This window comes from Martes martes (genome assembly GCF_963455335.1).
Source record: "Martes martes genome assembly, chromosome: 6".
Classification (NCBI taxonomy): domain Eukaryota; kingdom Metazoa; phylum Chordata; class Mammalia; order Carnivora; family Mustelidae; genus Martes; species Martes martes.
In genome coordinates this window covers 45,349,017-45,480,094 of record NC_137893.1, presented here as the reverse complement: position 1 = coordinate 45,480,094, position 131,078 = coordinate 45,349,017, and the positions used below count along the sequence as shown (strand labels likewise).

The following is a 131,078-nucleotide window of genomic DNA, read 5'->3' as shown; positions in this document are numbered from 1 at the left end:
CTGAACCCAACTTTTATCAGGGAGCTAAGCCTCTGTGGGAATGTCAGAAGACTCGTCTCAGTCACTGTGGCCAACATTTCTGTTGGTTGTACTGAATTAGCTCTTCTGAAACCCTCTGGCCACCCACGCTAAACCCTACAACGACAGCCTTGCCCCTCCTCTCCTAGAGTGAGTACCAATCCATAGTACATTGCATGACATTCCGTCCCCAGAAATGTAGGGAAGGTTGTCAGCTGAGGTGGTAAATGGGTTGTAAATTCCCCAGCAACAGATACACAGAGTAACCGGGTGTGACACAGAGTTAATTTCATGAAGGAATACAGTCTGCATGCTGGTATTGGGAAAAACTTGGTTTTGCATACACGGTTGCATGCACAACCAGCTGCTAATCTCTTGGTGGCATTTTCATTATGAATTTGCTCACCACCTGTCTTGCTTAAGCTAAAAAATAAATGCATTTGATTGCACAGGAATTTTCTCTGGTTCTTTGTTTTCACACATCCAGATTTTTCATTTCCTTTAAAAATTATCCCATGTTTCTAATGCTTCCTAATTTCTATCATCTCGGGGAGCCCATGGTCTGAGTCATGCATCAGATTTCATTTATTCTGCTGAAAGAAATCTCTTTGCCATAATATTTTTTGAGGAAAATATTATTCTTTAAGACTCTAACACCAAACAGTAGAACAAGTGTGGAATACTTCTTTTAATTAACACATTCTCACAAATAGGTACTTTCTATTAGCATTGAAGAGTGCTCAGTCTCTTAACTTTTACTAATATGAATATTATTATTCATAATTTAAGCAACCAAATATAAACCATGTTTTGAAGCTTATTTCCTAAGCTTCAAAGCTATTAAAGTGGTATCTTATTTAGAACTAGATTTATCAGTCAAAAGACTGAAGAATATTCCTAGAAGTTAGATAAATACCCATGACCATACCATCTTTTTTTTTTTATTATTATTTATTTGACAGACAGAGATTACAAGTAGGCAGAGAGAGAGGAAGGGAAGCAGGCTCACTGCCAGGCAGAGAGCCCGATGTGGGGCTCGATCCCAGGACCCTGAGATCATGACCTGAGCCGAAGGCAGAGGCTTTAACCCACTGAGCCACCCAGGCGCCCCGCATACCATCATTTTTATTAACTGAATGTTGAGAACTATAAAGGGTCTGAGATTGAACCCCTCCTGCAAGCTATTGAGTTAGCCTGGCTCGGATTTGTGGAAACTAGCAAAAGACATGAGATTCCCAGTTCAGAGACAAAGAACTTCACAACAGCACAGTGGGCAGCATGGGCTTCACGTTCATGTTGGTTCCTGAATTTATTTCCTGTTGCTACTATAGCCACGTGCCAAAAACTTAGCTTATTCTCTTGTAGTTCTAGAGCAGAGAAGTCCAAAATCAGTGTCAGTGGGCTAAATCAGGGTCATCAGGGCTGTGTTCCACCTGAAGGCTTTAGGGAAAAATCCGCTTCCTTGCCTTTTCCAGCTTTCAGAGGCTGCTCCCACTTTGGCTTATGGCCTTGTATCACTGCCTCTTCCACTTCTGATTTACACCTCTGTCTCTGACCATCCTGCCTCTCTCCTATAAGGACCCTTATGATTGCATCGGATTACCCATGATAATCTCCTATCCTGAGAATCTTAATCATATCTGCAAAATCCGTTTTGTCATGTGAGGTACAAGGATTAGGACATGGACCTATTTGGGGGACCATTAGCCTACCGCAGTCTTCTATTTGGCCCCAAACATTCATGTGCATCTCACATGCAAAATACATTCCCTTCATCCTGGTGCCTCCTGAGTCATCCACTCAGAGTCCAACATATAGTCTAAATCTTATTAGCTCAAAAGTCCCAATCTCATCATCTTTTTAAAAAAGATTTATTTTTATGTATTTGTCTAAGAGAGAAAGAGAGCACAAATGGGAGGAACAGAGCAAGAGGGAGAGAGAATCTCAAGCAGATTCTGTGCTGAGCATGCACAGAGCCCAAGGAAGAATTCAAACTCATGATCCTGAGATCATGACTTGCACTGAAACCAAGAGGCGGATGGTTAACCCACTCTACCACCCAGGTGTCCCCCCAATCTCGTCATCTTAATCATCTAAGTCAGGTACAGGTGAGACCAAGGTGTGATCCATCTTGAAGAAAAATTATCCGTGGGCCTGTAAAGCTAGAGAATAAATGATTTATTCCCAAAATGCAATGGTGAGACAAGCCCACCGTACCAGTTATAGACATTACTGTTGGAAAAGGGAGAAACTGGAAGGAAAAGGAGGAGTCACCAATCCCAAGCAATTTTGAAATTCAACTGGGCTGACTCCATTCGGTTGCAAGTCCTGGAAATCATCCTCTGTGGCTCATGGCTTCGCCCTTTGGGCCTGCAACTCTGTCCTTGCAATTATCCTTACTTCTTCTTCTTCTTTTTTTTTCCTTTTTCTTAATAAATTTTATTTTGATAATTGTAAAAAGAAAAATCAGGACCAAAACTAAAGGCAAATTGAAGCGTTCAACTATATACTCCTTATATAATAGAGATTTGTAATTTCCAGGCCCTCTGGGGGATGGGAGGCCCAAAGGGCAAAGGGGAAGGCACCAATGCCATCACACAATTCAGTCACTCAATCAGAAGAGACGTTGGTAAGAAAGATCAGTGGGCCTCTGGACGTGAAGAATGGGAGAGAAGAGCAATAGTTTTGTCACCCAAAACTCAGTCCATCTTGAGGTTAACATCGATATAACGGACGAACTTTAGGGAGGAAAAAAAAAAAGAAATTATTCTCTAGGAAGATGGTGCCTAGCATGAGGAAGAAGACATAACCAGTGAGTAAGGGGTAGCCAAAAAACTCTACTGTCTGTACCCTGACATGTTGGAGCGTGGGGCATAGTAGAAGATGGAGCAGAGGAAGATGAAGAGCCCAGTGGAGCCAACACTCAGCACTGATGGCCACCACCAGTGGTAATCCTCCCCAGACAACTGGAAGTAGGTGAGCGCAATGGAGATGCACGCCCCCACGCTCAGCAGAATGGCGAAGACAAAGAAGAGGAGGCCATACAGAGCATACTGTTCCCAACCCCAGACTGTGGCAAAGATGTAGTAGAGCTCCACAGAGAAGGCACGGGTCACTGTGGAAAGTGGGTCTGGTCCACTCCCTGCCCTGGAGTGCTTAGCTCCCTAGGGCTCTTCTACTCATGACTCGCTGTGTTCGTTTCAAGGACATCTGCCCTCATCGGTTGAGAGCAAGCATCCTTCCTTTTTCTTGAATGTATTTATCATTGAATAGTTTATCCACCTGTTTCCTGCATGCAGAATTCTGGGGGGTCTGACAGCCTTCTTTCATCTTGTCTTCTCTCTGTCCCTTAAAGCCCAGGTTGGCAGTGTTTCAGCAGGTGTCATCTTCTCAACCCACTGTGAGCCTCTTCAAAATGTCCCATGTATCCGTTCCATCAGACAGGAGGCGCAGATTGCACCACAGAATCATTCCCTCTTGAGGCAAGAACATGACCTTTTGTAACTCCAAGCTGTTCAAGGGCAGGTGGCTTTTGCTTTGACCAAGGGCCATTCTCTAGAGAAGGGAGCACAAGTGAGCCAACACCCCTAGCAGCTGGGAATGACACATAGCCTCGTAAAGGAATCAATCTGCGGGGGACACTACCAGCAACCTTATAAACAGTAACAGATGACCTCTTTTGGGCACTAAGCAGCCTCTGTGCTAACTTAATTTTTGTAATGCTCCTATGAGAATGCTCAACACAGAGGCTTAAATTTTTGATCCTGTTAAATATAAGTTAAATCAGGTTACTTCTCTGCTCAAAAACCTGCAATGGCTTCTGTTTCAAAACTCAGCAAAGAAGCTAGAGTTGCAATGACCTCAACGCTTTCCATCCCCATCCCCCAGCTGATCTGATCTCATCCACTCTTCTTCCCCTGACTCACCCTGCTCCAGCCACAGTGGTCTCCCTTGAAGACATTAGACGTCCATCTGTAAGTGGGGGAGCTATTGCCCTAGCCATTCTATCTGGAACATTCTCCCTCTACATATCCACTTGGCCCACTCCCTTATCTCTTGAAAGTTTCTCCTCCAGTGCCCCCTGTTTTGGGTCAAATTGTAACCCCTCCAGACCTGCCAAAATCACATGTCGAAGTCCTAATCCCCCAAACCTGAGAATGTGACCTTATTGGGAAACAGGGTTGTTGCAGATGTAATTCGTTAAGATGAGGTCATGAGGGTGGGCCCCCAGCCAATATGACTTGTGTCCTTATAAAAACGGAATGTTCAGACAAAGAGACACGCATAGGAGGAAGATAACGTGAAGAGAAATTGGGAGAATGGAAGCCAAGGAGAGAGGCCTGGAGCAGATCACCCCTCACAGCCTTCAGAAGGAAGCAAGCCGGGGTGCCTGGGTGGCTCAGTGGGTTAAAGCCTCTGCCTTCGGCTCAGGTCATGATCCCTGGGATTGAGCCCCACATTGGGCTCTCTGTTCCATGGAGAGCCGGCTTCCTCCTCTCTCTCTCTCCCTGCCCCTCTGCCTACTTGTGATCTCTGTCTGTCAAAATAAATAAATAAAATCTTTAAAAAAAAAAAAAAAAAAGAAGGAAGCAAGCCCACTGCCACCCGATCTCAGACTTCCAGCCTCAGGCCCGAGAGACGACGAATCTCTGGTGTTGAAGTCACCCGCTTGTAGAACTTTGTTGGTGTCCTAGCAAAGAGCCCCCTCCTCAGCGTTCTGAATGAGGCTGGCACAGGCCATCTTTCTAGACCGGGCACCGCATTCCCCTTGTTCCTGTCTACCCCCCCCATCTCCCTGATCACACTCTGTTTTTCCTTCTCTACAGTATATACAATTTACATGGTTATCATGTCTGTGGTTCCCTCTGTGATCTTCCTGCTACAACATGGGCTCCGCAAGGGTAAACCAGTGCCTGAAACATGGTAGACAGTCCATAAAAATTGGCCGGAGGGAGGGGGGGACTGTTCAGTAGATCTGCTTTACAGGCAGAAGAACAAAGGCTCTGGGCTATCCCGTATATTGTTCTGATGCAGAGCTGCTGAACAGGGGACCAAACTGGGTTCTAAGAAATTGAGGACCTGTGGAAGGCTTGAATGGTCCCCTTCCTGTTGGTTACTTTTTATCTGTTCTTTTTTTTCTGTTTCTAACTTTTGACCTTTTTATGCATTCTTTTTAACCTTCGATTTGTTTTCAATTTCAGTTTTGCTTTGTTTCAGGCAAATGGATGAAATCTGTAAATCTATCTTTTAACTTGCTCATTTCTTCCATCTAACCGTGTTGTGATTGCGGATGATGTTTGATTACTAGCATCTTATTTTGTGATTTCTATTTCCTTTGCTCTGCTTTTCTCCTCTCTTGCTTTATCTCACGCAGCTGTGGTCAAGAGCATGGGGTCTAGAAGTAATCTTTTTGGGGTTGGTTCCATTACTTGCTAATTAGCACGTAATTGTGCAGTTGTAACCAGGGTACCTAACCCATTTGAGACTGTTTCCTCATATACAAAAAGGGATAACATCCACCTAAAACTTTGTGAGCTTAAAGTGATAGAACATGGAAAGCACTTAAAATAGCGATTGACCTATTCTACATGTTCCGTTGTGACTCATTTGCTTTTATTCTCTCTCTCTCTTTTTAAAATTTAATTCCAGTGTAGTTGTTTTTACTCTCTTTTTAAATAAGTATTTTATTTATTCATTCATTCATTTGTATATTTATTTAAAGTATTTTAGAGATTATTCTTGGATTTTAATGAATATACTTGATACTGAAAGTTAAAGTTTGTTGTTCAAGCACTTACTGAATTAAATTTATGGATCAAGATGCGGGGCTCCATCCCAGGACCCTGGGAGCATGACCTGAGCCGAAGGCAGACACTTAATGACTGAGCCACCCAGGCGCCCCTGTTTGGCTCTTCAAAAAAAAAATTGATCTGTTTTTTCTCATGAAGTCCTGATTGCTTCATTACATTTATTATTTTATACATATATATATGTGTACATACATATGTACACATATATATGTATACACACACATATATATGTATACATATATATGTATACGTGTGTGTGTGTGTGTGTGTGTGTGTGTATGTAAAAAATTTTTTTTAATGATTCAGCCATACTCATTTTATACTCTCTTTTAGGTTGTTTCATAACTTCAGGCTTGGGAATACTAATCACCCTGGGGTTTTTTTGGATTTGCTACTTCTTGCTGCCAATTGTTTCCAGCTGTTCTTTGGGGTGTGTGTGTGTGTGTGTGTGTGTGCGCGCGCGCACAGTTGCATGAGATTCCTTTCAGTGAGTATTATTTTTTCCTATGATTAATTGTCCCACACACCCTGGTTTTATAAAAATTCTCCTAGAGAACAAGTTTATGTTTGTGTTCCTTATCCTTAAGCCCTAAGTGATTTGATCAATGTAGAATTATGTTATTTTTGAATTTTTGCTTGGGGATTTTTGCCTCTTAAATGGAGTATGAATTTGGATCCCACCTCCACCTGAAGCATAGATTGGAGTTCAGATGTTTTCAGAGAAACTTTGTTGTTCTTAGACACCCTGGTAGAACCGGTTTCTTCATCCCTTTCCTCTGTCAGTGTATGGAATTCCTTGTCTTTCAGTGAGGGTCTCATAAAGCAGGAAGGGTTCTCTATATCTTGTATGAAACCCTTTTTTCTGAACGGATATTTTAACCCATTTCATGATGTACATTAAACCCTGTCCCCCAGGGTGCTGTGGCATTAGCTCACAAACTTACCATTCTGACTTGAAATTTCCTATTTATTTGTGTCATCTGAAAACTTCTCCTATCTTTGGTAAAATCTCTTTTCATGTCTTTGGCACATTGTCTTAAATGGGGATGTTTGTTTCTTTATTGACTTTTGAGAGTTCTTATGAATATAAATCCTTTATCAGATATATGATCTGCAAATAGTTTCTCTCAGCCTATAGCATGTCTTTTTCATTTGCTTGATAGTGTCTTAGAAGAGCACAAGTTCCTTATTACGATACAGTCCAATTTATCAATTCTTTTAAATACAGGTCATAGTTTTGGCATTGTGTCAAAGAAATCGTCACCAAATTTAAGGTCATAAATATTTAATCTTATTTCCTATAAGTTTTATAGTTTGAAATTTCATATTAAGGTCTATGATCCATTTTGAGTTCATCTTTGTGTATGTTGTGAGGTATGAATCTAAGTTCAACTTTTATTTTTGTATTTTGTATTAAGATATCTAATTATTTCAGCACTATTTGTTGAAAAGAACCTTTCTTACTGAGTTACCTTTGCACCTTTATTAAAAATCAGTTGTCCGTGTATATGTGTTGGCTTATTTCTGGATAGTCTGTTCTGTTGCATTGTTCTATTTGCCTATTTTATGCTAAATCATACTTCTTGATTACTGTAGCTTTATAATTAGTGTTGAAATTAGATAGTTTAAGTTCTCCAACTTTGTTCTTCTTCCTTGAAGTTGTTGTAGCTATTTGGGTCCTTTGAATTTCTATATGAATTTTGGACTCAGTTTTTGGAATTTCCTTTCTTATATCCCGTTCTGCCAAAATTCACCCATTCCTTAAGATACACCCTCAAAACCACATTTTCCAAAAAAAGCTTTCCAGATCCCAGATGAAAGGAATTTCTTTTTCTTCCATGCTCCACTCACACTTCATAATTCTTATCACTTTTATTCATATTTGGCTATGTGTACTTATCTGAAATTTCCTGCCATCTAGTAAACCCCACCAGGTCAGGAATCTTGATTTGTTCCCTCTCCCCGGTGAAAAAGCTAGCTTTAGACTTTGCAGGAGTGAACCCCGCATTAAGAGAGATCTGCAGAAGACATCTAGCTCATCTCCTGCATATTGTTAAGGAGTTCAACAGATTAGAATTTTTTTTTTTAATTGTATCTCTAAGTTCTCTCAGGCTTCATTATTCCTATTGCCCGTACTGCACTTTCAAAGAACAATGGGATATTGCTCGAGTGTTGAAACACATTCTAGTTGACTTGTGATAATTATGCAGCTGTGTCTTAGTCTATAGTTCACAGGCTCCCTCATCATTGAACTTCTGAGTGAATGTCATATCTTTAGGGATATCAATGATATCTTTGGTTCCTAGGTCAGCAGTGCCTTGACTCAGACCTACGCTATTTCCACTGGTCCCTTCTGGCTCTCCTCTAGCCTTCCACTGCAGGGAACTTACCCTCTGAAAGCCCATTATTCTCAGGAAGAATTTTTCTAGGTATATAATCATCTCCTTCTTATGGGGGAAATTAAGCCCAGTGATCTGGCAGTATGGGGATATATTTAGTCTGATTTTGTAGAGTCTAAACTGTTCCATACTTATTAGGAACAAATACAACGAGGAAACTGTTTTTGCACCTAAGAAATTAGCAGCATAATTATATGAGTAGGGAAATCAGCTTTCTCATCACACTCAGGCATTACATTGCTGTGATCCTCACCTTGGAAAATAGTTTCTCCTGTGAGCAATATGAGGATCAAATTCACACTTATGAATGGCTTTTTGGTTTTTCTCCCTTTGTCTTTCCATATTCATGACACCTGGTGAGATTATGTAAATCCTGTTTATTTGTGGCACAGCGCTAATGTTGCTTAAAGCATCATGTGTTTAAAAGGCTAGTAGACAATTTGTTAGAAGATAGAAATCCCCTTCATTTTTTTCCCTAAAATAGAATCTTTGCTTGTAGTTAAAGAAAATTCACATTAAAATCTGAAATACAGTGATATAAAGTTAAAAAAAACACAATCAACTATTAGATTCCATAAACACTAGAACAATCATTTACTTCTCAGCCTATTTCTGTGGCAGCTTTGCCATGATTCCTTCTTTATCAAAGTTCTTGAGTCATTGGTATCACTTTCATCATGGAACTGATTCCTCCAGGAGATCCTGAGAAAATAAAGACATGGTCAGGGAGGTGTGTATGTGAGTGTATGTGTGTGTATACAGTGAGAAATACCACCAGGCATCAGATGCCAAATATATGTTCAGTTTAGAGAAGAATATGGTCATAAAAACCTGGTGTAGTGAGCAAAGGATGTGGTGGGGGGCAGGATGGTCAAATGGAAAGGAGGACATAAGCGAAGGTGTTAGCACATGTGGCATGGTTAGATTAGGAGATGGGTTTGAATGAGAAGAGTGTGGTAGGCAGAATCATGCTCTCTGCTAACCATCTCCCCGCAAGGTAGCCACCTGGTGGGCGTACATGTCCTGTACATGCCAAAAGGGACTTTGCAGATATTATTAGGGATACTGAAATGGAGATGGGAAGAGCAGCCTGGATTGTCCAGGTGGGACCAATCTAATCGTAAGGGTCCTTAAAAGCTGAGAATGTATCCCAGCTGAGTTTTGAGTCAGTGGTAGGGAAGAACGCTCAGAGAGATGCAAGGTTCTATGAGGATGAAGGGAGGGGGGCAAAGCTAAGGAATAGAAGTGGAAAAGGAGAAGGAAAGGCTGGAAAAAGCAAGGAAACTTTCCTCCCTCCGAGAGTCTCCAGAAGGAACGCAGCCCTGCTGATACCTTGATTTTAGCTCAGTGAGGACTGCGTTGGACCTCCGATCTACAGAACGGTAAGATGATAAATCTGCTGTCTTAAGCCATTAAGTTTGTGGTAATTTGTTACCGCAGGAACAGGAGACTGGCATAGGTGTATGTGTGAGAGAGTAGTCTGGGATGGAGTGTGGAGAGGAAGGCTGGGTCAGAGTGAGGAGGGCCTTGGAGGCTTAGGGTAGGGATTCTCACATTTGCATCTAAAAAACAACTGGCTGAAGTGGAAGCTGGTATGCATGAGGGAGAGTTTTAGGAAGAACTATCTGGCATTGCTCTTCTGCAGGCTATTTGGAGTAAGGAGAGCACCGGGGCAAAGGCGTCAATTAAACCTCTACGAGAAAATTAAGGAGTAAAATGGTGACCGGGTCCGTGGTGATAGATATGGGAATGGAAGAAGACAGGGAAATAGAAACATTGTTTTGAAGAAACTGGCTACAGGATGGATGACCGCATGTTGAGGAGAGCTCTTCAGGGCGGACTAAACGTTCGTGTCCCCTCAGAATGCGTATGTTGAAACCCAGCCCCTCGGTGTGCCGGGACTAGGAGGGCGGGCCTTTGGGAGGTAATTGGGGTTAGGTGAGTGGTAAAGGCGGTGCCATCATGAATGAGATTAGCGCGCCTATAAGAAGTCCCGCGAGAGCGTGCTGCTCTGCTTTCCACCTTGTGAGGATCCAAGCGGACCGATCGCTTCAGGTCAGGAAGCAGACCGTCTCGTGCCCACCTTGATCTTGGACTCCCCAGTCTCCAGAACGGTGAGAAATGAGCGTTCGTTGTTTAAGCCGCCCAATCTTTGGTAATTTAACGCACCCCAAACTGACATTTGAGAATGCTTAAAGTTTAGAACTGTCTGGGCGAAACGCTGAAACACAGGGGATTGGGCAGCTGGTTTCAAACATGCTGACTGCTTTGAGGACAATGGGTAATTCCAGCAGGAACTGGGAATGGGGGGGAGGCGGCACTCAGGAGAGAGAAAAGGTGGAGACGCAGGCCCAGTGTGTATTCTGTTATCATGTCGGGAGTGGTGGAGTGTAGGTCTAGGCTCCGAACCTTAGAGGGAAGAGAGGGTTGGATTTGTAGATGGAGGTCAAGGGACAAAAGAAGGCAATTAATGTACTGATACGATGTATGAGGGACTGTGCTGCTCTGAAGGGTCTGATCCCAAACCGGGAATGAGCACCTGGTGGGCGTTTAATGAGGGCTCCTTGCAGGTGACCATAATAATGAGCTGAACCGGTAAGACCTGGGCATGCAAATGTGTGGTTATTTACACTTACTGCCAGCAGCTGGGGTGAGTTAAAACCACCCACCCCATCACCAAACATGTCTCTTTCTACTATTTTCTGTCCCCTGCATCAGGATTTTCTAATTGTCATATCAGTACCCTGAGGTGGGGACCACTGGCAGGCCACCATTAAGGGTTCAAGCGCAGGGAAGGCTTAATGGGAGTAGCTCCACTGGGTCAGGCTCCTGCTATGTTCTTGCCTCTCTGCTTTTGTGCTCCAGGGATGCTTACCTGGTACAATTACCCTATTTTTTTTTTTTTTTTTTTGGTCCGCTTCTCTTGTTCCTGAATTTACTAATAATTCATTTTGTTCTGATGAAACTTAATGCTTCCCTTCCTCCTAGAGAGTAGTTTCCCCTCTGATACCACTCTTCAAACATTTAACAATCCTACAAAGTGAGTGTGGGTGGGAAATGTTTCCTTCTATTTGTATTATTTATGTGGTTATGATTGAAGCTTTCAGCAAACCTGGAGACAAATGGACCTACTATGGTTTAGACTAGAGGGGCATAAATAGGCTAATTAGGGCTGGACAAGTGTTGAGAAAGAATCCATGTGCTTTTTAGACTTTTCTACAGAAACTGGAAAGGAAGGCTCTAATTCATGGGTCTGAATACCAAAATAAAATTAGTCACTTGGGAAGTTTGGAAAATTTTCAAACTTCACTCTTCTCACCATTCATTGCTAAGGAGCTATTCAAAGCAGGATAGCGTGAATAGCTAGATAACTGTAAAGTGTCTGTCTTATTCTAAGATTATGTCTGTTACATCATGTGCCTGTGGATCTGACCTAATTAGAGTCCTTAGTAGTATGGGTGGGAAAAAGAAGTGTTTCACCATCTTGGCATTTAGTCACAAATCTAGGATATTTGTAATACAGAATGGGATCCTAATACCGAAGCCTGTAATTCGCAAGTTTGGTGGGTTGATGTGGTTATGGCTCAAAGTAACAGATCGAATCAGAAATCTCTCTGCACAAAAGCAGTGGTGTCAGCAGCAAGTGCTATACCCTGATAAGGTTCTTGCCCTTGGATGCAGGTGCCTTATGACATTGTGAGGGGGATGGGATTGGTAGGAAGGGACTGATAATTTTTGGAACTTCATTAAAGCCTTCCTATTCAAGGAATGCCTGGGTGGCTCAGTCAGTTAAGCATCTGCCTTCAGCTCAGGTCATGATCTCACGGTCCTGGGATGGAGGTCTGTGTCAGGGTCTGTGCTTAGTGGGGTGTCTGCTTCTCCCTCCCCCTCTGACCATCCCCCCAGCTCTCAAATTAATGAAGTCTTTAAAAAAAGGCTTCCTATTCAAGATAGCCTAAGTGCTGTCCATCTTCTGTGTTCTCATCCTAGACCCTGAGGACAATGACTAAGGAATGGAGTATGGTTCCTGAGGTTTATAGTTGTAACTAATAATTCTGATAGTACTTAGGGATCTTTACTCTGTAAACAGCATTGAACACCTGGTATGTGCACCGCTTATTCTGAAAGAATACAGAATCCTCATCAAAATAGGATGTATTTTTTTTGACATTAATAAAATATTTGATGTTTGTATCAACCACCAAATATTTGGTGTTTCAGAATCAACCACGTTTGTGTTTGTAATGAATGGCTAATGGACAGTCAAAAGGGAGGGATGGATGTAGCAATAAATTAATAGGTTTGCAGATAAAAAATACACAAAAGTATACTCAATTTAATAACCAAAATAGTTTATGTTATAACTTAAAATTCTTTCACATAAAAAATAGCTCCTTTTAATTAATGCTTTTTCCACCCTCTTAAAGAAAAGGACATAAAAAATGTTGAATATTAAGACATTAATTGAATTCCTTATACTTAATTTCCACATTTCACGTTTGCTATCCATAATTTCACCAAGATCTATTCCACCTGTCTTTTACAGTCTTTCACCCTTTATTATTTCAGAATTGCACTTATTGGCATATGGTCATGAGCACTTGGAATGTGGCTAGTGCAAACTGAATTGTGCTATAAATGTAAAACACCAGATTTTGGAGACTAAGTAGAAAAAAATGCAGAACTCGTATTATATTGCCATTTTAGATATATTAGATAATATAAATTAACCAAATTAATTTAATTTGCCTCTTATCTTTTTAAATCGGCTATAAGAAAACTGAAAATTACACGTGCCTCATATTATACTCCTACAGGACAGCACAAGGCTAGAACACTTAAAAACAAGGTGGCTACAGCTTGAACTTGGCAATATTTTATACACAATCTGTTTTTGGAAATGGGGATTGTAAAAAAATAACAATCTGGCTACTTTTATGCATGCTTTTCATTTTTCTAATGAACATATATTACTTTTTAAGTAAAGATGTTATATTCCGTTTATAATCTAAAACTTATAAAAAAGGACTGGTATTTAAGACACAGAAGCACAGAAGATTAAAACAATGAAGAAATCAAATTCCCCTATTACATGTGAACTATATTTTGCACCTTGTATCAGATGCAAATGTGAGGCACTCAGAGGTAGAAGTGGCAGTCCGGGAGAACATGGAGCATTCACTGTTTGCTGTAAAAAGTTCTAATTCTTGTCAGTTACTACAGAAGCTCTGCTACTCAGGGGACTATCGCTGTGACTGTCCAAACCTCCTGCTCACATTCTTCTCTAAGTTTCCAGGAGAAAGAGGAGCTGTTTCTCCGGCATCGACGATTCAGAATACACACTTAGTAAAAAATGGCAGAATATGAGCAATTTTTTTCTTTCCACGTCTAGACTATAAGTTAAGACCTTTTACAACTAATATCACTCGTTCTAATCATCTGACACAAAGGGACTTGCCCACAGATTACTTAACATGTGCCTGGTTAATGATTTTCAGTAAAATACAGCATTTATGTTTTTCCTTACTGATTTAGGGCAATTTAATGTGAAATGTTGCTTTTGCATTGTTTCCTTCCTGGCCACACACTGGAACACTTGTTTTCAAAAGCCACCTTCTGTTAGCGGCACAGTCCCATTCAGCCTCTATCTTCAGGCCTTTCCAGGAGGTCCTGGGAAATGCCAGCTTCTAGTAATACTCTGGTGCACTCACTTCATCCGCAAAAGCCACAGGCACAACCACCCCCTGCCGGTGCAGCTCTCGAAGAACATCTAATATAGAGTCTAATTCTGTGCGAAACTTGTCCAATTCCCGATTCTTCAACTGGGCAAGTCTTTTCCATTTCTCAATTTCTTTGTGTTGCTCAGTTTCTACTACTTGGTGTGTTTGCTGTATTATCTGAGGAGAAAAAAAAATTCACATTATGGTCACAGTTCACAGTGGGGTGATGATTTAACCATCTCAAAGAGCTTGAGTGGCACAATGCTGACTGTGGTGGAGGGGAGGGAGCTGGAGTGGGGAGCCTTACCTAATGGGCTCCATTGTGTCAATGAACAGCCTGGTGGGTGAAGAGGGTAAGAAGGGGGAATTGTAGTTCTGATAGGGAGTTAGGAAGCTTTAGTCTTTTGTTCTTTTTCCCTCTCACTCAAAACCTTAAAAAGTAGCATTTTTAAAGCATCAAAAATTTCTAATACCTTGGTATGGATCCAAACCCCCCCTCCTCTCCCACAATATTCTTCCTCTTAAGAACAGACTTGAGGGGCAATCAAAGTAGTTCTAATTTTTCTAATATACAACACATGTCATTAACATACATTATAGCAGAAGAAATGATAAAAGTACACACACTGTACATATGTTAACTCATCTAATCCTGCTAATACACGAGGAGGTGAATTCTATATATTTATCCCCATTCAGCAGGAGGGAAATGGGGGCACAGATTAAGTAAGAAATAATTTGCCCTAGATTCACAAACAACTGGTTTGAGGCAGAGTCAGCACCCTGGCCTCAGAGTCCCTGCTCTTAACTACCACCCTAGATCATCCTGCTCATGTGGATGAATTTTTTCAACTGTGAAATGAGGGTACCCTGTCCAGTAACTTCTAATACAGTTCTTATCATTTCAAAAGCTCTTACCCTGAGGGAAACATTAGTCACAAGTATTACCACAAAAAGTTGGACATATAAAAACAACTAGATAGGGCAACAAAGCAGTGTTTCTGACTATTAAATATGTTGGACCTCTGCAGTAGAATTTTTATAAATCTCTGGTTATAGGATAATTTCATAATTCTAAAATCAAAGCATTGGAGAAATACTGTGTAAATACTTAAGGGAAACACAAAATGCTGTATGAATTTCCAATTCTAAGTTTTAAACATACTTTGAAAATTCTAGACATCTATTGAAATTTGGCATTTAACCACTTTTTTCCAGTTATATTGCTATAACTGACAAATAACATTGTGTAAGTTGAAGGTGCACAACACATACACTGTGATACATGCATATGCTGTGCAAAGGTTACCACGATAAAGTTAACATCCATCATGCAGTTTTAAAATTTTTTCCTTGTGATGAAAACTTAAGATTTACTTTCTTAGTAACTTTCAAATATACAATAGACCTATAGACCAATGGAACAGTTAAGAGCCAAGAAATAAATCCATGCCTTTATTATGTTAAGGTATTCCTTTTTTACCCAATTTGTTGATTTTTAAAAAAAAAATCATGAATAGATACTGAATTTTGTCAAAGGCTCTTTCTGCATATCTATTTAAATGCTCATAGGATTTGTATTTTTGTTCATTAATGTGATGCATCACATTTATTGACTTGCGTATGTTGAACCATCCTTATCTCCCAGGGATGACTCCCACTTAATCATAGTGTATGGGCATTTAATGTGCTGTGGAATCTGGTTTGTTAATATTTTGGAAAAATTTTGCATCTTTATCAGGGATGCTGGCCTGTAGTTTTTCTTGTAGTGTCCTTATCTGGCTTTCTTCTCAGGGTAATGCTGGCTTTGTGAAAATGAGCTTGGGAGTGTCTACTCCTTTTCTACTTATTGGAAGAGTTTGAGAAGGATTGGCATTAATTCTTTGAAAGTGTGGTAGAGGGATGCCTGTGTGGCTCAGTCTGTTGGGCATCTGCCTTCAGCTCAGGTCATGATCTCAGGGTCCTAGGATCAAGTCCTAGCGGGACACTGGGGGACTGTGGTTTTGGTGGTGCCTCTAAAAAGTCATCATCAGGATGCTGGGTGGCTCAGTTGGTTAAGCATCTACTTTTAGCTCAGGTCATGATCCCATGATCAAGTCATGCATTGGGCTCCTTGCTCAGTGGGGAGCCTGTTTCTCCCTCTGCCCCTCCCTCATGCTTGTGCCCTCTCTCTAAAACAAAACAAAAAAAAGAAATAAAAATTGTGGTACAGTAAAGTCACCTGGTTGGTCCTGGGCTTCTCATTATGGATTCTGTCTCATTAGTAATGGGTCCATTCCTATTTTCTATTTCTTAGTGATTCAGTCTTGGTAGGCTGTATGTTTCTAGCAATTTATTGGCTTCTTCTAGGTTGTCCAGTTTGTTGGCATACAGTTGCACACAGGAATTTCCTACGATCCTTTGCATTTCTCTGGTATCAGCTGTAATGTCTCCTCTTCCATTTATAATTTTAAGTCCTTGTTTGTCAATTTTATCTTTTCAAAGGATCAACTCCTAGAGTTTTGTTAATCTTTTCTGTTGTCTTCCTATACTTCATTTATTTTTGTTCTAATCCTTCTTTCCTTCTGCTAACTTTGGGCTTATTTTGTTCTTTTTCTAGTTCCTTATGCTGGTAAGTACGGTTGTTTGAGACCTTTTTCTTGATGTAGGCATTTAACACTATAATCTTCCTTCTTAGAACTGCTTTTGCTGCTACCCATAAATCTCGGTATGCTGTGTTTCCAATCATCTCAAGATATTTTTTTGATTTCACTTATAGTATCTTATTTGATCTGCTGGTTAAGGTATGTTGTTGAACTTCTATGTATTTAATTTTCCAGTTTTTAATATTGATTTCTAGATTCCTATCATTGTGGTCAGAAAAAATACTTGCTATGATTTCAGTCTTAAATTTGTTAAGACTTATTTTATCACCTGCTATATTAGGTATCCTAGAAAATTTTGTGTGCCTGCGAAGAATGTGTATTTTGCTGTTGTTGGAGGGATTGTACTGTGTATGTCCATTTTGTCTATAGCACTGTTTAAAACCCAGTTTCCTTATTGATTGTTTGGATGATCTATCCACTGATAAGAGTGATGTACTAAAGTATCCTATCTGGATGCCTGGGTGGCTCAGTGGGTTAAGCCTCTGCCTTCGGCTCAGGTCATGATCTCAGGATCCTGGGATCGAGTCCCGCATCAGGCTCTCTACTCAGCAGGGAGCCTGTTTCCTCTCTCTCTCTGCCTGCCTCTCTGCCTACTTGTGATCTCTCTCTCTCTCTCTCTGTCAAATAAATAAATAAAATCTTAAAAAAAAAAGTCTCCTGTCATTGTATTGCTGGTTTATTTCTTTTAGTTATTGTTAGTGGTTGTCATATATATTTCGGTGCTCTGATGTTGGATGCATAAATATTTACAACTGATAATATCTTGATGGACTGACCCTTTTATCATTATATGATTATATAATTACCTCTGTCTCTTTTGGAGATTTTTTAGCTTATCTATTTTATGTGATATAACTATAGCTACTTCTGATTTCTGTTGGTTACCATTTGACTGAGATACTTTTTCTATCCCTTCACTCATCAGTCTATGCTGTTTTTAAAGCCAGTGTTTTTTTAGGTGGCATATTATTTGGACTATATTTCATCCATTTGGCAATCCTGTAGTTTGAATGGAGAATTTAATCCATTTATGTTTAAAGGAACTACTGATAGATAAGGAATTACTATTGCCATTTTGTTCCCTTCTGTTTTCTAGATCCTATGTTCCTTGCTTCTTACATCTTGCAGTCATCTTTTGTGATGTGATGACTTTTTGTAGTTGTATACTTTGACTCCTTTATCATAATCTTTTCTGTAATTTGTACAGGTTTTTACTTTGTGGTTACAATGAAGCTTATGGAAAATGTGATTTACTTTTAACAACCTATTTTAAGTTAACTTTGATAGTATACATAAACTTTACATTTTCATTCTGACCCCCCCCAACTTCACATTACTGATGTTAAAATTAACGTTTTTATATTTTGTATCCAATAAATTAGTGTAGTTGCAGTAATTTTTTAGTATGTCTTGTTCTTTCACGTACAGTAAAAACTGTTTTAACCTAGAGTTGTAAATGAATTAGGAAGCACCATTACAATTTTAGTCAATCTATTTATTTACCACTGAGTTTTTAACACCATTCATATGTTTTTATGATGTTAATCGGTTTCATTTTATTTCCACCTGACAAATTCCATTTAGCATTTATTTTAAGGCAGTCTAGTGGTAATGAACTTAATTAGCTTTTTATGTTTATTGTATTTTATATGACATAATGATTGACATTTGCATATGCTGTGAAAAGGTCCTACATAGTTACCAAATGTGTTTTCCTAGTAAGAACTTTTGAGATCTACTCTTTAACAGCTTTCAGATATACAATTTATTGTATTAACTATTGTTACCACACTGTACATTATACCCCTATAACTTGTTTATTTTACAACAGTTTTTACCTTTTCTCCCTACACACATCTTGCCTACCTCCCATGCTCTGCCTCCAAAAACAACCTATCTATTCTATTTATCTATGCATATAGCATTTAAGAATTTTTAAGACTGACTTTTAAAATTTTCAAATAGTTTATTGTGTAGAGGAATGCAACAGATTTCTATATATTGGTTTTGTATTTTGCAACTTTACTGATTCATTTTAGTTTTAACAGTTTTTTTTTTAAAGTCTTTAGGGTTTCTTATATATATCTTATGTCATTTGCAAAGAGTTTTACTTCTTCCTTTCCAATTAGGGGACACTTTATTTCTTGACTAATGCATCCTTGTCTTGTTTGTGATTTTTTTTTTTTTTAAATTTTGTTTGTTTATTTGACAGAATAAGATCATAAGTAGGCAGAGAGGTAGGCAGAGAGAGAGAGGAAACAGGCTCCCTGCTGAGTAGATGGGGGACTGGATCCCAGGGCCCTGAGATCAAGACCTGAGCCCAAGGTAGAGGCTTAATCCACTGAACCACCCAGGTGCTCCTTGTTTGTGATCTTAAAGGAAAAGCTTTCAGCTTTTCACCAATGAGTGTGGATTTTATTATGTCAAGGTACATTCCCTCTATATTTTGTTTGTTGAGTTTCTATCAGGAAAAGATGTCGAATTTTGTTAAATGCTTTTTTTTTTTTTTGGCATTTATGGAGATCATAAATGATTTTTACTCTTCATTTTGTTAATGAGGTATATCATACTGATTTGTGGATGGGAAACCATCCTTGTATCTCTGGAATAAATACAACTTGATGGTGTATGATCCTCTTATAACATTGCTGAATTTGACTTAATAACTTGTTCATGATTTTTACATCTATGTACATGAGGGACATTGACCAGTGTTTTCTTGCATGGTTTTGGTACCAGGGTAATGCTGGCCCTGCAAAAATAAGTTTGAAGAGTTCCCTCCTCTTCTAATGTTTGCAAATGTTTGAAAAGCACTGGTACTGATTCTTCATTACATATTTTTAGAATTCACCAGCAAAGCCCTCTGGTCCTGGACTTTGTCAGGATGTTTTTGATTACTAATTCAATCTCCTTACTAGTAATCAGTCTTTTTCGATCTTCTATTCCTTCATGATGCCTTTTGGTAGATTTTATGTTCCTAGAAATTTATCCATTTCTCCTAGGTTGTCCAATTTGTTATACAATTATTCATACCAGTCTCATGATCCTTTGTATTTCTGTGGTATCAGCTGTAATGTCTCCTCTTTCATTTTGATTTCATTTATTTTAGTTTTCTCTCTTTTCTTGCTTAGTCTTGCTAATTTTATCTTTACAAAGAACCAGCTCTTAGTCTCTTTGATCTTTTTAGTCTTTATTCCTGCTCTGATCTTTGTTATTTCCTTAATTTTTCCATCTTTGGGCTTCATTTATTCTCTAGTTCCTCGAGGTGTAAAGCTGTCTATTTGAAATCTTGTTTCTTGACACAGGCACTTAATGCTGTGAACTTCCCTCTTAAAACTATTTTGGTGCATCCCCTAAGTTTGGTATACTGTGTTTCCATTTTCAACTGTCTCAAAATATTTTTATATTTCTCTGTCGATTTGTTCTTCGACCTATTGGTTGCTTAATTTGGTTTCATTACACACATTTGTGAATATTGGCCTGATACTTCAGTCTTCAATTTATTAAGACTTGTTTCATGGCCAGTATATGATCCATCCTGGAAAATGTTCCATGTGTGTTTAAAAATGTGTATTATTTCTTTTGGATGGAATGTTCTGTGTATGTTAATTCCATCTTACCTAATGTGTTGTTTCAGCCAATGTTTCCTTAAAGTTTTCTGTCTGGATGATCTATTGATGTCTGAGGAGACATATCAAAAAAAAAAAAAAATTGCCAAGACTGATTCCAAGAGTTTACTATTTGTTTTTTGTAGTTTTATGGTTTCAGGTCTTACATTTAGGTCTTAATCCATGTAGAGGTTTTTTGTTTGTTTTGTATATGGTGTAAGATAGTGGTCTAATTTCATTCTTTTGCATGCAGCCATTCAGTTTTTCTAGCACCATTTATTGAAGAGACAGTCTTATCTTCATTGTGTATTCTTGACTCCTTTATCATAGATTAATCGACCATATAAGTGTGGGTTTATTTCTGGGCTTTCTATTCTGTTCATTGATTTATATGTTTTTGTGCCAGTCCTATACTGTTTTCATTACTGTAGCTTTGTAGTACAGTTGGAAAACTGGGAGTGTGATACCTCCAGCTTTGGCTACTTGGGGTCCTTTGTGATTCCATATAAACTTGAGGCATATTTATTCTAGTTCTATGAAAAATGCTACTTTTGGTATTTTGATAGGGATTGCACCGAACCTGCAGACTGCTTTGGGTACTATGAACATCTGAACAATATTCTTCCAGTTCATGAGTATGGTGTATCTTTCCATTTATTGTGTCACCTTCAATTTCCTTCAACTAGGTCTTAGAATTATCAGAGTACAGGTCTGTTAACTCTTAGGTTAAATTTACTCCTACATATTTTATTCTTTTTGATGCAGTTATAAAGTGATTGTCTTGATTTCTTTTTGCTAATTTTTAGTATACAGAAATACAACAGATGTCTGTATGCTGCGACTTTACTGAATTAATTTATTCTGATTTTTGGTGGAGTCTTTAGGGTTTTCAATATATAGTATCATGCTATCTGTAAATAGCAACAGTTGTACTTCCTTATCAATTTGTATGCTTTTTTTTTTTAAAGATTTTATTTATTTATTTCATAGACAGAGATCACAAATAGGCAGATAGAGAGGGGGAAGCAGGCTCCCTGCCGAGCAGAGAGCCCGATGTGGGGCTCGATCCCAGGACCCTGAGATCATGACCTGAGCCGAAAGCAGAGGCTTTAACCAACTGAGCCACCCAGGTGCCCCTGCTTTTTATTTCTTGTCTGATTATTGTGCCTATGAATTCCAGTACTATCTTGAGTAAAAGCAGTGAGAGTGGACATCCTTGTACCAGATCATGAAAAAGCTTTGTTTTTCACCACAGAGCAGTATCATGTTAGTTATGCGTTTGTTGTATATAGCCTTTATTATGTTCTGTTCCCTCTGTAGCCAGTGTGTTGAGAATTTTTGTCACGAATTTATGTTGAGCTTTGTCAAATGCTTTTTTGACTGATATCTGCTGAGATCATATGATTTTTATCTTTTACTTTGTTAATGTGTTATATCATGTTGAAGATGCTCAACCATCCTTGCATCCCTGGAATAAATCCCCCCATATTGTGGTGAATGATTCTTTTAATGTAGTTTTGAATTCAGTTTGCTAATATTTTGTTAAGGATTTTTGCATCTATGTTGATTAGGGACAGAGTCTGATTTCTTCTTTTTTGTAGTGTCTTTGTTGTTGGTATCAGGGTAATAGAGGCTTTCTAAGAATGACTTTGAAAATATTCCCTCCTCTTCAATTTTTTTCATATAGTTTGAAAAGGATTGGAATGAATTCTTTACAGGTGTATTTTTCCAACATTTGAAGCCATCTGGTCCTAGACTTTTCTTTACTGGGAATTTTTCAGTTACCAATTCAATTTTGTTACTGGTAATTAGTCTTTTCAGATTTTCTATTTCTTCCTGATTCAGTCTTGGGAGACTATGTTTATAGAAATCCATTTCTTCTAGTTTGTTCAATTTGTTGGCATAGAACTTTTTAGTAATCTTTTATAAAGCTTTGTATTTCTGTGGTACTGGTTTAATTCCCCCTCTTTCATTTTTGAGTGTATTTATTGAAGTCCTCTCTTATTTTCTTGATGAGTCTGTCTCTACAAGCTTATCAGTTAATGTTTATAATTCAAAGAACCAGCTCTTAGAGACCAAAAAAATAGAAAAGATGAACGAAACTATTTCATTTATTTTTTTCTTGACCTTTATTACTTCCTTCCTTCTCCTATCTTTGAGCTTTGTTCTTTTTAGTTTCTTTAGGTGTGATAGATTAAGTTTTTTTTTGTTTTGTTTTGTTTTGTTTTTTTAAGATTTTGTTTGAGAGCGAGTGAGCACAAGTGGGTGGGGGGAGGGACAGAGGGAGAGGGAGAAACAGACGCCCCACTGAGCATGGAGCCCAACATGGGGCTCAATCCTAGGACCCTGAGATCATGACCTGAGATAAAGGCAGGCACTTAACTGACTAAGCCACCTAGGTGCCCTGAAATATTTTTTTCTGTTTTGAAAGATTTCATTTATTTGTCAGAGAGAGAGAGAGAAAGCACAGAGACAAGCAGGGGAAGCGGCAGGCTCCCCACCGAACAGGGAGCCTGATGTGGGGCTCCATCCCAGGACCCTGGGATCATGACTTGAGCCGAAAACAGACACTTAACTGTGTGAGCCACCCAGGTGCCCCTATTTCTTGTTTGTTGAGGTAGGCCTGTAGAGCTATGAAAAATTTCCCTCACAGAACTGCTTTTGTTGTGTCCAAAGGATTTTGGAATGTTGTGTTATGTGTCTCAAGGAGTTTTAAAATTTTCTCTATGAATTTTTCCTTGACCTATTATTTAGTAGCATCTTGGTTAGCCTCCATGTATTTGTGTTCTTTTTTTTTTCTTTTGTAATTGATTTGTAGTTTCATACCATTTTGGTTGGAAAAAATGCTTGCTTTGATTTCAATCTTATTAATATTCTGAAACTTATTTTGTGGTCTAATGTGATCTATACTAAAGCTCATTCATTTTTAGTTTCTATTATCTGTAGTTGAGTAATTGTGATATTACTGTGCCGGGCATATATTTTAAATGATTTATCTTTTAATATAATTCTACTTCTTACAAACATCTATGAAATGAATATGGACTATGGATTTCAAAGACTCATTCTTTTTAGGCAGCCATCAGTAATTAAGAAGAACATGAGGGGCACCTGGGTGGCTCAGTTGGTTAAGCATCCGACTCTTGGTTTGGGCTCAGGTTGTGATCTCTGGGTCATGAGAGCAAACCATGCATCAGGCTTCATGTTCGGCTTGGGACCTGCTTGAGATTCTTTCCCCTCTTCCCTGTTCCTCCCCCTGCTTGTGTTCTGTCTCTAAAATAAATAAAATCTTAGAGAAACAACTTGTGTCATTTTTTTTTTTTTTTAAGATTTTATTTAATTTGACAGAGATCACAGGTAGGCAGAGAGGCAGGCAGAGGGAGAGGAAGGGAAGCAGGCTCACCGCTGAGCAGAGAGCCCGATGCAGAACTCGATCCCAGGACCCCAGGATCATGACCCGAGCTGAAGGCAAAGGCCTTAACCCACTGAGCCACCCAGGCGCCCCTGAAATTTAAAGTTTTATATGCTCTCAAAAGCTGTATTTTTATTCTTAATACACAATGAAACACTTCGGGAAGTAAGTGTTGCTAGCGATAGCAAAACTATAGCAAACTGGAGGTACTTAAAAGTGAAGAGCTATACGAGTGTGTAAATATAATTTACTACTTTACCTGTTGAAGTTCCTGCTCTCTTTGTTGATGTCTCATTTCCATCTGTTTAATTTTCTTTTCTAAGCCCATGAAATGTTTCATCTCTGGTGTATGGTTTTCTCTGGCTTCTCTCAGTTCTTCCAGGAGTTTTGTAATCTAAAATTGAGGTATGAAATAAATGAAAAATTGTCAAGAAAAAAAGCTTTTACCAGGTAGTTTTAAGAATATTTACTACATTTTCTTTGTATAAAATTTATCTAGAGAAGAGGCTTCTTCTTAGTAAGAAAAATACCTTGAGTTGTTAGAATAATAGTTTTAATTCTGGCTCAGCCTAGCTCTGAAGTGACCTCATAATCCAAAAGGTTCCAGATGACTGGACCACCTCCTCCCATGTATGCCAGGCTGATTACAGCATTCATAATGAAGGTGGGCACTGTCTTTGGTATATTCAGCTTTGCTAACAAAGTATCAATGTATTTAACAGGTTGATTACTTTTAGGATTAAGTAATACATTTCAAGCACCCTACACAGTATAATACCCAACACAGAGAAAGAGTTCAACCTCTTTCTGAGATAACATACTGAATTCTTTGTCCTGTCGTTATCTTAGGTCCTGAGAATACAGACGTGAAAGATACAGTCCATCCTCATAGAGGTTACAGTCTAGTGTGGTACCTCTCTTTTCATACCATGGTTCACAGAGAAAAAGGTCATATTTTCATGGTGCCAATGAGTAAAACAGAGGGGTCTGAAAGATCTTTTTTTTTTTTTTTTTTTTTAAAGATTTTATTTATTTATTTGACAGAGAGAGATCACAAGTAGACAGAGAGGCAGGCAGAGAGAGAGAGAGGAAAGCAGGCTCCCTGCCGAGCAGAGAGCCCAACGCGGGACTCGATCCCAGGACCCTGAGATCATGACCTGAGCAGAAGGCAGCAGCTTAACCCACTGAGCCACCCAGGCGCCCTGAAAGATCTTTATTTTGGGCTTGGTGAAACAAATGTATTTTCTTTATACCACATAATTATGATAATTTACTGCTAGTATCAAAAAACAAAATAAGGGCGCCTGGGTGGCTCAGTTGGTGTAAGTGACTGCCTTCGGCTCAGGTCATGATCCTGGAGTCCCGGGATCGAGTCCCACATCAGGCTCTCAGCTCTGCGGGGAGTCTGCTTCTCCCTCTGAACTTCTCCCCTCTCATGCTCTCTCTCTCTCTCTCTCTCTCTCTTTCTTTCTCTCAAATAAATAAAATCTTAAAGGCAAAATAATAAGCAAGTGGAAAAGGCTAAAAGTAAAAATTCAATCGTTTCCTATGTAAACACTCAGTACCTAATAACACTGATAACGCTATTAAAAAAAAAAAATCCAAAACACCCCCAACCCCATACAATTATGTGAAAATACAAGCCAATGAAATCAGAAGCAAATCTAAATATTTAAAAATGTGGAACATCCCTGATATCACCGGTGACCAAAAAAATTTTCACACTTTAATTGGGATGATTGGCACTGTCATATCTGTTAAATATCACTTCAGAGTTTGTAATGAGACAACATTTTCATGATCTGCAGGGAACCCATTCCTGGTATTATGCTAAGTGAACTAAGTCAGAGAAAGACAAATACCATATGATCTCACTTATATGTAAAATCTTAAAAAAAAAAAACAAAACAACCCAAACTCCTAGAAAAAGAGATCAGATTTGTAGTTATCAGAGGTGGACAGGAAAGGGTGGGAGAAAGGGGAATTGGATGAAGTGATCAAAAAGGAACAAACTTCCAGTTATAAGTAACTATACTAGGAATGCAACGTACAGCATGAAGACCATTGTTAACATTGCCACATGGTATACATACATACATACATACATACATATGTAAATCCTAAGAGTTCAGTGTTAACTGAGGTAAGAAAAATCTTCTTTTCCTTAATGTATGAAAACTAAGCTCACTGTAGTAATCATTTCATTATATATATGTTAAATCTTTATGCTGTATACCTTAAACTTACACAATAGTGTATGTCAACTATATCTCAATAAAATTGGAAAAAAATGAGAAAAGGTATATACTGACATGGGAATATATTTATATATACTGTTAGGTAAAAAATTATCCTTTAAAATCCTATATATGCAAACACACAAACATGTATTTTACATGTGTGTATGCATAAGCACACACCCTCACAGTATTTGTAACTATATATGAATAAAGAAAATCTGAAAGAATAAGTAGCAAAATATGCTCTGGGTAATGGGATTGTGGATGATTTTATACTTTCTAATTTCTCTAATATATATTAATCTTAGTATAAAAATGTTAAATAGTCTTAAATATTTAATAAAATATATTAAAAATTATTTATAAACAAATCCTTACCAGGGATAGAAGTATGTAACATCAATAAAAAGAAAGCATATATTCCTAAATGAATAAAATTCTTATTGTCTTACTAGTTTATTGCTTTACTGAAGTGAAAGAGGGATTCGTCCAGATCCTGTTACTCAAGGTGGATTAACATGTTTTCCTACTAAAGGAGACAGACATCACGGACCACTAGCAGGAGGAGGCTCGGTTAGGGGAATTCAAATGATCCATGTACAGCCCAAAGACTTCTTCCCAGAAGACATATGTACTGTCCTTTTATATGCTGGTGAGTACATAATCTTACAAACAATAAATTTCAATTCAGACTGAAACCATAAAATTACTGCTATTTTTACTCCTTTAAATGACCATGACCTGCTGGAGTCTGTGTGCTTCCAACCATCCCATGTGCCTTCCTACCTTGCAACTTACTGGCTGATGCATTTCCCTGGCCACATTGCTGGGATGATGCTAGTGCTTGTGAACACTTAATCCAGTGAGTCTAGATTCCAATATGTTCTAGAACTGAAGGAGATACTGACCTTAGATTTAAGCCCATTACTGCTGTCCACTGTCTGTCCTCTGGCAATGCCTGGTTTGGAGGTGGGCATGTGACTCAGTTCTGATGCAAAGGAAGTTAGCTGGGGGACCTTATAGTTTATATGTTGGTTTATTTCTTTGTCCCACTCACTAGAATTCAAGCCCTTTGAGGATGATACCTTCGGGTGTTCTACTCATTTCTGTATCCCAAAAGCCTATCGACAGTGCCTGATACCTAAACACTTTTTCTAAAAGTTAAGAAGTAGACTTTATTCCATTTAATAGCTAAAGAAACCTGAGACTGAGAGTTTAAAAACACTAGCAAACGGCTGTGGGTAAAGGGTAAATATAATTCTTCCTTCTGCATGAGAAACTGGCCTTGGGTTCAATTCACTTTCTAGCTTTGTTCTCTTGATAAAGGTACACTGCTTGTGGTAAGGCCCCAACTGGTGGAACATCATCTGGGCTTGGAGTACTTGGCATGAACTGAAATACCTGGTGGGAAGTGGTAGGTCTGGCTCTCCTGGAAGCGGTGACTCTTGCATGTCCCCATGGGATCCACTGTGCATGACGTATTATGAGACGCTCGTTCTTGTGGAATGTGGGGAGTTTAAGCCTGGTTGATTCCTCTAACTGCCAGACGTGAGTCTTACTCCCTTGCACCTGTGTGGTCTCCAGAACACCTGTGTGGACTGCTGTGGGAACTACTCACACCAAAGAGCAAAAGGCCTGCTGCTGCCTTGCTGTTTCCTGGTTTATATCCAGAGTACCAAGTGTTGCCTACAGTCACGGTATGACTCTAAATGTTTATATGACCTGTCACCATAAGGCTCACTAACATGTTGAAGAATTTAAGCCCAGACCTTATCATAACCCCCCAAATTATTCCTACCATTCATTTGTAAAATAAAAGCCGCTAGCTGTAGACTATTTGACACAAATTACAGTAAAAATCCTGATAATTTTTAGGAGTCACTATTAATAGTCCTTGAATTCATATTAGAGGTCACTCTTGAATGGTTTCTAAAATTTGTATAGACTATACAGGTAAAACAATCCTACCGATGAAAAACTATGACCAATAAAATGTATATACTAACTGCAGAACATGGAAACAAGCAATAATAGCAGCAGTCCTCTCAGTTGTCTAAAATTAAGGAGTCTGAGTAAAGATTCAAGTCCTTTCTCTCCAACTTCAGGGTGCAAGGAAATAAACAGATTGTTGGGAGTCAACAGTGAGTGGAAAAATTAGACCAAAAATCTATGACGAGTGCTAAAATATGAAAGATTACCTTCTTCATTATAATATTTTTAAAAAAAGATTTGAGGAATTCATGCCTGAGTTAGGATTTTAAAGAGATGTGGTTTAACAACACTTGAGGTAACACAGGCATGGAACAAAATGCAGAAATTAGAAAAATCTTTTCAGGTTTTCATGGTTAACGTGCTAGTGGGATATGGTTCACTTCCCAAGGTGTTGAACTGTGTTGGAAAATTTTAGATCACTGTTTTCTCTAGAGATAGAACAACAACAAACAAGCAGTCAAAAATAAAAACAGAATTTACTCCTGTTAAAAACTGTGTGTTGTGCTTTTTCTTGTGGTCCAAAAGAGACTGGGATTTACCCATCTTCCTTAAACAACTGAAAAACTAGATGACCTGCGAAGCAACTGTTTTCAAACTCCAGCTAATAGCACTGCAGGACTGTGATTCGTGAGGAATAGGCAACACACCAGATGAACTCTAAGACTGCCTAGCTGGCTGCCCCGAGGCACCTTCGAAGCCAGTGGAAACAGCTTGAATAATTCTGGGAGCTCCTGCAGGGCTGGGAAAATGAACTATTCCCAACAGCCGGAGAGAAAAGTCCCTTGGAAGGCTCTCAGGAGGTTATCAGTAGTGGGAATAAATAAGCCCTGTTACAACAGCTATTATAAATGTACTGCCCATTAAAAAGGCAGACTGTCTTTATTTTATTTAAGAGATGGAGTGTTTTAGGTTTTTCAGTAAACAGGCTTCAAAATCATGTGTTGCATCTTTCCTATTTTCAAAATAGTTTAGCTATTCTTAAACTAGGAACACTGTAACTTTACTAAAACTGACCTTTATCTCGCAAATACTAGAACATACTTCCTTTTATTGCTTTTCCCCAAAAGTTTACTTTAGGTGTGTGAAGTTCTGCTAAATTACTGCTTATTCAACAACGTTTATGTACATCTTAAACAATGAAAAGAATGCATATCGGCTGAACTATAACCTTTCAATTAATTTATACCTAAGTGTGGAATGTTTTTACATTAATCTTTTCATAATGCCATTAGTTGTATGTATGTTCTGCTTCTATGGTTTAATAAATTCTTGAATAAAAAGTGGTGTACATGCTTCAAAGAATGCAGTTTCTTTTTTTTTTTTTAATAATTTCTAGAACCAAAAGGATCTTAGAGTAATAAAAGGGTGAGTTTCCAGAAAGATCTATTTCCTACGATATTGTCACTGGGGATCCGGCATGACTATAATGATTGCTTTATAGTATTCATACTTAATGCAGAAATGGCCTTAACGATCTAGTTTTATCTCCTAAAAAAAAAAAAAAAATCAAAAGATCCAAATACCCCTCTGCTCTATTTCCTCACTGCCCAGAAAAATGTCAACATTAACTATATAAGAAACTTAATATTTGAGAGTTCCATCTGGGGAAAGCAGACTTACCGTAAACAAGTTATTGATATATTTTGACACGTGATATATATTTTCAGGTTATTTCTATTTGCACATTTGTTAAAAAAAATTTATATAAAAGTAGTATGATTGAAATGGCTAAGAAAAGCTTATGTTAGCCCAATACTTTTATTTCTTACCTCTTTCTGTAGGATTTCTTCTCGAACTTGAGAAACTGCAAGAGACTCTTGTTTACCCTGCAGTTCGTTAACTTGACTTTGGAAATGTTTTAGAAGTACCTAGGGAATTATGTTAGAAGTGCTGAGTTAAGAGACTGCTTCCCCAAACATCGTTTGATAAATATAAGAAAACCAACTAATGGCTTTTGTTTGTACTAAAAAAAATTCCCAATATTTTAAAATTACCAAATTCTAACATGGAAATAAACTGCCACAGAAATTAAGTTCATAGATTAATTAAGCTCATTGAATACATTCATTATTTTGTTTTAATATTTAATACATCACACATAATACAAATTAATGGCTATATAACTGCGTGGCTTCTTTATCTCTAGTACTTTTCTCCTGGAGGCCTAAAAAACACTTTTTAAAATAAACCTCTATTATAAAGTCAAAGGGTTCTGGAGAAAGTAGCCAATATCATCTTTATTACTTTGTGATTAAGTAGAATAGTTTTTAATTAAAGAGCTACTGACAAAGCACAAGCCTAGTATTAGCATGAAATAAACGTCACACATTTTTGGCAAATAAGTACATGAATACTTTCATCGAGAAAGTATTAGGAAAATGTGCATCTCTTAACCTCTAATGCTTTACTTTTGCTGTTTTTCTCCTCAGACTATGCTGACTTCCACTTAACTCCTAATTTATAATATTAGATTTAGAAACCCGGGAAAGTAACATTAATGGCACTATGTATGGTGCAATGACACTACCTCATCTGCCTCTCCCAACTACACATTGACTTGCTATCATGTTTATACTGCCCACAGACAGCCTGCTCCTGTGGAGGGAGAAAGCCAGAGAAGTTAATCTGCAACTGCTATATACTGATTGCCTTTGAAAAGCACTCTAAATCATTCTCCTTGAAATATTAAAATAGGCAAAATTCTTTGTTTCTGAGCTGTAAGAACCTAAAGTATAGACCTCATTACACTTCACCCAAATCCCCCAAATACTTCAACATGCATCTCCTTATAAGGGTATCTTCTCACAAAACCATACTAGCATTTTTAATAGCTGAAATAATGCCCAATAGTTTCATAATATCCAATATCTGGCCCTACAAACAAATAAATAAAATTGCTCAACTGGGAAGTTTAAGTGGGTTCTACTCTGGGCAGGGCCCAAAATCATGACCCTGGGATTAAGACCTGAGCTGAGATCAAGAGTTGGATGCTTAAATGACTGAGCTACCCAGGCCCCCCTGAGTGATTTGTTTTTAATCAAGATGCTATTAAATAATTATTGATGGGAGAGGTGGTGGCAAGATAATCATTTCCTGGTTTCCCCCCACCTCAGCTTGTTTTTTTAAAATTAAAACGGAAAGAAGAGAGCACAATGGACATTTATATATCCTTCGATTTGATTTATCAACTAACATTTTTGCCATATTTGCTTTCTTTTTGGGGGGGACATAACTTTTTTTTAAAAAGACTTTATTTAGGGGCACCTGGGTGGCTCAGTGGGTTAAAGCCTCTGCCTTTGGCTCAGGTCATGATCCCAGGGTCCTGGGATTGAGCCCCACATCAGGCTCTCTGCTCAGCAGGGAGCCTGCTTGCCTTTCTCTCTCTCTACCTGCCTCTCTGCCTACATATGATCTCTGTCAAATAAATAAATAAAATCTTAAAAAAAAAAAAAAGACTTTATTTATTTGACAGAGATCACAAGCAGGCTGAGAGGCAGGCAGGGCAGGGGTAGGGGGGAAAGCAGGCTCCCCACTGAGCAGAGAGCCCAATGCGGGGCTCAATCCCAGGACCCTGGGATCATGACCTGAGCTGAAGGCAGAGGCTTTAAGCCACTGAGCCACCCAGGTGCCCCGGGACATAACTATTCTATCTTAGTGTTGTGTTTTCAATTTTCTAACACCATAGAAAACGGGCCACATACTAGATATTCATGGATATTCCACAGAGATGTACATACTAACCAAGAAGGAAGATACACTTTTTTGAAGAAACATGGACGAACTTTCAGCATACTCTGTCATAATTCTAAGAAGACTATACTTCATAGTGACTACAGTTGTGTATATCTCTCTGTTGATTATTTTATCCCAGTGCCTGATTGTCTATAGACCTCGAATCATTATTTGTTTAATGAATGAAAGGCCACTGGGCAAGAAGAATGACTAGGATAATTACTTGTCAACCAGGACTTGGGCAGAGGGAGATGGTTCAACATTCAGGTTCAAGTACTCAGGTCTCAATCACATAATGTGATTCTACCATTCCTTCTACCATCCCTTACAACTGCCTTAGGAGAAGAACTATTTGAGAAATGTTGGGACAAAACCGAGAAACCCCCGTTTTAAGAAAGAATAATCTTAAAGTAGAATAGTTAAATGCATGGTAATGGCACCGTCTCCTGTAAAAAAAAAAAATCACTTCAATAATTTCTCATTTCTATCAAAAAGCAAAGTTAACGTATTTCTGAATTAAATAGTGTTCTGTTAACAGTCCTGAAAAAAATAATTTTAAAGTCAAAGAAAGTGTGTTAAAGTCATCTACCTCTTGAGTTGCTATTTTACGATTTAGTTCAGCTACTTTGGAAGAAGAATTTTCTACTGCATTTTGGCAAAGGAGTTTCTCTACTTCCCTCTGATGAGATGCTTTGAGAGATGCAATGTGTGCTGCCGTATCTTCCTTGACTCTGCAGAGCAAATCAAAGAAAATCACACATAAAAACAGCTTTTCAATTCAGAGTTAGCACAAAAATAACATATGAAGCCTAGAAATTAAAGAAACAAAGGGACAGAGAGCACCAATACTGCACTCTGACAGGTGCTTTATAGAGGATCACCTGTGAGATCTTACAACCATGCCATGAGCTATTATTTACTGAATTTTATAAGGGCAAACTTGAGTTTAAGAGTGATGTCTCTAGAGTTCATTAGTAAACTGCAGACCTGGGGTTCAAGCCCAGCAGAGTTGGAGCTCAAAGTCTGGGCCTTTCACTCAACCCCCAGCCTGGGGCTGTACTTTCTGATAGAATCAAAGGTTCTAAATGTTCTGTGTGGATATAAAGTAAGGCCTCATATTTTATCTTTTAAGAGAAACTCAGATTTTTGCCCAGATTCTTATTGTGATAATCACAGTTCCTTTTAGGATCTCCAAAGCTTTGTCTCTAGGCAACATGCTTTTGGTCCACGCATATGACTCCAGGGCTAGCTGCCATGTCATAAAAATAAAATAACCTTTATGGTAATTCTTTAGGACCCACTGTCACCTGCACCTAGTTTTTTTTGCTTGTTAAGTGTGAGAGACTCTGATTTGTCTCTCTGATAAAATTCATGCATTCAGACGCAGTTTAATAAGTGGCAAAGTTCTGATAAACACTTGACACATTTCTTACAGATAAACATTTTCTCTCTTACTGGAAAAGTTATTAAAAATTGACAGGATTTTACTCAAAGCAGATACTGGATAAATCTCTGTTGATACATATTAACGTGGCAATTCCCAAACTATAAACAAATTTATCAGTTGCTTATTTGACTTATATGAATATTTCCTCATGGAAAGGGTGTGATTAGGGTCTTTGGAAAAGCATAAAAACCTAAAGCATTTATGATATAACCAAACTCAAGTAAAAAACAACTGAACAACAATAACAACAAAAACAACAACAAAGCTAAAACAGCCTAAATCTGGGATTGGGAAAGGTTATTCCTCACTTCTCAGGCCCAGGGCTATCTGATAAGCAGGTTAACAATACCAAATTACGTATAGAAAAATGCATAGGAAAAATTTCAATTTTAAATTATTTCCAGAAAAGAATATGATTCTTTTCAAATAGCTTCATTTCCAGTATCACATTCAGGACATGGGAAACAAGGTTTCAGTTTGGAAGCATTTATGGTTGACAGGATGATTCAGACACAGCTGCCAATCAATCAATATGCATTCATCTAGGTGCTCACTCCTTCTGCTCCTATGCCAGGTTGCAAAAGAAGGATAATCTTGTATCAGTTCTCAAGGAGTTATAAGGCAGTGTATGACTAGTGCTTTCTTGGTACTTAATATAGGTACTTGGTACAGAAGTTATAGAGGAGGTAGGAGCAGGAAATTTCCTGGGAGGCTCTAAGAAATATTTTGTGGAGGAGGCAGTACTTGAAGCATGGATGAGCAAAAGGCAGCAAAGACATTCAGCAAGTCAGGCCCGCAGAGAAGGTTCTGGCACCTGGGAAGCCACGTAGAATAATTTAGTCTTGATACTTCAGGAAGTGGGAGTTACTAGTGTAACTCAGATACAGGGATATTAATGGTTTTTAAGTGAAATGATTGGCGGGGGGAGAAAGAAACTAAAATCAGGGAGATTAGGGTGGGGAAGCTGTCTAGTAAACCAGGTAAGGCTGCTGTCTACAGGAAGGTAGAAAGCAAAAGGACACATATTTATAAGGAAGCACCCCATAATCTGTGAGCCCAAGAAATAAAGGAGGTAAAGCTGAACTTGGCAATTGAAAAACCATGGTCATAGACAGAGATGGGAAAGTTTTGAGGAGGAGCTAGTTGATCGGTAAAAATGGAATAAAATTTGAGATAACTACTGATTCCGAGAGGAACAATTTGGAAAATAGTAAATTTAACGTCTATGCTCAAGCCTTGAACAGTAAATTGGAGTCACGGTTTGTAGAAGCCACAAGAATGGATGAATATAGCAACGGAGAAAGAACTGAGAATAAACAGAAAGCTGAAAAATGAACCCTGGTAGAAGTCTGATTTTTGAGGAAGGAGAATGAAAAGGAGTCAGAGTTAGTTAAAAGATACGGAAGAGGAGTGTTAGACAGAGGTGTCAGTCATGGAGGCTATGGGAGGAAACCCATATTTCAGGAAAGCCAACAATGTCCAGGAAAATGAGAATAGAGACAACATCACTGGACCAGGAAAGGTCACTATTGAGAGATGAGATTTACAAGAGTGGTGAGGAGGAGAGCCCCGGCTGAGAGGAGGTGAGGTGCAAATAAGAGGCTACCTGTGGAAAACTGGTACTGACAGAAAGAGGACTAGGACTTGGTTTGATGACAGTGAAGAAGATCTGAACATGTTAGAAGGCTTGGAGGAAAGAAAGTAGACAGTACTGAGTGATTCTGAGAAGGAAAGGGATGAGCACAAAAGTTCTTCAAGGCGTGAATGGATGTGAGCACTAGATTATTTCGAAGTTACTTTGGAAAAGAGGAACTTTTCCTTCTAGAGTGTCAAGTAGTTTTTTTTTTAAAAGACATTTATTTTAGAAAGAGAGGGAGAGAGTGACTGCATGAACAGGGGCAGGGGAAGGGGTAGAGGGAGAGAAACTCAAGCAGATTTCCCACTGAGCGAGGAACCTGACACAGGGCTCAGACCCAGGAGATTATGACCCAAGCCGAAACCAAGAGCTGGATGCCCAGCTACCCAGCTAGGGGATTGGAATTCATGCCTCTGTTTGGTCAGTGGAATGGTAATGCTGAGCTGAGCTACCCGGGTACCCCAGGGGATCTTAAGCAGGCTCCACACTCAGTGTAGACGCAGGGCTCGATCTCATGACCCTGACATCATGACCTGAGCCGCTATCAAGAGTTAGACGCTTAACCAACTGAGCTATCCAGGCACCCCTGTTCAACTAGTTTTAGTAAAAGCTGTTTTCTGCAGTCTGCCTAGGGGTCATCAACGATGACATTCATTTGCAAGAAGGCCCCATGGGTCAGCTTATTAACACAACCTAGATAAATGTGGAGACAGGATTTGTCAGCCTGAGGACATGGTTGGGGTTGACATGAGATTCAGGTTTTTTTTTTTTTTTTTTTTAAGATTTTATTCATTTGACAGATCACAAGCAGGCAGAGAGGAAGGCAGAGAGAGGAAGGGAAGCAGGCTCCCTGCTGAGCAGAGAGCCTGATGCGGGGCTCGATCCCAGGATCCTGGGATCATGACCTGAGCCGAAGGCAGAGGCCTTAACCCACTGAGCCACCCAGGCGCCCCTGGAGATTCAGGTTTATCAGAATCTGGCTTCCAACAGGTAGAGGATCCTACTCTGAGAGAGATCTATGCTTGGCAATGTAATACAATTTCTTAAGATTTGGTAATGAATTCAGTTCAGGGTTAAAACTAATTACCGGAGGAAATACATCTTACAATTTTGATGTTTTTATCTTTGTATGTCCCCATACAATTCCAGATTCACATTTTACCTTTTCATGGAATTTTCAAATTGGTTCATTGCGGCTTCAGATTTCATCTTCAGCTCATTCCTCTCCACAGTTAATCTCTCCAGTTGATTTTTCAATCTGCAGTTTTCTTGTAAAACCTCTGAAACATGGGACTCAGTGAAAGTATGTGGTTGGTAAAGTCTGCCATCCAGGGTTCCAGGGAATGAGTTTGCACTTCCTTTACCTGAATGCAAACCATCTTTCTTCACCCTTTTTGCAGTCACTTCCTCTCTACCCTTAGAGCTCTGATTAGACAGCATCATCCTTCTCTCCTTCTGAAGCCTCTCCACGGTTTTCGAAAGGTCTTGTATTTCTCTCCCCTTCGCAGCCAGCTCCTCATTAAGTCTCACCAGTTTAGCTTTAGCGTGAGCCTGTTCTATCTGGAATTCAATAGACTGGAAATCTTTATCCTCTTTATCATTTTTCTTGAGTTCCAATTCGGCATTTTGATGTTTAAGAGTGTCTATTTCAGCTTCAAGTTTTCTTACGGTGATTTGATGGGCTTCCTTGATGTCGTCGAGCTCCTTCTCTAGTGCTTCGGCCCTGCGGGAGCTGTCGGACTGGTTCTGGGATGCCTCCTTTAATCTGCAGGCAAGTAGCTGCTCTTGCTCCTCGAGTCTCTGTTCATACTGAATCTGAAGACAAGAATCCGTGTTAGGTCAAAACTACTGCTAAGTAGGACATTGGTTACTGAAGCCCTGTGGTCTGCTGGGTCCTCCCTATTCCTTCATTCAGACACTCACTGTGTATTCTGATGCCTCCAACTCTGAGTTCTCTGAGTCAGTCACAGGTACTGAAGTCCTAATCTTGAAAGGGTATAATGTTATATCTTCTCAGTATGTTGTATCATTTCAAAATTAATATGTTTCTTTATAAACAAAAATCACACGTTTCTGTACACCCCAAAACTTATTAAGTATCACAACTGAACCTATTATTGTGTACCCGTCTCTGCAAATTGACAAACTACATGTTCAGGAGAAATAGGGAAAGTAATTGGGGGCACTGAAATCTTTAAGAAATAGTACGTTTTCAACTTATTAATATCAATTTAGGAATCTCATAAGGAGTAAATCAGCTTGGATTTGTTATACTGGAGCTTTAGAATTACAAAAAAAAAAAAAAAATAACCTAAACAGGTTCCTCTGTGGAGGGAGGCACTACAGTGTTTGTTCATTCATTCAATGAATATTTATTGAGCTACTGCTGTGTGCCAGGCTCTGTGCCAGATTCTGAAGATAGAGAAGTACAGCCTTCCAACAGTTCACAGCCTGGTCAGGAGAGTGACATGGCAAGTTTCACTGTCCTATGACAACTGTGGTTAACGGGCCTATGAATATGTGCAACGGGGACGAGGTGCCCCGATGTGTGTGGAAGCCTGAGAAAAGGTGGGAAGACCATAGCAGAGGGAGTGCATTTAGGTTTGGGCTTGAGAGATGAGTGTAAATTTGGGGATAAGTGGAAGCAGGGACATTTTGGAAATAGGAAGAATACAGGTCAAGGCAATCTAATGCTTGGCGTGTACTGGGAACCGGAAATGAAAGGAAGAAGTGACAGAGTGAGAAGGGACAGGAGGGAACAGCAAAAAGAGAAAAGTCAGGGTGGGTGGATTTAGATATATAAAAATAGGCTAGAGGATTGGAATTTATGCCTCTATTTGGTCAGTGGAATGCTAATATTAGTTGTAATTATTATAATCATTAACTGAATACTTGCTACACTCCATGCAAAGCAGTAGGGCTTTACATATACTTTGCTGCTTGATCCTCCAACAGCCTATGAATTAGGGATCAATTAAGTAAAATATTTCAGCATTTGCTTTGTGTCAGGCACCTTGCTGAATGATGGAACACAATGGTGAGTAGAGGCAGAATAGTCCCAGCCATCAAGTCTAGAAGCTAGATGGGGAGAGCGATCACTCATGATCCAATCAAAATGGCCGGAAATGTGGTAGATGCAGTGGAGAAGTGCATGGGACTAGAGTGCCTGTGAGATAATTTGTCTATCAGAGAGTCCATGAAGGTCTCACTGGGGTAGCAATACCTGGATTGAGAGCTGAAAGAGAGGAACACCTTAGCTGTAGAATGAGGTGGGCAGAGCACACCAGTCAAAGGCAAGAGTCTGCCAACATGTGTGGCTACAGGAAACATGGCAAGTAGGAGAAACATGTTAGTATAATAGGACAGAGAAAGCATCGTGGGAGAACACATTGGACAGTGAGAGAGGTCTGGTCATACATGGAATTATAGGCCATTTTTGAGGAATTTATTATTGAGGAAGTTATTGAGGGATATAAATAAAGGTGTGTGTGTGTATGTGTGTAACACAGAGGGATACGGAAATATAATTTTGGCTTTTCTGTCAAGAGCTGATTAGAGGATGGGGTAAAGTGGGTATGTGTAGACTAGTCAGATTACAATAGTTATTAATTTTTTATTAATAACGGCCGTAAAGTGACATGGTGATAAAAAGGTACAGAGGAACTGAAAGAAATTTGGGAGTGTAAGTAGCATAATTGGCACTAAGTCAGTTATTATCTCTTTTACATATGAAGAGAGGGAGACTGAGCTGAAGTAACTAGTGCAAAGTCATGAAGCCCTAAGGGTTAAACTTGGCCTGGAGGGAAGGCTGGTCTGACTCTAAAAGCCTGTGTGTTTTCCATTGCACTGCATCTCTTAAAAGTACTGTGGGGTCAGAGGAACCTAATAGAAGGAGGTCTGGAGTGAACGTTTAGGGAAATAGAAGAAGAAATTGATTAGCTACAGCAATAGGCTTGCCAAGTAGTACTGGGGGAATTCATGAGACCAGACACCCACACACCTGTGACAGCCCTACTCTCACGTGTGTGCCATCTCCTCAGATTTGTGTGAGAGGAGGAGTGGAGAAAGAGATGGGTGGACTGGAGCAGAAAGCAAGGAAGGTAAACATGGTTGGAAACTGAGTCTTAAAACGGAAGTCCACCTTGGAAGTCAGGAGAGTGAGAGAAGAAAGAGAACCAGGGAGTGGGCTGAGAGATTTGAAAAAAAGAGGGTGGAGTAAACCAGCTTCCTTGACAGGACCTTAAATTAACTAGCAGGCTGATGTATTGGACCAGGCTTTCAACCTTCTACTGTTTCTGGAATCTAATAGTCTATTCTCTTTTGCTTCTCTCAGGATAGAAATCTGTGGAGAATGAGAACTGCTTCCTAGAAGCAGCGTGGCCTAGGATTTGAGGCCTTGTTCTATCGCTCACTGGCAGCAGCACCTCAGGCAAGATGTTCAATTGTGAACATCTCTGCTCCCCTGTCTGTAAAGCAACGAAGGTAGCAATATCTATTTCTCACCAGTGATGAAAGGATCATGCAAGATGAATTAAAATGTCTGTGAAAGCATCTAGCATGGATTACTGCAGAAACTGTGTGCTCAACAAATTCTTTTTTTTTTTTTAATATTTTATTTATTTATTTATTTGACAGACAGAGATCACAAGTAGACAGAGAGGCAGGCAGAGAGAGAGGAGGAAGCAGGCTCCCCGCCGAGCAGAGAGCCCAATGTGGGGCTCGATCCCAGGACCCTGGGATCATGACCTGAGCTGAAAGCAGAGGCTTTAAGCCACTGAGCCACCCAGGCGCCCCCTGTGTGCTCAACAAATTCTTAAAGTAAATGAAATATCACATCTTCTTTCATACTTGGTCATCCCAGCACTTGTAGTTTCAACTTCATTCCTCATGAAGGATCAGAAAACTCAGAGAAAGTAAGACATTTTCAACAGGCATTGCCCGGCCCCCTGTTCTACCCCCCAAGAAGTATTCTTCTGTCTTACTCTCTTCTCCCTTGTCTAGGGAAATTTCAAGAAAGTATTTTCAACCTTGGTAATTAAAAAACAATTTTTTATTGACTATACATCAGAGGTGTTTTACTAATCTGCCTTTTCATGACTTAATTTCCACTAATTCTTTTTTTTTTTTTTAAATTTCCACTAATTCTATTATCACCTAGAGGGGGCCCTGTGCTTGATTTTCCATGCTTGAAACAAAAAGAAAATTGCTGAAGCAGAACAAAAAAGACAAGATGGGTCTAGGTTTCTTTTGCATCTGCTGACATTCATGGTAAAGGTTTTACAGGGAAGGATGTTTAGTGATTTGTCAAAATGAGACCTGAGAAGTGCCCAGCCCCCCCCATGGTATTGAGACCCTGAGGGTCTAGCTGGCTCTTACCTTCATTTTCTGGAACTGTTGTTCCATGGTCCGAAGGCTTTTCTTTGCTTCTTCATCTCTGCCTTCCAAATCAGCCTCTAGTTTTTTTATCCTTTTTTCCATAAAGTCCACTGTATTTCTGTCCACTGTATCACCAGCTGCTGATGCAGCCAATATTAAAGCAGGTAAAGAATTGGGGTATCTTCTCTTTAGAATTCCTTCCATTTCCTTAACCTTTTAAAATAGTTTTGCATATACGTAAGGTCACAAATATATTAAAATCAAGCAGTTCAATGTATAAATTTAGATTATGTTCTATCATTCACATCTAGCTTTCAAAGACAGGTTTATATCACATCTTAAGACTGAATCAAATGCATAAAAAAACAGATTAATTTCAAACTTTATATCCCTAGAAGATCTGATTTTAAAACCCTACAGTATAATGTCTAGTTAATTTACAGAAATCCTCTTACATTTATTTGAAATAGATCTTGGGACTTTCTATTGTACTAGTAATAGCCAGTCTTTCTGAGGACAAATGATCCTTCCTTTTTTCCCCAGACTCCCTTGGATGATCATGTTTATACTATCTATTGATTGAAAAATGACTTAAATGTGCCTCAATGTATAGAACTTTTGCAATAAACACAAGCTTCCTAAGCACCGGCCCCTACTTGCAACAATCTCTATGTGACCTCATCCCTCCTACAGATACCCCCTCAAAATGCAGTTTGATCTATCTTAAAGTTACTTCTTTCAGTTAGGAAGCAAGGAAGATTAATACTATTTAATGAAGTCTTCACAAAAGACAACTTTTCATTTGGTCTATTAAACAATAACATATTTTATGGTTTTTCTGTAAGAAAGAACAGTGCTAAGGCTCACAGATATTATGTATGTGCACGTGTGTATATTTGTTTTTGTTAAAGGTATTACAGTTAAGATATCTTAGAAAAACATATTAAAGCATGAAATTCTTTGTTTTCTACCCTCTGAGCATACAATACAATAAAATAGCACATGAGAGGCGGTCTAGTGCAGTGGTCAGAGCATGTCTGGAGTTAAAATTGTGCCACCCAGCTTTATGATCTCTGTCAACTCCTCCATCTAAATCTCTTTTGCCTGAGTGGTAAAGTGGGAATGACAACAATACCAATTTCAAGGCACTGACACATTTAAGTGAGGATCAGTTGACATCTATCTTGGTAATGTGCTTAGCAGAGTGCCCAGCATACAGTAAGGGATTGATAATATTGGCTTTTATTATCATCTGGTTTCAGAAACTACCCTTCCTAAGGCACGGTGGGTTGCTGGTACTCAAAATCCTGTTTATAGATTGAATTTTGTTCCTATTTAAGTATTCAAGGATCTTATCATTTGCAAGAATGATGACTGCTTGCATATTCATATATGTACCATCAATTGAAATATATCCAGATAACAAATATTGATAATTTCATCTGCAACATTTTCAATGCTTTGTTTTCTCTGGTATTGAAAATCTAGTTATTTGGAGTAGATCTAAGCATATAAAAGTATATACATACATATAACACACCATATATATTGAAAAAAGAAGATCTCAATTTTTAAAAATGGTGTATAATATTATTTATAATTAATGTTTTCACTTAAAATTTTAAGAAATGTTTTAATCTAATTTTGACTTCTTAAATGTTTATTTTTTTTTGAAAATTATATTTTATTTATATTTTCTTTAATTTTGCTTTTTAATATTATTCTTTGGTGACTGATACCAGTGTGGCTCTCATACAAAGTAAATGCTTTTTTAAAAATTCTCACTGGAAATTAAACTGTGGAATATCCCATTAAATAAAAGCATGAGTAAAAAACCGCACATAATCTGAAATTTTCATTATTTACATGCATCTAATTAATCAGCCCCATTTTTACTTAGGTACTATTTAGAAAAGGAGATTATTATTATTAATTATGCTATAATTAATCTATTTCAGAATATGGCTCCAAAATGATTCTGAATATACTGTGATATACCTTGACTTTAAAATATATGTTAAGGTTTAAAATCATTAGGATAGAAATGTTCATGGGAACAGAATAAGATCTGAAATGTACAGGGGCGCCTGGGTGGCTCAATGGATTAAGCCGCTGCCTTCGGCTTGGGTCATGATCTCAGGGTCCTGGGATCGAGCCCCGCATCAGGCTCTCTGCTCAGCGGGGAGCCTGCTTCCCTCTCTCTCTCTCTCTGCCTGCCTCTCTGCCTACTTGTGATCTGTCTGTCAAATAAATAAATAAAATCTTAAAAAAAAAGATCTGAAATATACATGCAGCAAACTATACAAAATACTATAAATGAGCAATATTTTAGAAAGATATAGTTTAAAATGTTAAACCAATGAACTTTTAATGAAACCATTAATAAAAGAGAAAGGTAACTTGTATAAAGTGCTATATTCCTGGTCAATATGTGTCATCATTTCAATTCTTAATTTTGCTCTTTAGCATGCTTCAGTTTTTCACTCTCATACATTTAGTTCTACATTATTTCTCTTAAATTCATCAGGTGGAGAAGAAGTTTTTTAGGTCTTCTCTCTCACAATTCTGGATGGCTTCGTCTACATTAGCTAATTTAAATCTTGAGCACTGAAAAATAGCCAAGCAATCCTGGACTACAGTTATTTCAGAATATTTGTAGCTCTCCAAAACACCTCTGCCCTATTCCTTTCCTGCCTACTGAGCCCAACTACCAAATCATACCTTTTAATATAAGAACAGGTCCTGTAAAAGTAACAAAGTTAATTTTTTGCTTAGTTTTCCTTCTCTCATAAAACTGGGAAAATACTCAGCCCAGTGATGACCTCAGAGTTTTGTGTTTGTGATGGAATAATAGCCTACATTTAAGGATCATGACTTGACTGCAGATTCAAGCTCCCTTATGAACAGGGTTGGAAACTCTTATTTTATTTTGATATTGAGTTATGAGATATAATGTAAAACATTACAGAGTTTTAAAAACAGAAGGAGGAAGTTAATATTCCACCCCACAAAACAACTACTTCAATGAAAAAACATCTTTATCCTAGTAAGTATCACTATATGATTTTTGAAAAGGTCTCCCAGCTATACACACCATGAAATGAGTATTTCGAAGCTTGACAGTGAGCAAGAACTCAAAATTAAGGCCAGATTTTCGGAAGGCTAAATGTTCTGTTTCCAGGGTGTTTTCCAACACTTCCCAAGCTTTTCTAACGTATTTCCAACTCAAGGATCTCCTTTCCTGTACTCCTTTCTCACCAAACTTTCATCAGGAGAAGGAATCCTAACTCCATACCCAGAGTTTTAAAATGCTTCTTGTTTCCAGATGTCTAATAGAGCTGGAATGCACAATAACCTTTCATCCACAGCTTACCTGCAATGAGGCACAACAGCCTACACATTCTTTAGGCAGAAAGCCACAGACTACATAAAATTATTTTGTTTACTACTTTTATTTCTGTCACTTTAAATATTGCATATCAAGTATTTAAAGGGCAGTTCTATATTAAAATAAATGAATAAAAACAACAATTTTCAGGTCAATTATATTTTGTAGGAACTACTGAAACAAGAGAAAACAAAAATGCACTGTATATAAAATACCTTAATGAAAATTTACCCTGAACACATACTTGTCGCTCTAGATCCTGAATTTTTTTGGCATCAGCTGCTTTCTCTTTTAAACGTATCTTCTGTGAAATAGATGGATTTCCAGACTCAGCTTTCAGTTTCTCAACCTATCAATAAGTAAAGAAAATGTTAAGGAGCATATTTAAAACACACCAGAGAAACCCCAGGAGACACACATAATGTATTCATTTATTGATTTATTAATTCCCAGATAGGGCGCTGTGCTGGAGATTTGGAGGGCAAACAAGATAAGCCTGCTTTTACAGTGCTTGTACTCTGGTGGAGGAGACACATGATAAGCTAATAAAGTATATCAATGAGTAAATAAAATAACCCCAGAGAGTGACAATGGCTAGGAAGAAAATAAAACAGAGTGACAGAATGGGAAAAAGGTCTGAAGGGGCAGGACTGGTAGCTCCATTAGATGAGCAGATCAGAAAAGGGCTTTCTGGGGAGTAGAAACCGGAGCTGGGACTTGAATGAGGAGTGAGACACGGAAGAAACTAGGCCAAAGTAATTTAGACCAAGGCAACCCATGGAACGAGCATGGCCTGTTCAAGAATCAGAGGGAGGTTTGGTGTGGCTGCAGGAGAGTGACTCGTGGAGTGTGATACACATAATGAGGCTCAAGAGGCAGGCAGGGTTCAGACAATAAGCAGACATGACAGGTTATGGTAAGGAGCTTAGATTTATTCTCAGTCTAATCTAAAACAGCCTACACATCTAAGAGCAAACCAAAACCCAAACCAGCTATTTTCATTAGCAGTGTTTATGGTATTGACTCAATTATACTTACAAGGCTAAGAAGAACTAATTGCTGAATAGGGTTCATCACAGAAATACTTTCTAAAATGATCTTACTACCTCAAGTTTGAGTTTCTCAATTTCTTCATTTGCTTCTTTAAGTCGAATTGCATCTTTATCCAGAAGTTCCTGATTTTCAGCATACCACTGTAATCTTTTTTGTAGACGACTGATTTCTTGCTTATGTGTTTCTTCTAAGATTTTTATTTCATATAATTTTTCACCTGTAAGATAAAGAACTCCTGAACTTGATCGTAATTTTCCAAAATATGGAAATAAACTAAATTACATGAAAACCAATACCTATCTAATGAAAGCATTATGAAAAAATAAGAAAAAAATGATCTTTGCAATGTAATGTCCAGTTTCATCTACTAGTAAAGACAGATATTGTTTTTATAGGCCAAATCCTCAAATTCGTAACAATATTGGCTGTGTATAAATTTTTTGATAAATCGTTTTCCCACTTTCATTATAAAAGCAAAATTGTTTCTATGAGACAATAAATATTAGATCTAAGAGATAATAAACATGAAGAAGTCCTATAATTATATTAAAAAATTGCAATGAGAAACATTAAAGAGTGCTTACCATGCATGATTTCATTTAATACAACATATGATGGGGACTATTATAATTCTATTTTATGGATTAGTAAAGCAAATGCAGGTAAGGGGATTTTAATGTACATATCTTACACCGAAGATCATATCACAAGAGAAAGACCCTCACGAGGGCTCCTCTGATCCACTTTCTAGCCCTGGGTTCTGTCTTCCTAAACTCCAATCCACAGGTGCACTCAAGAATATGCTTAAGAAACACATTCCAGCAACCTCCCTCCATCCCTTCACTTCTGTGTCTTTCAATCTGTCAGACCCAGCTCAAATGCCACTCTTCCCTAAAACCCCTATGTAGTACCATAGTACCACATTTCATGTTTATTTGTAATTTTTTAAATATTAAACTTCTCTGCATTCTTATCTTTCTTTTGTCTTCCCTGGTGGGGAATGGCACATTTATCTTGTGTTTTCTATAAACACAGTGCAGTGTTATTTGTTCATCTGGCAAATACTTGAGAGCCTAGGTTTCAGACTCAGGGATAAAAAGGCAGACTGTGCCCTCAGGAAGGTCACAGTCTAGCTAGGGTGACAAACATGAACATGAATAAATATAAGATTCCACAAATTCAAAACAATCCTTGATTTTTTTTCCTGATCCCGCAATTATTCCTGCTAAAACCAATCAAATCTGCATGCCTATTAATAACTAGTTTTTAAAAAATTTTCTGAAATTACAACATACTTTAAGGAATATGATTCTGATTCTGTAAGTAGTAACAGCTACTATTACTTAAATTCAAGAACACTTACAAGTATAAAGGTAAACTTTCAGCTCAGCGTTTTACCTGTGGCATAAGCAATCTGATCTTTGGCTTGGTCTCTCTCTTTCTTCATTCTTTCCAAGTCTACTTCAAGAGCTTGTTTGTCTTGCTTCAGTCTTTTGATGTCTTCCAATAAACTGTTTTTTTCTTTCTTGATGGTCACAGAAATAAAAAAGCAAAATATTTCTGGCCCCCCAAAATTGTGGTATAGGCTCTCTTTTACCCCGTCCATCCTTAATTCTACATACATATTTTTATAAATACATGTATTTTTATAAATACATAATTATTTTTCCTAAATTTAGTTCTGGTGTCATCACTTTCTTCCACCCCGCCAAATTACAGTAACTCCCCATAGCCTACTAGATCAACTCCAATCATCTAACTCAATACAGCCTAAAGACCTTCCAATGAACTGTTCTCACTTCTGGATTACTGCAATAACGTCCTAACCGGTGTGCCTCTTCCACTTTCAGCAGCTAGTTTATTCTCACACTAGCCAAGGAAATTTTAATTAAAAAAATACTGAAGTCTAATTGACATACAATAAATACCCTGTTAGTTTCAGGTGCATATCATAGTGACTTGATATTTGTATATATTATGAAATGATCCCCATGGTAAATCTAGTTATGATCTGTCATCACACAAAGTTATTACATTATTGACTAGAGTCCCTATGCTGTCCATCACAACCCTATGTCTTATTTTATAACTGATAATTTCTCCAACCCCCGCCTCCCCTGGCATCCCCCGCTTCTGGTAATCAACAGTGTTTCTGCACCTACCAGTCTGTTTTGTTTGCTTGTTTATTTCACATATAAGTGAAATCATATGGTATTTGTTCTCCTCTGACTTATCACTTAGCATGATATCTTCCAGATCCATCAATGTTGTCACAAATAGCAAGATCTCAACCTTTTTTATGGCTGAGTAATATTTGGTGTTCATCTATCAGTGGATGTTTACGTTGCTTCCATATCTTGACCAGTATAGATAATGCTGCAAGGAACATGGGGTGCACGAATCTCTTTGGATTGGTGTTCCCATTTTCTTTGGATTAATACCCAGAAGTGGAATTGCTGGATCATAGTAGTTCTATTTTTGATTTTTTTGAAGATCCTTCATTCTGTTTTCCACATTGGCTGCACCAATTTATATTCCCACCAACAGTGTATGAGGGTTCTCTTTTCTCCACAGCCTCACCAACACTTGTTACTTTTTGTCTTTTTGACTATAGCATATGTGACAGCTATGAGGTGATATCTCATTGTGGCTTTGACTTGCATTTCCCTGATGATTAGAGATGTTGAGCATACTTTCATGTGTCTGTTGGCCATTTGTTTGTCTTCTTTGGGAAAATGTCTACTCATGTCCTCTGGCTGTTTTTTAATCATGTTATTTGTGTTTTTGACATTAAGATGTATAAATTCTTTACATATTTTAGATATTAATTCCTTAACAGATAAATCACTTACAAATATCTTCTCCAACTCTATAGACTGCCTTTTACCTTGTTAATGGCTTCCTTCACTTGTAAAAAAGCTTTTCAGTTTAATATTAATAATATTAATTATCCCATTTGTTCATTTAAGATTTTGTCACCTTTGCCTGAGGAGACTGGTCTGGGGATGGGGGGAATGCTAAGACCGATGTGCAAGAGCTTACTGCCTATGGTTTCCTCTGGGAGTTTTATGGTTTCAGGTCTCATATTCAAATCTTTAATCCATTTTGAATTTTTTTTTTTTTTAAGAGAGAGAGAGCATGTGCTCACATATGTGAGTGGGAGAAGGGCAGAGGGAGACAGAGAATCCCAAGCAGGCTCCATGCCCAGTGTGACGCCTGACTCGGGGCTCGATCTCACGACTCTGAGATCATGACCTGACCCAACATCAAGAGTTAGATGCTTAATTGACTGAGCCACCCAGGTGCCCCTTGAATTTATTTTCATATATGGTATAAGATAGTAGCCCAGCTTCCTTCTTTGTTATGTATCTGTTCAATTTTCCTAACATTATGTATTGAACAGACTTTTTCCCCATTGTATATTCTTGCCTTTGTCACAGATCAATTGACCACATGTGTCAATTGTGGGGTTTTTTTTCACAAGCTCTCTATTCCAAAGAAGAATTGTTTTAAAGAGGTGGTGAGTTTTGTTCCTCTGTCTGAAATTCTCTGGTGGCTCCCATCCCTCTCAGGGTAAATCCAAAGTCCTTACCATGAGCTTCAGTGCCCTGTAACCCAGCCCTGCTCCTGCCTCTGACCATATCTACCCTAAATCCTCCTCTTCCAACTTCATTCTGGCATGAGAGACTTCTAGCTGTTCTTTGAACAGAACCAGCATATTCCTACCGCAAGGTGTTGGCACTTACTGTTCCTCTGCCTTTAGTGCTCTGCCCCCAGATAGCCACATGGCTCACTTTTTTACTTTATCAAGATTTCTGCTCAAAAGAAACCCCAGGAAGATCTTTCCTGATCCTCTTTATAAAATAACCATCCTGACTTTCAGGTGTGATGCTTTATTTTCTTGTCACAACATTCATCACCACCTGACATATGTTTACTGGAAAGCAGAGATTTTATTAATCTTTGTATGAAAATTGCATAAAAATGCTTAGCACATTAAAAGCTGAATGAATGCTCAATACGCCCTACTTCATTGCCCCCAATTCCTCCACTCAACAAAATCATGCTTATCCTTCAAAGCCTAGTTCAAAGGAGGCTATTCCTATCAGCCCCTCCTCTGTGTTCCCCAAAACTTTCACTGCACCTCTAGCACAGTAGTCATAGGACATTGATTTGTGTACATGCCTCTTCTCTTTAACAGGCTGAGAACTCTATGGGGACCAAGACTGATTTATTACTAATACCTGTATACTTCATGGCACTAAGCACACAGCTGGTACTCAATAAATGTTCACTGAACCAAACTCTTAATTGCTGAAGAAACTCTTGGACTCACAGCAGTACACGCAGCGTAGTTAAGTTTCAAAACAAAATTCTTACAAAATAAAATTCTTACAAATTCTGTTATTACTCTACCTTCTTATCCCAAATCCAGTCTTATGGAGAAAATAAATCCATTCATTAAAGCACTGTATAACTGTGGTTTCTAGCCGAATCACAGATTGGATGGCATCATTTAACTGTTTTAGTCTTCTGTGTGACTTTCTGTAGATGTCTTTTCAGGAGAACAGTGAGTTTCACGTTTTTGAATGCTCAGGCTCTTTCTACAACTACCTTTTGTTTATTTAGTTCAATCAATTTAGAAGTGCTCTCTAGTAGAGTCTACTTCACAGAATTACAGAGTTTTAGGATTCAAAGGAACTTTTAAACATCTTGAGTTCAATCATGCAATTGACACTTAAATGAATGTTCACTCTATGCTTGCATCTTTCCAGGGAAGTATGACTTCCTACCTGAAGGAGGCCAGTAACGTTCCAGGGTCAATCCTGTGGGCACAGGACTCCGGGCTGGCAAGTACTTGTACTCCCTTGTAAGTTACCATGCAGACTTTCGGAGAGGGCCTCTGCTTGCCTCTCTGGCCTTGTCCTTACTTACCCACTTCTGCCTCAGAGATCTCTATTTCTAGAAAGTAACCGGGCCATTCCTGGTGTAGGGGCTTTTGCTTTTCTCCTGGCTGAAAGGCTTACTCTTTGCATAGTTGGCTGCTGCTTCCCTTCAGCTCTTGACTTCTGACCTAACTTTCTCAGAGGGTCTCCTAGACCACACTGTAGACTACTTACTGCCTTGCCCTCTCCCCAGCCACCCTTATTTGCTATTTTTATATTCTTCAAAGCACATCTTTCTATTTGTAATTATTTCCTTTATTTACTTACTCTCTTCCCTACTAGAATACATGTTCCTAACGAGCAGGGTCTGTGTGTGTCTTGTATACCTACTGTATTTCAATACCAGGATGAGTGCCAGGAATGTGGTAAGTACTTCATAAAGGCTGATGGAATGAAAGTTGTGGTTAGCATCATTCCTCTTCCCACCTTGGGATACTAAAAAGAGTGAGCTCATGACCTGTGCTTTTGCTATGCTTCTATCTATGCTTTATAGAGAACCAACTCGTATTTTAATACTAATCAGTATTAATTTTTAAGGTACAAATTAGATTGTACACACATATATTCAGTATGAGTATTATTATACTATAGACTTCTCTCAGGATTTTTGCTCTAAAATCAAACCCAGAACACCAAAGTAAATGAAAATAAAAGGTATATTTACATTCTATCTTACAGTATTTGCAGAAATAAATACCTGAAGAATTTTTACTATTATCTTGACCTTTTTTTTAACATTTCTTTTTAGGTTTTTCCTGCCTTTGGTAGTGTCACCATTGGGGGCTGAGATGTAGATTTTTATCCTGAGCCTGGTCACTGGGTTTCTTGAATTTGAGAAGTCATCTCTTTTATCATTTCTGGGAAATTCTCAGCCACTACCTTTTAAAAATATTTAAATATATTTTAGCATTTCATATATCTGATATTTTCCATTTTTAGTCTATTTATATTATAGCCTATCCAGTAATCCTGTTGAGGTTCTAATGCTGCTGTTTATTAAATCATCCAGTACCTGCTCATGGTGGATGATTTCTCTGGGTTTTATAATTTTGTGTTGTGAGCATATATTGTCAGTGGGTTTTTATCTGTAGGAATACTGTGTGAGCTGGGTTAAGGGTGTATAGTTACTTCTAAGAGCTGTTTTGCATTTGTTTCTTCTAGATACACTAGAGGTTATCATCGACTCAAGACCACAGGGCATTATCTTTTTCAGTTTGGTCATGACCAACCCTTGCAGGTAGTGTCAATTCAAATACTAAAAACACACAGGAAAGCAGAAGGGATGACATTTGTATTGAACAATCAGGAAAGCATGGGCACTGAGCAGTGGAGACTTTCTCTCCCTCCTATCTAGCGATCAAATTAAAACAAAAACTCTTCTTGACAAATCAGTCCCATGTGAAGGTGGGTAGATGTTTTTCTAGTCTGCTGCCGTAATGAAGGATATGGCCTGTTGAACTCCCAAGTGTCCTGTCTCCACTTTGCTGTTAAAGTTCCAGCCCACCTGTGGCTACTGAACTGCTGGCCTGGGAGCAGATATTTACTGTTAGGTTTTTATCCCTCCCATATTTCTGGCCTCTGGAGAATTCCCTTACTTTCTTGAAAGCTTTTATATTATGCATTTACAAGATGTTTATTCTATTTTATCCAGCATTTTCTGACGTTTTTAGTGGAAGTTTTAGTTTCCTATCTGTCAGAAAAATATTTCAAAACAGCACTTTTAAAAGGTCGCTAATAACAATTTGAATAAAGCTAATGTTTGGGTTGAAACCTTTTTTTTTTTTTTAAAGATTTTATTTATTTATTTGATAGCAAGAGACACAGTGAGAGAGGGAACACAAGCAGGGGGAGTGGGAGAGGGAGAAGTAGGCTTCCCGCCGAGCAGGGAGCCCGATGAGGGGCCTGATCCCAGGAACCTGGGATCATGACCTGAGCCAAAGGCAGGTGCCCAACAACTGAGCCACTGTGGTTTTCCAAGCCTTCATAAAACACAGTGATATTAATTTCTCTTTTAACTTGCTATTTTTGAGGTCTACTGGCAAGGGAGTTAGGGGGAGTCCAACCATTCATTCGTTCTTCTAACCTATATGCCTAACTACCTACCTAATCATGCTATATAGGCATACATGCATCTGAAGAAAGTTGCCAGATAGATTCATATTTGAAGCTGCATTTTATATACCACAAAAGCCTACTAAACATGTTATTAAACTGGGGTATGTTTAGACTTCCATGTAACAAAACTTTATATAATTTCTTGTTAAAAAGTGGTATGTAACTGGCATTTTTCTAATTCATACAGTCATTCAAATAGGTTAGAAGGGCTTTTTAGTCTCATGCCAAGGTTCTTCGTGGGAAGAAGTGGGGAGAATTAACTACCCTCCCACAGGGGACAAGTCTGGAAATGAAGCTGTGCTTTTGATTCTTATAATCACTGGTGAGTGCTATGAACACATATTTCCTGGGGACAGCGATGACAAAAACTGTGCAATACATGGAACTGTTCTGCTTCAAATGGAATTAATCTGCCCAAAGTTCCAAAACTTCTCCCACTGGTAAATATCACTTTAGAAAATTCTAAGCCATATCCTTTATAATATGATTCAATAAAAATAAAGAAAAAAGTTATGGAGCAGCTACTGTGTCTCACATCAGTATTAGGTACACAGGATGAAATATTTGTAGACACAGTCTGCCTTTTAGAAGTGCAGAGTAAAAAGCCAGCTAATGTTTTAAGGTGAACAATCACCTTCAAAGTATTTTCCTATTTTAGCTTACATTTCCAATAAGGAATTTGTTTATATAAGGTATATATGCCCTAAGTAAGGTTTTGCCTCCAGTATGGCTCCATGTGATGATCACTAGATGAGAGGCTGGATTATAAAGAGGATGCCACTGAAAACCAGTATTATGTCATTGTCTCTACTAAGGTCATGTGTATATTAAATGGCAATTTTATTTATTTACTTAAAAAAATTTTTTTTAAGATTTTACTTATTTGGGGGGGGGAGAGAGAGAGAGAGAGAGAGCATGTGTGCATGAGTGGGGGAGGGGCATAAGGAGAGGGAGAAGCAGACTTTCCGTGGAGCAGGGAAGCCAATATAGGGCTCGATCCCAGGACCCCGGGATGAAGACCCAAGCCAAAGGCAGACACCTAATGGACTGAGCCACTCAGGCACCCCTAAATGCTAATTTTAGATATTCCTTCATTTTTTAATGGTATGAAATTTGTAACAGATTTTATCTAATCATAAATTACAAAAAAGGATTTTTTTACACATGTAGAAATTTTAATAAATTCTTTACTATCGTTACGCAACTTACCTGTGTCGCCCGTAGTTCTGCTAACAGATCTGTAAAATTCTGGGTTTTGGTGGGTTCTGAATCTTCAACTACTTGAGACAGGAACCGACTTCTGTGCATCTGTTCTCTGATTTATTTTGAAATTAGAAAGATTTTTTTTTTTTAACAAAGTACTCCTTTCAATGCAAAATATACAAATCTTAAAATTAAAAAAATCTAATGGACAATGCAACTATTTGAGCCACTGAAGAGAAAAAGGTTATTTACTTTAAAGATTAAAATACTAAAAGAAGGACACTCTAAGGGAGATGTTTTTTCAATTTAAAAGAATCGAAACCTAACACCTTCCTTTATTTATAATATAAAAATACTTTCTAATTCTTGGAGGAAAAAATCCCCAATGTCCCAGAAAGATGTGCTGCATTCTTCCTGTGGTATTACCTCATCCCTGCCTCATCATTCCAGATTCCTTTAGAAGAAACACAAATCACAAATGACAAACAAAACCAAACACAGTCTATTATTTGAAGTCAGAAACAATTTTTCCGGTTTTCCAGAAATATTATACAAGGAGTTTAGGAATGCATTTAAAATCATCTAATCCTAACGTAAAGAAACCATCTATTTCATCATGAAAGTGCCTTTAAAGGTGCAGTTTGGGATCCAGGAATAGATCTTCTCTTTTAAACTCACATAACATGTGATATTTCAGAATACTTTGTTGATTGAAAAGAAATCAGATATAAATGCTTTCATGCATCAGTACTGTGCAGATTATCACAACTGGCTTGGGGTCATACAGTCAAGGCCAAAGAAGCTTCTTCTAATAGCAGTCCTATCTAAGTGATTAGGTGTCTATGTGAAGGGACACAAAACTGGTGAGCCATTTCCTAAAAGAAGTTAGTACCCCAACTTGCCCATGTTTATGAGTTCAGCTTTTTCACTTAAAAAATATGTTAAAGCTGGATGTAGTCATATCCAAACGATCTTACACCCTGAACTCTGGTTCCTGAGTAGGTCCTGGTGCTCCCTGAGCCTGCCATGCTGAGTGCCGGTTAATAACAACTCACAAGTTCTTCTCCGGAGAAATGCTCTCAGCCAAATAACAGCCTCTGCTCCCCTGGCTTAGAGGAGCTCCCTCACCCACTCCTTTCCCAGGGCATACCTCAGCCAGTGACTGACTAGTTTGAGTATAAAAAGTTGCTCCTCTTGCCCCAAATGGGACCAACTCTGTGATGCAATCTGTTTTCCTCAGCTTTCTGGTTAAGAACAGAATAAATACAGCCAGTCTCTGGCTAAGACCGTGTTCCTACTTAGCTTCCCTCCCCCTATCATTCTTGCTTCTCTTGTTTCCCTTCTCCTGAGAGTTATCCTCAGAACAAGAAGAAACATTATTTAGAATAAGAAAAATAATAAGAAATCATCTCTGTAAGGATCCCTACCTCGGGCTCTACTTCTATGGAACTCTACAACATTAAGTGAGAGTTGCAGGATACATATATTTTTAGTATTATTAATCACATAGTTTCTTAGGAAATGGGTAAGCATCTCAGGCTTAATGACTGGTCAAGAGGAATACCTACTGTATTCAATTTCCTAAAACTGATGTCAAATTCAAATATGAGTATGCTGAAAATACTAAAATATGTACTACTAGTTATCTAGTATTAAAAGAAAAATACACTGAATATTAAACCTATAAAGTTATAAACTATAAAGAAGTGTAAAACTTTTTTCAGTTCTAAGTAAAAATGTATTTTTAATATAACAATAAAATTAGAAATAGTCTAAATATATTTTGATTTTACAAATTCAGAAAGGACTTACTTTAAGGAAGCTAACTCACTGAATAAATTCTGGTTTTCCTTGAACATTCGCTCCTCATTTTTCTTGTTTTGTTCTTGGAGATCTTTCACTTGATTATACAATCTTTCATTTTCCTTTTTGTAAACAGAAAATTGCATTTTAGTTAAAAGTCATTAGTACTTATATAGCATAAGTATATATGCTCACAACAGATACATCTTTTAAACATTTTTAAAGTCTCTTAAATTTATTCAGTTTTGAGTAAGCAAAACCTTTTTAAAACTCTTTATATCATCTCAGAAGAAAAACCTGTTATCTGAAAACAATTCTTTCCAAAATGCTTACTTGACAAAAAAAAGTTGCAAAAATTCCCAAAGCCATAGATCCTAATATCAGTACAAGGTGTTGTCTCTCACAGGAGAGGGAGGCGAGTGGCTGCAGAAACAACCACAGCCCAACTGTGTGGACCAGGGGCAGAAGGTTCCACTGCGACTGTCTGCATCCTCTTTTTTCTGATTCTAAGCCAGCTCCCTGCAATGAGGTAACAGGATACAGATAGCCACAATGGCTTGTTTCATGCTTGTTTCTGGAACTTTCTGTGAGCTGGGAGTTAGAGAACAGGTGTTTCTGAAAGTATAAGGACAAGGCAGAGCAGAGACTAGAACCAGTTCTACACCAGCCTTGGACTAAAGAGTGACTCAAACCAATCTGTGATTAGGTGCCGTGGCTTATTAACTTTTTTATAAAATTAAGAATCTGATGAAAACCAAGGACCTTTGAGAATCTAATAAAAACTATGGACTGTCTCACCACGTCTGGACTACTGCTTGGTAAGATGGTCCATGCTTAAACACCTGCAACGTAAGTTACACAGATATGCAAGTTTTGTGTTATATTTGTGGGAGAGGGTAGCAGGCACCCTTATGGGTCTGTGAAATACTCCTTAAAAATGTGTGCTCTTGGGGTGCCTGGGTGGCACAGTTGGTTAAGCGACCAACTCTTGGTTTTGGCTCAGGTCGTGATCTTGGGGATCATGGGATCGAGCCCCAGGCTGGGCTACACACTCAGGGAGGAGTCTGCTTGGGATTCTCTCCCTTTCTCCTTCTGCTGCCCTCCCCACCCCCACCCATGCTCTTGCTCTAACAAATAAATAAGTCTTTAAAAAACAAAAAAATAAAAATAAAAATGGGTGTTTTCTACAGCAAGATCACAAAGGCAGGCAAAGGATCTGGAAGGTTCTCACTAACTTTGGGGCAGTGTGCCCAACAAAATCAGTATTTCATCTATAGGAAAGTTGCAAATCACTGATAAGACAATGCTTTCTCTGGTTATCCTCAGATGATAATGCTTATTATTGACAGGCTTGGTGCTTAAAAGTCAAAAGACAAAAAGGTAATGAGTGAGAAAGAGAAGGGGAGGGAAGTCAGGGAAAAAAGGGGAGGAAACTAAGATGAAGTTTTGTGCTGGGGATTACTAAACCTGTCCTGGCTGACTGGCTGGTCAGCATCACCAAGAATCCATCACACATGGCAAATATCTGCCTTCTATAGGACACACAGATTTTTTTTCTCATTTCATTCAAATTTTTTCACTCTCAGCACATTGGCAATTAATTTCAGATTTGTATTTCTGAATATAATACCCAAACTAGTCAATATAATCTACTGAAAAACATTACAGTAAATTAAAGAAAAATAGGGCAGCATCTAATGAATATGCCTATTGAAGACTGTAATAAGGGACATTCACTAATTGGTTACTGTGTGCCAGGTAATTAGAGGTTGGTTTGCACTTTCTTATATTTTATTTTTTTGCGTTATCTTATTTTAATTTCATAATCATCATATGAGGCAGCTACTGTTATTACCATCCCTACTCACAGATGAGGAAACTGGCTTAGAGAGGTGAAGTGATTTGTCCAAGGCTGCACAGCAGTGGAGGGGGGACTAACACCGGATTCTTTGAATCCAGAACCCATTCTCTTAACTTAATTATATACCCACAAATAATGTTCAGACTAGTCAAATTATTACTTACTCATATTTGCCAGAATTCCTGTTACCTGCTACATGAGTACAGAAGTATCTTTTTTTTTTTTTAAAGATTTTATTTATTTATTTGATAGACAGAGATCACAAGTGGGCAGAGAGGCAGGCAGAGACAGAGAGAGGGGGAAGCAGGCTCCCTGCTGAGCAGAGAGCCCCATGCGGGACTCGATCCCAGGACCCTGGGATCACGACCTGAGCTGAAGGCAGAGGCTTTAACCCACTGAGCCACCCAGGCACCCCAGTACAGAAATATCTTAATATGCCTTACTTTTTTAATAATCAAAGGATCTCAAGAACAAATTCACAAAGTGCTGAAAAATCACCACACCTGTTGATATCCTTGAAGAAGTGTCTCTTGTTCCTGTATTTCTTTTTGAATTTCCTTCAATTTTTCTTCAGTGACAGGATCAGTTGTTTCTCCAAAATGTAACCATCTTTGCTTTTTGTTTGTTTCTTCAAAGCTACTTAACTTTGAGAAAATACATTTTATTTAGGAAAGGAGATGATGAAGTGAGAAATGAGGAAGAATAACAGAAAACTCAAGGTGCACAGATCTAAAACTGTCCTATAACTACAATGTTATTAACACCAACTAGCTAAATCATTACAGTGTGATGTTTTGTGCTGATGGTTCTGGTGATGAGAGTAACTGCGAAATGCTACACAGTGTCATTCTCTGAATCTAGGCCTTCTATAGCGGTTCTTTCTGAAACTGTCTTCTTTGAAAGTCATAGTGAACTAAGGGATTTGTTTTCAAAAAGGACTGCTAACAGAAGAAAATTATCAAAATGAGTCAATTTAAATTTTGATTTTTTTCCCAGTGGCTTTGATTTAGGCTCTGTTGTGAGGAGGCAGTCTTGGGATCCATGCTCATATTTTATATAGCAAACACATCAAGTCAAACAGCTCCAGGAACAAAGGATGATAATGCATTTGCAGGGAGTACAAGTCCTTTTTAATCAATAAAAGGAGAAATATGACAATGTATCTAGTACCTTGGCTTGAAGAATGTAATTGTCTTGGTTCAGTTTGAAGAGTTCCTTTTCCTGTTGTCTCTTTAGTTCTTCCATCTTACTTTCCAGCTCTCTCTCTTTTTCTGAGAATGTAACTTTAATTTGCTCAATTAGGGCTTGTGCACCCCTCCATTTTTCCTCTGCTTCCTGAACTCTTTTAAACATAATAAACTCGGTCTCCTTGTTCTCACCACGGTATCCTGAAGAATCCTTTAAAGGAGAAGCATTACTTCATTATAGTATATTTACATACTAGATTTGAACACAGGTGGTTAGGAAAAAAAAAAAAAAACAACCCACAATGAATAAAAATGACATGGTTAATGATGTTCTACTATATAAGGAAATCAATAAATGTTTCAGTAAGATTAGAACATCATGCTTGATGCAAAAGAAATTTCACTATTATTTAGTTTTACTATAATAAAACAAAAAAATTACGAATGTGATTTTGAAATTCAGTACCTACATTCTGAAACTGAAGACAGTAATCTGTTTCTGTAGAATCTTCAGCCTTCTTAGGAGTAGCCAGGCAACTTTCAGTTTTGGAAGCTGCTTTACCCAAAGCCGTAGGCTTGATGACTTTTGTTCCAGATAAGATTTCTAATTATTTTAAACAAGGGACAGAAGCACCACAAATGCAAACAAAGTTGAGTATGTATTCAGCAATTATGTAACAGTAAGTACTAATACAATGGGAAACTAGGATAGAAGAGATCTGGAAATTGGCTGAGGTCTAACACTGTTAACAAAGCTGTTTCACTGTGCTCAGAACTGCTGCCATAATCAACATTTCACTCAATTTGACAGAGAAAGCTGACTGACCCAAGATTCATGTCAAATGATAAATGGAAAAAAAAAAAAAACAAGAAAAACCAAAAAAAAGTGAGGAGAATGTGGACAGGGATAATTTCAGGTTCAGTAATTTTAAATAAACTCTTCTTTAAAACAGTCACAGATGGGACGCCTGGGTGGCTCAGTCGGTTAAGCGCTGCCTTCAGCTCAGGTCATGATGCCAGAGTTGTAGAATTGAGTCCCACATCGGGTTCCTTGCTCAGCGGGGAGCCTACTTCTCCCTCTCCCTTTGCCCCTTTGCTCATGTGCACGCACTCTCTTTCTCTCTTCCTCTGTCAAATAAATAAAACCTTTAAAAAAAAAGTCATAGCAATAATAAGAATATCTAAGTGATGAATCAAAGAGAAGCTGATTAACTGTATGAGGCACTTTAGTTCAGATTAAGTGTGCTTTTAGGGCACACTTTTCACAAATAATGTGTTTCAAGATATGGTATCAATGGAATAATATAAAGTGCATGGAAACTTTCTAACAGCTAGTCTAAATTTGACTTAAAAAATAAAATTATAATACTGCCATAAAACCCTGATAATGTATATTAAATTAGAAAAAATGTGATTAATTATGTTCTGGTCAAATTTTCAGCTTTTAAGGTACCTAGTAAATCCCCAAACAGTAGGAATAATTCTAAGGCCAATAAATTACTCAGTTCATAATAAAAAGAATGTTTATGAGAATTACCTGGAAGAGATCTTGAGGCACATATTCAAATAGTACAAGTTCTGAGCTGAACAGTCAGTAAACATTTATTTATCTGCCTTAGAAGTAAATAAAGAATTTAGAATTTATATTTTTAAATATAAATTCTTCAAGAGACTAACTTTTAAGTGTAAAGTTTACTTTTTTTTTAAAGTTTACTTTTTCATTAGAAGTAAAAAAATACATGGTTATTAAATATTTGGAAAATGCAAAAAAGTCAAAGAAACAAGTCGCCAGTAGCACCTCACCCAAAATTTTCTTTCTAATCTTTTTTGCAGGCTAGCAGGCAGGCAGGGGTTTTCCTTACAGAGTAGTAGTCATATTTAATTGGTCTATTCCGTGTAGGAGGTTTTCTGGAGAACCTTCTTAAAGTGTTCAAAAAGAAACTGAGTCATTGTAAAACCTGGCACTCACTCTTCCAAGTCACTGGAGATCCATTAACGTGGTCAATGAATAGGTGTGATCTGCTAGCACTGTCATTCTCTCTAGGAAGTGGTAGCTAAGCGTGGCAGGTGGTTTTTATTCAAGTTGTAGTCAGCTGGTGCTTTCATACCAGAATACTCTCTTCTTGAATACTTAATTTTGATTTAAGTAATTATTTTTAGTAATGGCCCATACCCAGTATCTTTTTCCTTTACAAATGACAGAAAATTTGCCTGAATATAAAACTTAAATAGGAAAACACTGCAGAATTTGGACTCCAATGAACCCTTCTTGAAAAAACAATGGGGTTAAGAAAATTAGTCAAAGAATAAGCCAATCAAAATAATTCCAGAATGGAGAAGCTATGGCTAAGGCACTCATGAAAAGCATCCCATCTCTTTAATAATCAGAACCAAGACCTAAATTCAAAAGCTGAGGGAAATTAAGGTTGCAGGACAGAGTATCATAAATAAACTTGAACAAGGAAAAATGAAATCAACAAAAATGAGTAAAAGGCATGTGAGTGGGGGATGTAAGAGTTTTACTACCTTATATTTCATAGAAGGGAAAACTGATAATATATAAAATTGAAAATGCAGTTAAAAGCAGCATGATTCTGGCAATCTTTGAGTGGTTTCCAAAACCTATATTCTTGGGGTGCCTGGGTGGCTTCAGTTGGTTAAGCAACTGCCTTCAGCTCAGGTCATGATCTCAGGGTGCTGGGATCAAGCCCTATGTCGGGCTACCTGCTCATTGGGGAGTCTGTGTCTCCCTTTCCCTCTGCTGCTCCTCCTGCTTATGTGTTCCTGCTCTCTCACTGTCAAATAAATAAATAAAATCTTTAAAAAAACACACAAAAAAACAAAAAACAAAATCTATTTTTTAAAGGGTTCTTTTGGGATGAAGTTTCTTTCCCTTCTCACAGATTTAAGAAAAAATAAATCTAATATTTTATTTAAAAGGACCTATAGAGTTGGTTGAGCATTGCATCCAACTCTTGATCAGGGATGGAAAACTGAGTTGGGTTCTGCACACAGTGGGGAGTCTGCTTGGAGTCTCTCCTTCCTTCTCCCTCTGCCCCTTTCCCTACCCATGCACACACTCTCTCAAAAATAAATAAATTAATTAAAAAAAAAAAAAAAGAACTTGTAAAGAGTGAGCCTGTTCTTATAAAATGTTTTGTCCATTTGGCCATATGTCTACCTCTCTCCTTCCTTCCATCCACTATCTATGCATGAAATGTTGCTTGGTGTGATACCCATCACTTCTTGCAAAATGATTGCTTTCTTTTTACTTTTCTGTATTTTTTATTTAAATTATGAGCAACTATTCCTTTTTTGACAAGAAACTTTTTAGTCCAGGGGCACCTGGGTGGCTCAGTCAGTTAAGCATCTGCCTTTGGCTCGGGTCATGATCTCAGGGTCCTGGGATCAAGCCCCACATCGGGCTCCAGCTCCGCATCGGGCTCCCTGCTCAGTGGGGAGTCTGCTGCTCCCTCTGCCCCTCTCCCCAACTTGTGCTCTTGTGTTCACTCTCTCTCAAACAAATAAAATCTTAAAAAAAGAAGAAACTTATTAATCCAAAAATAAGAACATAAGTTAATAGCCAAAGAAAATTAATTTAAAATAAAAAGGAAAATAACCACACAGCAGGTACTGCTCGTTGCCAATCTCATCCTCTTCTCTATTAATAGAAACCTCCCTATTAATCTGCTCTGGGCGGCAATGTACCAGTTGAAAATACTCATCTCCCTGGACTCTAGGCAACTGAGGGTGGCCATAGGATCAAAATTCGGGCTAATAAGATGAAAGCAAAAGTTTCTTACATGGGGCTTCCAGAAAAGTCACAACTTTCCTGATGAAGAAGTTGAGGATTTAACTGGCATGGACCTTTTACCTTTTACCTTTCCTCCTGACCAGGCCTGGAGGTTGAAATAGCCACCTTGTTATAATGAAGATAAAAGTGACAGATAAAGGATTTTGTAGCAGGACAGAAGGGATCTGGTTCCTTGCACAGTGGCACCAGCTCTGAACCGCCTATTCCTGTCTTCTTTCATTTTTTTCATGCATTCATTCATTCATTCATTCATTTCCCTTCTTGTTGCATGAAAAAGGGAAACTCTTGAGTAAGCCCCAGCAGCTGGCTTCTTTTTCATCTTAGTCAGTGTTGATTCCAAGTGCATCCTCTAGACTTTCTGTACACTAATCTCTATCTCACAAAGTCTGCTTGTCTGAGAACACAACCTGTGAAAAGTAACAGCCATCCCAAAGGAATTAAGATTCTGAATAAAACTAAAACTGCTCTGGAGGAATTTTATAATAAAAAGGGAGAAAAAATCATATTTAATATTCTAATGAAAAAGAACTCAGTATAAAAATGGATAGTCAAGGTTTATATTGTACTTTAATATAAATTTTACTGTTTTATTTTCATTTTGGTAGTCACTAATACTGTAAAATTTTGAAACAGGAAAAAATACTCATAAAAATATTGTTGCTTTCCTCTCTCAACCTCTAAATCATGCCCCTTGTTTCTTTTCCACCCTCTGTGACATTATTTCTGTCTTCATTCTTGTAATTTCAATACACTCATAGGGATCCCTTCAACCCTTGGCTCTTGGGTCCTTATACTTAACCTCTCCACTTCAGCTACTTACTTCTATTGGTACAGGCCTTTTCTTTACTAGTAACACAATCACTTCTCATCTCAGTCTTAGGCATTTACTCTCTATCAATCCTATACCCCACTTCATGCCCTTTGGTATTTGGAGTCCATCAATCCTTTAACCCAATGGTACCTCATAGATGGTTGATCCTACCCGTTTCATACCATATTACACCCCTTGATGTCCTTCCTTTCCTACTCAACTTGAAGTCCACATACACCATTAGCTCCCTTCTTGCTCCTTTCTCAGTTCATTGCACTCATTTGGCAAAAACCACTCTTCTTGGTAAATCCAATTATACAAGTATCCAACACCTGCAATCATGTAGCAAAATGTGGACATTCACAAATACACACACACACACACACACACACAATTACGTTACCTGGTATCAATTTAAATCCATAATCACTAACTTTTAAGAAGACTCTGCTGTGGGCACTCTAGTCCTCCAGGATGGCTATTTCATACCTTCTCTTCTCTCCTCTAACACTCCTACTCCATCCTCAATGCCAGCTAATGATACTATGTTTTATTTCTCAGAGAAGATGGAAGCAATCAGAAGAAATCATCCATATTCTTTCACCATTTCTACCTACCCATCAGTATCTGCACCTATGTCTTCCTCTCTCCCATCTGCTTGCACAGATGAATTGTCCATGCCTCTGTCCAGAGCCAACCCTTTCAATGAACGCTAGATTCCACTGTAATTCCTCTACTCAAGGACATTGCTCTAGCAATTCTTCCCCTCTCACCATCATGAATCTAATGAAATCTTTCCAAAATGCGTTAACATACTATTAGGCATACTATTATTTCTACCATTAAAAAAAAAAAAGTAAACAAAAAGCTTTTCTTGACTCTACTTCTTATGCCAGCTACTATCCCCAATTTTTTTTTTTTTGCTTTTTACACTCTTTCCTCCTGGCCTATATTCAATTTTAACTCTCCCATTCCCTCCTATTCTAATTCAGCCCACCTTTTACAGCCATATAACCATGGGAACTATCCAGTTTACTGACGACCTCCTCCACGCTAAACCCAAAGGTCAGTTCCCAGTTTCCACTTTCCTTTCTCTCTCAGCAGCAACTGATAGATAAATTTTCCCTTCTTCACTTGGCTTTCAGGATCCCACATATTCAGGTTTCTTCCAACCTTACTCTCTTCTCTTTGCAGGTTACTCCTCTTCCCCCTGACTTCCTAAGGTTAGCATGCCCAGGGGTCAGGCCTCAGTTTGCTTTCCTTCTATAGCAATACTCACTCTCTTGATAACTTCTGTCAGTCCCATGACTTAAAAACCATATATATATATATATATATTTTTTTTTTTTTTTTAAGATTTTATTTATTTCCAGAGAGTGGGAGGGAGAGAGCGAGCCCACAAGCAGGGGGTGTGGCAAGCAGAGGGAGAAGCAGGCTCCCCACTGAGCAAGGAGCCTGATGTGGAACTCGATCCCAGGACTCTGGGATCATGACCTGAGCCAAAGGCAGATACTTAACCAACTGAGACACCCAGGTGTCCCCCATCTATAATAGTTTAAACAGTAACTCCTAAATCAGATCTGCAGTCCACACCTCCCTCTTGAACTCCAGACTTTACTATCTAATTGGTTCCTTGTCATCTCCACTTGCATGTAGAACAGTCATTTCAAAAATAAGAGAAAATAAGGCAATACAAAAGACTTTGTAGAAGGAATTAGAGGTTCACAGTTTAAGAACAAGAGGAAAGGATGCCTGCATTAATCCTACTGAATCATATTCCTGTCTCTACAGAACAGAATAGAGATCATTCCTGTCTCTACCTCTTGCTGCTATTCTCCTCTACTCTGACATAAATCAGCCTTGGCTTTCCTTTCCATCTAAGATGCACAGGTTGCTGAAGCAAATACACATACAAAGGCAGGAGACAGTCTTTAATGCCTAAAGAGTTTAAAATAGAGTCAAAGTGGTCCTGGACTTAATACTCTTAGGGAAAAGCAAGGAAAGACATTTCAAGCTAGAAATGCATTTTCCAATGAGGACAGATCTCTTCATGACAACTATCACCATATAACAATGATGAAACTGGTCACCTATTAAATTTAATCACAAAGGGAAGGACAAAATGCTTCTGTCGCCACTGCTCTCCCTTCCTTACTGGAATTTAAAGGCAGCAGAAATGTCAGTCTGATCTGAACATTTCTATTGCTTTTAATAGCTGCATGGGCTTCTAAGTTGAAAAGTACCCTTTCATACTGTCAATATAAATGACTGCATTAGGAAATAACAAACAGAGGCACTGCGATATATAAAAATACGCATTATGTGCTACATAAAACATCCAGCCTGTCTCAGTCTATGCTGAACTAATATCCAAATAATCTCTATAATCAACCTTCATTTGTAGGTTGCCATTTATATTTTGAATTTGTAGTTCTTCTCTGGAAAACAATGGATATTCCAAAATCAACCAGATGAGGAAGAGTTTGATCCTCTATTCACTTCCCATACTTTATGAGCATCATTCAGGAAAGCCCAGAGCCAATGACCAAAATCCTATAAACAAAATCTTTCAGAATGGGATATCCTATCTAAAGATGAATTCTTTCCTATGAATAGAAAAGTTCATAGAAGGAGAGAAATAGGGAAAGTAGAGAAGTAAAGTTAAATAATACACCATATGCACAGAACTCTATTATGAAAAGAGCATATAATTACCTTTTTTCCTAGCTTGATTTGAAGTGGGAATGGATCTCAAGCTTTTGCTTTTCATAATGTCCTTTGAAGTTTTCTTTTCAAGAGTAGAAAAAGTCTTGAATGGTGAACTGGGTTGGCCATAGCCTGAGCTCCTAACTGATGAATATAATCCACTCTGGGGTTTTCTCTTAAGTAATGGAGGTGCACTTTTGGCCTTCTTGTATGGCACCTGTTTACCAGTTATAGCCCCTTCTTCTCCAGAACTGAGTTGTCTAAAATTCTGCATACAAAAAGTAGCAACTTTTTAGGACTTAAATAAACTTCAACTATAGTTGTAAATGAAGATTTAACAGATGACAGAAGTGATTACTAAATAATAGTTTAGTTACATAGTGATTACTAAATAACAGTTTGTAGAAGGTAAACCACTACACATTAAAGTTCTCAAAGCCTAACTCATCAGAATTTTAGTTATTTTGAAGCACATCTTCAAAGTCAGGAGTAAAACAAAACAAACTAATAGAACAAAATAAGCTTGCCAGAATGCTAGAAGTTTAATTACTAGAATTAATACAGCAGAGAACAGGAAAGAATATATTTTGAAATGACATAAAATTTTATCTTTTTTTCTCCAGAATTCTCAAGATAAAAATTTACCAATACCCTGTCGTATTCCACAAAAACCTGGAGATGGTTTACGGTAAACACGTAACCTAAAACCGTAAAATAAAACTAGAATATTGAGATCAAAGAAACTATAAATCAGAATAGATCAAGAACAGAAGAAAAAGAAATAGTGAAGTATAACTTTCTCAACAGTTGCTAATAGCATTTATATAAAATGTCAACTTACCTACTTTTGCAGAACATACACTACTGGAAAAATTAATTAAAAAGCACTATAATGATGAATAAACTTTATTTTCTTGTGCCCCTCAAATTCTGGACTATGCTTATTAAAAACAAATGAAGAATGTAAAGAATGGCTTCCAAAAGAAAGCTAATGCTATAGTGGTATTTTAAAATTTGGGGACTATAATGGAAAAAAGACAGCCTCTTCAACAAATGGTGCTGGGAAAATTGGACAGCCACATGCAGAAAAATGAAATTGGACTATTTCCTTACACCACACATGAAAATAGACTCAAAAATGGATGAAGGACCTCAATGTGAGAAAGGAATCCATCAAAATCCTTGAGGAGAATGCAGGCAGCAACCTCTTTGACCTCAACTGCAGCAACTTCTTCCTAGGAACATCGCCAAAGGCAACGGAAGCCAAGGGCAAAAATGAACTATTGGGATTTCATCAAGATCAAAAGCTTTTGCACAGCAAAGGAAACAGTTAACAAAACCAAAAGACAACTGACAGAATGGGAGAAGATATTTGCAAACGACATATCAGATAAAGGGCTAATATCCAAAATCTATAAAGAGCTTAGCAAACTCAACACCCAAAGAACAAATAATCCAATCAAGAAATGGGCAGAGGACATGAACAGACATTTCTGCAAAGAAGACATCCAGATGGCCAACAGGCACATGAAAAAATGCTCCACATCACTCGGCATCAGGGAAATACAAATCAAAACCACAATGAGTATCACCTCACACCAGTCAGAATGGCTAAAATTAACAAGTCAAGAAATGACAGATGTTGGTGAGGATGAAGAGAGAGGGGAACACTGTTGGTGGGAATGCAAGCTGGTGCAACCACTCTGGAAAACAGTGTGGAGGTTCCTCAAAAAACTGAAAATAGAGCTATCCTATGACCCAGTGATTGCACTACTGGGTATATATCCTAAAGATACAAACGTGGTGCTCTAAGGGGCACGTGCACCCGAATGTTTATAGCAGCAATGTCCACAATAGCCAAACTATGGAAAGAACCTAGATGTCCATCAACAGAGTAATGGATAAAGAAGATGTGGTATATATACACAATGGACTACCATGCAGCCATCAAAAGAAATGAAATCTTGCCATTTGCGACGACGTGGATGGAACCAGAGGGTATTATGCTTAGCGAAATAAGTCAACCGGAGAAAGGCAACTATCATATGATCTCCCTGATATGAGGAAGTGGAGATGCAATGTGGGGAGGTTGGTGGGGGTAGGAAAAGAAAAAATGAAAAGATGGGATTGGGAGGGAGACAAACCATAGAAGACTCAATCTCAAAAAACAGACTGAGGGTTGCTGGGAGGAGGGGGGACGGGAGAGGGTGGTGGGGAAATGGACATTGGGGAGGGTATGTGCTATGATGAGTGCTGTGTAATGTGTAAACCTGGCAATTCACAGACCTGTACCCTGGGGATAAAAATACATTATATGTTTATTAAAATAAATTAATTTAAAAAAAGATATTAAAAAACAGAATGCCAAAAAAAAATTGGGGGACTATGGGATGTTGTAATAAATACTGCTCACAAATATCCATGATCTACATGGAGGTTAGTATGTAATCAGTCCCGTTAACTTAACAAGTACCTACTTATCAACAGTATTTATATAACTTCATTTATCAATATTTCAAATCAACTTAGATTATGAACACTTACTTTATTTATTTTGTCATCCTGAAGCAGTAGCGAAGGACCAACAGATAGTTTTTTCCTCAAAATATCAAGATACATTTTATCTATATGTTCTTCTGTCGTATTTACTCCTGGACAGCCATTTTCTATACTTTTATTTGTTGTCTTTTGTAAAACCACATTCTCTTCATTTCTGTCAAAAAATTGGTTTGCATTTCGTGGCTCTTGAGAGATAATATTTGGGTTCATCTTAAGGGGTAAAGGGCTAACAAATCCAGTTTCTTTTCTATCAGCCAGTTTCTTACAGCTATAAAACAAAACAGAATCAACCCTAGGTGACTCCTCAAATATCAGTTATATATACACATACCATACATATCACAGGTATTTACACACACGATATGTAAGAAATATTTATATTTTAATATGTGTATTATTTATATAATATTAAATACATTTAATATTTAATATAACTATTCAAATTAGGTCATTAATGTTAAATACATTATTTGTAATTCTGGTTAGTAGAGTATACTCATATAGTGTCCTCTATCTCTTTAAATTTCAGATAAGATAATTTAATGCAGTATAAAACAAGAGATTACAATGGATGACTCTGAGACCTACTTCAAAGAAAAGACAAACCAAGCAAGACTGAGATTGCTTTTGTGTAAGAAAAAATAAAAAATGAGTTTCTTTTTTTTTTTTAAAGATTTTATTTATTTATTTGGCAGACAGAAATCACAAGTAGGCAGAGAGGCAGGCAGAGGGGGAGGGGAAAGCAGGCTCCCTGCTGAGCACCAAGTCTGATGTGGGGCTTGATCCCAGGACCCTGAGATCATGACCTGAGCTGAAGGCAGAGACTTAACCTACTGAGCCACCTAGGTGCCCCCAAAATGAATTTCTAATGCACTTTGTATATTTAATCTTTTATCCACAATATCATAAAGTCAGCAGGAAAAACATTTTACATACTTTGAGAAGAAACTAAAGAAATAATAATTTATGGCAATGAGAAAGAGTATAAATATTATAAAGCATAAATTTCATCACAGTATAGGAAAAATTTTAAAGTAAAACAGGAAAATCACTAGTATCTTAAAATAAAATCATTTCTGTGGTTTAAAACACTTAAATATAATGTAATGTTTCAGACTATTCAATTTTTTAAATAGAGAAAATATTCCTTAAGGAAATGTTCTAAATGTGGTTAAATATCAGTAAAGTATAAGGGCTCCAAAAAAATGGATATTATTTCCTTCCTCCCTTTCTTCCTTTTTAAAGATTCTATTTATTTATTTGACAGACAGCTGGAGAGCACAAGTAAGCAGAGCAGCAGGCAGAGGGAGAAGCAGGCTTCCTGACAAGCAGGGAGCCCGATGCGGGACTCGATCCTAGGACCCTGGGATCATGACCTGAGCCGAAGGCAGATGCTTACCCAAGTGAGCCACCCAGGTGTTCTGGGTATTGTGATTTTCAAACAAGTAATCATGGTCCATTATGTCATTTAATTTTATAATTTATAAAATATCATTTATAAAATCAAGTTTAAGAGGCCACTATTTTCTTATAAGATAGATTGGCTCTTCTTGGTAATTGTTAGACCTTTCTAAAGTACTTAGAATCATCAGAAAATATAATAATTCTTTCCTTTTTCAGGTAGCAGAATCTGGCTAGAAGCTCATCAAAACTGTCTCCTGTTCTTCCTGCATACTAACTAAACTACATTTCCTGGCCTCCCTGAATCCAGCTGGGCCCAATTACTAGTTCTTGCCTTTAGAATGCTGAATGCTGTGGTGACAAGAACCTAAGATATGTGTCATTGGCTTAGTAGCTAGGTTTTAGATGGCAAGGAAAATGATACTGGAAGCTGGAGAAGTGGCAATGTTTTACAGTGACAAAACATTTACCAAATGGTCACCTACAATAGTTTATAATGCAGATCACATGGCTACTGAGTCTGAGGTACTAAGAAAAATGGCAGGAGAGTTTCTAAGTGCTAGCTACTATTGGCTACTTTTGACAAGATAGTAAAAGAAAGACATGAACTCAAGATAAAAAAAAGGGCCAGTTTGTAAGAAAAAATCAAAGAGAACAGAGAGAGTCTAGAAACTCTGCCTCTGTGGTTCACTCCCTGTGAACCTAACAGTAGGATTCAGCACTGAAAAATGCTATGAAAAACCAGGATTTCAAGAGACTTCTCAGTTGAAAAGAGTGACTCAGTCCTTTGACAAAGATCATATTAAAGGAGTCCTCTTCACACGTAAGATTATTGTTCCCCAAAATATATAGATAGCTGCAAATGAATTGAGAGGGGGAGGAAAAAAGGAGGACATAAAAAGCAAAGATTTAAAGCAGATCTAAAACCTCTGTCTACCAAATTAACTTTAAATGTAGTTACTGGCACATGGGACTGACTGGAAACTAACAGATCAGAAGCCTACTAAACTTTCTTTTTTTGTTTTTTGTTTTTTTTAAAGATTTTATTTATTTATTTGTCAGAGAGAGTGAGCACAGGCAGACAGAGAGGCAGGCAGAGGCAGAGGGAGAAGCAGGCTCCCCGCCGAGCAAGAAGCCCGATGTGGGACTTGATCCCAGGACCCTGGGATCATGACCTGAGCCGAAGGCAGCCGCTTAACCAACTGAGCCACCCAGGCATCCCAACCTACTAAACTTTCTTAAAGAACTGTAATGACAAAGAAACTACAACTATGTTTAAAAAACAAACAAACAATAAAAGTCTGAGACTTGTTTGGGAGCCTTAAAATCATCTGCAGGTAGGAAGTGGACTAAGAAAGGAATGCATCCTCTATCATGCGTATAGGGTCCCCACAAAATCCATTTCAGTTGTGGCCAAGAGTATAAATATTGTTATAAGGCCTTTCCAGTGGGTTTCAAGGCTGCATTACTGATTGCTGTATTTCCCTCACATTTTTCCCTTCTCAACAGGAGTATTTGTTGCAGCTTCACTATTATATTTGGGTGGGAGTGAGGAAGTAGAGAACTTATGTTTTTAATTCACTGACTAGTAGACAGTGAGAAGCCACATTCAAACCTGGTGAAGACTGTACTTCACCTGAAAATCCTGGCCTTTGAGATGGACACAGTTCTGAATGGGACTTTGGGATGTTTGCTTTGGGGAGGGGATAGTGGGTATTTGTGTGAAGAAGAGTAAAATGGATATTTAGCTATTAGAAGGGTAGATTCTGGTAGATTCTAGATGCCTATCAGACTCATTTACTTTTCTTTCTAAGCATACAACCAAATCCCATTTCCCAGCCTCCTGGACCCTGTTAGCTAGATGTGTTGGTTCTTACAAACAGAATGTGAATTGAAGTGATACAATGCTTCTGTGTTGAGGGATTTAAAAGGAATTATGCTATATTACCTTTTTCCTTTCTTTATCAACTGGTTGGATAAGACCAGGACAACCTTAAAATCATGTGTTGATGAGAAAGCAGCCTGGGTCCCAAATGACTATGTGGAAAAGAATCCCATCCCAACCCCACGGACACACACGGGATTATGATGTGAGCAAAAAGTACATTTTCGATGATGTTTAGCTACTACAATTTTAATAATCCTAGTAGCTAGGATTATTTACTCTACAGTTTACTGAAGAGTTTTCAGGTATGTACACTAAAGTTTATACTATTGACATTTCTGTAATGACTGTTATGCCTTCAATGTTAAGTATACTTGCTTGTTTTTAGACTTGAAACCTAAATGAAAAAATCTCTATTTAGAATTCACATTAGTAAAATGATTCCACCTATGCTAACAAAGACACAAGATGTGTAAGCAGATCTCTTCATTAACACAAACACAGCCCCCAAACAGCAGTAAGTGAGGATAATAGGCCCTTTAAAGCATACTAACTGGGCTCCTGGGTGGGTGGCTCAGTGGGTTAAAGCCTCTGCCTTTGGCTCAGGTCATGATCCCAGGGTCCTGGGATCGAGTCCCGAATTGGGTTCTCTGCTTAGCAGGGAGCCTGCTTCTCCCTCTCTCTCTGCTTGCCTCTCTGCCTACTTGTGATCTCTGTCTGTCAAATAAATAAACAAAATCTTAAAAAAACAAACAAACAAAAAACCCCCATACTAACTAGTGCTACAGATCAATGGAAGAATACCAGACTCAACATTTCAGCACATGGCCTTAGCCCAAGCTTCACTGCCTTGTTGTCTCTGTACAAACATAGAAAGGATGAGAAAGCACAAGTGGATTTACAAGGTGAGGATGTAGTAGAAGGAGGGACTCACACTGTGTCTGCTGAAAACACAAATGAACGAATGAACACATGAAGGAATAACAGGCTTCTCAAGAAATATTTCATGGCAATCAAAGATCTGACAGTGTAAGTGGTTAAGCACACAGATTTCCTGTTTCCTGGTTAGAATCATAGGATCTTGAGCAATTTCTCTCACTTCTTTTTTTGGCGGGATAGGGGGAGGAGCAGAGAGACTGGGAGAGGGAATCTCAAGCAGACTTTATGCCCAGCCTGGAGCCCAACGCCAGGCTCCATCTCATTACCCTGAGATCATGACCTGAGCCAAAATCAAGAGTTGGACGACTGAGCCACCCAGGTGCCCCTATTTGACTTCATTAAGCCTCAGTTTTCTTATTTACGAAATGGAGATCATGATAAAATACAGCTCATAGAGTTGCTGTAAGATTAAATGGAATCTGCACAGAACTCTAACCCCCGGTAAGCATGTAGTAGAAACGTTAGCAACTATCACCACCACTGCCTCCACCGCCACCATCTGGTTCCTGGGACAGCTCCACCACTAAACTGGTTCACCCCTTTCATCACTTGAGTGGTGCAGATAAAGAGGCCTGACCACTCTGTTATAAGGATGATGTGAAATGATGGCTGTGACACAAATGCAAAGTTATTGTGATGTGCTACTCTGCACGCTGCAGAATGATAGTGAGGTCCCACGAGCTTCCATTAAAATGTACTGAAGCCTGCTGCTCTGGTGACCAAAAAACACTTACCCTATAAAATGACGGTTGGTCAGTGACTAAGTACAAAACTCAGTGGCTTATAAAGAAGCAAATCTAGGATGCATACAGAATAAAATTCATAGTCTCACTCACTGGTCAAATCAACTGCCCTGAGCTACTTAAAGCTGAAAGGATTTTAATTTTCAGACTACTTAAAAAAATGGCATTTTTTTAAGTCACATCTATTTAAAATACATTTTTTAAATTTTAGCACCAGAAGAATTTTGTAAAGTTAGAACTACTAAGAAGAAGAGAGCACTGACTCACAGGTAGACTCATATAAGCTACTTATTAATCATTCCCTAGGAAGGAATATGTAAAAGAAATGACTCTAAAGTTTCCAGTTAACAAAATAATAAACAAACAATGGAATGGCACAATCCATTCCAGAAAACCTCATACCTGACAGGTTGTAAATCAAAACCACTGCCACCAAAGGAATCTATTCGAATAGGTTTCATCAGCTCCTCTACAGTGGGCAGATCTAAGAGGAAAAAAAGTTAAAAGAGCAACCCAAAAAAATCACGTGAATTGCCTAATTTAATGTCTAATACCACTAAGATTACATATTTTTTCTGACAGAGTTAACGAAATGGCATATACAGTAAACCGTTTCCCACTATAAACTTACCTGTACCAAGAAAATCTCCTTTAATTTATATTTGAAATATATCTGTATCTATTAATGTATCTAATATCAGTATCAAAAATATATGTATAGGTGTGTGCATACATGCACACACATTTGTTAAATATATTTTAGCTGATTCCAAAATACTGTTCTCTACTTAAAAAATAACTTTAGTATATGCACGAGGAAAAGCATAAAATAAATGTGAAAACACTTAGGTGATTTCTGAATTTGGCCAAAGCACACTGAAGGAGGAATTGAAATTTTATCCCGTTTTCAGCTCTAACTTTATAGTGAAACCACTGATCCCCAAATTCCATTTTAACAAACCCTTTAAGTTAAATTCAGAGACTGAGAAACGGTCCCTACAGCAAACCGCACTGAAATTTTACCGAACTAGAGACTGTTCGGAGAGGGTCTCAAATTAACTTTTACCAGATTCTGTAGTAGAGATGTTTTTAGAGGACTCTTCATTTTCTTGAGGATAATCTTTCACTGAGCTCTTAATATTTTCCATGGCATTACTCTCAGTTCTTTGCTCGTCTGCATCTCCCAGAGAATGGGCTACATGACAATAAGCCTGATGGAGAGCTTCAATGTCACTATTGCTTTGTCTGTAAGAAACACCTGTTGGAATAAATGTTATCTCCGGTATAATCATACAAATACATGAAAGATATAAAACACCAATATCATCCCTTAATGTGTCTGGAATGGAGAATGAGGCTGGTGGGACAACAGCAACATTACACAGTTAGGTACGAACCCTGCTAATATGCAGCTATAGCTTAACAGCACAAAACCAGGGCAGGCTCAATAACTCTTTAGCAAGTTGAGATGTGTCCTGACACAGGAACAGTAAATAAACTCTGACTCCACTAGCTATTGCCTTCTCTTCCTACCACCCATAACCAAGCCCGTTACACTGGATAGAACTATACCCAAATTTCCTAAGCTGACAAAATCTTTCAAGGATTCTGTCTCCCCTACCACTACCACTCTCTCTCACTCTTGCCTTCTGTCTCTGCTTCCTAGTGCCACCAAGTATCCTGTAGTCTGCATTCCTTCAACTGAAATTCACTCCTCTAATTTTGTGATCCAGTATGTGTTCCAATATCCTGTGAATGCTACTATAATCAAAAGCAATTTTCTAATAGTCAAATCTAGCCGTCTTTAATTCTCTCCAACCCTGTGGCTCATCTCCATCTTCACTCTTCTTTCTAAAACTATTTATTTATTTATGAGCTCGCTAATTTCATCAAGACCCTTAGCTCAACTATTACCCAAATCTATGTCTTTGTCCTTACCTCTTCTCTGAATATTAAACTTTCTAACAGACATCTATACTATTCTATAAGTAAATCAAATCTAACATGTCCCCAACTGAATTAATTATACTCCCCAATAAAACTTGTTCTACTATAAGTATTTTAGCTAATGGCATCACTGTTCACCTAGTCATCTAAAATAGAATACCTGATGCCATGGTTCACTCTTCCTTCCCTAATAACCTTCTCCTCCTCCCACCAACTAATAAATAAATTGTGGAAAAAATAATTTGAAGACTCTAATGACAATAATGATTTAAAAATTTATAGGTATTTTTCTTATTTGTTTTGAACCTTTCATTACTAACACTGGAATTTTCAAAATTAGAGAAAAAGATAAAAGAGTCATAGAAGAGTAGCAAAAAAGAGAAATGAGATAAGTAGTCTCCTTTTCTGTTAATACCCAGGATTAATTAGTTAATGCTTCAGAATAAAATAGTAGCTATAGCCTCATCAGTAAATGGCTGACTTCTCTGCCTTTTACATGACAAAGAGATGATTCTATGTAGTTATCTAATATATTAGTACAAGTCCAAAGCTCCCTAATTTTTCTACTTTAGGGCGTCCAGAAGTGTCAAATCCTACACTGCAGAGGCAAGGATCTGGCTGTGAAGCAATACTGTCCTCCTGTGAATGATCCACTCATACAGCCATAGCACAAAATGGTATCTGCCCAAGGGAGACACGAAAATAAGCAAAAGGGTGGATCTGGCCCTCGTTTGTTCAGTCACCATCCCTTCTAATACAATAAAGCACCCAAGAATTTCAAAAGGGATACCTTTTTAAAAAGATGATCTTTGACAATATATCACCTAAACTGAGGTTGCTTAATACTTAAAGAAACATTATACATTAAAAAAACACCACAAAACAACCATCTGATTTCTCGGTTCTTAAACGAAGTTCACATGCTGATTTGAAGACTACCAAGTGTATGTTTCAAACAGCAGGTAAACTCAATACCCCAGAGCCAATAAGTATTCATAGTGTATGCCTTCAAGTTTTTTAGTATATTTTCTACAATTAACAGAGGATTGCTATAAATAATAGTGAAATACTGCTTATTGAGTATTAACAATATAGTAGGCATTATACATTATCGGAGTTGACCGACACAAGGCCTCATTTAAAAGATGAGGAAACAGGCTTAGAGGCATTAATTGTCCAGTGTCAAACAGCTGATAACTAGCAAAGCTGGGACTATGAGTCCAAAGCTATATATGACAATCAGATCACACTTACTATCTTCCAGTAATAACAATCAAATCATTTCAGAGTCAAGAGCAATTAAGAAATAAGGCCAGAAGGAACCCTCCTACACTGCTGGTGGGAATGCAAGCTGGTACAGCCACTCTGGAAAACAGTATGGAGGTTCCTCAGAAACTTGAAAATAGAGCTATGCTATGACCCAGCAATCGCACTACGGGGTATTTACCTAAAGATACAAATGTAGTGATCCAAAGGGGCACGTGCACCTGACTGTTTATAGCAGCAATGTTCACAATAGCCAAACTACAGAAAGAATCTAGATGTCTATCAACAGAAGAATGGATAAAGAAGATGTGGTATGTATGTATGTGTGTGTGTACATATATGTGTACACACACACACACACACACACAGGAATATGACGCAGCCATCAAAAAACTGAAATCCTGCCATTTTTAATGATGTGGATGGAACTAGAGGATATTATGCTACGCGAAATAAATCAATCAGAGAAAGACAATTATCATGTAATCTCTCTGATATGAGGAATCTGAGAGACAGGGCAAGGGGATGTGGGGGGTAGAGAGGGAGAAAATGAAACAAAAGGACCAGGGAGGGAGACAAACCATAAGAGACTCTTAATCTCAGAAAACAAACTGAGGGTTGCTGGTGGTTGGGTGGGGGGGGAGGGGGATAGGGTGGCTGGGTGATGGACACTGGGGAGGGTATGTGCTATGGTGAGTGCTGTGAATTGTGTTAAGACTGATGATTCACAGACCTGTACCCCTGGGGCAAATAATACATTAGATGTTAATTTTAAAAAAGGGTGGGGGGAAGAAGGGGGAAAAATATAAGGCCAGAAAATCTACAGCTTTATATAACTGCTCGAATCATCTCGATAAAAGAGTTTTTTCATTCAGCATTATTTTTTTTTCTTATAACCTACGGCAATGGTTTTCATACTGTATTTTAATTTTACAAAATCATAGTTTCTCAGAGAAAATCATGGGTTCTACAGATGTTTGAGTGAAATTTCATTTTAAATCATGCTTTAAAGGGTGCCTGGGTGGCTCAGTGGGTTAAAGCCTCTGCCTTTGGCTCCGGTCATGATCCCAGGGTCCTGGGATTGAGCCCCACATTGGGCTCTCTGCTCAGCAGGGAGCCTGCTTCCTCCTCTCTCTCTCTCTCTCTCTGCCTAATTGTGATCTCTATCTGTCAAATAAATAAATAAAATCTTTTCAAAATCAATCAATCAATCAATCAATCGTGCTTTAAAACACAAAAATAGAAATTAATCTGCAACTCAACTGTGTCATTTAGGTAACTATAGTATTTAGAAAACCATCAGAGTGGTAACTTCTGCCTCCTGCTTTGTTTTCACGCACATCTTTGAATGCAGCTTCTCTGACCATCCTGTATGTATATGAATTTCCTATAAACATATCACTGATTAGAAAAGCTGGAACTCTATATTGGTCTTTTACAAGAATTCGTGTTGGCTGACTGAAAACTGTGCACGTAGGGTGACTATCATAGCACACACGTGACATGTACTTGAGCAGCAGTAAGACTGAAGAACATGTGCTCAGCACATGCTTTCATCACAGCCAACATTCAACTGGGTAATAAGTAAATGAATAACATGACTTGATGGGAAAATTCTGCTGTAATTTTTTTACTTTCAGAGTTACATTTTTAAATCCAAGTGAATGAAACAAGACAGTGGTGACTTGTGGAACAGCAGTGACTAGAACAAGATCTTGAGTGGACTTTGTGGTTTTGGTCATGCTTTGTTTTTTGATCTGGTTGCTGGTTACATGGGTGTGTTCAGTATATGAAAATGCATCAGGTTGCACTACTGTGATACATGAACTTTCTGTGGGTATATTATACTTCAATAAAAAAGTAAGAAGGAATAAAAAATAAAATAAAAATAAAATGCAAGCAGATGTTTAGAGTTGGTTAGTGATTATCATTTCTGCTGCTCTTTTGTTCCAAGTGTCTGGATTGGTTTAATTGACCACACTGGCCAACTGAGACCTGCAAAGCAAGCTGGTTAAAAAGTTCTCAGTTGCGGGGCACCTGGGTGGCTCAGTGGTTTAAGCCTCTGCCTTCGGCTCAGGTCATGATCTCGGGGTCCTGGGATCGAGCCCCACATGGGGCTCTCTGCTCAGCAGGGAGCCTGCTTCCCCGCCCCTCTCTGTCTGCCTCTCTGCCTAGCTCTGATTTCTCTCTGTCAAATAAATTTAAAAAATCTAAAAAAAAAAAAAAGTTCTCAGTTGCAACTATTTATGTAGTAAAGCGAGATCATTTTAATATTATACAGCAAAAATAAAATACACAAACATATCAGAAGTCTAATGATGATACAAGAATATAACAAATGTCTAAAACTTCTGATTTTAAAAGTTTCAAAAGACCATTATGGTTCTAACCAACTTTACAAGTAAATGTAATAAATGTAAATGTTTATATTTATACTGACAAAATACCATATTTATCTACACAGAGAGTACTACATGAAATTTCATTTGGAGGTAAGGATTCCACTGCTTTAACAGATTGAAAAAGCGTTATCTTAAAGATCTTGATAACCTTTTGAAAAGTCTAGACGGTCCAAGGCATTTTGGAATTTTGGAATGTGATTTCGCTTTCTTCTACATAGAGGGAACAATGGAAAAGCAAAGTCAGTCTGAAATTTCATTTCTCCTACATGTTCCAAGTTTAACCGAATACTCTGGAGGGGCAGAGAAAATTAACTAATATTCACCTATAGTGCTACATTTTGTAGCATTTTTAATTCATTAACAAGTCTTTATTAAAAACACACTTTATTTGACCTACTAGCATTTAGTGTCATCAAGGCAAGTTCAGATTATTTAAATTGTTAATAACAGTAAAAAATGTGGGATTAAAATTTTATTGTTGGGCTGCCTGGATGGCTCAGTTGGTTAAGCATCTGACTCTTGATTTCAGCTTAAGTCATGATCTCAGGGTCCTGAGATGGAGCCCCGCACTGAGCTCTGCACTGGGCACAGAGGCTGCTTAAGATTCTCTCTCTCTGTCTCCCTCAGCAGCCCCCCACCACAATTTTTTTAATGTTGATATAGTAGTTATATATTATTATATATTATAGGTATTTCTCTAGCAATAAAGTCAACTAGTCTTAAATTGTTACATATTTAGAGAATAGTCAGTTTTCCACCTTTACCTGTTCCTGTCATTTCATTATCAGCCATTTCTGGCAGGGCCTCCGGCTTAGCTGCTCGATCTTGTTCATCAAGGTTGACATCTGCAACAGAGTCTAAGGAATCAAGCAGCACCACTAGAATGATATTAAAAAAAAAAATTAGAGGAAAAGGAGAAATTTATATGGTTCCTTCAATTTAATACTTTAATCAAATACAAGCTGTATAAAAACAACAACAAATATTTCCATATAAGGAGCATATAATCATATATATGTAATAACCATGACTACATTAACATGCATAACTATGCTGATATACAGGTCAAATGAATGTACATTTACATGTGGAATGCAAAGAGCCTGTGAAAAATAACAAAAAAGAAATATTCTCCCCCCCTCAACTTTACTGAGGTACAATTGACAATTAAAAACTGTATATATTTAAGGTATACAATTTGATGTTTTCGTATGTGTACACACTGTGAAATACTGACTACAATCAAGCTAATTAACATATCCATTACCCTACCTTTTAGTTAGGAGCCTTTTGTGTATGTGTGTGGTGAGAACACACATTTCCTCTCTTAACCAAATGTCAAGTATATAGTTAACTATAATCATATTGTTGTCCATTAGCTCTGAGAACTAAATTATCTTGTATAACTGAAACTTTGTACTCCTTAACTAACATCTCCTCAAATCCCCCTCCCCAGTCCCTGGTAACCATCATCCTACTCTCTTGTTTCTACAAGGTTAACATTTTTAGATACCACATATAAGTGAGATCATGCATGGGTGAACAAGATTAATACTATCTTAGCCACAACTCCTGCTCTAAGTGTTCTATGACCTGAAACCTTCTTGAGCATGGCAGCCAACCAACATTCTTTCCTTTTCCTTAACTACATCCTTAAGTACACTCTTGGGGCATAGCGTCCTTGATTGCCCTAGAGATAGGACCATGACCCACACGTATTCTTAAACATTCTCCCCTTATGTGGTCTCTCAGCAGTACTCGCAGCCTCTAGGGCTATACAGACGTCCGAAGAGAGGTGGGGTTACAGAGATCTGTACATCTTATGGTGCACAAAACATGCTTCTGCCTGTAAGTTCCCTTAATAATCCATTCATTGTCAAGCTGGACTTGTTGGCCTTTTCCTCAGCCTTAGGACTCCTTTGGCCTTTGAAGTTTGATTTGCATATACCTTCCTTTCACAGAACAAAGCCATATCTGTCTTTCTGCATCTGGCTTAATTCACTTAGCATGATGTCCTCCACAGCGTAATATTATATGTACTACATTTTCTTTATCATTCATCTGTCAATGGCATTTAGGTTGTATACATATCTTGGCTTTTGTAAATAATACTTCAGTGAACACAGGAGTACAGATATCTCTTTGAAATATATATCCAGAAGTGGGATTATTAAATCATAAGGTAGTTCCATTTTAAATTATTTTCAGAAACCTCCATATGGTTTTCCATAGTGGCTGCACCCATTTTACATTCCATCAACAGTGAACAAAAGTTTCCTTCTCTCCATGTCCTCACCAACATGTTTTTTTTTTTGTTTTTTTGACTTTTTGATAAAAAGCCAATCTGACAGGTAGGAGGGGGGTATATCTCATTTGATTTGCATTTTCCTGATTAGTGAAGTAAAGCATCTTTACATGTGTTTGTTGGCCACTAGTATGTCTTCTTTTGAAAAATGTCTATTTAGGTCTTATTCTCAGTTTTAATTGGGTTATCTTGTCTTTGCTATTGAGTTGCATGAGTTCTTTATATATTTTGGATATCAACTCCTTATCAGAAGTACAGTTTACAAATATTTTCTCCCATCTATAGGTTGCCCTTTCACCCTTTTCATTGTTTCTTTGTTAGACACCATTTTAGTTTGATGCAATTCCATTTGTCTATTTTTGCTTTTGTTGCCTGTGTTTTGGGGTCATATTTAAAAAATTATTCCCTAGTACAATTCCAAGAGGCTTTTTTCCTATGTTTTCTTCTAGTTATTTTACAGCTTCAGGTTTTATATTTAAGTCTTTGGTCCATCCTGGGTTTGTATGTGGGGTGAGATAAGGGTCTAACTTCATTCTTCTCATGTGTCTTGTTTTTTAATACCATATAGAGGCCTACTGCACATTTAATTCCAGATCACTGAAATAAAGCAAATATTGCAATAAAGCCAGTCAGATTATTATTATTATTATTTTTTGTTTCTCAGTGCATATAAAAGCTATATTTACACTAAAGTGTTGTCTATTAGGTGTGCAATAGCATTACACCTATAATAGTGTCCATACCCCAGTTTAAAAATACTTTATTGCTAAAAAATACCAACTATCACCTGAGTTTTCAGCAGGTTGTAATCTTTTTGCTGTTGGTATCTTTCCTCAATGTTGATGGCTGCTGACCGATCAAAGTGGTGGTTGCTGAATGTGGGAGTGGCTGTAACACTTTCTTAGAGTAGGACAATGAAGCTTCTTACATCAATTGGCTCTTCCTTTCACAAATGACTTCTTTGTAGCATAAAATGCTGCTTGATAGCATTTTACCCACAGAATTTCTTTCAAAATTGGAGTTGCTCCTCTCAAATCTTGCTGCTTGCTTTATCAACTAAGCTTATAGAATATTCTAGATCCTCAGTTGTCATTTCAACAGTCTTCATGGAATCTTCACCGGGAGGAGATTCCATTTCAAGAAACCATCTTCCTTGCTCATCCATAAGAGGCTCATCCTTTCAAGTTTGACCATAAGGTTGCAGCAATTCAGTCCCATCTTCAGACTCCATTTCTAATTTTAGTTCTCTCTTGCTATTTCTATCACATCTGCAGTTACTTCCCCCACCAAAATCTTGAACCCCTCCAAGTCATTCATGAGGGCTGGAATCAACTTCCAAACTCCTGTTCATGTTGATATTTTAATGTCTTCCTGTAAATCATGAATGTTCTTAATGACATCCAGAATGGTGAATCCTTTCCAGAAGGTTTCAATTTACTTAACCAGATCCATCAAAGGAATCATTATCTAGCACAATGAAATAAATTTCTTAAATAATAAGACTTGAAACTCAAAATTACTCTGATCCATGGGCTGCAGAATGGATGTTGTATTATGAAACACAAGCATGAAAACAACATCAGTTTCATCATACTTCTCTATGAGAACTCTTGGATGATCAAGTGTATCATGGCCTATCTCTATTTTCAACATGCCTTCCTCACTAAGCTTCATCATTTCTAACTTCTGATTTAAACTGAGACACATGTGACTCTTCCTTTTACTCAAACACTTAGAATCACTATTAGGTTCTTAACTGGCCTAATTTCAATATTGTTGTGTCTTGGGTAATACGGAGGCCTGAGGAGAGGGAGAGAGATGGGGTAACAGCCGGTCAGTGGAGCAGGCAGAACACAACACTTACAAGAGTAACATCAGAGATCACTAATCACAGATCACTATAACAAATAATGAAAAAGTCTGAAAAATCCCAAGAGTTAACCAAAATGTAACAAAGAGACATGAAGTGAGCAAATGCTGTTGGAAAAATGGCACTGATAGGCTGGCTTGATGCAGTGCTGCCACCAACTTTCAGTTTGTAAAAAACCCAGTATCTGTGAAGCACAATAAAGCAATATGCAATAAAACAAGGTATGCCTATATTAAGGAGCACATCCTTTCTTTATTGTATATTCTTGGCCCCCTTGTTGAAGATCAGTTGACCAATAAATGTGTATATTTATTTCTAGGCTCTCTATTCAATAGACTCAATGGTTTTATATGTCTGTTTTTATGCCAATACCATATTGTTCTGATTACTACAACTCTGTAATATATTTTCAAACCAGGAAAGGTAATACCTCCAAGCATTGCTCTTTCTCATGCTTGCTTTGGCTATTTGGAGTCTTTTGTGGTTCCCTATAAATTTTAAAATGGAATGCCACTAGGATTTTGATAGGGATTACCTTAGTAGACTTGTAGATCACTTTAGGTAATATGGACATTTTAACAGTATTAATTCTTCCAACTCACAAGCACAGGATGTCTTTCCATTTATTTGTGTCTTCATCAATGTTTTCTAATTTCCACAGTAAAACTCCTTCACTCCGTAAATTACACTTTGTGTCAATTAACTGTCTTTTTTTTTTGTTAGCTTTATTGAGGTATAATTGACAAATAAAATTTTAATATATTTAATGTGGACATGACAATTTATGTATACACTGTGGATTCCTATAACTGAGTTAATTAGTGCATGTATAACCTCACTTTTTTTTTTTTCTGGAAACACTTAAGTTCTACTCTCTTAGCAAGTGTCAATTATATAATAGTTACAACTGTACTCACCATGTTATATAGCTTCTCAGACTTTATCTTATAACTGAATGTCTGGACTTATTAACCTCCCCTGATTTTCCCCACCCCTCAGCCCCTGGCAACCATCATTCTACTCTGTTTCTGAGTTCAACTTTTGTTTTTAGATTCCACCTATAAGTGATACCATGCAACATTCAGCTTTCTCTGTCTTGCTATTTCACTTAGCTGAATTCATGTATGTTGTTGCAAATAGCAAGATTTCCTTTAAGGCTGAATAATATTCCGTTAGTATATACATGTCATATTTCCATTCATCCACTGACAGACATTTAGGTTGTTTCCATACGTTAGCTATTACAAATAATGCTGTAATGAAAATGGGAATACAGACATTTCTCTGAGATAATGACTTCATTTTCCTTGGATATATATATATTCAGAAGTGGCATTGGTGGATTATGTAATAGTTCTATTCTTAATTTCTTGAGGAGTCTTCATACTGCTTCCCATTGTGGCTATACTAGTTTGTATTTTCACCAACAGCAAAGAGTTCCCTTTACTCCACATTCTCACCAGCATCTTATCATTTTGATAATAGCCACCTTGGCAGGTGTGAGGTGATCTCTCACTGTGGTTTTTAATGGCATTTCCCTTATGATTACTGAAGTTAAGTGTTTTTTTATGTGCCTACTGGTCATTTTTGGCTACTAAGTTATATGAGTTCCTTGTATGTTTTGGATATCAATCCTGTATTGCGTATGTAGTTTACAAATATGTTCTCTCAGTCCCCAGAATGCTTTTTCATTTTGCTCACAGTGTCCCATGCTGTGCAGAAGCTTTTTAGTTTGATACAATCCCACTTGTTTATTTTGGCTTTTGTTGTCTTTGCTTTTGGTATGAAACCTAAAAAACTGCCACCAAGACCAGTGTAAAAGAGCTAACCCCAGAGGTCTTCTTCTACGAGTTGTATGGTTTTAGGTCTTATGTACAAGTGTTTAATCCATTTTACGTTCAATTTTGTGTGTGGGGTTAGTTAGATAGGGGTCCAGTTCCATCTTTTGCATGTGGCTATCCAGTTTTCCAAACATGAGTTATTGAAGAAACTATTCCTTTCCTCTGTGTTCTCTATGCCATTATCAATAACTAATTGGGCATATATGCATAGGTTTATTTCTGGACTCTCCACTGATCCATGAGTCTTTTTTAAATGCCAATACCATACTATTTTGATTACTGTAGCTTTGTAATACATTTGAAATCAGGAAGTGGGATGCCTCCAGCTTTGTTCTTTCTTTCCAAGATTGTTTTGGAAAAAAACAATCCTACTTAGGGTCTTTTGTGGTTCCCTGTGAACTTTAGGATTGTCTTCTCTACTTCTGTGAAAAATACCTTTTGAATGTGATATGGATTGCAATAAATCTGTAGATTACTTTAGGTAGTACAGACATTTTAACATTAATTCTTCCAATCAATCAGCACAGACTATCTTCTCACTTACTTGTGTGTTCAATTTCTTTTATCAATATTTTATAGTTTTAAGTGTACATCTCTTTTACTTCCTTAAACTATTCCTAAATATTTTATTCTTCTTCATGTTATTATAAATGGGATCACTTGCTTTCTTGTGTTATTCTTTTCTTGAGGTGTCTTTGTCTGGTTTTGGTATCAGGGTCAATGCTGGCCTCATAGAATGAGGTTGAAGAATTCCCTCTTCTGTTTTTTGGAAGATTTTAAGAAGGACTGGTATGAATTCATCTTTGAACGTTTGATAGAATTTACCATAATGTTATCTAATCCTAGTCTTTTAAAAAGCAAATATCCTTACATATAACAGGAACTGAATTCAAGACAGGCATAAGATATACACTGCTGAGAAAAATCGGTGGATTTTAATTCATTAGAGATATTTAAAAACAAAGGAAGACAGTTAACTTTTTCAGAATTATTTAGATATAACTTGGCCATCTAATACTTACCATTAGCCAGCATACCAGTTTTCTCTTCTTCCTAAATTAAAATAGTAATATGATTTGAAAACAAAATTATGTAAAATGCCCGCAACAAAATAAAGTAAAATCCAAAAACCAGTGTTTCACACCATTATGAAAAAGTTAAGAAACATGCTTTCTAGGTTTCTTTTGTCACTCTCATTCACTAATAATTCTGTAAGACTGAGAGCATAGCTGTGAGAGAACTTCTAGAAGTTTCTTCAGAACTGTAGCAATTACCAATCCACTTAGGCCTTTAAAAGCTTTCTTTAAAGTATCTAGATGCCATTTGCTCATCCACCTTGCTCAGAAATTCTATTTTTTGAACTCCAGGATAACATGGATACTTTACATAAGATTCTTGCTATTGTAACATCAATCATTTTTCTTTTATTTTTCAAAATTAATGATAAAATAGAACTTGTACTCTGTTTCACAGCCATTTTAAGAAATAAAATTTTCAAAGAGGCAGGCCACCAAACTGCAAGATAGTTGAAATGTGTCAAAATTACAAGTTCCCTAAAAAAATTTGTAAGTTCCCTTAGAGTAAGTTTTACAATTAGTGTCACCAATGTTCTTCACTTGGATAGGCGATGTGTACATTTACACTGACACATTTTTATGCAGGTTATATTTTCTTGAAATATCAAACCACTGTGACCTATTTTTCATAAAACATTTAAACTGCCATATTCCAAGTAGAGGTCCCATTAAATTTCTAAGACTAACCAGCAGATCACATTAACCTTCATGTATTTCTAAAGGTTTTCTTATTTTCCCCTCCAAACTGAGTGATGTAGAGACACCCAGTGACAAAACATCAGGTATATTTTAAAATAAGTATTTATTAATACCTGGGTAATATTTCTTACTTCTATTTAGACACCTATGGTTTCATACATGTTTAAAACATCTAGTCCTAATGTGCAGTTCCAAAAGAGACCTTACTTGTACAGATCAAGACCAATAGAGCAAACAGTAATTATCCTACTAGTTAGTTACTATTAGGTAGCTTCAAGGGTAAGCTCTATATGGTAGGCAATATGTAGTAACACGCTTAGCCAGTCTCTGTAAGAACTGAGAAAAAAGAGTTGGAGTACAGCAACTGAATATGAATGGAATAATTTAATTCATGATCTTAGTCACATAAGTTTCAGACAGTAATGTCACCATTAGCATATAAGGAGGAGTATTTATTGTACCTCACAAGGACAAGATCTACCAAGGAAAGTGTAGCTTAATATACCTGTTTAAAAATTAGATTTGAGATTTCGATTAAACTTTTAATTTGTAAAACTCAAAGAAGTTACATGCCAAGAAAATCCTTTAGAAAATCAATTGCCACATTTCATTAAGATTTACATTAAACTGGCATCCTGAATTAAGAAAATGTTTTGAGTGTTAAGAGACCTAAATCTTTACAACAATGAGCAAGACAATGACAAACTCCATATTTTGGGCTCTTCATATAGTACAGTCAGCTAAGGTGATGACAGAAGTTTCAAAATTGTCAAATATATAATTGACGTATACCTGTTTGGGTATGTGTAGTTTTTCAGATTTGGGATTTTCTTTGGTATTAGTCTCTTCTTGAGTCGTCAAAGGTGCATCAATATCCTCCTCACCTTCAAAATCATCACTGTAATTTTCTGAAGAAAATAATTTTTAAAAATACAAGGATCACACTATCAAAAATGTCATATTCCAGGAAAAGATTGTTGATTTCCAAAAGGAGTCTGTATAAGAATAATTTATTGAAATATTAACATAAAGCTAAATTTAGAGGACTTTTTTTTTGTGTGAAGATTTTCTTTTTTGTGTGAAGATTTAATGAGAATTCAATTCATAAGTCTTAGGTTTACTTCACTGTCTTATACTCAAATAGTTCTAAGAGTTATAATTTTTAATCTTTTATATCATTAACTAACTAAATATTTTTAGAGCTGTCCAATTTTTTTTTAATCTTTAAAACAAAGTTTAATGCTTATTTTTGAAAGACAAAGTCTCAAATAACTTACTTATAAAAGGCAGTGCTTCTGAGAAATCTTGACATTCTTAAACAAAAGTTTGGATTTGCTTATTTTTTTAAAGTTGATTTTTTGGGTCTCTGTAGGTATCTTTAATGTAAGCCTGAAAGCTCTATCTCTAATCCTTCCCTCAGATAAATACTGGCTCTATATGATCTCTACTATTTTCCAATCCTGCTCACTCCTCAGCTTAAATCTCAAATTATATCTCAATGACTTTACACCAGAAGGGAAAGGTGTGTTCATGTTAATATGATGCCATAACACTACTTATAGGGAAGTTGGCGTAGGGGCCATCTGGCTAGGATCTCTAAGCCAATTTTTAACGTGTTGTTTATGCCCTTAAATCAAAGGACTGATGGAGATCTGTGACTTTTTCAGAGTGGAAACCATCACTTCATAAATAAACATAATCTTTATTGTATTTTAAAAATTAGACAACATTCATATCATATGATCTCTTTGATACGAGGAATTTGAGAGGAAGGGCAGGGGGCTTGGGGGGAAAGGAAGGAAAAAATGAAACAAGATGGGATCAGGAGGGAGGCAAACTGTAAGAAACTCTTAATCTCAGGAAACAAACTGAGGGTTGCTGGGGGGCGGCAGGGTAGAGAGGATGGTTGGGTTATGGACATTGGGGAGGGTATGTGCTATGGTGAGTGCTGTGAAATGTGTAAGCCTGATGATTCACAGACCTGTATAACTGGGGCAAATAATACATTATATGTTAATAAAAATAATTAAATAATAATAATTAAAATATTAAACCATATTCAGAAACAGGATGGCCTGATAAAACAAAGACTGTACAAGGTCCTACAGAGTCTGCCCTGGAATGGCTGTCTTTTCTTAGAATGGAGGAGATTACCTGAGTGCAATTAATAATAAAAGTCTAGGAATGAATTTGAGAGGGCTTAGAAGTTAAACAGAGATATTCCCAGTGACATCTACCTACAGAAACATCTCCATTTGAGTTCATGAGAAAGACAAGGTGGGCATTGTACCCTAGGTAAATAAACTAGCTTAGTTGGTTAACTACATCAATATCTATATTTTGAGGTTGAGAAGCTCACCTTTGTTTCTCTTCCATATGAGAAAGAACAGTTTGGGATTTTCTAAGTATTAGCAGACATATTAAGTTCACAAAACAGTTATCAAGAAATTATTTTGTATTAGACATACTTCTAGGTGCTACAATCAATATAACATGATTAAAATTCTAATGTTCTAGGTGGGAATCACTACATTTTTAAGTAACCTCAAAGATCAGACTTATTTAAGCATAAATGATGAACAAGGAGAGAGGAAATATGGGAGGCTACGACAATGAACTTAGACAACTACATGGGATTTGAGAACTACTTGAAATCAATGGAATGGGAAGTAGTATTTATGTTACTGACTACAAAGAGGCAGTGTAAGAAACAGTTTAAATAGTATAGCATAGTGCTTAAGAACATGACTAGGAGCCAGAAGGCTCGGATTTAATTCCTGGTTCTACTACTTTTAGCATAGAAACATTGGCAAATCACATACCCCCTTTGCCTCATTTTCCCCAGCTCTAAATTGGGGATGATAATAGTACTTCTCTCAAAGGACTACCTAGATTAAGAGTTGAAGTGTTTAGTACAGGATGCAGTGGGAAGGGGGGGGAGATGGCTGAGGAGTGGGGGACCCTATTTCAACTAGTCCCCTGAACTGAGTTGAGTATCTACCAGACCATTCTGCACACCCAGAAATCAGCCTGATATAAGAAGATATATCTGGATCTCTACACACAGAAGATCTCTGGTGGTTGGTCTTGAGGTAGGAAGCAGGGAGCCATGATTCTGCAGGCAGACATTGGAAGATCATGGGGAGCCTCTGTGATCTTGCACCAGGAAGGCAAGAGACTCCCATGCTGGGAACCAGGCATAGACTCTCAGACTGGTGGGAACAGGGAAAGGATTTTAGGACAGCCCTCCAGACTGAAACCTGGAGCTATGGGGGCGAACATGCAAAGCGGGGGCAACCTTTGGTTTTAGAAGCACAAGGGGCAGAAATGTGCCCGGCCCTGGGAGTGGCAGCTGGGAGTGCTGTTGTGGGGTACACAACCCAGGATGCTGGGGTGTTTAGCAGCACAGACCAAAAGGGAGACAGTGTGGCCTGGAGAGCTCAGTGAAGAGCAGACTGCAATCTCTCTGTTCTGAGACAGAGGTTTGGATATGGTCACTTCTGTTGACTCTCGGAAGAGATGTTGAAAGCTGTCAGGGAAAGCCACCAGAGAACAAAAGCCCCCCAAAACCGGTTTTCACTGAGCCCATTTCCTCCCCACCTGACAGGATGCAGGGCAATTCTGCCCAAACAACGTTGCCTGAGTAACAGGGTGGCAGGCCCCTTCCCCAGAAGACAGGCTGGAAGACCAAGAGGCTGACAACCCTAAGGTCCCATAAAACAGGTGCATCTTGCTTGGGTTGTGGTCAATAATTTGGACTCTGTACATTCCCTCAGCCACCCCTCAACAGAATGACTAAGAGGAGGAACCCCCAACAAAGGAAGGAAAGAATCAGAGACTGTGGCCTCTGCCACAGAACTAATGGATATGAATATAACCAAGGTATCAGAAATAGACTTCAGAGTAACAAATATGAAGGAGATATCTAGGCTTGAGAAAAATATTAATGACAATATAGAATCTCTAAGGGCAAAAATGAGATCTAATCAGGCCGTACTTAAATGTGCTATGAATGAAATACAGTTTAGACTGGATACTCTTGACTGCCAGGGTAAATGAGGCAGAAGAACAAATTAGTGAGCTAGAAGATAAGATGACAGAAAAGAAGGAAACTAAGGCGGCATGGGAAAAACAAATTAAAACCCAAGGGATCAAACAGAGAGATTAGTGACTCAATGAAATGTTCCAATATCAGAATTATTGGGATCCCTGAGGATATAGAGAGAGAAAGAGGTCTAGAAGATATATTTGAGCACACTGTAGCTGAGAACTTCCCTAATCTGGGAAGGAAATAAGAATTTGTGTCCAAGAGGCAGAGAGGACCCCTCCCAAGATCAGACTGGAGAACACACTGATGCCACGAGATATAATAGTACAATTCGCAAATCTTAGATCCAAGGAAACAATCTGGAAACACAGCGAGTGGGAAGAGACTTCTTACATACAGAGGGAGGAATATCAGAATAACGTTAGACCTGTCCATAGAGACCTGGCAAGCCAGAAGGGGCTGGCAAGACATATTCAGGGTACTAAATGAGAATAACATGCAGCCAAGGATACTTCATCCAGCAAAGCTGTCATTCAGAATGGATGGAGAGTCAAACTTGGCAAGTTTCTGCCAAGACTGGCAGAAACTGAAAGAATGTGTGACCATCAAGCCGGCCCCGAAAGAAATATTAAGGGGGGTTCTATAAAAGGAGAAAGACCCCAAGAGTGATATAGAACAGAAATTTACAGAGACAATCTATAGAAACAAAGACTTCACAGGCAACATGATGAAAATAAAATCTATCTTTTAATAATCACTCTCAATGTGAATGGCTTAAACGCTCCCATCAAACAGCACAGGGTTGCAGACTGGATAAAAAGACAGGACCCATCCATATGCTGTCTAAAAGAGACTCATTTTGAACCTAAAGATACATCTAGATTGAAAGTGAAGGGATGGAGAACCATTTTTCATGCCAACGGACCTTAAAAGAAAGCTGGATTAGCAATTCTCATATCAGACAAATTAGATTTTAAGCTAAAGACCATACTTAGAGAAACAGAAGGACACTTTATCATTCTTAAAGGGTCTATCCAACAAGAGGACCTAACAACTGTAAATATCTATGCCCCCAACATGGGAGCAGCCGACTACTAAGCCAACTCTTAACCAAAACAGAGACAAACTGATAATAATACATTAATAGTAGGAGACCCCAACACTCCACTCTCAGCAACAGACAGGTCATCTAAGCAGAAAATCAACAAAGAAACAAGAGCTTTGAATGACACATTGGACGATATAGACCTCATAGATATATACAGAACATACCACCCTAAAACAAGAGAATACTCATTCTTCTCAAACGCACATAGAACTTTCTCCAGAACAGACCACATACTGGGTTACAAATTCAGGTCTCAACCAATCCCAAAAGACTGAGATTATTCCCTGCATATTGTCAGAGACCACAATGCTTTGAAACTGGAACTCAATCGCAAGAAAAAATGTGGAAGAAATTCAAACACTTGGAAACTAAAAGCCAACCTGCTTAAGAATGTTTGGGTCAACCAGGAAATCAAAGAACTTAAACAATTCATGGAAACCAAACAGAACAAAAACACATCAGTCCAAAACCTATAGGATACTGCAAAGGTGGTTCTAAGGGGGAAAGACGTAGCCATCCAAGCCTCACTCAAAGAAAAACCCAGAAAAATCCCAAATACACAAACTATCTTTACACCTTAAAGAATGGGAGAAAGAACAACATAAGAGCCTAAGCCAGGCAAGAGAAGAAAAATAATTAAGATTAGAGCAGAGATCAATGAATTAGAAACCAGAAATACAGTAGAGCAAATCAATGAAACTACAAGCTGGTTCTTTGAAAGAATTAATAAGATTGAGAAACCACTGCCCAGACTTATCCAAAAGAAAAGAGAAAGCACCTAAATTAATAAAATTATGAATGAGAGGGGAGAGATCACAATGACCAAGGAAATAGAAACAATTACTAGAAATGATTATCAGCAACTATATGCCAATAAATTAAGCAAACTGGAAGAAATAGATGCCTTCCTGGAAACCTATAAACCACCAAGACTGAAAGAGGAAGAAACTGACCTGAATAGACCAATAACCAGTAAGGAAATTAAAGCAGTGATCAAAAACCTCCCCCAAAAACAAGAGTCCAGGACCTGATGGATTCCCTGGGGAATACTACCAACCATTCAAAGAAGAAATAATACTCATTTTCCTAAAGCTGTTTCAAAAAATAGAAACAGAAGGAAAACTTCCAAACTCATTCTATGAGGCCAGCATTACCTTGATTCCCCAAATCAGGCAAGGACTCCATCAAAAAGGAGAATTACAGACCTGTAATATGTAATTATAGACCTGTAGTACGTAATATTACAGACCTGGTGAATATGAATGCCAAAATTCTCAGCAAGATCCTAGCTACTGGATCCAACAGTACATTAAAAGGATTATCCGTCATGAAACAAATGGGATTTATCCCTGAGATGCAAGGGTGGTTCAACATTCGCAAATCAATCAATGTGATAAAACACGTTAATAAGAGAAGAGACAAGAACCATATGGGCCTTTCGACTGATACAGAAAAAGCATTTGACAAAATACAGCATCCTTTCTGATTAAAACTCTTCAGAGTATAGGGATAGAGGGAACGTTCCTCAATTTCATAAAAACCATCTATGAAAAGCCCATAGCAAATATTCTCAATGGGAAAAGCTGAGAGCCTTTCCTTTAAGATCAGAAATATGACAAGGATGCCCACTCTCACCACCGTTGTTCAACATAGTACTAGAAGTCCTAGCAACAGCAATCAGACAACAAAGACAAATAAAAGGTATTCAAATATGCAAAGTAGTCAAACTCTTCACAGATGACATGATATTTTATGTGGAAAACCCAAAAGACTCCACCCCCAAATTACTAGAACTCATAGAGTCATTCAGTAATGTGGCAGGATACAAAATCAATGTACAGAAATCAGTTGCTTTCCTATATATTAACAATGTAACTGTAAAAAGATAAATTAGGGAATCGACTCCACTTACAATAGCACCAAAAACCATAAGATACCTTGGAATAAACCTAACCAAAGAGGTAAAGGATCCATACTCTAGAAACTACAGAACACTTATGAAAGAAACTGAAGAACGCACAAAAAGATTGAAAAATATTCCATGCTCACGGACTGGAATAAACGTTGTTAAAATGTCTACGCTGTCCAGAGCAATCTATACTTTCAACGCCATCCTGATCAAAATACCAATGGCATTTTTCAAAGTGCTGGAACAAACAATCCTAAAATTTGTATGGGACCAGAAAAGACCCTGAATTGCCAAGGAAATGTTGAAAGAGAAAAACAAAGCTGGGGCATCATGTTGCCTGATTTCCAACTATATTACAAAGCTGTGATCACCAAGACAGCATGGTACTGGCACAAAAACAGACACACAGACCAGTGGAACAGAGTAGAGAGTCCAGACTCTCTACTGAGTTGACCAACTCAATGGTCAAATAATCTTCGACAAAGCAGGAAAAAATATCCAATGAAACTCTACCATTCTCTTACACCATACACAAAGATAAACTCTAAATGGATGAAAGACCTCAAGGTGAGACAGGAATCCATCAAAATCCTAGAGGAGAACATAGGCGGTAACCTCTCTGACTTCGGCCACAGCAACTTCTTCCAAGACACGTCCCCAGAGGCAAGGGAAATGAAAGGGAAAATGAACTTTTGGGATTTCATCAAGATAAAAGCTTCTGCGTAGCAAAGGAAACAGTCAACAAAACAAAGAGGCAACCCATGGAATGGGAGAAGATGAAGATATTTACAAATGACACTACATATAAAGGGCTGATATCCAAGATCTATAAAGAACTTCTCGGGCGCCTGGGTGGCTCAGTGGGTTAAAGCCTCTGCCTTCGGCTCAGGTCATGATCCCAGGGTCCTGGGATCGAGCCCCGCATGGGGCTCTCTGCTCAGCAGGGAGCCTGCTTCCTCCTCTCTCTGCCTGTCTCTCTGCCTACTTGTGATCTCTGTCTGTCCAATAAATAAATAAAATCTTTAAAAAAAAAAAAAAAACTTCTCAAACTCAACAGCCAAAGAACAATTAATCAAGTCAAAAAATGGGCAGAAGACATGAACAGACACTTCTCCAAAGAAGACACATGAAAGGCTAACAGAAACATGAAAAAATGCTCAACATCATTAGCCATCAGGGAAATTCAAATCAAAACCACACTAAGATACCACCTTACACCACTTAGAATGGCAAAAACTGCCAAGGCAAGAAACAACAAATGTTGGAGGGGTTGTGGAGAAAGGGGAACCCTCTAATACTGTTGGTGGGAATGAAAATTGGTACAGCCACTTTGGAAAAGTGTGAAGGTTCCTCAGAAAGTTAAAAATATAGCTACCCTATGACCCAGCAATGGGTCTAGTCCAATGCACTACTGGGTATTTACCCCAAAGATACATATGTAGTGAAAAGAAGGGCCATCTGTACCCCAATGTTCACAGCGGCAATGCCCACAACAGCCAAACTGTGGAAGGAGCTGAGATGCCCTTCAACAGATGAATGGATAAAGACGATGTGGCACATATATTCCATGGAATATTACTCAGCCATCAGAAAGGATGAATACCCAGCTTTTGCATCAACATGGATAGAACTGGAGGAGATTATGCTAAGTGAAATAAGTCAAGCAGAGAAAGCCAATTATCATACGGTATCACTTATATATGGAACATAAGGAATGTCATGGAGAACATTAGGAAAAAGAAGGGGGAAATGAAGGGGGGGAATCAGAGGGGGAGATTAACCATGAGAGATTGTGGACTCTGGGAAACAAATGGAGGGTTTTAGAGGGGAGGGGGATGGGGGGGAATGGGTTAGTCCTGTAATGTGTATTAAGGAGGGCACATATTGCATGGAGCACTGGGTGTTATATGACAAAAATGAATCATGGAACACTACATCAAAAACGAATAATGTACTATATGGTGTCTAACATAACATAACAAAAAAAAAGTTTAGAACAGGGGCTTTTATATAATATGTCCTATTTACAAGTGTTAGCAATTACATTTAGTAGTAATAATTACTTTGGTTAGTATTATTAGTATTCACTTAGTATTATTGTAACTATAAGTTATAATAAGTTATAAGTCATAAATTAATAAGGCCAAATATTATTTCTGAATGGGAAAATGCTAATGTGCATTTTTCAATATTACATTTTGTTAACTGCATTTTGTGACTGAATAGTCTAGAAGCAAAAACTATAACATACAAATGACCAATCCCTTCTCCAGGAATGTGTCATAAATAAACTAGATTTGAAGTAGTTAGGAAAAGTCATTGGTAGACACAAATAGAAAGAACACAGATGAGAAATGAATGGAAATAAAACAGCATATCAGAGATTTCAGAAACATCAAGGCCAATTAAGTTTATATAAAAATCACAGAATATCGCTTCTCGGCCTTTTGGCTAAGATCAAGTGTAAAAATCAAAGAATAAAACCACATTGAGAAGGTAGCTCTCATGTAACAAATCTCAGAGGTAATAATATGCAGGCTCTTCCACACTGTTTTGGAAAACAGTGAGAGTATTAATTTGTAGTGTTCCAACCATTTTGGGAGGAAGATGTTATACATTCAAGGTACAATTTCTATTATTATATTCCCTAACTTCATAACTTGAAAATGTTATTTGCATAAAAAGAAGTTTTTAAAATTCAGGTAAAGTAAATAAAAGTCAATATAAAAGATCTGAATGATAGATTTTGGAGATAGTTTTCATTCTTTGTTGGAAAATTTAGCTGCAATTTTAATTTAAGTATGATGCAACCTACAGGACTTTATCCTCTACAATGCTGGGCTTCAAGAACTTTGTAAATAATGAATAAACTGGACAAAATTTAGGAAACAACTATTTACAGATATTGGACAACTGGCTGCACAGAACAGTGATTCCTAAGAAAAGATAAACAAGGGGAGGTGAGTTACCAGAAGGTAACTCAGGGAAGGGGAGGGGAAGGGGAGATCAGGATAGGCTCACCATGTTAAGGTGACAGAGATAAGAGTTCAGAAACGCTGAGCTAATTAAAAGGTGCAGGTCAGTAACAGAGGAAACACTTATGTAGAAACAGAGCTCTAAAGATCTGCACGGGGTCTCCCTGAGTCTTTGCTGAATACTCAATCATATTTGTATAATTTGAGCAACTGGAAAGCTACAGGCTAGAAAATTCACAGGCTTCACACAAGGAAGTGAGACTCTGAAGTTCTAACCAGTTTGAGTGGAAAAAATCCTCATTGTTTAGTAGGCTCATTCAGTAGACATCTCAGAAAGGCTACGCCTTAGTACTAGTGTCAAACTGTACTATGAAAGGCTACTTGAGACTTCCCCTAACAAAGCGTAAGAAAAGCCTTGGAATCAAGCTAACAAGGGCAATTATCTGCCAGAATAATGCTTAACACTCTTTATAAGAAAAAAATAAAATCTAGACACTCAACAATACAAAAATCTACAATATCCAACAACCAATAAAAAATCATTAGACTTACAAGAGAAGCAGCATTCCATAAAAGGAGACCCACCTAGAAATGCATAAACATTGGGATCAGCAGAATAAACTGATTTTAAGAACTCTGGGGGAAAAAAAAGAACATGAGAAAAGATACCAAAGAAATTTAAAAAAAAAAAAAAGAAAGAAAGAAAAGGAACTTCTACATTGAAAGAAAAAACGACTCAATGAGTTAACAGAAGATCAACGGAAAGAAGAAGAAAATTAGTAAACTTAAGACACAGCAGTAAAAACTGAAGTGCACAGAGAAGAAAAAAGCTTTAAAAAAAGCAGAGTCTTAGTAACCTACAAGACAAAAAGCCATCTAACACAATTGTAATTAGGGTCAGAGGGAAAGGGATGACAGAAATAATACTTGAAGAATTAGTGGACAAACTTTTTTTTCAGTTTGATGATCAATGATGCCGAACTATCTCCAACTATGATAAATACAAGAATCCACAGATCAATGCTGCCGAACTATCTCTAACTATGATAAATACAAGAAAAGACACACCAAGATGCACCATCATCAAACTGCCACAAAACCAGGCTAAAAAACCATAGACACCGATTTCTGTGTAAGGGGTCAGCATCCCTAACTCCCATGCCATGCAAGGATCAACTATTTGGAAAGTTGCTAAGACAGTGGATCTTAAAAGTTTTTATCTCAAGGAAAAAATGGTGGTTTTTGGCACTGGTGATAGATGTTAACTAGACTTGTTGTGATGATTTCACATGTATCAAAGCATTACGTTGTACACCTGAAAATAATACAATGTTATATATCAGTTATACTTCAACTTAAATAATTTTTAAAATTTGTTTTAAATAAGAAGTTTAAAAAAAACCTCAAATCAATGCAAAAGAATTCAAAAAAATGGGAATTATAAATATGTACATAAATGTTTTTATATAAATATAAATATTTTATCCTTAAAAAATTTTTAAATAGACTATTAAAAGCAACATTAATTAAAAAATAATAGTAACAATAATACATCACCGGATTTTAAGATACATAGAAAAAAATGTAAGACAAAATAGCAAAAAGGTTGGGGAAGTTTACTGTTTTTAAGACTCATATAAAGTGGCATAATGTTATTTGACAGTAGAATGTATTCAATAAGATAAAGATGCATGTTATGAATCTTAGAGAAACTAAGGAAAAAACATACAACAACGAGGTTTAACCGAACGAAGGGATAAAATGGAAGGTTATGAATACTCAATACAATAGACTGCAGGATAAAATCAACACAACAAACCAACTGCCAATGAATTAAAAAACCATACCAATGAATATATTTTTATAAAGGGTAGAAACATTTCCATTAAAAGTCAGACATTGTTAGATTAGACCAAAAAGCAAAATCCAACTATATGCTAACTATGAGAAAACTATTTTAAATAGAAAAACAAAGACACATTAAAAGTCAAAGGTAGAAAAAGAAATACCACTGAGCTATGCTTTAGAGATATTGGTCCTGGCTCCATAGATTCCCCTAGTCCTTTTCCTGTCTTCCTAATTGGTCCACCGCCCACTCCCAACAAATGAGGTAGCAGCACACTTTCAATCATTTCTTAGCAGCCCAGACTGTAACACAGGCAGTTCACTCTACCTGATAAAAGCTCTTTCAAAGATATGATTTTCGGGGAGGAGTCAAGATGGTGGAGAAGTAGCAGGCTGAGACGACATCGGGTAACAGGAGATCAGCTAGATAGCTTATCTAACCATTGTGAACACCTACAAATCCAACGGGAAATCGAAGAGAAGAAGAGCAACAATAGATCACTTTCTGAAAGGTAGGACCTGCGGAGAAGTGAATCCAAAGCGACGGGAAGATAGACCACGGGGGGAGGGGCCGGCTCCCGGCAAGCAGCGGGGCAACGGAGCACAAAATCGGGACTTTTAAAAGTCTGCTCCACTGGGAGACATCGCTCCAGAGGCTAAACTGGGGGGAAACCCAGGCGGGGTCAGCATAACCCCAGGTCCCGCAGGGTCACAGAAGGACCGGGGGTGTCTGAGTGCCGAAGAGCTCGCAGGTATTAGAGCGGGCAAGCCGGCTACAGCGACAAAGCAGAGGAGTGAGCTCTCAGCCTGGGGTTACCTTGTGCCAGTCCCAGGCTGGGTGAGCTTGGAGCGCGGCTGGAGGCCACGGAGACGGAAGCAACCGGGCGCTTTTCTACAGGTTCCAGCAATTGACTGCTTTCCTCAAGGCGCGACCGCAGGCCAGGGAGGCAGGGCGGTTGGGCGCTTTTCTCTGAGGGCGCACTGAGGAGCAGAACCCCAAGTTCTCGGCTCCTCTGGGCCGAGAGATTGGGAGGCTGCCATCTTCATTCCCGTCCTCCGGAACTCTACGGAAAGCGCTCAGGGAACAAAAGCTCCTGAAAGCAAACCCAAGCGGATTACTTAGCCCGGCCCCTGGCAATTCCGCCTGGCAAAGACACTTGAGAATCACTACAACAGGCCCCTCCCCCAGAAGATCAACAAGAAACCCAGCCAAAACCAACTTCACTCACCAAGAACAGCGGAATTCCACAGGAGGAGAAAGCAAATCTTATCTGGACAAAATGACAAGGCAGAAAAACTCACCTCAAAAAAAAGAACAAGAGGCAGTACCGAAGGCTGGAGACCTAATCAATACGGACATTGGTAACATGACAGATCTAGAGTTCAGAATGACAATTCCCAAGGTTCTAGCCGGGCTCGAAAAAGGCATAGAAGATAGTAGAGAAACTCTCTCCGGAGAGATAAGGCCCTTTCTGGAGAAATAAAAGAACTAAAGTCTAACCAAGTTGAAATCAAAAAAGCTATTAATGAGGTGTAATCAAAAATGGAAGCTCTCACTGCTAGGATAAATGAGGCAGAAGAAAGAATTAGTGACACAGAAGACCAAATGACAGAGAATAAAGAAGCTGAGCAAAAGAGAGACAAACAAATACTGGACCAGGAGGAGAGAATTCGAGAGATAAGCGACACCATTAAGACGACACAACATTAGAATAATTGGGATTCCAGAAGAAGAAGAAAGAGAGAGGGGAGCAGAAGGTATATTGGAGACAATTATTGGAGAGAATTTCCCTAATATGGCAAAGGGAACAAACATCAAAATCCAGGAGATGCTAAGAACGCCCCTCAAAATCAATAAAAATAGGTCCACACCTCGTCACCTGATAGTAAAATTTACAGGTCTTAGTGACAAAGAGAAAATCCTGAAAGCAGCCCAGGAAAAGAAGTCGGTAACATACAAGGGTAAAAACATTAGATTGGCAGCGGACCTATCCACAGAGACCTGGCAGACCAGAAAGAACTGGCATGATATATTCAGAGCACTAAACGAGAAAAACATGCAGCCAAGAATACTATATCTATATCTGGCTAGGCTATCATTGAAAATAGAAGGAGAGATAAAGAGCTTCCAGGACAAACAAAAGCTGAAAGAATTTGCAAACACCAAACCAGCCCTACAGGAAATATTGAAAGGGGCCCTCTAAGCAAAGAGAGATCCTAAAAGTAGTAGATCAGAAAGAAACAGGGACAATATACAGTAACAGTCACCTTACAGGCAATACAATGGCAATAAATTCATATCTCTCAATAGTTACCCTGAATGTTAATGGGTTAAATGCCCCAATCAAAAGACACAGGGTATCAGAATGGATAAAAACACAAAACCCATCAATATGCTGCCTACAAGAAACTCATTTTAGACCTGAAGACACCTCCAGATTTAAAGTGAGGGGGTGGAAAACAATGTACCATGCTAATGGACATCAGAAGAAAGCTGGGGTGGCAATCCTTATATCAGATCAATTAGATTTTAAGCCAAAGACTATAATAAGAGATAAGGAAGTATACTATATCATACTCAAAGGGTCTGTCCAACAAGAAGACCTAACAATCTTAAATATCTATGCCCCTAACATGGGAGCAGCCAACTATATAAACCAATTAATAACAAAATCAAAGAAATACATCTACAGTAATACAATAATGGCAGGGGACTTTAACACTCCCCTCACTGAAATGGACAGATCATCTGAGCAAAAGATCAACAAGGAAATAAAGGCCTTAAATGACACACTGGACCAGATGGACATCACAGATCTATTCAGAACATTCCATCCCAAAGCAACAGAATATACATTCTTCTCTAGTGCACATGGAACATTCTCCAGAATAGACCACATCCTGGGTCATAAATCAGGTCTCAATCGGTACCAAAAGACTGAGATCATTCCCTGCATATTTTCAGACCACAATGCTCTGAAGCTAGAACTCAATCACAAGAGGAAATTTGGAAAGAACACAAATACATGGAGACTAAACAGCATCCTTCTAAAAAATGAATGGGTCAACCAGGAAATTAAAGAAGAATTGAAAAAAATCATGGCAACAAATGATAATGAAAACACAACGGTTCAAAATCTGTGGGACACAACAAAGGCAGTCCTGATAGGAAAATATATAGCGGTGCAAGCCTTTCTCAAGAAAGGTCTCAAATACACAACCTAACCCTACACCTAAAGGAGCTGGAGAGAGAACAACAAAGAAAGCCTAAACCCAGCAGGAGAAGAGAAATCATAAAGATCAGAGCAGAAATCAATGAAATAGAAACTAAAAAAACAATAGAACAAATCAACAAAACTAGGAGCTGGTTCTTTGAAAGAATTAATAAGATTGACAAACCCCTGGCCAGACTTATCCAAAAGAAAAGAGAAAGGACCCAAATAAATAAAATCATGAATGAAAGAGGAGAGATCACAACCAACACCAAAGAAATACAAACAATTATAAGAACGTACTACGAGCAACTCTATGCCAACAAATTTGACAATCTGCAAGAAATGGATACATTTCTAGAGACATATAAACTACCACAACTGAACCAGGAAGAAATAGAAAGCCTGAACAGACCCATAACCAGTAAGGAGATTGAAACAGTCATCAATAATCTGCAAACAAACAAAAGTCCAGGACCAGACGGCTTCCCAGGGGAATTCTACCAAATATTTAAAGAAGAATTAATTCCTATTCTCCTGAAACTGTTCCAAAAAATAGAAATGGAAGGAAAACTTCCAAACTCATTCTATGAGGCCAGCATCACCTTGATCCCAAAACCAGACAAGGATCCCACCAAAAAAGAGAATTACAGACCAATATCCTTGATGAACACAGATGCAAAAATTCTCACCAAAATACTGGCCAATAGGATCTAACAGTACATTAAAAGGATTATTCACCACGACCAAGTGGGATTTATTCCAGGGCTGCAAGGTTGGTTCAACATCTGCAAATCCATCAGTGTGATACAACACATTAATAAAAGAAAGAGTAAGAACCATATGATACTCTCAATAGATGCTGAAAAAGCATTTGACAAAGTGCATCATCCCTTCCTGATTAAAACTCTTCAAAGTGTAGGGATAGAAGGCACATACCTCAATATTATCAAAGCCACCTATGAAAAACCCACTGCAAATATCATTCTCAATGGAGAAAAACTGAAAGCTTTTCCGCTAAGGTCAGGAACACGGCAGGGATGTCCGTTATCACCACTGCTGTTCAACATAGTACTAGAAGTCCTAGCCTCAGCAATCAGACAACAAAAAGAAATTAAAGGCATCCAAATTGGCAAAGAAGTCAAACTATCACTCTTTGCAGATGATATGATACTATATGTGGAAAACCCAAAAGCCTCCACTCCAAAACTGCTAGAACTTATACAGGAATTCAGTAAAGTGTCAGGATATAAAGTCAATGCACAGAAATCAGTCGTATTTCTTTACATTAACAACAAGACAGAAGAAAGAGAAATTGAGGAGTCAGTCCCATTTACAATCGCACCCAAAACCATAAGATACCTAGGAATAAATCTAACCAAAGAGGCAAAGAATCTATACTCAGAAAACTATAAAGTACTCATGAAAGAAATTGAGGAAGACACAAAGAAATGGAAAAATATTCCATGCTCATGTATTGGAAGAACAAATATTGTGAAAATGTCTATTCTACCTAAAGCAATCTACATATTTAATGCAATCCCTATCAAAATCCCATCCATTTTTTTTTAAAGAAATAGAACAAATAATCCTAAAATTTATATGGAACCAGAAAAGACCTCAAATAGCCAAAGGAATATTGAAAAAGAAAGCCAAAGTCGGTGGCATCACAATTCCGGACTTCAAGCTCTATTACAAAGCTGTCATCATCAAGACAGTATGGTACTGGCACAAAAACAGACACATAGATCAATGGAACAGAACAGAGAGCCCAGAAATAGACCCTCAACTCTATGATCAACTAATCTTCGACAAAGCAGGAAGGAATATCCAATGGAAAAAAGACAGCCTCTTCAACAAATGGTGCTGGGAAAATTGGACAGCCACATGCAGAAAAATGAAATTGGACTATTTCCTTACACCACACACGAAAATAGACTCAAAAATGGATGAAGGACCTCAATGTGAGAAAGGAATCCATCAAAATCCTTGAGGAGAATGCAGGCAGCAACCTCTTTGACCTCAACCGCAGCAACTTCTTCCTAGGAACATTGCCAAAGGCAACAGAAGCAAGGGCAAAAATGAACTACTGGGATTTCATCAAGATCAAAAGCTTTTGCACAGCAAAGGAAACAGTTAACAAAACCAAAAGACAACTGACAGAATGGGAGAAGATATTTGCAAATGACATATCAGATAAAGGGCTAGTATCCAAAATCTATAAAGAGCTTAGCAAACTCAATACCCAAAGAACAAATAATCCAGTCAAGAAATGGGCAGAGGACATGAACAGACATTTCTGCAAAGAAGACATCCAGATGGCCAACAGACACATGAAAAAATGCTCCACATCACTCGGCATCAGGGAAATACAAATCAGAACCACAATGAGATACCACCTCACACCAGTCAGAATGGCTAAAATTAACAAGTCAAGAAATGACAGATGCTGGCGAGGATGCGGAGAGAGGGGAACCCTCCTACACTGCTGGTGGGAATGCAAACTGGTGCAACCACTCTGGAAAACAGTGTAGAGGTTCCTCAAAAAGCTGAAAATAGAGCTATCCTATGACCCAGTGATTGCACTACTGGGTATATACCCTAAAGATACAAACGTGGTGCTCCGAAGGGGCACGTGCACCGGAACGTTTATAGCAGCAATGTCCACAATAGCCAAACTGTGGAAAGAGCATAGATGTCCATCAACAGAGAAATGGATAAAGAAGATGTGGTATATATATACAATGGAATACTATGCAGCCATCAAAAGACATGAAATCTTGCCATTTGCGACGACGTGGATGGAACCAGAGGGTATTATGCTTAGCGAAATAAGTCAGTCGGAGAAAGACAACTATCATATGATCTCTTTGATATGAGGAAGTGGAGATGCAATGTGGGGGGTTTGGGGGGAGGTAGGAAAAGAAAAAATGAAAAGAGGGGATTGGGAGGGAGACAAACCATAAAAGACTCAATCTCAAAAAACAGACTGAGGGTTGCTGGGGGGAGGGGGGATGGGAGAGGGTGGTGGGGAAATGGACATTGGGGAGGGTATGTGCTATGATGAGTACTGTGAAATGTGTAAACCTGGCGATTCACAGACCTGTACCCCTGGGGATAAAAATACATTATATGTGTATTAAAATAAAAAAATTAAAAAAACAACCAAAAAACTAACCCCCCCCAAAAAAGATATGATTTTCTTTTTATTTTTCTCCTATCAATGTCTTTATTAAGTTATATTATCTTTCCAAATATGTACATTTTTAAACCAATGAAGTTACCTGCCAGTTCATGTTTTGATTCATTCTCATGTTTATCTTCACTTAGATCTACATTATCTTGATTACTGAAAAAAAATGTAATTTAGTATTTAATGTTAATACATTTCCATGTAATCTTTCACGTATATTTTTAAAAAAATCTCTATCATTATATTTTTCTTCTCAAGTACCCTTATTCTAATAAAAACTAAAAATTTGGGAGTTCTAAAAAAAATGTTTTGAAAATAAAGGATCCTCAAAGCCTAAGACTAATTCATACAATTATAGCTATCAAATTCATACAAAGAGAAAAAAATGCCATATTTCTTAACTTTGGTATACAAAAATATATACAATTTTATACATAAGTGTGTGCATTTACATGTCTCAGGGCCCAGATATCCTTTCTACACTAAAAATTAGAAATTGACTACATGAGAACCAGTGAAGTCTTCATGGAGCCAGAAAAAACATCAGGTTCAGCATTTACCTGTTAATAAGCAATTTAATCATGATACAGAGGCTGAATAGGAAAGTTAAACCAACAAAAACTCAGAAAAGTAACAAAGGAGACTGAGGAAATTTCAATGATATTGGCTTAGTTCATATACTGCTTTCTTTCAAACCAAGGAATCCACCCTACTTTTTTCAGTCCATCAACCCTGTCTTTAGTGAGATTATCAGCAAATCCAAGAAGCTACAGAACTATAATAATAATAGCAGCAAACAATATTGTATACACAATGTTATTTAGCACTCTGACTAGCCTGTCCTAAAGCAGAAATATCAGTAGTTAAGAATACTGTTAAGAAATAAAAAAAAGTTAAGAAATATTACAAAGGGGCCAAAACTTACAGCCAACAAACTTGTGTATACTTAATCTGTGTTGTTACCATTGGGAGAGGCAATCACCAGCGGCCCCGAGTGACCCTACATGATCTTGTGGGGTACGCCAAGAACGCAAGGCACAAACCCCTCTTTCCTAGGTTATTTCCCAGGATTGTGTTTGCAGAGAGCAATTTTGAGAGATGAGGCAGTATCTCCTTCCAGAAAAGAACCAGGCTTATTTCCTCTTACTGTAAAAGCAAGGGATTCCCCAAGCTCAGAGCTCCTCTCCTGTAAAGCAACCCACTGCCCATGCAGACAGCCATCATGGACCCTCCATGTTGTCTCCACAAGCTTTGTGGAGCATGGGGGAACTGATGCAAATAAAGATGAGACTCAAATATGGCTTTTATTGTGAGACATTAAGTCCTTTGTTTCTGACCCAGGAATCTTGTGTCTCTTGTCAGCATCCATAAAACTGGCAGGGTAACTCTTTAGCTTACAAGCAGGGTAAAAACCTGAAACCCTACACAATTCATCCATGGTCTATAAGAAACTCAGCATCCTAAGGAGACCAGGTACTCTAATAACCAAAGGTTATGATTCTCCTCACCCTTAATTTAATTATAGTTTAGTGTTCTTAAAATCTTATTGTAATTTGGCTTCCACTTATAATTTTAAAAGGTCAAAGGTCTACTGTACTTACAGAAGACCAGCTCAGACACCTAGTAGAGTTTTCAGGATAAATAAGGTTTCCTGATAATCATCAGTGTCAACTATATACAAAGGAAGGACAGAGACAAAACCTGTCTTTACTTCCTGGTTCATTCTTTCTTTTCTGTTCTTTTTTTTTCTGAATTTATAACAGCTACTTGAACTCTCTTATTTACTTCAGCTGTGGAAAATCACTTAAGAAGTTACTTTCCTAATAAAGTCTTTTTGCAGTGTGCCATTAGTCTCAACAGCATCACAGGTATGACATTTCAGATATCTGGATGCAGAGTGGGCTCTTAAACACAAATCAACATATTCCATTCACATATAAGGGAAACCATGATCAAAATAATGAACAGAGAAAAGAGATAAAAATAAAATTTAACATTTGTTTGTTACAATATTTACCCACTGAAGTCCATGCATATACCAGCCTTTCAAAAATACAGAGAAATACAAAAGTCATTTAACGATTAGTTGATCTTATATATACATTACCTATGTAAAGCTTTAAATTGTGTGGAGTCATTAGAATCCAGTTCCTTATTTAATCTTGAATAGTCAATGGAAGATGTTAAGCCTTCCTCAAGCCTGGCAAAAAATTGCTCTTTTTCTTCTTGTTCTTCTAATGTGTCCAATCCCAATCCAAGAACACTATTATTGACTTCAGAAACTACTATCTCTAAATGAAAAGAACAAATATATTTTATTAATATGCAGAATTTTGATAACATTAATTTTAATGATGCATTTATTGATATTATTAGTAAAATTTAAAAAAATTTAAAACATACTTTAATCTCTCACCCACCATATATAGACTTGTACTCGTAATCAGTACGTAAGGTTATAAGGCTTCCCTCAAGATCTAATTCTAAACCTTCTAGGAAAGTATTAAGAACATCTGTATGCTTCAGTAAAGGAGGCTCCAAGATACAGGTTAGTTTTTGTAAAAATTTTAATTATAGTATAGTAGTTACAGTATTTAATTTAATTAAGTATAGTAATTAATCTGTCAACTCATATCCCTCCATCTTACCATTTGTTTCTAAGCTGTCAATACTTAAGATGGAGGTTCCACTGCTCTGCAGAAACTGAATCCTTTCAGCAGACTCCTCTTCTACTTCCATAATAGGCTGAGAAGGCTTCTTTGTTTTCAGATAGCTTACATTTGTTCCAAGGAGTCCTAGGGATGGGATTTAAGATATAGCTGGATATTCATGTTCAGAAAACTGTTTTGACCACTATGTATTAACCAATAATGCTGTTATACTAGCTTTTTTCCCCCATTATGCTAATTTTGTGGACAGTAGCCATAAAATAAATCTGGTCTATTAAATAAGAATTCATCAGACCTAAAATTCACAAAAGAAAAAAAAATACTATTTATTTGCACTGTATCTTAGTCAACAATCTCAGAAGTTTACATGAGACAAAATTTTAAAAATTACTTTGAAGCACAATTATTTAATACAGTACACCATGCCACTTTAAAGAGTATCTTCTGCCTTACGTGGTGGAAGAATAGAAAAATAACCAGGTGAACTAGAAAAAGGAGACAACCCCAGGTAGGATGGAGACAAGGTACAAAGGGTCAGTGATGGGAGGGGCAGGCCACATTGAAGGATGCAAAAAGGCCAATGAGGTTGAATCCAGAGAGTGAGGGTGAGTCCACATGGAAATGAGCCCAGAGAAGGAGTCGATGGTGAGGGCAGGCCAGTACTCATAGCCACAGAAAGTGTTTTTCTCTTTATGCCAAAAACACTGGAAAACACTGAAACAGCTATGCAATATTCAAAATTTGTCATAATAGCATACATTTGTTACAAAAAAGTGAAAAATGGAAAAGTTAAATTACACTGTATGATATATATACTAAGATTAGAAGAATATCACTTTTGCTTAGAAGGAAGTCTTGCTAAGAAGTCACAAATTCTGAACTGGAAGGGATTATGCTAAGTGAAATAAGTCAAGCAGAGAAAGATAATCATCATATGGTTTCACTCACATGTGGAACATAAGAAATAGCTCAGAGGATCACAGGGGAAGGGAGGGAAAACTGAATGGGATGTCATCAGAGAGGGAGCCAAACCATGAGAGATTCTTTTCTCTGGGAAACACACGGAGGGTTGTGGAAAGAGAGGTGGGTGGGGGGATGGCGTAGCTGGGTGATGGGCATTAAGGAGGGCACGTGATGTGATGAACACGGGGTGTTATACATAACTAATGAATCACTGAACACTACACCGAAAACTAATGATGTAATAATATCGACTAATTGAATTTAAATTAAAAAGAAAAGAAAATGAAAAAAGAAGTCCCAAGTTCTGACTTCAGTTTCCTAATTAGTGTCCTCTCAAAGAGGATTCAGAATCTGTTTTTTATGGCTTTGTGTGAATAATGGTTTTATAGATAAAATAATAACTTCCACAGTTGCATAAAATCAAGAGATGTTATCTATAGACATCTCAAATGAAGAAGTACACACCATGGTTGGGGTGCTGTGAGACCTATGGGGGGTCTCACTCTGGCTCTGAAGCTGGACTCAGGGATGTGACCCACACTAACTGAGCTTACAAGAGACTAATGACCAAAACCAAGATCCAATTTAGTTATTCATACTGAAGAATATGACCAGTAGTAGGATTAGATTGTTTCACCCTCTAGGCAGAACGTTTTATCCTTACAGCAAATGAAAAAGAAAACTGTAAGGCTAAAGTAGCTCAATGTTGATGTTTAATGGTATCTAAGATTGGTAATGCACTCCTCTCCTCAAGAGGGTGTTTAAATCCCCCTCAGAAGTTTCTACGCTCTTCGTGGCAGGAATCCTATCTTGTCTGTATACTAGTTCCTAGTACCCACAACCTGACATGAACTCAGAAATGTTTGTCATTGAACCAGGGACCAGGTATGTCCTTGGGTGGAGAAACCCTCTCCTCAGTATTTAAGTGGTTATTGTCAAAGTTTGCTTCTTAAATACCCTTCTTGGAATCTTTTACTAGTCAAATCTACTCTGACTGATAAATTCTTTCTTAAAAATCGATACCTTTAGTCAGGTTACATTCAAGTGTTGGTCCTAGTCTTTCTCTTTGGGATGAGTATGCACATTCTATCTCTGATTCATGACTTTCTAGAAAGAGACTTTAATGCTAATTAAGTCTCAAATCTTTGTAAACAATTCCAATAGTACTTCATCATATAATATTCTTTTCAAGCACCAACAGGGGAAAGATTCTAAAAACGAATTCTTTGCATTCATTTCCACAACTTCGCAACCACAAACTTTAGCACTGTTACATGGTTGGGGGATTTATGAAAAAATATACTGAATTTTTCAATAAGGCAATTCTTATGGTTTTAAGAGCAGAGAAATGACTACCAAATTTACTCTAACATTCATTTGTTAAATATATTTATTATTTATTTATTGTTGGGGTCAGGGGATACAAACAAAAAGAATTATTTCCTGCCCTCACAAAGCTCCGACCTCACGAACAGACCTGCAGGTAATGACTATCAGCACAGTGTGTATGTGCTATTATGGTGTTTTGAAATTAAAACAAAGGAGAAAATGGTTATGCTGAAAAGGGAGCTGGAAGAGTTAGGGAAGAAGGATGAGAAAAGGCAGTCCAGTGGTGAGAAACCATATACTAATGCACAGAGGCAGAGTCAATGATGTTTCCGGGAGGCAGGGAATAACTGAGTATGGCTGGAGCACAGGAAGCTAGAAAGGAGGGTCCTAGTCAGAAGATGATGCAGAGCCTCAGGTGTCACATTAAGGAATCTGGGCTTAATTTCACGGGGAAAAACAAAAGCTTTGGGGCAAATCTCCCCACCCCCGCCAGGATATAGAAATCCTCTAAGTTTACAAAATGCTGCTTAATGGTCCATAAATAGTAAAGCAGTACAAACACTGGTTAACAGAAGTAGTCTGGGGTTCCTTACGGCAATATCATATATAGCAGGTATACCAAAGCAAACACTCCAGAGACTAGTCTTCCATTTGTAAAGATGTGACTAAGAATAGTTTTGGGAAAGGTATACACATATGTCAGGCAGGATCATTAATGAGTTCTTTACCATTAAGGTAATAAATTCCTCTTATTACTACTATTATAAACAGACTGTGATAGCAAAAATCTAAAGATCTGTTAAAATCCTTCCAAAGTAATGACATTAAGACACTGTCAGACTTTTTATTAAGTCATCTTAAATCAATTAACCGTTATACATGACAATACAGAAATACATGTGTATTACTTATCATCTTGAGTAGATATAAAATTATCCAATGTAATAGAACCTGATAATGCAGAAACATCATAGATTCTCAATTACATAATATTTTATAATAAAGTGAATATGAAAATTCAAGCTTCAAAAAGTCACGCTACTAGTATTATTTTCTTTATATACATACAGTCCAAAGGCAAAATCCCAGAATTAAAAGTCTTGACTGACCCCTTGTGGTCAAATAATTTGGAATAAAAAAATTGGAAATATTTACCACCATCTTCAAAATCATCTTCAGTTATCCACCATGGCACTGCATCTTTCTTTTTCATTTCTCTTTTAGGTTGTCTAGGTGTTTTGTTTGAATTCTCAAAAGAATCATCTGAAAGCTAAATCAGATATGACCTACTGAATTAAAATTCGAGAATCCCACGTTCATCACTAAAAATGTTTCTTTTAGTTCTTTCAAAGTTCAGCTATCATGAACATAAATAGTATTCTCAGCAATAATGTATAAATTGGTATTTTTAAACATATGTGGCTAAAATAACTTAAAAATTAAGTATACATCTTTGAACATCAATTTCATAACCAGAGTTAAATAAGTAAACTAACCAGGGAGAAAACATCAACAATAACAATAAAGAAATAAAGAAAACTTATCAAGAACCTTGATCAAGAAGGGGAAAAAAAGAAGTATGCAATCCTCTCCTAGACATTCTCCAGGGTCTAAGAAGAAATAATGATTGAGCAAAGTAACCTAGCATCACTCTCAAAGAGCACAAAATTCTAAAATCAGATGAACTGAGTTTCAAGTGTTTACCAAAAAAATTAGCATTTTGTCACAGTGGATAACAAACTTTTAAACTTTTATTTGTCCTTTCCTACTCTTCAGTTCCAAATTTCAGTACAATCCTAAATCCACTACTCCAACCCTAACTGATCCACCTCCACTGCCACCACTCTCAGTCAGTAACCTGGCCTCTCTCTTCACTGAGAAAATAAAGACCTTCAGTCAGAAACCACCTTCTTTTCCCTCACTCCACCATTACACTCACCTATAAAGACACTGCCTTCCTCTCTCAGAAAAGAAATTCTTTGCTCCACTCGAAGGAGAACTTGCAGAGGGGTCAATCACTTCCCACCTGTCTAGGTTCTTAGAACCTAGGTCATTCCATGTCATCTCCATATCTGCACTCCCTCCTCTCTCTCCCATCCCTTCTTCCCTCAGGTTAAAACCTGCCATCTCTATACCATCAGGCCCTAGCACAATTACATAAAGGAAGAATGAACATTCAGGTCTACTGCACTTTTTTTTTTAAAAAAGGCAAAGCAAAACAAAACAAACAAGATCATTATTCCTACCTCCCCTTGATTCTACCTATTACTTTTCTTTTACATACCAATTTCTTGAGTTTACTGCTCAACCCCTTTTTTTTTAAATTTATTTATTTGTTAGAGAGAGAGAGAGCGCGAGCGAGCACAGGCAGACAGAGTGGTAGACAGAGGCAGAGGGAGAAGCAGGCTCCCCGCCGAGCAAGGAGCCCGATGTGGGACTCGATCCCAGGACGCTGGGATCATGACCTGAGCCGAAGGCGGCCGCTCAACCAACTGAGTCACCCAGGCATCCCTACTGCTCAACCCTTTAAAATCTGGTTCCCATCCCAAACAGCTCTCCTTTAGGTTCCAAAAGCCTCCTAAATACCACAAATAAAGGACCACTGCCAGTCATCTTCCCTGATCACATTATGGAATTTGATACTGGTGAACGACTCTTCCTGAAACTCTCTCTGATTTCACAGCATCATTTCCTTCAAGTTATATTTCAGTTCTATGGCCTTTCCTACCCATCTGTTTTAATAGGTCTTGGTTCTTTTGCCCATTTCTTTACACTAGACTTCCCCAGGACTCTGTGCTTGTCTTTTTTATGCTCACTCTATACACTTTTCCTGGAGAAGAAACCAACATTTATTCCATAGCTGCTATAAAGCAGGATGAATCCCCAGGTTATCTCAATCTCTATGCAATTCAATCAAGATTTATTGATGGGGAAACAAGCTCAGAGAGATTAAAAAACTTGCCCCACCCGCTACTGTTAGTGTTACAAGACCTGGGATTCAAACCCAGATCTGAGAACACCTGTCTACTTTCCAATATACTACATAGTTCCCCAACTGGGACAATGTCACCAGGATGCCCTTCTAAATTTCCAAGATGACTATGCACAAATTTCCACCTGCCAACCATACAACTCTATCTCAATGACTTAAAATAACGTCAATTTTAAAATGTTCAAAAAGAATTCATTGTCCCACCTGACAATCAGGCAGGAAGAGGGGTAAAGGGAGGAAAAGTATTCTTTATCTGAATTTTAGTTCCATCTCTTTCCACTCAAGTCTCTAAACTTGGTCATCACCTTGAAATGTTCTATTTTTCTCTCCTCCCTGTATCTCACCATTCACCAAATTCTGACAATCTGCCTCAGACTCAGTCTATTCCTCTGAAGCCCCATGGCCAGATAAGAGTATGGAAGGATCTAGGTTTCGGGGCCAGACAGGTCTGAGTTCAAATTTTAACTTCAAAATATACTAGCTGTTGCTTAGGGAAAATTATCCTCTCTTTTCAGTTTACTCATCTATTTCTTAGCATATTTAACACATGCTAGGTTACTTTGCTCAATCATTATTTCTTCTTAGACCCTAGAGAATATCTAGGAGAGAATTGCATACTTCTTTTTTTCCCTTTCTTGATCAAGTCATAGTACCACCGACCTTGCAAGCTTGTGACAAAGGTCAGAAAATGAAATGCAGAGTGCTCACCCTACTATCTAAAACGCAGTAGGTATTTTCACTTTTTATAATCTTCACACTGCTTTCCAGATTACTATCATTAAAAACAAAACGCAAAAGCTGGTCCCCAGAGACTAACGTGCTGGTGAGCATACGGAGAAACTGGAATCCTAATATACTAATACACAGCTGGTGGGAATGGAAAATGGCACAGCTACTTTAGAAACCAGTGGCCATTCCTCTAAAGGTTAAACATAGAGTTACCATATGGCCCACCATTTCCACTACTAGGTATACACACAATAGAAATGAAAACAAACATCCACACAAGAAATTGTACATGACATTTCACAGCAGCATTTTTTATAAATGCCAAAAAGTGAAAAGAACTCACAAGTTCATCAACTGATGTGTGGATAAACAAACAAAATGTGGTAAACCCATACAATGGAATGCTATTCAGTTATAAAAAGCAATTAAGTACTGATATATGCTACCACACGGATGAACCTTGTTTCAATCTATGTTGAATGGAAGAAACCAGTCACAAAAGACCACATATTGTATGATTCCATGTTTATGAAATGTCTATAATAAGCATATATTCAGAGACAGAAAGTAGATTAGTGGTGCTGAAGGCTGGAGAAGAGGGTAACTGCTAATGGGTACAGGGTTTCTTTTGAGGATGATAAAAATGTTCTCAAAGTGATTGTGGTAATAGTTACATTGCTCTGAACAAACTAAAAACCACTGAATTTTACACTTCACTTTTTTTTTTTTAAAGTAGACTCCACGCTGGGCCTTCCCCCTCACCCCCAACATGGGGTCTGAACTCATGAACCTGAGATCAAGACCTGAACTGAGATCAAACGTCAGATGCTTAACCAACTAAACCACCTAGGCACCCCTGAATTATACACTTCAAATAGGTGAATTGTGTGGTGTATGATAACTCAATAAAGCTTTAGGGGGAAAAAAGCTTGTCCCACCAATCTCCCTGTAAACAGAGATATGTAAGCCATATCATTGAACAAATTATTTGAAAAATAACTTAGCAAAATGACTAAAGAAGTTAGCATGACTCTAAAATCATGGTTTTCATTATTTTAAAAAAACAAGATGCTGCCTTATCTGAATCTCTAGCATGAGATAATTCTTTTATGAGTTGAGGCTGAATATGGGAGAAAGAATGGGAGGGAGGGATTGTGTTGAAGGGGAGGTAAATGAGGGGAGGAAGAAAAAAAAAATCGGCCTGTCCTTGCTTTTTATCCTTTATAGTGAAAATACTTCCTATAAAGTTTATTTTCAAAATGTACCCATATTTGAAATTAAAAAATCAGTTTTCAAATGGGAAGTGAAATTCTTAACCTCAGTGTCTATTACATTCAGACAATCATTAGATGCTTTTTTAAATCCTTACAACAATCCTACAAAGTAAGCATTATTTTTCCCTGTTAATGAAACTGAGGTTTTCTACTACATCATACATCTAACTCCCTTTATGAACAAGAATGTTAGTATAATTGTTTAAAATGTGACTCTCCTGAACACTCTATATAAATAGGCTCTATGAGGCCTATTTATATAAATACATATAGTGCAACCCTCTAATTTATTCATTCAGCAAGTATTTACTAAGCATCTATTAGGTACTGCAGGTATCGTAATCAACACAGAGCTTGTCACATCACGAATCATACATTCTTACAATAGGAGGCAGAAAACAGACCTACACAGGGAAAATAATGAATGGTGCCAAGTGCTACACAGAGAATTAAATACATGGTACACAAAGAAGTCATTTGCTGGTTACATTTTTATTGAATAAACAGAAAAAAAAAAAACCACCTTTCTGTGGTAGTGATATTTAAGATGAGATCTTTAACAATCAGGTGACGAACAGAGAACAGAATTCTTGGCAGAAGGAACAGCTCGTGCACAGTTCCTTATGTGAAATGAGCTTGGCATGTCTGAGGGAGAAAAGAGGCCACTGTAGCATAAGTAGATGGGGGAAGTGAGGTATAAAGTGAGTGAGGAAGACATGAGCAAAATCATCCAGGGCTTTGTAAACCACAGGAAGAAGTCTGGATTTTATTCCACTGGTAACAGGAATCCAACAGAGTGTTTTATAAACAGGAGCAATCTGATTCATGGTACAGATCACAATGGCTGCAGTGTGGTGAAGGAATGGGTGGACAGTATGTGGGAACTGTTATGTAGCCCAGGGGAGAAGATGGTGCCCTGGACTAGGATGGCAGCAGTGAACAGGGAGACCTAGGAATAGGACAGATGTGTTCTGGAGGAAGAGTTGACAAAGCTTGGTGAAGGACTTGTGAAAATGAATACAAGAAACCTCACTATTTAAAACACAACTGGGAGGTCAGAAGGGGAGCTCTCACACCCTATCAATTTGTCATCAACTGCAGACTCCAACAAAGAAGTGTGTCTTGCATTTTCCAACAGGAAGAAGCCTACTTTACTACCCCAGCAGGAGGAAGGAAGGTTTTTCTTCATGCTCGGCAATAGCTCTACCAATGAGAAACTATCACCACCCTGAACTCTTGCTTTCCTCCAACAGAATTTCATTCAGAGAAGCCCCTCCTCACCTCCTCCTTTTCTCTATAAAATAATGTTCCTCTCCTTTGATCGCGAGTCTTGCCTAGGGTTTTGCCATAGCTTGTGTGTCCCACACTGCAATTCTTTTGCTATTCCCAAATAAATGGTAAAACAACTGGCTGTTTTTTTGAGGTCGACATTACTTGGGTGATCAGAAGGGGATCTAGGGAAGACTCCAAAAACTCTGAGGCCAGTGGTTGAACAGGTGCCTGTACCCACCGAGCCCAGCGAGTTCACTGCTTTCTGAGCCTGGAGTTTGAAGGTAAGTCCCTCCTGGATCCAAGCTCTGCTCTCTTTGTGTTTTGAGTTCTCTGGCTTTATTCAGGGTCTGTTTAAAAGCTTCATATATATTCTTTCTATTTTTGTGAAGGCTTTGTTCCTTCTGGTGAGTGCTCATGTGTTTTTCTGAACTTCTGGTATTGACTAACAGGATCCTAATCTCAAACTCTCTCAGGCCAGCCCTCTCCCTGGGACCCTGGAGGGCTGTATGTTTGAAAACTATGATCCCTCCTCATGCACACTGCTGACGAAGTAGACCAACTTAGCTAAATTTAGAATTTCAATGACCACCATGGGGGGACTTCTGATCTCAAACTTCTCTCAAAACCAAATTAGAAGACCATACCTCTAAAATTAAACAAACTGAATGGAATGCCTGTTTTAACCGGTACTTGGCGGCTTCCAAACAAATTCAGGACTCCAATTGCCTCTCTGCAAAATACCATTGCTGAATTCTCTGAGGCTACTAAACAACTGCAAGAAGTCAAAAGGGCTTCTGAGTCCTCTCTCCCTTCCGGGTATTCCTCCCCTTGGGACACACAGCAGGATCAGGCTGCTCCCTGGCCGCCATCTTCAAGCTTCCCCACAGCGCCACCCCCAGCCTCTCCCTACCCTTTCACTCCTCAGTCCAATCTTCTCTCTGAATGTCCCTTCTTCTCTGAACCCCTCTCTGTTCTCCCTCCCTCTGAACCTATCAGAACCTGCCCCTTTAAAGTTAAGCCCTCTAAGGATCCATACTCCCTGGACTAAAGTTGAACTACAGGCTACAGTCAAAAACTTTCCCAAAGTTATTGAGGATCCTCATGTATAAATCCTCATAGATTTGTTGAGGAATTTAGCACAGTTATTCAAACTTATCGACTAAGGTTTCTCAGATTTTATATTAATTAGTTCAGATGCTTGTTGGGGAGGGCCAGGCCTAACACTGGATGAAACTGGTCTGACAGAAAAGTCCTAAAAGAGATTCAGAAAAACAGATCTCTGACTTTCGGCGGGAGGCTGAACACTCGCTAGAAGTCTTCACAGAACAATGACAAAATCTGTTCCTAAGCCTGATCATTCAGGCTTGCACACACAAAAACCTGACGAACCTGTTTATGATTATTACAACTGACTTCAAATTATTTTTAAGAAAAACTCCAGTCTTCCTTTAGATGTCAAATCCACACAAGTAGCCTTTACTCCCATGTTCATTAACTGGCGAAACCAGATCTTTCCCTTCAAGTTAAAAGGGCAGGGATGGAATGGGAAGCTATGTCTGACCCAGATTTAGTTAATATAGCAAACCCCAGCTGGCTCACACCCTAGATGACTCTAATAAAAGTAACACCACTAAAATCCTTAATTTTCATCTACAACAAATGGAGGCCCCTAAACAAACCCCAAACCCTCCTGGATGTCTGACATTGTTGCAAAAAACCAGGACACTGGAAAAAAGACTTATAAACTTAAGTGCTCTAACCCATCTTTCCTATTTTTTCCTAATCCCCAATGACTGGGCTCTGAGGAATTACAGGGGCTTGTCCCAAGTCTTTCTCTCAGTCAGGTTACAGAAATAACCCTCCAGATTGCCAGATTGGGAATGAATTTCTGTCTGTCCTCACTACCACTGGAGTGACACTCACTGCGCAATGCCACCACTATAAAGCAGCTCCTGCCTTAGAGAAGCAAAACCGTTCAAACAGTGAGGTTCCAGTCTCTAAATCTACCCTCTTTTGTTTAGGCCCTTTAAGAGATATTCACCCTTTTTCCTTAATTCTTTCACTCAATTCACTTACTGGGCTGAGATTTCTTAGAAAAATAACATGCTGAATTTTTTTTTCAAAAAGGGGGAAGTAATTCTAGAATTTGATAGAAGCAACCAAAATAGCAACCAAGTGATCCTTCAACATCTCTTACTTGCTCTGTCTCTGACAGTACTGGAGCTCATTCTAAGGACACTAACCATCTGTCCTTGTTGGATCAGTTACCATCCTCCTTATGGATAAAATCCTCAAATGATTTTGGCAGAATACACAAAGCACCTCCTACTAAGATTCAAATAGACCCCTCAAAATATCTCCCTAGAATTAATTAATACCCTATAAAGAAAGAAGCCCTTCAAGGCATCAAGCCCATAATAGAAGATGATAAGGCTCAGGGACTCATTATCACCTGCAGGAGTCCTTCTAACTTCCCTATTTCACCTGCAAGAAAACCCAGTAGCTGAGGATGGAAGTTTGTCCAGGACTTATCAGCAATAAGTAACGTTATCTTTTGGCACACTCTTGCTCCTAACCTCAATACGCTACCAGCTTCTACTCCTACTGAAAGCAAGGTTTTCACTGTTACTGATCTTTGTGGTGCATTCCTTAGTTTTCCAGTTGATAAGGCTAGCCAGTATCTTTTTTGCTTAACTTGGGAAAGAAAACAATACATTTGAAAGTAATGCCCCAGGGTTTTACTAAGAGTCTTACTTCTTCCAAACCCTAAAAGCTGACTTAGATGACATAAAGTTTTCTGGAGGCCCTACCATGCTTGTTAAAATATGTAGATGACTTGCTTCTCTCCTCCCTTTCCCAAGCCTCTTCCCAGGAGGACAGCATGTAGCTGTTAAAACTTTTTGCTTTAAAGAGACATAAAGTTTCCAGGGAAAAATTGCAGTTTGCTCAAACTCAGGTTCAATATTTAAGGCATCTGATCTTGGAATGCGGGTTTGTTTGTTCACACATTTATTTATTTTTTAAGTAGGCCCCACACCTAGCATTGACCCCAATGCAGGGCTTATACCACAACCCCGAGATCAAGACCTGAGCCAAGATCAAGAGTTGCTCAACTGACTGAGCCACCCAGGCACCCCAGAACAGGGGTTCATGTAGATACAGTTGCGCTTTGTGGTATCTTGAACTTCCCCAAACCTAAAACTAACTACCGATTACAATGTTTTCTCAGGGTAGGGGACTGCAGTCAAAAACTGGACTCCAAACTTCTTTTGTACCGCCCAACAAACCTGACCCTATTACTTGGGAAGATCAGGATGACATAGCCTTTGGGGCCTTAAAGAAAATAGCTCCTGTTTTCCCTTTCCGTATATGAGAAGGAAGGCAACACCCTTGGAGAACTCACCCAAAATCAGAAAACTGTTATCAACCTAAAGGATAGTACAGCCAAAAGCTGGACCCTATGGCACAAGTACAGCCCCCTGCCTCAGAGCCATTTCTGCCACTGCCCTTTTGGATAAGGCCACTAAAGAAATAATTAATGGGATTCCCTTGAACCAGCCTGCCCATGAGGATTTACAGATAACTCTAACCAATGCAGATTTGTCAGTTTACTGATGGGTCTTATTTAAAGGACAAAAATGGTTCTGTTTTGGGTATGCAATTGCAAACTCCTTTTGAAATCATCCAGGCAGCACCTTTCCCTTTGGCTACTTTGACCCAACAAGCTGAATTATATGCTCGTGCTCAGTCGTGTACCTTTGCCAAGGGTAAAACTGCAAACATCTATACTGACAGTCAGTATGCCTTTGGGAAGCTCATGACTTTGGAATGTTATGGAAACAGCAAGGTTTCCTTACTTCTAATGGGAATATAATTACAAATGACTTATGTACACAATTTACTAGATGTCAAACTTTTGCCAACTGTCCTGGCTATTATTAAGACCCCTGTGCATTCCAGCCTGGACTCCCTGGAGGCCAAAGGAAACTACCTTGTTGATGTTTCCATTAAAAACGCTGCTCTTAAAGGAACCAATAACCAAACCTCTGACATGGTCCAAAGGGATATTGCCTCAAATGATAATCTAGAAAAACTGACAAAAAATGTCCAATAATTGGCCCCAGAGAGGGAAAAACAATATTGGAAATCAAATAATTGTTGGTTTGATAAGATGAGAGAACTCTACCTTGAGACAAATAATAATCCAGTCCTGCCAGAGTCTCAAAAATCTCATTATTAACCACCACACATACATTAAAATTATTGCTCTGCCAATAGGATGACACCCTTAATCAATGCTGGTAGAGAAATATTAATAAGCCCACAAAAGTGCCTACTTTGCTTGCCCCACCTGTCCAAAATACAATTCGGGGAAACCCATCCACACCACCTCCTGGGATTTTAAATTGCTTAATGGACCATTCAAAGTTTGGCAAATGGATTTATTCAGCTCTCCACCTTGTGGATATGTTTGTGGATATGTTTTCGTCTTGGTTTGTTTTCTCACTGATCTGAAACTTCCCCTGCAGATAGGGTATGGCCTTATCTGTAGCTAAAATCCTATTAGAAAAGATTATTCCTGCCTGGGGAAGCCCTCTCGAGCTTCACAGTGATCAGTGAACGATCAAGTTAACAAATAAGGTCTATGCTGTTTGGCCAGTTCTACAGCACTATCACTGTGCTTACCACCTTCAATCCTCGGGGTGAGTCACACCAACAGCACCATTAAGACTCAACTGACAAGGGTGCCTGGGTGGCTCAGTGGGTTGAAGCCTCTGCCTTCGGCTCAGGTCATGATCCCAGGGTCCTGGGATCGAACCCTGCATCCGGCTCTCCGCTCAGCGGGGAGCCTGCTTCCTCCTCTCTCTCTGCCTGCTTCTCTGCCTACTTGTGATCTCTGTCAAATAAATAAATAAAATCTTAAAAAAAAAAAAAAAAAAAAGACTCAACTGACAAAATTTGTGGAGACCCCTCAAGTAACAGGGCCAAAAGCTCTGGCCAAAATTGGGTCCTGCTAGGCATCTGCAGAAGCGAGCACACGATTGGGTCCTTCTAAATCTGATATCCACCCCCACCCCCCACTGTAACCCATTAACTCTTACATGCTTTGAGACACTCACAGGGCACCAGCCGCACCTGGCTCCTGCCTCATCTGATCCACAGCTGATAAAAGGAGATCTACTCTGGTATTATATATGGTCCGCAGGGTATTATAAGGGTATATATAAAGGTATTATAAAGGCCTCATTGCTTCTGTTGAGAACAACCATGCTTTAGTAGAACTATCTTCACAGCACTCTCCCGGGAGACAAAGGCCATAAGCATCCCATCTTGCAACCCAGAGATTTTGTCTACTACAAAAGACACTTCAAAAAGTTCTCTCTTCAGTCTTGCTGGAGGGGCCCTACCAGGTACTGTTTACCAACCCTCGTCTCACCATATTTCAAGAAACACATTCCTGGATTCACACGTCACATTTGTTTCTCTTCCATGACAGATAAAGCTCTTACTGCATTTACCAGCTGCTGCAAAAGGGGGAATCTCTCTGATTGTGGGATCTGCCACCAGAAACCTCAATCTGTCCAGAGCAACAGTGATCCCTTAGTTCACCCTACCGGTAATTTTGCTGGACGCCCAATTGCCGCTGCATGCCTAAACTGTTGCCCGGGTCTGTTTTATAAAGTTAGAATATTAAATCCACACATACTTGTTCCCTGCCTCAATTCAACCCAACCCTAGGTGGGAGAAACGAGATCTCTTGAATACGTGCGTAAAACACACCGTGGAAGAGCTGATGTAAGTTGGACCATTTGTAAGCAGGCTGCCATACCCATATATTTAGAAGACTTTCAGTATGTTTCAATATGTTGAAACATTTGAGCCTTAGCTGAATAATGGTAATGCCTCTATACCGACAAATAGGTTCATAAATGCTAATACTTATAAGGGAGTGCTGTGTGTAGCTCCTGGCTACTCTGCTGTACATAGAGGTTTTGGTAATGGCCCCTATGCTTGGACATTTAATTCACCGCCTTGATGGCTGAAGGATAAAAGGGCAATGTGCTCTTGCTGTATTGACTCTTCTACTTTCGCTTCATAACAAACTAGCAGCTTCCTACTGGTCTACCTCACTAAACCTTCATAAGTATCTTAAACAAGAACCTCCAGAAGGCATATACAACTCCAGGTTTGCCTCCACAGAGAGAGCCTTTCTCCCTTCACAGTAAGTACTAACAGACACTGCTAGGAGAGCTGGTCAATTCTACAGCCAAAGCAATAGCAACCTAACAATGATTATTCAACTTGCTGGCTGAAGTATTTTTGAACAATCGCATAGCTCTGCCTGCTGAGCAAGGAGGCCTCTGTGTGATAGCAGACACCACTTACTGCACATAGATAAACTCTTCTGGAAAGTAGAAACTCAACTGCACAAAACTAAGGGACAAGCACATTGACTATAACAAATTTCGCATGACTTTCAATGGTCTTTTGTTCAGTTGGCTTTCTTCAAGCCAGGGTCATGGTTAGAACCATCATACAATCTGGAATTGTCATGCTGTTTTTACTTTTCTTGTGTAATAACTTTCAAGTTTTGCATCTGTTGCTTGTCAAACTGATGCTAGCTCAACACTTCAAGATGATCTCCAATGCCTATGACCTCAACAAGATAAAGACTTTGGAAGGGAAATCCTAAGAGTTTCCCTTCTTAAGCTTCTTTGTTACTCAAATATGGTTCAAAATGGGTTCTAACTGCTATACACTTTCTGACATGGGATCTGACATCCAGGAAAGCCGTTTCCTGGCACTGAGACACAGATGACCCAACTCTTGGTCAGCAACGTTTCTGAGGAAAGATTTGGATCAAAACAGAAATGTGAAAACAAAATGAAAGGAACTACATTTAAAATACAAAGAGGTGGCCAGAAGGGGGAGCTCTCATACCCTATCTATCAACTCATCGTCAATTGCAGAACCCAGTAACAGGTGGGACCTAGCATTTTCCAGCAGGGGGAAGAATGAATTTCTCCAAGCTAAGCAACAAGCTTAGCCAATAAGAAAATACCACAACTCCTTCAATGAGAAATTGTGACCACCCTGAACTCTCTTTCCAACACCCTTTCCTTCAAAGAAGCCCCTCCCAACTTGTCTCCTCATTTTCTCTGTAAAGTAATGGTTCTTTTCCTTTGGTTTCAGGACTTGCCTATGGTTTTACTACAGCCTGCATGTTCTGAATTGCCATTTTTCTGTCATTCCCAAATAAACACCTTTTGCTAGTAAAATAGCTGGCTACATATAAGAAGTGAAAGAGATAACTGAAAAAGGACTTTCTTGTGACACAAATTTACAACGTAGCTTTTAAAAAGATAAACTTACCTCCTTCATGAATTGTTCAAACTCTTCGTCCAGCTCTTCTTTGGAATAATGAGCCATAATCAAGAATCTTCACTTACGAAAGTAAACATTCCAAAGTATTTATAACATTGGAAACACTAAATAACAAGAAATAAATATGCTTTGAGGAAATTCACATCACCTCGTAACAGCAACCAGACTTAAACCTCAGACATTTCTCTTATGATTTAGTTTATGTGCACAATTATTGACCAATAATCTTGACAAAAGATTCTAAATTCATGAATAAAACTGCTTTGGAAAAGCAGCTTTCACAGTTTAAACTGTACTTAGGGTCCAGAATTACATTTTCATTGTTAACACCCAATTCTTGAAGGGTGGCCTCCACGGTATTTCCTAAGCCTATGGGGTGTATGTTATTTAATATTCCTAAAACAATCAGGTCCTCGCAAGGAATCTTTCAAAAATTATATATTAGCAAGTCCAAAAGGCCATTTTTTTCCCCCAAAGCACAGGACAGAGTTCGTGCTGCCCTATCATTCGGTCAGTTATCAGTCCCTATTAATACTTTGCAAAATAGACTGTTTCTGGATAGAGACAAAATGCAATTCATTAAGATTCAAAATCTAACTAAAATAAAATCAATGGAGTATACAAATTAAAACGAATTATGTTCCTTTAGGCGAGGGAAAGTCAACAAAACTATGCATAAATGACTTGTAACGCAAAGCTCTCCCCACCCCTCTAACGAACCCAAACAACTTTAGGTCTGTCCCAGCTTCTGGGCTGTATCACCTTGAGGCGGCTCAACCGCAGCTTCAATTTCCAGAGGCGATGCGAGGGGCTGTGTGTGTGGAGACCCCTCACGGACGATATTTTTCCCAACCTGCAGAATAACACCTCCCCGCCTCTTTTGCATTTCTGATCAATTCAGGGTGGGTGCAGTTAAGGTCTTAGCCCCAAGATCTTGATCGGAGACGGATCCCATCTATGGGCTCGACTTGGCGGGGTCTCGGCTCCAGGAAGCGCGGGTTTTAGAGTGGCGGAAAGACAAAGACGCACTTGAAAGGAGTGTGGGCGGAGGACGGGAGTGACCCGGAACACTAAAGCCCTGGGGAGTGGGTCTGAGGACAGTCTCCGTCATGGTCAACCGAGTGGGAAGCTTCACCTACCTCAGTCTCTGAATTCCGCGCTATCCTGAAGGTCTGCGGGAGCCGAGAGTTACCAGGGTAACATTCTTCAGCAGCCCGCTCCCGGATCACATGACCGGGACTGGTCACGTGGCTCGTGGGCCCCACGGGACCAAGTTTAGTGTCTTTTCTCCTCTACGAGAAGGTGGAGATTACCGCGGCTCCGAATAATTTGGAGGGTAAGAGCCGTCGCTACTGCACCAACGGAGACTCCGCAGCTTTCTCCGCGCTCCGTGGAAAAGTGGATTGAGTGAGCGGGTCTCGAGAGCCGGACACAGGCATGCTGGGTGTTGTAGGCCCAGCCCGTGGCTTGCTGGGAAATGTAGTTTAGCTCCCCTAGTCCTTGTATTTCCGCACGTCTCGTCTTTTCCTAACTTTCTCTTGAGGTTTTGGCTCCGCTTTCTAAGCGGAAATTTTGGGAAAATTATTTTATTGGCTTCTTCCACGTGCAAACCCCTGAGTAGGGGTTGTGAGAGAAACTCAGCTCGGTGAGACAGAATTCTGTTATGAAGATAGAGGCTCAGTTCTACCATCTAGTGGGCAAAAAATTGAAAATACACATACACACCCTCAACCCGATACTCCTCTCTGAGCATCTCTTTGGTTTCCCTCTACCCCTCACCTACTCCTAGTCTATGGTGGTATCTTACAATTATTTTCTTGGATTTTTTATTTTTGCGCTTTCTTCCTCTAACACACACACACGTTTCAGTTTCAGAGGACAGCATTTACGGTAGTAAAAGTAAAATGAACAACAGTTTAAAGGATTGCCACTGGCAGACACAGGTTAAGGACTTCATTATCACCAGCCTAAATTTTTCATTCAGCAAGTGTTATTGTGATACAAATGTATCCATGCCAGGAGCTGTGCCCTCAGATAAAGATCTGAATAATGGCGGTTTTTTTTAAAGCTACTATTTATTGAACACATAGGTTGATAGGTGCTTCACATGAATGATTTCCTCTTAATCCTTACATCCTGCAAGTCAATTCAATGTAGCTTATGGTTTTGGTTTCTAATACGTGCTAAATGAACAAAATGATCATAATCCCTGACCTAATAGAGTCTTTGGTCTAATGGAGCTGATAGACAAATGATCAGACAACTGCAATTGCAATTCTGTATGACAACAGCTATGATAGAAATTGTGTGTGCTTAGAAAATGTTAGAGGTGGTCTCACCACCCCACCCCCACTCAGGAGGTTAGCGAAGGCTTCCTAGGGGAAACGGAGTCTAAATTGAAACCTAAACCATCTAAAGGGTAAGTAGAAGGTAGCAAGTGCAGAGAAGCGGTAGTCAGTCTGAAGGAATCCATGTAAAAAGATGGACACGGTCTCTATGAAGTTGTTGTCCTCATTTTATAGATGAGAAAACTGAAGCAGAGAGGGTAAGTGACTTGCTTGAAGTCATGGTGGCTGAACCAGAATTCAAGACTTGTTTTCACCTCCTTTCTTACCCAGTTTCTATTCTATCATTCTTCTAAAAGCCTTCTGCAAAAACTTGGAACAGCCAGCTTTGCTCCAGTGCCCTTGGAGCATGCCTACCCAATAAAACACCTTCTCTGGAGCCATTGAATGTAGCTCGAGAAAATCACCCAACAGTTTGGACCCTAACCAGTTTTTTGAGCCATCTCAACTTGTTGGAATATAAACATGAAGTTATTTTATTTTTAATGATCACTTTTTTAAACAGTGCTCTGTCAAATACCTCTATCTCTTTTCTTATCACCTTAGACAAATTTTAGATTCCGTAATGTTTTCGCAATTTCTAGTGTATGTGCTGCCAAAGCAAGCACTTTTGCAATTTCTATGTATTAAAACTAGTCAGCATGGTTTAAAACTGAGACCTTTTAACTAATTCATAGTTGTCTCTATATTTGGAGAGGATTGGAATGGACAGGGGGCACGATCCGCTTTTTACACAAATTTTGAAAGAAGGATCCTCAACTTTTCAAGGATTGCTGGATAAGGAGTATGAACTGACACTGGTGTCAGGGAAACTGAAATCTTATAATGGTCTTCCAGTTAGAGTGGGGAAATATGGAGGCCAGATAAAAATTAGAGTTCTAGCCCAAGTATGTTTCACAAGGGTGCAATGGGTCTGTGGCCTTCCCTGTGATTGTATCCCCACTCCCCAGATGAATGATTGAGATATGTAACATATCCAAGTGTACTTTATAACTGGAAGAACTCACTAACTCTTGTGTTGGTTCCCTGATCTGTGGAACCATTGTGGTAGGAAGAACCAAGTGGAAGCCCCTGAAAATACCCCACCCCCATCCAAGTGAGCAAATCAAAAACAATAACACTTCCTGGGAGGAATGGCAGGGATTAGCATCACCACTTAAAGACTTAAAGGATGCAGGGGAAGTAAACCATGCATATCCCTCTTCAAACTTTTTGGCTTTTACAGAAAACCAGATGGCTCTTCGATGACAGTGGACTACAGGTAACTTAAGCAAGTACCGGCATCGATTTCAGCTGTCATGTCAGATATATTTGCTTAACTGAAAGAGATCAACACAGTTCGCAGCACTCAGTATGCCATTACTTATCTGGCAAATATGGTCTTTTAAATTCTCTTCAGAAAGAAAGCGTGAAAGCAGTTGGCATGCACCTGGGTAGGAAACATGCACTGTTTCCCCCACTGGCTGAACTAACTATCCTGTACTGTATCAGAATGTAATCTGGAGGATTTGTCTTGACATTTCATGGAATATCATGATGGTTTATTATACTGATGGCATCATACCAATTGTAGTTGGTGAGCAGAAAGTGAAAATTATTCTAGGTTATCTTACCTAGGCACATCCAAAACAGAAAGTAGATTTATGATACTGCCATATTGGTCCCAAAGAGTAGGTTTGGGACATGTGAGATCAAAAAGATAGAGGTAAAGAATAAATTAATATACATCAGAACCTACCACTAAGAAAGAGGTATAGTGGAGTGCCTGGGTGGCTCAGTTGGCTAAGCATCTGTCTTTGGCTTAGGTCAGAATCCCAGGGTCCTGGGATGGAGCGCTTCATCAAGCTCCTTGCTCAGCGGGGATCTGGCTCCTCTCCCTCCCTCCACCTGTCACTCCTCCTGCTTGAGCACTCTTTCTCTCTCTGTCTCCCTCTGTGTCCGTCAAATAAATAAATAAAATCTTCTAAAAAAAAAGAGACATAATGCTCAGTTGGCTTATTTTTATTTTAGAGAACAGCATATATTGTACTGGAGAATACTGCACCAACCCATTTATTTGACTTGAAAATTACCCAGAGCAATAGAAAGGTTTGTTCCATGTGCAAGCAGTTGTGCTAGCTTGCTGGAAGCTTGGGTCATGTGACCCAGCAGATTTGATGATGGCTAGAAATATCTGTGCTAACAGAAGAAAGAGAAAAATACTTTGGCCTTATTCATATGTGGATTAGAGTGGCATATTGATGGAAGCCATAAATAGACTGTTGTCACCTACTGCCACACTCAGAGGTATCCCTAAAAGAGTGTGGTGAAGGGAAATCCTCCCAGTGGGAAGAGAATCCTTCAATTACTTTATCTGTAAGTGGAAGTGACCTAAGGTAGAGATATTCATAGACTACTGGATAGTGGCTTGGGGTTTTGGTCAGCGACTTGATAAAGCAAGATAAACAAACAAAAAAACAGAGATGGGGCACCTGGGTGGCTCGGTGGTTTAAGTGTCTGCCTTGGGCTCAGGTCATGATCTCAGGGTCCTGGCCTTGAGCTCCACATTGGGATCCCCGCTCAGGGGGGTAGCCTGCTTCTCCCTCTCCCTCCACCCCTCTCCCCTGCTCATGCTCTCTCTGTCTCTCTCTCTCAAATAAATAAATAAAATCTTAAAAAAAACAACAACAACAAGGAAATCTGGATAGAGAGACATGTAGATAGATCTATGGAAGGAGTGGGCACATGGCATGTAGACCATTGTTTCTCATGCTCATGTCCACCAAAGAGCATTCTCTGAATAGAAAGCAACAGCAAATTGGGTAGTTTGCCCTGTGGATATGAGCCAAACTCTCTCTTAATCTTTAAACACGTCCCTGTTTGAACAACTGGTCCATGAACAGACATTACCCCATGGTTGGGAAGAAGGCTACTTATGGGCATGATAGAATGGGCTCCCTCTTCTAATGTTACTACCACTTTCTAAGTGCCCAACCTGTCAGCAGTAGAGACTGATACTGAGTCTTTGATGTGATTTTATCCATCAAGGGCACAAGTCATTTAATATCAGAGTAACTTTACTGGATCCCTTCTACCTGGGAAATGGCACCACTTCATCCTTGCTGGAATTTAAACCTAGTAGGGTAATGAATTTGCATTCTCTGCCAATAAAGCCTCCACCAGTGCCACCAACTCAGGGCTTACAGAATGCCTTCCTCATTGGCATGGTGTTCCCCATAATGTTACTTCTGTTCAAGGGATTAATTTTTGACAAAAGTGGTGAAACAATGGGTGCATGACCACACAGCTCATCACCCAGAGGCAGATGACTTAATGCAATGATGGAAGAGCCTGTTGAAGGCTCAGCTGAGGTTCTAGACTAGAGAAGGATAAGATAAATGTGCTGTATCAATGGCTGACCTTTGGTGCTATGTTCTTTTAGGAACCAAGGTGCTATGTTCTTTCAGGAACCAAGGGATAGAAGTATAATGATCCCTTTCACCATTACTCCTAGTGAGCCATTTTCAAAGTTTATTCCTTGTAACCCTGAAAACTTAGGCTCTTCTGGATAAGGGGTCCTGGTTTCCAAAAAGGAGAACACTTTCACCAGAAGACAAAGTAATAGAGTTCCACAGAACTTGACTATTACCTGGTCACTAGGGGGTCCTCATCCCAGTGACTGGGATCCTCATTCCTGTATCATGAAGCAAAATAAGAAGGTCTGGGTCACTCTACCAGGCAAGGAACTTGAGATCAGCTGAGATACTGGCCAAAGATGAGAGAAATGTAACTCAAGTAGTGGAGGAGAGAGAGATGATGATTATCAACAAGACTTTGAAACCACCTGTGGCAGCAGGAAAGGTCACTAGTTCCACAGAGCCTCTTGCAGAAATGGTAGCTGACGAGCACCCTGAAAGAGATTTGGTGATGAACTGGAGTTAATGGAGAGAAAGGGTGGATCTGAGTAGCGCAAAAATTCTCCTGCAGCAGTTACCACTTTGTCCATCACTTAAAATCCTCTCAGCCCTACGTTTTACTGAAGTCACTGTTTCTACAACCAGTTCTTACAGATTTTGACCAGCTTCCTGCAGGTGCACCTGGAGATCGCCTCATCTCTGGCCAGGGTGTGAGTCTTTTTCTTCCTTCCCTGGAACTTCTCTGACACAGAAGTGTGGAATATCTATCGAAACGCCATACTTATGCCACCTAATAGAGGTTATGTGGTAGTCAGTGTCCATGGGGCCACCTCCACGTATGGGGAATGGAAGCCCATAGAAAAATCTTTCCCATTTTATTTCATAGATTTTATTAAAGTTTCTTAGAAGGTCTGGAATTCAGCACAGGTTGGCCATAGCCATAGTTCCCTCCCCTGCTTTTTTTTTTTTAGAGAGGGAAAGGTAGGGACTGAATGTTAAGTAGGCTCCATGCCCAGTGTGGAGCCCAGCAGGCCTGATCTCACAATCCTGAGATCCTGGACCCAAGTCGAAATCAAGACCCAGACACTTAACTGATTGAACCGCCCAGGCTCCCCTACTCATAGTCATTTTGATAACACATCCCTATTTTATCTTGTCCTTCTTCCTGTTTTTACTCCCTTGTTCATTAGTCTTGCTTCTGGGGTGTATTCCCAGATAAATTACCTGTTGGAAAGCCTTTTCAGGAGGAACTCAGGCCAAGACATTAATCTTATTAGCTAATTTAAGATAAATACATCCAAATAATTCAGGTCTTATTATGCAATTATGCTTCCTTATTCATATGTACAGAGATTTAGTGATGTACAGAGATTTACAGAGTGGTTATTTTATAAATTACCATAATCATTTCAACTTACACAAACTTTATTCACTTATATTTGAGAGCCGGTAGTCACAGTAGTAAAGTCACTCAATCATTGAAATGTTCATTCTCCTATATAAAGTGCACATGTATTAGAGATTTACAGACTATTAGAAGGCTTTCTTTTATGCTTTAAAGTAACACGAAATTGTTCAACACTTTTTCTACACTGTTGGATGTACATTCTCAAAGTAAATAAATAAAAAATGGGCAAAGATCTTCAATAACAAGGTAAACGGATTTTGTGACATTATTTCAGTTGGTATTTGTAATGTCAGTTTACGCTTTCGCCATCAGAGGTCATGAAAGGACAATGTTGGACAGAAAATCAGAACTTTGTTGAAAATAAACTAGAGTTTGAAATTTGAATTGTAACCTCCTCAGGAGGTTTTTTTAAAAAGAAAAATTACGACTAAACATCATTTTGTATTTCCTTATGATCTCATAATATTGTTTTATTAAGTTTTTTGTTTTAATGCCAGTATAGTTTGTAAGGGAAGAAAAACAATTTTAAGAATAAAATGATCCAATGTGTTACAAGAACATTAGGCTATTCTTTGACTTTGGTGCTTTCAATTTTTAAAGATCTTAAATAATAAAATTTTAAATGCGAAGTATTGATGACTATTTTCTTGGAAATATACAATATTTAATTTCAAATGGGTTTGTGGGACCTATAATTGACAAAAGTATTCCACTTATTAAAAAGAGAAAATAAATAAAATAAAAATTTAGAATGGTCTGAGAATACATTTCTTGGCGAACATAGCATGTTCTTCATAAAACTTAGTAAAGCATCAGAAACCTTGGATCTGAGAAGCTGGCAATGCAGAATGTCTCAGATATCTTACTGACAGTAAATTTTAAATATCTACTATTGATCTGTTTTTTGTTTATCATTGGTAGCATGTGTTGATTTTACACTTTTCTTGATCTAGGTAAATTATTAGAAATGCAAAAAACCAATAAGTGAAAATAACATTTTCTCGGGTTATAAAAACACACAAGTCATCAGTTGCCACTGCCCTCTTTTGGTAAAAATAATAACAAAACCTCCTTCTCAAGTGATGGTTAATATGTTTGCATTAGCCAAGTGTTAAATGTTTTCAAAAATTCTGTGACACATGAAAGAGGTGAGTCACAAAAAGACAAATAT

At 38.3% G+C, this 131,078-nt stretch overlaps 1 protein-coding gene across 1 annotated transcript; it reads right to left on the bottom strand.

The window, feature by feature from the left end:
* Positions 1–12,393: 12,393 nt before the first annotated feature.
* Positions 12,394–123,925, bottom strand: CEP162 (centrosomal protein 162). Its single transcript, XM_080806495.1, has 27 exons — positions 123,522–123,925; positions 122,748–122,863; positions 110,262–110,376; positions 106,794–106,940; positions 106,253–106,436; positions 104,237–104,301; positions 86,648–86,763; positions 85,103–85,133; positions 78,829–78,942; positions 73,516–73,707; positions 72,852–72,933; positions 67,467–67,749; positions 64,932–65,190; positions 58,062–58,195; positions 57,575–57,802; positions 56,908–57,048; positions 54,553–54,665; positions 52,747–52,852; positions 45,875–46,001; positions 44,530–44,693; positions 43,668–43,772; positions 40,036–40,248; positions 35,822–36,474; positions 32,166–32,307; positions 29,614–29,712; positions 23,872–24,006; positions 12,394–14,124 (listed from the first exon to the last, which is right to left on the bottom strand). The coding sequence occupies exons 2-27, from the start codon at positions 122,802–122,804 to the stop codon at positions 13,915–13,917; spliced, it is 4,215 nt and encodes a 1,404-aa protein (XP_080662621.1). The 5' UTR covers positions 122,805–122,863; positions 123,522–123,925; the 3' UTR covers positions 12,394–13,914.
* Positions 123,926–131,078: the final 7,153 nt, after the last annotated feature.

Coding starts and splice junctions, on each gene's coding strand:
- CEP162 (XM_080806495.1), bottom strand. CDS start 122,804: ATGGCTCATTATTCCAAAGAAGAGCTGGACGAAGAGTTTGAACAATTC. Junction 85,134..86,647: donor AACTACACATACCCAAACAG/GTATACGTCAAT, acceptor ATTTTAATTTAG/GAAGAAGAGAAAACTGGTAT. Junction 65,191..67,466: donor AGGATGACAAAATAAATAAA/GTAAGTGTTCAT, acceptor TTTTGTATGCAG/AATTTTAGACAACTCAGTTC.